General features: G+C 49.9%; 8 protein-coding genes across 32 annotated transcripts; 4 read left to right on the top strand and 4 right to left on the bottom strand.

The window, feature by feature from the left end:
• Positions 1-5,167: 5,167 nt before the first annotated feature.
• SLC5A6 (solute carrier family 5 member 6) lies at positions 5,168-17,466 on the bottom strand. 12 transcript variants are annotated; one of them, XM_053201096.1, is made up of 19 exons: positions 17,287-17,447; positions 16,176-16,242; positions 15,430-15,588; positions 13,793-13,877; positions 12,472-13,143; positions 12,055-12,120; positions 11,668-11,719; positions 11,224-11,291; positions 10,751-10,905; positions 10,189-10,329; positions 9,854-9,983; positions 9,200-9,288; positions 8,658-8,770; positions 8,245-8,312; positions 7,745-7,831; positions 7,416-7,597; positions 7,097-7,200; positions 6,732-6,847; positions 5,168-6,380 (listed from the first exon to the last, which is right to left on the bottom strand). In XM_053201096.1, exons 5-19 carry the CDS (start codon positions 12,862-12,864, stop codon positions 6,228-6,230), a joined length of 1,917 nt encoding a protein of 638 aa, XP_053057071.1. In that variant the 5' UTR covers positions 12,865-13,143; positions 13,793-13,877; positions 15,430-15,588; positions 16,176-16,242; positions 17,287-17,447; the 3' UTR covers positions 5,168-6,227. The 12 variants fall into 12 exon arrangements, with proteins under 12 accessions (XP_053057071.1, XP_053057070.1, XP_053057069.1 ...); XM_053201095.1 differs by lacking the exon at positions 17,287-17,447 and adding an exon at positions 16,427-16,607; XM_053201094.1 differs by lacking the exon at positions 15,430-15,588 and having other exon boundaries at positions 17,287-17,466.
• On the top strand, positions 16,795-21,654 carry ATRAID (all-trans retinoic acid induced differentiation factor). Its single transcript, XM_015064152.3, has 7 exons — positions 16,795-17,119; positions 17,811-17,932; positions 20,113-20,184; positions 20,396-20,467; positions 20,568-20,689; positions 20,990-21,087; positions 21,310-21,654. The coding sequence occupies exons 1-7, from the start codon at positions 17,021-17,023 to the stop codon at positions 21,412-21,414; spliced, it is 690 nt and encodes a 229-aa protein (XP_014919638.1). The 5' UTR covers positions 16,795-17,020; the 3' UTR covers positions 21,415-21,654.
• A 145-nt stretch (positions 21,655-21,799) lies between these two features.
• CAD (carbamoyl-phosphate synthetase 2, aspartate transcarbamylase, and dihydroorotase) lies at positions 21,800-44,835 on the top strand. Of its 2 annotated transcripts, XM_027033414.2 has the most exons (45): positions 21,800-22,164; positions 22,418-22,557; positions 24,392-24,521; positions 25,659-25,801; positions 25,973-26,114; positions 26,316-26,487; positions 26,691-26,876; positions 27,060-27,172; positions 27,509-27,654; positions 27,918-28,049; positions 28,189-28,422; positions 28,556-28,777; positions 28,982-29,170; positions 29,470-29,594; positions 29,769-29,899; positions 32,672-32,784; positions 33,474-33,718; positions 33,931-34,177; positions 34,539-34,637; positions 34,825-35,049; positions 35,130-35,312; positions 35,516-35,734; positions 36,049-36,216; positions 36,813-36,995; positions 37,124-37,228; positions 37,653-37,892; positions 38,123-38,204; positions 38,493-38,659; positions 38,826-38,990; positions 39,163-39,294; positions 39,505-39,706; positions 40,067-40,257; positions 40,359-40,499; positions 40,726-40,827; positions 41,277-41,373; positions 41,655-41,705; positions 41,994-42,038; positions 42,143-42,312; positions 42,423-42,497; positions 43,019-43,231; positions 43,408-43,533; positions 43,730-43,885; positions 43,973-44,074; positions 44,284-44,378; positions 44,476-44,835. In XM_027033414.2, exons 1-45 carry the CDS (start codon positions 22,083-22,085, stop codon positions 44,576-44,578), a joined length of 6,729 nt encoding a protein of 2,242 aa, XP_026889215.1. In that variant the 5' UTR covers positions 21,800-22,082; the 3' UTR covers positions 44,579-44,835. The 2 variants fall into 2 exon arrangements, with proteins under 2 accessions (XP_026889215.1, XP_026889216.1); XM_027033415.2 differs by lacking the exon at positions 41,655-41,705.
• An 8,421-nt stretch (positions 44,836-53,256) lies between these two features.
• On the bottom strand, positions 53,257-71,498 carry SLC30A3 (solute carrier family 30 member 3). Of its 4 annotated transcripts, XM_027033423.2 has the most exons (8): positions 61,737-62,084; positions 57,622-57,803; positions 57,001-57,147; positions 56,752-56,905; positions 55,958-56,156; positions 55,621-55,726; positions 55,229-55,363; positions 53,797-54,081 (listed from the first exon to the last, which is right to left on the bottom strand). In XM_027033423.2, exons 1-8 carry the CDS (start codon positions 61,829-61,831, stop codon positions 53,933-53,935), a joined length of 1,167 nt encoding a protein of 388 aa, XP_026889224.1. In that variant the 5' UTR covers positions 61,832-62,084; the 3' UTR covers positions 53,797-53,932. The 4 variants fall into 4 exon arrangements, with proteins under 4 accessions (XP_053057066.1, XP_053057067.1, XP_026889223.1 ...); XM_053201091.1 differs by lacking the exons at positions 56,752-56,905; positions 61,737-62,084 and adding an exon at positions 71,390-71,498 and having other exon boundaries at positions 53,257-54,081; XM_053201092.1 differs by lacking the exons at positions 56,752-56,905; positions 61,737-62,084 and adding an exon at positions 62,947-63,092 and having other exon boundaries at positions 53,257-54,081.
• A 116-nt stretch (positions 71,499-71,614) lies between these two features.
• Positions 71,615-75,510, top strand: DNAJC5G (DnaJ heat shock protein family (Hsp40) member C5 gamma). Of its 6 annotated transcripts, none has more exons than XM_053201089.1 (6): positions 71,629-71,742; positions 72,113-72,265; positions 72,542-72,657; positions 72,877-73,174; positions 73,597-73,733; positions 74,510-75,510. In XM_053201089.1, the coding sequence occupies exons 3-6, from the start codon at positions 72,545-72,547 to the stop codon at positions 74,514-74,516; spliced, it is 555 nt and encodes a 184-aa protein (XP_053057064.1). In that variant the 5' UTR covers positions 71,629-71,742; positions 72,113-72,265; positions 72,542-72,544; the 3' UTR covers positions 74,517-75,510. The 6 variants fall into 6 exon arrangements, with proteins under 6 accessions (XP_014919751.3, XP_026889226.2, XP_053057064.1 ...); XM_053201087.1 differs by having other exon boundaries at positions 73,597-73,738; positions 74,237-75,510; XM_015064265.3 differs by lacking the exon at positions 72,113-72,265 and having other exon boundaries at positions 71,615-71,742; positions 72,961-73,174; positions 73,597-73,738; positions 74,237-75,510.
• A 935-nt stretch (positions 75,511-76,445) lies between these two features.
• On the top strand, positions 76,446-98,735 carry TRIM54 (tripartite motif containing 54). The gene is made up of 9 exons (XM_027033424.2): positions 76,446-76,964; positions 93,035-93,207; positions 93,730-93,901; positions 96,778-96,873; positions 97,313-97,546; positions 97,806-97,828; positions 97,941-98,065; positions 98,195-98,287; positions 98,578-98,735. Exons 1-9 carry the CDS (start codon positions 76,797-76,799, stop codon positions 98,592-98,594), a joined length of 1,101 nt encoding a protein of 366 aa, XP_026889225.1. The 5' UTR covers positions 76,446-76,796; the 3' UTR covers positions 98,595-98,735.
• Positions 98,086-100,680, bottom strand: UCN (urocortin). Its single transcript, XM_027033430.2, has 2 exons — positions 99,895-100,680; positions 98,086-99,641 (listed from the first exon to the last, which is right to left on the bottom strand). Exon 2 carries the CDS (start codon positions 99,626-99,628, stop codon positions 99,248-99,250), a length of 381 nt encoding a protein of 126 aa, XP_026889231.1. The 5' UTR covers positions 99,629-99,641; positions 99,895-100,680; the 3' UTR covers positions 98,086-99,247.
• Positions 100,681-101,465: 785 nt separating this feature from the next.
• On the bottom strand, positions 101,466-111,061 carry MPV17 (mitochondrial inner membrane protein MPV17). Of its 5 annotated transcripts, none has more exons than XM_027033427.2 (8): positions 110,992-111,061; positions 110,418-110,492; positions 103,818-103,933; positions 103,505-103,597; positions 103,315-103,410; positions 103,025-103,057; positions 102,734-102,786; positions 101,466-101,741 (listed from the first exon to the last, which is right to left on the bottom strand). In XM_027033427.2, the coding sequence occupies exons 2-8, from the start codon at positions 110,485-110,487 to the stop codon at positions 101,672-101,674; spliced, it is 531 nt and encodes a 176-aa protein (XP_026889228.1). In that variant the 5' UTR covers positions 110,488-110,492; positions 110,992-111,061; the 3' UTR covers positions 101,466-101,671. The 5 variants fall into 5 exon arrangements, 3 of the variants coding, with proteins under 3 accessions (XP_026889228.1, XP_026889229.1, XP_026889230.1); XM_027033428.2 differs by lacking the exon at positions 110,992-111,061 and adding an exon at positions 110,783-110,985; XM_027033429.2 differs by lacking the exon at positions 110,992-111,061 and adding an exon at positions 110,818-110,985.
• Between the last annotated feature and the right edge of the window lie 2,479 nt (positions 111,062-113,540).

Here is a 113,540-nt window from a genome sequence, read left to right as displayed (position 1 = left end):
CATCTCCTGGTTTAGGGCAACAATTCCCAAAGTGTGGTCCATGAACCCCTAGGAGTGCTGGAATGTTATCAGGGAGTCATTAAAGTTAAAACTGTTTTCTTTTACGCTAACACTAAGATGCAATCTACTCTTTTCGCTCTGTGGACATTTGCACTGATGGTACAAAAACAATGATGGATAAAACTGTAGTCACTTAGCACAAAGCAAGTCGATAGCGCCAACCTATACCCGGAGTCATTTTTTGCCAGTTTGGTTAAGAACGTAACTGCATATTATTTGGGTTTTAATTGGAATATTCCTGGTTATGAATAATATTGAGTTCCTTTCCACATATCCTTGATTACTAAGAAGACTGAGTTCTTTTTCACATATTTGTAGACCATTTGGATTTCCTTATTTATAAACTGTCAATTCAAATCTTTTCCTCAGTTTTAATTATTTGTCCTTTTTACATTGACTCGTAGCTCTTTATGTCATATGTTCTTTAAGTCAGATATATTTGTTGCAAATAGATTTTCCCTACTTTTTGTATGCTTTTTGTTTGTTTCTTTATTTGTCATGTTAGCCAACATTCAGTGTAGTCTTGGCTTCAGGTGTAGATTCCTATGATTCATCACTTACATCCAACACCCAGTGCTCATCCTAACAAGTGCCCTCCTCAATATCCATCACCCATTTTCTCCACCTCCTCAACACCCCACCCCCATCAAACCTCAGTTTGTTCTCTGTATTTAGGAGTCTCTTATGGTTTGCCTCCCTCTCTGTTTGTATCTTATTTTTCCTTCCCTTCCCCTATGGTCTTCTGTTAAGTTTCTCAGATTCCACATATGAGTAAAATCATATGATATCTTTCCTTCTCTGACTGACTTATTTCACTTATACCCTCGAGTTCTATCCACCTTGTTGCAAATGGCAGGATTTCATTCTTTCTCATTGCCAAGCAGTGTTCCATTGTATATATAAACCACACCTTCTTTATCCATTCATCAGTTGATGGACATTTGGCCTCTTTCCATAATTTGGTTATTGTTGATAGCACTGCTATAAACATTGGAGTACATGTGCCCCTACAAATCAGCACTCCTCTATCCTTTGGATAAATTCCTAGCAGTGCTATTGTTGGGTCATAGGGTAATTCTATTTTTAATTTTTTAGGGAATCTCTACACTGTTTTCCAGAGTGGCTGCACCAGTTTGTATTCCCACCAACAGTGCAAGAGGATTCTCCTTTCTCCATATCCTCACCAACATCTGTTGTTTCCTGAGTTGTTAATTTTTAGCTTTGGATTCTGTGCCCCTCTTTCTCTCTGCCCCTCCCCCGTTTGCGCACACACACTCTCTAAAAAATAAACATTAAAATTTAAAATTTTAAAAACAAACAACTTTGATCATAGTTAAAGAAATTAAATTATTTTTCCTTTAATTTTGGTTATAGTTTTAAAAGCTTTGTTGTAGATTGTTTTCATAGATACACTTAATCAGGTTAGGGAAGTCCTTCTTAGTGCTAGCTTTTCTCCTAAATGAATGTTGAACTTCATGAAACCTGTTTCTGCATCTGTTGAGATGATAATGAGATTTTTACTTTCATCTGTTAACATGGAGGATCATATTATTTGAGTTTCTATTGTTAAAGCTACCTCCTATTTCTGAGATAAATGCAATGATGATGATATATTATCTTTTTTATATACATTGCTGAATTCAGTTCACTAATATTTCATGATTTTGCAGCTATGTTCATGATAATATTGACCTTTATACTTTTCCTTTCTGCTTATGCTGTCTCTGTCTGGTTTTGATATTGGATTGATGCCATGATAAAAGATACTTAAAATTTCATGCTTTAAATGTTTGTTGCTGCGTGTGCCTTGGTGGCACCAACTTGGTGCCTCGGTTAAGCATCCAACTCTTGATTTCGGCTCAGGTCATGATCTCACCATCAGCCCTGCTTATTGAGCCCTCCATGGGGGTCTGCACTGACAGTGGGGAGCCTTCTTGAGATTCTCTTCCTCTCTCTCTGTTCCTCCCCCACTTATGCTCTCCTCTCCCTCTCTCTCAAAATTAAATATTAAAATATTAAAAAACCTTTTTAAGAACTTTAAATGTTTATTGCTGGAAAAGAGAAAATGCATTCAGGAAAGTTCCCTCTTCATCTATACTCTGGAATCGTTTATGTAAATTTGGAATTAGTCATCCCTTGAAAGATTAGAACTCAGCAGTGGAGCCATGTGGGCCCGGGATTTTCCTCACGATTAGAGGTTTTATTTAATATTGTTTCTTTTTACTGGAAATAGGGCTATTCGCATATCCTATTGCTTCCTGAGTCCGTTTTAGTGATATTTTTCTAATAATTTGTCCATTTTCATCTAAAGTTTCATACTTGTTGGCCTAAAGATGTTCATAATCTGATTACCATGTTAATGTCTACAATATCTGTCATTATGTACCCTTTTTGTTTCTGGAATTATTTGTGTCTTCTCTTTTCTCTTGATAATTTTTGCCAATTGGTTTTATTATTCTTTACAAAGTCCCAAATTTTGCCTCGTTGAGCAATGTGAAATTGGACTGCAAATCTAACGAGAGCGGATACGAGATTTTCCAGAGATTTTTTTTCACTGCTTTGTTTGGGTCTAATCCAACTCTCCTTGCACTTGGCTGGCCCCTCTGTGGATGTCTTCATCACCCTGCTTAGGCTGACACCACGCCCCAGGCTACCTCACCCTTCTTGGGCTCCCATCTGACCACAGGTCTTCCTCCTACACAGATGTCCTCACTTCACTCGGGTTCTAACAGCTCAGGCTGGGCTGCTCACATAGGCAGATACCCTCTTCATTCTGTTTGAGTTCTGCTTCCCCATGCGGGACACATGCAGACACACGTACAGGCTGGCTCTGATAACCCACATCAAGCCACCCTCCTTGAGGATGCCCTCCTCATGCTGCTCAGACTGACGCCCCACCTCAAGCTGCCCCTATGCACAGACCCCCTCCTCCTGTTCCACTCCAGCAGACAGCTCACACCAAGTCTTCTTTTGTGGGGGTGTGTGGGGTATGTCTTTTTCATGCTCCAACCCCTCACCAGGCTACCAAACCACATGGACACTTTCCTCGTCCCAACTTGGGCTGTAACACCACACGGCAGACTGTGCCTCCATGTGGTTGCCCTCCTCATCCTGCTTAGACTATGATGTCTAAGCTGGGCTACTCCCATCCATGGTCTCCATTTCACTTGAGCTCTGACATGCACACCAGACATCCTCCAGCACCGATGCTACTTTGCACTGCTCCACCTAATGGCTTTAGGACTGAATTATGCAGGAAGAGAAGGGAAGAGGAAGAGCTCAGATAACTATACCCAGAGGTATTTTTTCATGAAAGGTCTTAGTAACATAATGCAATATGTGAGTGGACTGGATCATAACGTGAACATAGTCCTACTGTGGGTCTGTCAAAGGTTTGAAAGCCACTGACCTACAAAGGTTCTCGAATGATGGCATAGTAGCACCCCCCATTTAGTGTGTTAAAGTTGTCTGGACTATCTCAAGATTCCCTGTCACCTGCGGACACCCCATCCAAACTGACATTCTTCCATGGCAACAGAGATACAGCTTTGATTCTAGTCCTACAACCTGGGTTCTAGTTCTGCCCCTCAACCTCTCACTAGCCATGTTATGGTACCTTATATATTAAAAATGCAGATGTTACAAAATGCACTTCTCTCCCAAGGCATAATATGGGGTAGTACATGAAAAGTGCTTTGAAAACTACAATAAACACGATCACACTGACATCAAAGGAATGAATAAGTCCTTTACATGCAATGTAACTAAATATTTTTTTGTTTATTTAAGTAATCTACACCCAACGTGGGTCTCAAACCCACAGCCCCAAGATCAAGAACTGCACACTCCATCAACTGAGCCAGCCAGGCGCCCCTGTAACTAAATCGTTAAACAGCTCTGTGAAATTCACATTTAATAGATGAAAAAACCAAAGCTTAAGGAGGTTAAGTGGATGAACCAGCATTTGAACCTAGATCTGTATACTCGACTCCACCATCACCAGTGGTATTTTTAAAGATTCAATTTTTAAGTCATCTCTACTCTCAATGTAGGGGTAGAACTCACAACTCTAAGACCAAGAGTTGCGTGGTCTTCTGAGCCAGCTACACGCCCCCTAAGTGGTACTTTAAAAATGTGCAAATAAGTTTACTTTGTTAAAAGCAGAGCATCTTTGTTCTGTTACGGACTTTGAATTATTTCTACGGAGTACCAAATGTTTTTACCCTCTCCCCTTAAATGTCATAATCCTTGAAACCTTTGAATCCTGTGGTTTTTCCTCTTTTCTCTGCTAACATGCAAGGGTTTTGGACTGAGGCAACTTTGAAATAATGGTGGCACCTGGTGCAGGGTCCTGAGGTGGCATAGTCATTTTCTTGGATGCAAAATGGCGGTCAACTTTAACGCCCTTGCATGTAGGTGATGGATAAACATGTTGAAAATGAACAAAGCACAGCCTGGTTAGATCTAGAACTCTGATAGCTTGGTGCGTGGGGGTAGTCAGCCAGGAGCAGCACCCCCTTTGCCCCCAGGTAGAGGGGCTATCAAGAAGGCAGACCTCAGGGCAGTCAACTTGGCATTTCCTGAAACTGTCCACAGATCTGCCTGAGGGGCCTGGAGAGCTTATGCAGAGTTACTTCTGTGCAGTTGGACAAGGCCAGGCCAACCGAGGGCCTAGGGTACATGGGCTTGAGCTGTGCTCTTCACAAGAGTCCAGCTCCAATGTTCTATTTTTATTATTATTTTTTAAAGTTTATTTATTTTGAGAGAAAGAGCACAAGCAGGTGAGGGGCAGAGAGGAGAGACAACCTCAAGCAGGCTTAACACCACCCAGCAAGTAGCAGCATTCTCCCAACAGCCTCCAAAGTGAAAATTTGAGCAGCGGTGATTGTACCAGTCAAGGACAAGATGGGTGGAACAGGAGATGGACTGAGCTGCAGGGAACGAACAGCAGCGGAGGGAGTGTGCATCTTCCACCCAGATAAGCACAATGCTGCTCCCTGAAGACATGACAGCCAGTCTGTGCAGGGGTAGAAGGGGCTCTATCACTGCCATGGACGGGCCTGGGGTGAACCAGAGCAGCTGTGAACAAATAGTACAGGAACCCCGATTCTAGGCCCATTAAGCTTTTATTTCCTAGGAACAAAGATATGTGGGAAAGAAACTCCAAAAGGAAACGAGTACAAACAACAAAATGACACTAGGGTGGTGTGCCAGGTGGGTGGCACACTCCACAGTGGACCTGGTCATGCCCTGGTTTCTTGGATCTACATCTGTCCCGTCCCCAAGTGCCCATTACATAGGTGGAGGGTGCGGGCAGCAAGGTAGAAAGCTTCCCAACTTTATGCAAAGGAGATGAATGTACCGATCCTTTTTGGTTTTTTTTAATCTTTTTTTAAATGTTTTTTGTTTGTTTTTTTTGAGAGAGAAATTGAAAGCATGAGCAGGGGAGAGACAGAGGATCCAAAGCACAATCCACGTTGACAGCAGTGAGCCCATGTGGGGCTCAAACTCATGAACCGCGAGATCATGACCTGAGCCAAAGCCAAGACGCTCAACTGACTGAGCCACCGAGGCACCCCGTACCGGTCTGTTCTGAGAGGACTCTTGGGGACAACTAACCCTCTGCCTCAAGAATGGAGGTAGACAGGTAAGAATGAGAGGAGCCTCGGTGTCACGGACAACCTGAAACTAGTCACGGGCTCTCTGTGGCTGACAGAAACTATGCTCAAAATAGGACTGCAAGAGAAGTTGACAGCTGGCCAAGGCAGCTTTGTATTTAATGGTAAACATGGCCAACCTTGTCAAATCAGGCCCCAGAACAGTGATAACCAGCACTGCAGTTTCTATTCACTTCAAAGGATCCTGATGATGATTAATCAGAAGCCATTACCCACTCCCCAGAGGATTTGCTTCTATACCCTTTGCTAGCAAAATCCTGTCCACTGCAAGCCCGGTCTTCTAGAGAATAGACTGTCAAGGGACAAGTAAAAACCCTGTCCTGCCCTCACACTTCCCATGTTATGATGGCTTCTACTGCAGCCCAAACATCTAAGAACAAGGTCCTTTGGTGGGCTAGGTAATCTAGTCCTTGATTGTCTCTGCATTATGCATCACATAACTCATCACTTTACTACAGGCTGCCTCCGGGACTGGGACCCGAGCTCGGATCACAGTGAGGTCTCCTGCAGGATGAAGGTGGGGCTGCTCCCCTGGTGGGCTGAACCTTCCTCAGGCACGGCCATGGCCTCCTTGTCTCTGCTATTCTTCAACATCCCATTACTCATCTTTTCTGGAAACGCAGGGGTATCCACTGAGAGATCCTGGAGAACACACAGACCAAAGGGAATGAGACACTGCTTTGATCCTTGCCGGAAGGGAGATCAGCAAGGGGCAGCGGGAGAGAAAGGGAGAAGCAAAGCACACGGTGAGCAGGGAGGCAGGAGAAAGGAAAGGCCAGCATGTTGGGCACCTCTCCGGGCTGAGACCCTTCTGTCCACCAAGCCAGCACTCCCCCATGGGTAGAAGCCGGGGGGTTGCTGGGGGACGGTCCAGGTTCAGGCAAACAATCAGGTTTGCTGGGGAGAAAGGAAAGGGATGGAAGGAAACCTAGAAGGTCTGGTAATAATCTGGAGAGGTAAGGGAGGGTATAATCTGGGCAACATAACTGCTACCTGGCTGTAGCTTTTGCAGTGAAATCGCTTCTGACAAGACAGGGGCAGGAGATCAACAAGTCTTGAAAACACTGGGGAAATGGTCCGAGGGTTCAGGGTCCGGCCCCGCATTCCCCCTGAAGGCAAAGGCAAAGGCACTTCTGAGTCTCCTACTCAGTAACCAGTGCACACCCAACAAGCCATCTGTTCTTGGGGCTCTGAGTTCTCAGCCCCTGCCAACCTCCCAGAGCTCAGCCAAGAAGTCTGACTGTTAGACACCCAGGAGCCCAGAGGGCAGGGTCTGTTCTACCCCAGAGTCCAGATTCCCTGATTAGCCTCCCTCAGCCTGTCTTGCTTCTCTGTGCCCCCATCCCACATGCCCTCACCAGTGAGCCAACTGACAATCAGGCCCACCACAATGACTGTGGTGGAGTTGTGAGCGCTGTACCATAAATACGACAAGGAGTAGAACCGTTGCAGTCCTGTAGGCCTGGGGAGAACAGGAATAAGGACAGTTAGCAATTTACTGACAGGGCATTCCTCAGGGACCTGGTTCCACCCACCTACACTGTCCTAGGGTCTTGGGACCCAACTCTCAACATTGCCCTGAGGACTCTGGTGGTCCATCCCTTAGCAAGGCCCCTGGGAAACCCCTCAAAAATGAGCTATTCTCCCCAAGTAGAAAGTGAGTGAACCCCAACTCACCTGGAGTGAGTGGTTGAGGGCATCAGTGTGGTCATGGCAACGGTGGTCAGGTTACTAGGCAGGGAAAAGCTGGATATATTAGAGGGAGAAGGTGCCACGCCAAAGGCCATCTTGGTCACTATGCTCCCAATGCCAATCCAGAAGGCCATGACAAGTCCAGCCAATAGGCCCACAATGGCACCCTGCCCAGAGACACAGCACATTCTCCAGTTATGATGCCAGCCCTAATAAACCTTCACACCAGTTCCCAGAACTCACGGGGAGAGCCTTGCCAAGCCATTCCCCAGGCCCACCCCTGTAAACGACTGTGGAGCCAGATGGTCACTCACAGGAGGATTGGCACAAGGAAAGAACATCCCAAGACAGAAGAGTCCGAGCAGCGGCCCCCCAACCATGCCAAAGATGCTGAGTGCTGCCTGCGGAGGATAGGGTTGAAGAAAAAAATAACAGAGACTATTCAGGCTCAGAGACCCCCCAGCCTCACCAATGTAGAGTACAGCCACCCGCCAATGGCTCAGCGCCCCCCTTGTCAGATCTGTGTCTTCTACGTGAAAATGTTAGAATGCAGGATTCCAGAAGGCATATGGGTAAGGAAATGTGCTGTGGGTTCTCCTCTGAGGCTAAAATAATCCCCAGATGTCTGAGCCAATAAGGACCTGGGAATGACTCTGGAGAAGGCTACTCACAGCCAAAGGTGGTCCATCAAAGACGAATTTTTGACACCCATCCCTATACCATTCCCTTCACATCAGTGGTATTCCTCAACTTCCCATCTCAATCACCTCCTTATCTCCCTTAACAATTGCTTTATTTTCTGCATAGTCCTTACCTGCAGCACAGGTCCCATCTGAGAAGAAATATAGGCCATTCCCAGACAAAGTAGCCCATAGCCAAACGCTGGGGGAAAAAAAGGGAGAAAACACACAGAGGTAAGTAAATAGAACTAAAAGAAGAAAAAGCAGAGGAAAGCTCCTTCCCCAAACCGCTACCTCTGTGTCCCTGGAAACAGGGCATATTATCTCCTGCCCCAGCTCCAGGTCCCTCCCACCCGGTCCTCACGCTTATGGGACTCAGAGACCTTCCCAGGAAATGCCCTGAGATAATAAACAAGGTTGTGTGCTTCATGTGGCAAGCGCCAAGCCAAGGCTAAAGCCGGTGCCGTCAAGCAGACTGATTGATGACAGTGCTTCAGGTGTGTCTTAGAAAGAATACAACTGAAAAGATGAGGAAGCATAATCCCACCGAGGATTCTGGAAAGCATGATGGCCTGGACTTCAGAGAACTGAGGGAACCAGGGTCGGATCAGATCTTCCATCGTAACAGTTGCCAATGAATTAAAAGCAGAGGATATGGTGCTGAAAGAAGGAAGAAAAAGATGAGCTGTGCTGACTCTGGGAGCTGAGAGGCAAAACCACCAGGGGCCCTACTAAGGGAGTAGCACTCTAAAGGCAGGAGAAAACATATGCAGCCAGAAGCCATCCTCACAGTTGGCAGCCGAGGAAGAGGCCTGGAAGGCAAGGACACCTGTCCTTTTCTGACTGGGGTACAGGTTTTGATCAAGTAGAATCAATTCCTGGTGTCGTAAAAAGAAGAATCCTTCACCAAAAGGGGAGGCATCTCCTGGAAGATGATATGCTCTCTCCTACACAGATAAGCTGTCCCTCATCATCCACAGATAAAAGGGCACATTGAGAAACTCAGAGAGATCCCCTCCTCCACCTGTCACCTTGTGTCAAACAGGGATCAGCTACACCAAGCCTGAGGAAAATGGTCAAAGAAGGTACCTGAGGGAACCACTGAAGAGGCAGGCAACAAAGAGCCCAGGCAGGCCCGGCAGGCCTTTCAGGAGATCCATCACAAAATACAGGACGAACTGCAGGCAGAGCAGAAGTGCACAGCTCTCTTGAGAGAGGAGCCCTTCCCCAGGGCAAGACATGTGAGAAGCCCCCTACATGTGCCCCTGCCAGCCTACGGAAACCCGGTGATTAAGAAGGGCGCTAAGCACTGAAGGTGACCCACAGGAAGTAGAAAAAAACGGGCTCTGGAGACAGAACACAGTTCGCACCCCAGCCATGCCCAATTAGCAGTGTGACGAGCATGTGGGCCACCCTGATGACTTTTTTCCATTCTATAAAATGAGGCTGTTGTGGGGATTAGACGAGACCGGGTATGTGACAGCTCCTAGCAAAGCGCGTCACACGGTACATAGTGGTGAGCCAATAAAGGTAGGTCCCCACCCCAGCAGGGTGAGCACTGTGATTAGGTGATACTGGGAACTGGGACCCTCATGTGCCAGATTGTAGAATCCCACAGTGAAAAGCCACTTACATCCATTTCCTACCCAGGGTGGGAGTCCTTTCTGCAGCCAACCAGACACTTCTCATGGGGCCTAGGTTGGCCCTCATGGGCACAGAAGAGTGCCAGGGAGGCCTTCTCACCTGGTCAGGGGCTGCTTGAGCCTGCTGGGTGCTCATGGGATACTTCTGGTAATAGGCAAACATGACCAGGCCAATGAGACAGCTCATGCAGAGGACCACCTGCTGGCAAGGGAAGACTGCATAGCAGGAGCTGCAAGACACCAGTGCCAAGGAAACAGAGACTGTTAATAGACATCTTCAGGCATGTCCCCAAGTTCCAAAAGGCAAACCTGTATCCTGACCCCAATGGGTATGTTTGCACTCTGGCATCATGCCCCCACCCAACTGCCCCGTAGAACAGGGTCCCACCGTCTTCTCTAGCCCCTGCTCCCTGGTCTTCCTGTCCCTGCACTCACAGTATAGCAGCCTTCTCCGTGCGGGAACTGAGGTAGCGCTGCACCTGAGCCTGGTTCACCCCATACAAGGAGAGCATCATGAAGACACCCCCAAAAGCCAACGTCCAGAAAGTGTGCCGTACAAAAGGATCTGGATTCAGCCTGCAACAGATGCCAAATGGTCACTGTGGCATAGCCCCCAACAGTCTCAGCCTTCCTCGCACTCCTACAATGAGGGTCAGAGGAAAGCAGAGCACAGACGCTGCTGCAAGGGCCAAGGAGCTACCGAAGGCAAGAACTGGGTGGACACGAGAGACGGTGCAGCAAGATGGAGGAAGGGTTCTATCCCTCCAACCCACAGCCTCATTCCAAGTACCAAAAACATCCTGCCCCTCCTTACCCTCCAGCCAGATTCCTGTGATCACCCTCAATCTCTGCAGTGCCAGCTTCCCACCCATCTCAGTGATGCCACCTAAGGCTTACACAGCTTGTCCTCTGCTTACTGCAGCCCTGAGTTCAGGTTCTAGGATGGGCTCGGCTCAGAGGCACTACAGACCCCAGCCAGGGGAAGGGGTACACTTACTCAATCCCAGAGATGCGGCCATGCTGGGAAGCCACTTCCCACGCATTCCCCAAGCCGCCCACCCTGGTTGATCCCACAATGATAACCACCAGCTGCCCTAGGAACATGACCAGCGTCTGGAACACATCTGTCCAGATGACTGCCTTCAGACCACCCTGCAAGGAAAAGAAAGCATACCTGACACAGATGTCTTTAAAACCATCCACAAATTAAGACACCCGACCACCAGCAAGGGCACTATACCACCAGGGGCCTAATTCCCACCCCACCCCCTACCTTCAGTATGCCGTCCCCTCTCCTTCGTCCCACTTCCCACCAAAGCCCTATCGCATCTCCTACGTATTATTTCATCCCACTCTAAAACTCCATCCCATCTTCCCACCTACATTTTTACCTCATCCCTTCTTTTTCTTCCCATCTCCCCTCCTTACTTGACCTCTTCCCCTTTCTCTTTTAAGGTGAAAGAGACTCACCAAAGCAGTGTAGATAGTACAGACAATGCCTAGGGTCAGCACTGACAGCCACAGATCAAAGCCAGTCACTGCAAACAAGTAAAAACCACAATTCTGTCTCTAGAAGAGGGTTTCCCAGAGACTAGAAAAAAACCCAGTAAGACATGAAACGTGCAGTCATCAAGGATGTAATAAATCATTCACTATAATCGAAAAAAATGTTCGAACCCCACCAAAAGGTACTGATTAACCAATTCAGACGAGACATGGTAATGTCTGATTAGCTTTCAAGTGAGGCGAACCAAGGTGCTTCCACCTCCGGCAGAGACAAGCCAAGGGCCCATGCAGTGAAATAACTCCCCGGCCAAGGTCAGATTCTTTTCTGCACACTCTCCTCTACCTGCCCCTCCCAAAGGTGTTTTCCCAGCCTGCTGTGGCTGACAGCCAGGGGCTGTGACTCCTCACCTGCATTGAGGGCCAACGATGGTGCGTAGAGCACAACCCCCATGTAGATCACCTGTCAGGTATAGAAAAGAGAATGTGAGGGGGAGGGGAAATGAGGGTGGGTACGGAAAGGAGAAAAGATGGACCTCAGCTCCTAATGGCCTCCCTTCATCTAGGCTCACTTTCCTTTCCCTTCTTCCAAATTTTAGCTTGCTGCCACCATACTGACTGTGCTGGAACCAGAAGGAATAGGAAACAGGATGCCTCTGGTGGCTTCAGGGACACTGACACCTTGCAGGACCTTTAATCCTGCCTGAGAGCAGAGGAAGCTCAGCGTGCTTCAGAATGCCTGAGTTTGGGTCCCCCTACCATATCCCAGGCTCAAATTCTACCTTCATTTCTACTTACCATCTGAAAGATGAAGGTCACGGTCCCACAAATCCGCACAGCCTTATTGAAGCGGAGCTCCAGATACTAGATAGAAATATGCAGATATAGATATATAATCGTAGACATCTTTATATATTTAAATGCATTCCTCCCCACTCTACCCCCACAATTCACACACAGCATCTCTCAAGAAGTCCAGGAACATGAGGGAATATTCAACTCCTATCCACTCTGGGCCTCCATTCACAGTACCTTCCTTCTCTCCCCACTCCCACCTGACTTCACCCAGAAAGAACTTGGAAACACGTGATGTGTCCCATCGCTCTAATTAGGCAGAAAAGGTCCAGGGGCCCAGATCCCTTGTATGTGCCCTCTTCCTCCTTTCCACCTCTGACCCTGGTGGTCCTATGTGCTCCTCCCTTCCTCTCTGCTCACCTCATAGGCACTGGTGAGATGCAGGCGGTAGAAGACAGGGATGAAGACGTGTGCAGGGATCACCAGCCCCAGGAAATAGCAGCAGCCCAGGAACCAATACTGGGTCCCAAATCGGTAGATCTCGGACGGCACACCCAGAATGGCCACAGCTGACTGGAAGGTGGCCAGCAGCGACAGAGCCACAGGAAGACAGCCCATTTTGCGGTCTGCCATGAGCAGCTGGCCAACAGTATGCCGGCCCCAGCCACGAAAGGCATGGTAGAGCCCAATGGCAAGGGAAAGAACCAGCAGCAGGGCAAACACCACATAGTCCACAAGGGAGAAGGCAGATGTGACCACGTCTGTGTCTGAGGCTGGAAGCAGGGGAGTAGAGGTGCTAACCCCCACAGTCATCTTCACTGTGTCTGTGACCTACAGTCACTTGCTGCTCCTGGGCTCTGGGCTGCCACTCAGCTGGGCAACGGCAGGCAAGTGGCTACAACCTGGCTTCCGGCCACGATCTCACAGTCCTTCTCCTCCACCAAGTGACATTGTCCAAGGTGAGCTGCAAAGGAATCAGCTCCTAGTCAGGTCTATCTTGCCTTCATGCGCATCTGCCCTCAGGCCTGTGTATCCAACAACGATCAAACTTGGACCAGCCAGTTCTGTACAGCCCTTGGAGATCTGGAGGTCCTGGTATGGTTTTGGTAGGGGAGGAAAGAAGCAACAGAGTGAGACAGCCAGGAGACAACTATTTGGCTAAGACTGTTTTGGGCAGACACAGCTGAGAAATATAAAAACTTTCTTAGGTCTCCACCCCAGTAACAAAAGAAAAATCAACTCGAGCCCACATTTCTTCTCAAAAAATTTCCCTGCCCCCACCTGCAGGCACAGACCCAGTCACTACAATGTACTAAGCCAGCAGACCCCAACCTGGCGCCACAGCCCAGCAGGGAAGAAGAAATGGGAGACCAATAACAGCATGGCTTCCTCTATTTCCCCTAGCTTCAGCCCCCACCTCCCATATTCCTAGTGTCAGCTTCCTAACAGGAAGCCTTCTTAGCCCTGATCCCTAGTTAGATTACCTTCATGGAAGCCCAAACTCCATTCCAGGCATCCCCAGGCCAACCACTTTGCTCTCTCCTGCCACCCACCTCCCAGCTCCTCCCTGCAACACAACAGTCAATAGCAGATCTGGGAAGAGTGATAGAATTCAAAAGTGAGAGGGTAACATGCTGGAGCCAGGAGTTCAACTTATGATTATAGAAAAGCAGATCAGCCAGGGAGCTGGGGCAAGGGCAGCTGGGGAGAGTGCTCCTATCCTCCTGAGGTAGACACCTACCTAGAGAAGTAATCCCTGTTCAGAGGCAGCACTGCCTGGAGAAGCTGTGTGTGTCTAGAGCTGGGCAGAAGCTGAGAGTCTGGCTCTGTAAGTGGCGGAGGTGAAATCAGGAATTAGGGGTGAAGTGAAGTTCAGCAGTTATTTGTTCTGGCTGCTTTAAGGAACCAATGTGATCCAAATGGCCTTATCACCCTATGGCCCCCAAACTCTAGCTCAGTCCTAGAGATTCCAGAATGGGGAACAGGGAGCTCACATTCAACAGCATTCCTAGCTGGATTAGGCTTTCGCTGTAAGTCACACTTGGCACTGTGTGCTAAAGGGAATTACAAAGGAGGAGCTGAGAGAAATGGGAAAGTTGCTTTTCTGACTCCTGCACAAAAAATACTAATCCTCAAGAATATAGCATTATCCTCACAACAAGGACAAGATTATACACTTCAAAACTTCAAGGAATATTAAAAGATCACTATTACGACCCCTCGTTACCAACAAAGACACCGAGGCTCAGTGATTCAAGTGATCTTTCCAAAAACCACAGAGCTAATTATTGTCAGTCCAGATCAGAGCTCAAGTCTGGTGATTCCCATCCAGCCACTCTTCATTTATACCATAATGTCTTCAAAGAATATCTGTGAGATTCTCACTGATATGGAGAAAATACCACAGCATGTCAGATTTTTAGATAGCTTAAATGATGACAGGTAATGTTGTTTTCAGTATCTCTTTTTTACATTTTCTTAGTGAAGCATCTCACTTTTTGTAACCCAGCGGTATGCCGTGAACTTCAAAAACTCCAATAATGATAAATAAGGAAAAAGTAACCATTACTATCACTTTTAAAACACCATGCCTCAGTTTATGCACTTTACACAAACATTCTCTGATTCTCAAGGAAGCAGAGTTAGACAAGTTAAATAACTTGCCTAAGGTTACAGGGCACAATACAAAACAAAGGAGAACGAAAGAGCACTAATTGCAGGTATGACAGGTGATTCACCTGGGGGGAGGGGGACATCCTTACTATTCCTAGAACCAGGTTAGGAGCAGAACATTAATTGCAGTCAGTCATTCGCAGAACAAAGTTTAGATTTAAACTAGTCTAGACACACATTAATATAACCTATGTCTTCTGTGCTTGCCCACTAGGAGAAAGATCAGCCTGGCTGTCTTATGGTTCTCCCACACTGTGTTCTTGGGCAGATGTTGCCTAGCTGGCAAGATATGGCCTTACACAGACCAAACCTGAACTCTGAACCTCGTGGACCCAACAAAGATAGGAAATCAGAGCCGGCAACTCTTGGATCACATGTTCTACGAGTCTCAAATGTTAGTTCCCAAAAAAGCGTTCCCACCAGGTCCCTCTGGTTTAACCTAAAGATTCCCTGCGGCTCCTCTTTGGCAAATTTGACTATGACAGAGGTGATGAAAAATACTAGGAGTAAGAGAGGGTGTCTGCTGTATGCAAATAAGAATGTGCAGCCTCTGTCTCCCTCTCTCTCTGTCCTGCTTGCTTTCTTCTCTCTCTCTCAAATAAGTAAACATTAAAAAAAAAAAACAACCCACGTAGGGTTAGTGACAAAGATAGAGCGGTTACAGAAAGGAAAAAAGTCTCGGTATAGACTAGAACACAGACTTACAGAACTGGTGACCCTCTACTTCTGGGGTAAATTGGTGGAGCTTCTTGATAGAATTCTATTAGCACGAGGTGCAGAGAACCTTCCCAGAAGGCTGAAGAGAGGCAGGCAAGACAGGTAAAACCTGACCCAGTGAAGTGTTCCTTAGACAGGATTCTGATTCTAGGAACAGGAGAGTTAGTGGCTTTCCAAAAACTCTACACCATTGTAAAGCCCATGGACTCGCATCTGAGACAGTGGGAGCCAAAAGTAAGAGCTGAGTTGTGTCACTAAAACTGAAACACACAAGGCACAAATAGTGGACTGTGAGACCCCTTCTTAAAACTATAACACACACAGAAAGGGAAGAGAATCACTTACACCACCCTACCCCCCCAACCCCTGCCTGCGCTGAACTGCCTGGACTCCTACAAAAGGCAAATGGGGCCACCGCAGGACCCACTGCCTTAAAAAGATTCCTTCAAAATCTGTCCTTGTGCCTAGAATTCCTCAAGGTCTGAAAGGGTTTAGTACCCTCATTAAAATGCTAATAACTACCAAAGCCTTAGAGAACGTGCCGCCAGCTGAAAGTAAATCCTTTTAGGAGAGTCCACGTGCCCGTGGATAAGTGCAAGGGAAGCCCGGGGGGCCACTCTAGAGGAGTTAGCTTTGATGAGCTTTTGCCTGGCCCTCAGCAAAGGCACCACGCAGTCCCTTCGGGCGCGGGGCTCCCCAGGGCCACCCTCGGGGAGCGTTCGCCTTTCCCTTACCTCCGTGGCTCAGCCAGGGCTAAGAGAGTCCAGTCGTTTTTCTCGTGATCAGCATCAGCCCGTTTTTCTGGGAAGGGAAAGGAGATAAGAAGGCAGCGAAGCGCGTGTCCCGCCCCTCCCTCCTCACCAAGCTCCGACAGCCACGCGGTCTCCTGACTGAGGTGACGGGGCCAGGGTGCCCAGGGCGTCCCCAGGCTCATCTCCTCCCGCCGGGGTTTGCCCTTCACTCTTCGCTCCTCCATCACCCTTACCCTCTTTATTTGCTGGCTTCCCGCCTTCCCTCCACACGTGAGGTGGCTTAACCACTAGCACCACGAGGCTCGCAACTCAGATCTTCCCGCGCCTCCACGAGGGGGGCCGACTCGCCCCGCCCCTCCCTGCCTCGGCGCCACTCTCGGTAGCCTTTGGGCACTGGCCCCCTGGCGCCGGCCCGCCCCATTTGCCGGGTCTCCACGGTTGAGTGCGGCGGCGGTGGCAAAGCCTGGCCTGCCACCTGCCGGCTGAGTGACAGCGGGGCCCGCCCCCTGGCCGCCTCGTGTGGCGCCGCCATGTTTACTGAGGGCGGCGGGAGCTGCAAGTCGCTGCAGTGACGCGACCTCGGCATCCGGAAGCGAGGAACGCGGAGCTGAGAGAGCGGCGGCTGGGAGGCCTTTGCTAACGGGGGAAAGGAGAGGGGGTTGGCCAGTCCTCTCTAACGGGGACTGGGACGCACTGAAAAGAGCTCTGACCTCCTCAACCCGCAGCAATCCCCCAGCCCGCTTCGGGCCGACTGGGCCACACCCGCGGAGGGCGGAGCCACACGCGCAAATCTCGCGAGGCGCTGAGAAGGACAAAGGGAGCGAAAAATGGCTCCTCGCGGGCCGGGTAGTCCTTCGAACCTGGTGCCTTGGGCAGCTGCCGTGCTCCTTGTTGTGGGCGCGAAAAGGGCCCTGGCGCTACCCGAGGTACAGAAACAAGTTAGAGGTCGGACTGCAGCATAGTTCCTGGGCAGCCTTGTTTCGCGCTCGCCCGCCCTGATCTCTCGGCTCTCCCCAGCCCGCCGGTGGCGAAGATTTCGTCCCTGAGGCTTCCCTCGCTGTAGCCCCGCCGGCTCCCGCTCCCGTGTACTCACGCTGCGTAGGGCCCCCAGTGACCTCGCCTTGCTGACGTGGACCTTTAAAATATGATCTCCTTGCTCTTTTGAATAATTGTAAATTGTTCTTCTACCGACGAGTCCTCTGACTGTACTTCACGCTCGTCACGCGCGAATGCCGTATATCGTGCCCTGGCAGGACTGTACTTTCTGTAATGCTTGATGACTTCTTTGTATACCTGCAGTGCTTTTATACCTGGCCAAACCGGGTCTGTCAGATTGAGAAGTCACTGGATAGGGCATAATAAATATTGTCGAATGGTGATCCTCGAAGACGAGGGCCTGTCCTGGGTGAGCTCTGGTACAGAAAGTCTCAAGTGTGCTGATTTGGCTCCTGGCTCTAGGCGAAGAAATGCATCTCCTAGTCAAACTTGACATAAAGATAGGACACCTACCTGCCCATTGTTAAAGGAATTTTGAAGAGTGTACGGTAGTTAACTTTTGACCCCTGCTTGTTCTTGGTTTTTCTTTCTGGAATCCTAATCGTTTTCTCTCCTCTGCAGATATGCATCCAGTGTCCAGGGAGTGTGCGAAATTTGTCAGAAGTGGCGCTTTATTGTAAGCAGACACCGGAGCTAATGCTGCAGGCCCGCTGCTGCCTGAATCAGAACGGCACCATCCTGGGGTGAGAGAGAGAAGACAACCCTGGATACTGGAAGAGTTCTGGAACTGGATTCTTAAAGGCTTACCTGATTGGCTATTGGGATAAATATTGGTGCCTATTTTGGAGTCATCCAAGCCATGATTCTCACACTTTAAAAAAAATTTTTTTTAAGTTTGTTTATTTTGAGAGAGAGACAGAGAGTGAGCCAGGGAGGGGCAGAGAGAAGAGAGAATACCAAGCAGGCTCCACAGTGTATGGGGCTCGAACTCATGAACCGTGTGATTCTCATGCTTTTAAATGTGTTAGTAGCATTTTTAGCTAAACAACCCTGTTATTCTTCTATGCAGTTGAAACTGCATAGAAGTCATAATTTTTACCCACTTAAAAAAAAAGGCTTTTATGGCTTTCTTTTAAAAGAAGCTTTGTTCTCTTGTTTGTTTTCAACTCTGGATTATTCACTGTGTGTCTCCATGAAATGACTCCCTTAGCCTCCAAGGCATGATGCTAACAGAATTTTCTTCCCTTCCAATTAATTCAAGTTTGTCTTTGAGGCAAATTCCTCTTTCATCCCTTATGAACATTAGTCTCTGTGTTTACTCCCTTTACGCTTTTGAGGCTCCACCTATTCTCATGACTTCAGCTGTAACCACCACGCAGGTGTCTCCCAAAACTAGATCTCTTTTAGTATCCTTGGCCTTCTCTCCAAGCTGTACACATGGGCACCTCTAGCTTTCTATTAAGCATTTCCTTTTGAGAGCACCCTCACTTCAAAATCACAAATGTCATCTGTCTTCCATTCTCTTCCTCCTCTAATTACCTAAATACTTCCTTATAGGAAACTATCTGAAAACCATTTTTTCCCCATTATCCCTCCATTTTTAAAATTTAATTGTCTGTTGCCCTCAGGATAAAGTTCAAACCATAAACCACCACAGATTGGTTTCAATCCACCTTCCCAACATTTTTTCCCAATTATTTGTCCACTAAAGTCCTTCACAAGGGTCTGGCTTCAGCCAGACTTGCCTACTTACAAAAGCATTCCACTTTTGTTTTCTTTGTTCAGGCCTCTCTCCTTACCTGAAATGTCCTTCCTCCACCAAATTAAAACATATTCATCCTTTAATTCCAGCATCTTCTGTGAATGCTCTCTACTACCAAATACCAGGGTGATATCTCATTTTTTTACTTCCTCTAATCCTTAGTGTTTGTACCACTTAAAATTATTTTCCTGTGATTTCTTTCATATCGTAATTTAATGTTTATATTGCTTTTAAATTTTTGGTTATGGTCTTCCTCTGCTACGTTGTAAGCCACTTGAAAGCTAAGATACTGAGGGTTTTCTTTTATTCTCCCAAGTTTTGCAGTTAGTAGGTACTCAGTAAATATTTGAAAAATAAAGGAACTAGCAATAGATAGTGAAGAAAAAAATAATGTGACATGGTCCTTAACATCCAGTAATTTATCTCCAATCTATGGTAGAAATGCATTTGGAGGGGCACTTGGGTGCTCAGTAAGTTAAGCATCTGACTTCAGCTCAGGTCATGATCTCACTGTTAGTGGGTTCAAGCCCTGCATTGGGCTCTGTGCTAACAGCTCGGAGCCTGGAGTCTGCTCCAGTTTCTGTGTCTCCTGCTCTCTCTGCCCCTACCCTACTTGCACTCTCTCTCTCTCTCTCTCAAAAATAAACACTTAAAATTAAAGAAAAGAAAATGCACTTGGAAAAGACTTTCATTTATGTGACTTGCATTTTTTTTCCCATTTGAAGGCCCTTTGTGAATCTGAGAATCATAATACAATGTGAGATTCACTAACCTAGACAAGAAACAAATTTCTTCCAATACATGCACAGATGCATAGGTATACTGATGAGAACAGCACCGTCCAATAAAACTTTCTGCTATGATGGAACTGGTCCATATCTGTACTTTCCAGTACAGTAGTCACTGATCACAAGGGGAGTGGTTACTGAATACTTGAAATGTGGCTAGTGCAAATGAGAAACTGAATTTTTTTCACTTAACTTAAATAGCTACATGTAACTAATGGTGACAATGGGACAGTGCAGATTAAAACATATACCACAGCATCTAGTGTGTGGTCCTGAACACAGCTGTGTTCATTTAATATTAGCTGTAAAAAGGGTTGTATTAGTTTACCATGAATGAAGAAGAGAGACATAATTGTACTGATTATTTCCTCAGGCTGGATCTCCAGAACTGTTCTCTGAAGGACCCTGGTCCAAACTTTCCTCAGGCACATACTGCTGTCATCATGTAAGTGGTTGGTTATCCTCCCTCCAAAGGGCCAGTATGGTGAAAGGGTGATGGGAAAAGTCTTTAAGGATGAACTTCTAAAAAGATGTTTGAATATTAATGTCGAACGTGGGCAACTCAGAATAAGAACTGGATTGCCAGTCCAGGAAGATGTGTAAATGGAAGTAGAGTGTTTTCCTAGAGCACAGTGCTAACAACGTATGCTTTGCAGAGACCTGCAAGCAAACCCCCTCAAGGATGACTTGGCCAACATTTTCCGTGGCTTTACCCAGCTCCAGACTCTGTGAGTAAGGGTACAGGGTGTGGGAGAGAACCAAAAAGGGACAGTGCTGTGAGCGCAGCAATTTGGGGCTATGTGTTATGACTGTCTGTGTTGTGTTCAGGATACTGCCACAAGATGTCAGCTGTCCTGGAGGTATTAATGCCTGGAATACTGTCACCTTTTATATGAACAACCAAACCTGTCAAGGACAAAGGAACCTTTGCAACAGCACAGGGGACCAAGGTATGTTGTCTCACTTCCATCCTTCTAGGAACTGCCTTTCTTCACGTCTACTCCCCATTTTAGGTCCAACAGTAAAGTTGTGTACGTGCCTCTTGTTCAAGTTTCTGAAGCTCTAACACCTTGAAAGGAAAGGTCATAAGATGCATTTTATTATTGTTGTTGTGTTCTGTTTATCTGAAATCTTCTTTCTTCTACTTTGACCTAGAAATAATGGAGAGAATGAATCTAAGTTGAAGCAGATATTCGAGAAATCTACATGATGAGATCCAGTGATTTTCTCTGTTTCTCTCTGGCTCCCAGAAATGTGTCCTGAGAATGGATCCTGTGTACCTGATGGTCCAGGTCTCTTGCAATGTGTCTGTGCTGACGGCTTCCATGGCTACAAGTGTATGCGCCAGGTGAGGAATTAGGCCTTCTTATTAGGAATAGGAGAAATGCATAAGGAAGAACCTCTTTGAAAGAAGAGCCATAAGACCAGAACTGATGCAAATCGTCTAGAGAAGGAAACTATAAGAGAATTGCACTGGGTAAGGGGATTGGTATACTAGGAAAGAAATAGCTGTTAGGATGTAGTCCTTGATGAAACGCTGTATGAAGTTTTTTTGGTCTGTCATTCACAGGGCTCCTTCTCACTGCTTATGTTCTTCGGTATTCTGGGATCCACCACATTATCCGTCTCCGTTCTGCTTTGGGGGACCCAACGCCGAAAAGCCAAGGCTTCATGAACTGCATAGGTCTTCCTACTGACTTAAAGATTATCTTGATCTGCCTTAGCCCAGCCAGGGAGATTTTCTACCTAGACAGGCATGGTGGCCAGCAGATCCTCCTCAAGGATGAAGCCGCCATTTGGCAGGAAGATGGGAAGTTGCATAGCTTTGGGGTGTTGTGGACACTGCAGTCCAGGAGTGGACAAGGACCGGTGCCCCATTTGTGCTTGACTATAATAAACATCTTTACTTGTCGTTCTTTTTTTGTTTTTTTAAATTTTCTTATTTTTTAGGGAAAGACGTCGTGGATTTGTGTGTTTCTTGGAGTGGGAGAGAGTGCTTTGGACTAGTCGGTTGTTTTTCAGGTTTCCCGGGTCTTTGCGGTGCGGCGGTGTTGGGGAGGGCGGGGAGAGGAGACGCCCACCACGCCGAAGTTAACTTGGCCCCGCCTTCTTACGTGCTCGGCCCCGCCCTTCACGCTGCCGGCAGCTCGCGCCGCCGCAGTCTGCGGCTGCCCAGCGCGCCGGGAGCTCCTGCGCCTTCCGCGGCCCGCGCTCCAGCCACCAGCGCGGTTAGCCACGTGGACCGACTCCTGGCGCGCCGACCTCACGTGGTTCTAGCATCGGCTGGGGCTTGCTGCGTTTCCCGCTTCTCTGTGCTCGCCCCCGCCTCTGAGCTCCGTTCCCATGGCGGCCCTGATGTTGGAGGATGGGTCGGTCCTGCGGGGCCAGCCCTTTGGGGCCGCTGTGTCGACTGCCGGTGAAGTGGGTAAGCAAGCTCGGGCCGGCTGCCGACCTCATCCCACTCTCTGCTGCCCCTCTCTGCCCAACCTGCCCTGCCCAAACCCGCCATTTTCCCGCCTGCACACCCAGCCTCCCACCCCCATTTGGTGCCCGTGTCCCCACCCTAGCCCCTTTTATCCCCCAAGGTCAAGGCAGCCTCTGCTGGGGCATTGTCATCGCTCAGGGCAGTGGTGGGAAGGGTGTCCTGCCCAAGCCCCAGCCCTGCCTCTTTCTTGCAGTGTTTCAAACCGGCATGGTCGGCTACCCCGAGGCCCTTACTGACCCTTCCTACAAAGCACAAATCTTAGTGCTGACATATCCTCTGATCGGCAACTATGGCATCCCTGCAGATGAAATGGATGAGTTCGGTCTCAGTAAGGTAGCCACACCCAATGCTTTCTGTACTTTATCTTTTCAAATCAGTGGTTATTAACTGTTAGTCAAGTGAAGACATTGACATTAAGTTAGGCATCCTGGAGAGAACAAAGATACACACTGAAGTGATAATACAAGTACTACCCACAGCTTAAGTACCTGGAGGCCAGCCAAAGAGTCTGGATTTTGGTAAGGAACCAGTGAAGATTTCTTAACAGTGGTGTGATGGGAGGAATGCTTTAAAATACATAGTAGGAAAGAGACTGGAAATTAGGGCCACACCCTTCTCAGTGGCTGTGGGTCCCAGTTCACCTACCAAACCAAGTTGGTAATCGTCTTGTAAACCTACTTTCCTTGCCTTGACTCATTTTTTTTTGCCACTTTTCAGTGGAGTTCTTATCTCTAGATAAGAAAACTCAGTCTCCTCCCACAGTGAGGTTCCACCTATTCCTCCTCCTCTGGAATTTGGAAACTAAGTTGCGCTGTGAAAATTAAAGTAATGAAAAAAGTCCACAGAGATTAATAGTGGAAATCACCGCAGCCTAGATACAGTATTCCTCAAAACTCATTTTGTCCTGGTATTCCACGCTTAGTGGGCATTTAATTCCTTAATTCACCCTGACATTTAGGAGAGGGAACTCGAGATAAGGAGTAAAAGGACCATTCCTTATCACAGATCTGTAAATACACTGCATTCTAGTTTATAATGCAGTATGTTGGTTAACATATGGCAGTTTTTAGCTTTGTTAGCTGTAGACACACTGACAAAATGAGAGTTTATGAACCTGCAGAACTGAGGCCCATGACAGAACCAGGGTGAGTAAGGCCTCCTAGAGCCTCTAGCCCACCATGGATACTTTTGTGGCACGTGTGCTGTGAATGCACCTGTCCACATGCAGACTTGTCTTCCTGGCCATGGAGGGTTCTGCCAAACTCTCCTTCAGATCCATAAAGAACAGTCTCAACATCCATCTTTTAAACCTCTACCACTAAGCAGATGTGATTTAAATATACCATTCCCTCCCATGTAAATGACCCATTTTTCTCTTTAATTATTAAATGTTTATCTACTGGGTAGCAAATTTATATTAACTTTATTATTATTATTATCCCTTACATGGAGGGGGGTAGAATCATGCCTAGCGTTGTACCCTGAACCTTTATTTTTATTTGATGAGGTATTGTGCACCTGTCTTATTTTCTGTTTTTACCACATTCTGTAATTGTGATCTTGTTTATTTGCATGTTACTTTATTAATTTTCAGGCTCCCTAAGTAGTAAATTCATATGGTAAGGACAGGGATCTTGTCTTTTTGCATACTCACTGCTCCTCCCCCAACATCTGTTACAATGCCTGGCACTGAGTGGGCACTCTGTAAATGTTTGTTGACTGCTGCTGTGTGTCAGCCACCTTGTTCTTGCTGAGTTCACAGTTTGGTGAGGAAGACAACACAAACACATATACGATACAATGTAAGTAGCAAGAACAATAGAAACAGTGAGTTTAGGTGAGCCCCTAAGGAGGAGGCACAAACTACAGTGAGTGAGGGGGTGGTATCTTCACAGAAGTAAGATTTGTAATCTCAGTTTTGGACTAAAGAAAAGGAAGGGAAGGAAAATATTTTCAGTTATTAATCAGGGCCCAGCTTTTGGTGTTTCATAGGAGGAACAACATTGTTGGGAAAGGACAAAAGCAGGAGATGCTTGCTGTGTTAAAGGAATGACTGGGTCATTTATTCAGTGTGGGTGAAGTGTAGGGTCTCAGCCGTACGTTGGGAAAAGAAGATAGGAAGATGTGTGGCCCTCGGCCCCTCATGCTCTCTTCGTTCCGTCGACAGTGGTTTGAATCCTCAGGGATCCATGTGGCAGGACTGGTGGTGGGAGAGTGCTGCCCCACACCCAGCCACTGGAGCGCCACCCACACCCTGCATCAGTGGCTGGAACAGCATGGCATACCTGGCCTGCAAGGTACGGTGCTAGCACAGTTGTGTCTGGGCAGAACACAGGTGCCTGGATGGAAAGAATCGAGATCTCTTTTGCACTACTGGGACTCTGAGGAGTCTGGGACTCTGAGGACTACTGGAGTCTGAGGTTGTGATAGAATGTATCAGATTTGGAAGGTTAGAGTAGGGTCTGGGAATTGGAGAAAGAACTGAGTTCTCACTCAAATGGAAAATTTTGTACATATAAAAGGAAAGAAGAATGTAATGAACCCCCCAGCTTCTGTAACCATTAACTGAGGACTAAACTTAACTGCACCACCATGACTAGAACCCCCCTAATTATTTTGACGCAGGTCTCCATCGTTGTATCATTTCAGCCACAAATAGTTCACTAATCTATGAAAAAGGAGTCCTTTTTAAAAGAGCCACAGGGGCGCCTGGGTGGCTCAGTCAGTTGAGCGACTGACTTTGGCTCAGGTCATGATCTCACGGTTCGTGAGTTCGAGCCCCGCGTTGGGCTCTGTGCTGACGGCTCAGAGCCTGGAGCCTGCTTCAGATTCTGTGTCTCCCTCTCTCTCTGACCCTCCCCCACTCATGCTCTGTCTGTCTCTGTCTCAGAAATAAATAAACGTTAAAAAATTAAAAAAAATAAAAGAGCCACAATAACGTTATGGTATCTTTAAATAAGTAACAATAATTCCTAAATATTCAGGCGATATTTATAGATTTCTCTATTATCTAAATGTTTTTTATTGCTTATTTGAATTTGGATCTAAATAAGATTCATATATTGCATTTGGTTGGTATGTCTAATTTATGGGCATTGTAACCCACTTGACAAAAACAAGTCGGTTTTCCTTTAGAGTATCCCACAAGCTGCATTTTGTCAATTACGTTCCTGTAGTGTTGTTTAGTATGTTCTTTTGTCTCCTGATATTATTTTCTGTAAACAAATCTAGAAGTCATGGTTCAATTCAGATGTGATATTTTTAGCAAGAATACTTCATGGTAGTGTACTTCCATCAGGATGGCCCAGGATTTTGATGCCCATAGAACAGCTGTGTGTGACTCAGGGCTCTGGAATGCAGTGCTCCTGAAAGTCTAACCTCATGCATGACTGAGTTGGGGGAGTGTGATCTCTGAGAGTGTGCTATTTTGACAGGAGTGGATACTCGGGAGCTGACTAAGAAGTTGAGAGAGCAAGGGTCTCTGCTGGGAAAGCTGGTCCAAGATGGAACAGAGCCTTCAGCCCTGCCATTCTTGGACCCCAATGCCCGCCCCCTGGTGCCAGAGGTCTCGATTAAGGTACAGAGGTAGAGTGGGAAAATGTTGCAAGCTATAGCACATCAGTTTTATTCTGTTCCTAACGGGTGAACACTTGAGGGCAAATCAGAAGAGGCCTCAAAGGCAGGGGTTGGTGTGTGTATATCTATACTCATTGATTACAACTGCCCGCTCTTGCCCTTTATTCTTCAGGCTCCACGGGTCTTCAATGCAGGGGGCACCCCTCGGATCCTTGCTTTGGATTGTGGTCTCAAGTACAATCAGATCCGATGTCTGTGCCAGCGTGGAGCTGAGGTCACTGTGGTACCGTGGGACCATGCATTAGACAGCCAGGGTGAGTAGCTGGGGCGTGTATAGGGCTACAGACAGGTAGCTTGGGCGGAAGATCTGTCCCTTGGTCCAGTCGCTGTAAGTCAACATGAGTTGCAGGGAAGGAGACAGAGATCAGGGCTTTTGCTCTGATGGTAAGGAAAGGCTGCAAGTTTGTCTCTGGTTAAACTACTGGTTTTGACATCATCTTTTCTGCCCACTCCAGAGTATGAGGGTGTCTTCCTGAGTAATGGCCCTGGTGACCCCGCCTCCTATCCCAGTGTGGTATCCACACTGAGCCGTGTCTTATCTGAGCCTGATCCCCGACCTGTCTTCGGGATCTGTCTGGGACACCAGCTGTTGGCCTTAGCCATTGGGGCCAAGACATACAAGATGAGGTGGGACTTGTGGGGAGAGGAAGGGCCTGAACTACTGACATGAGCGGTGGGGAGTCTTGGGGATGGGAATAGAGTTGGTGTTCGTTAGTGTTGAAACAGGAGCAGGGGCTGGTGAGGGTCCTAAGCTCAACAAAAGCTGGGTTTGGTACAATGGTGAAGGGAGGGTGAAGAGGGCCTGTGACTCAGTGTGCTTCCATCTCCAGATACGGGAACCGAGGCCATAATCAGCCATGCTTGCTAGTGGGCTCTGGGCGCTGCTTTCTGACATCCCAGAACCATGGGTTTGCTGTGGAAACAGACTCACTGCCAGCCGGCTGGCTTCCTCTCTTTACCAACGCCAATGATCGTTCCAACGAAGGCATTGTACATGACAGCCTGCCCTTCTTCAGGTGAGCTAGAGTGATTCCGGCAGGGTGACTGGATCTGTACAGCTTGCAAGCCCCGGGGTCTTGAAGATCAAAAAAGAAAGCGCAACAGTGGGCCCCAATCATCTATCCTGATGCCCGCTTCCAAGACTACCAGTTCCCAAGTCAGGGATAATGGCAGATTTCGTGATCCCATCTTTTCAACAGTGTCCAGTTTCACCCAGAGCACCAAGCTGGTCCTTCAGATATGGAGCTGCTTTTTGATATCTTTCTGGAAACTGTGAAAGAAGCCACAGCTGGGAACCCCGGGGGCCAGACAGGTAAGCCCCTGAATAGAACTGGGTTTTGTAGAACTAAGTAGAAGTAAGAACAGGGTTGGCTCCAGGATGGGCATAAAATGGGCATGCCCTAGGAAACTGAGATCTGTTTGGGAGGTTAAGGGGATGAGTTGGGAAAGCAACCAAGCCAAGATGATTCATTTACTTCTTCTACTGAAAGGAGCTCCAGAGTCAAGAGTCCTGGGTCGTTGTTCCATGTCTGCCACTCATTAGAGGCATGACCTGTTTTGAATTCTTCTGTAAAGTGTGGGAGTTAATACAGGTGATCTCTCAGGTCTCGTTCAGCTCTAACATTTCTGACTTTCTTTGCCTCCACAGTTCGAGAGCGGCTGGTTGAGCGCCTCTGTCCCCCAGGGATTCCCACCCCAGGCTCTGGGCTTCCACCACCACGAAAGGTTCTGATCCTGGGCTCTGGGGGCCTCTCCATTGGCCAAGCTGGAGAGTTTGACTACTCAGGCTCTCAGGTAAAGCATGTCCATCCCTGCCCCTCTGGGTGTGTGACCCTCAGGAACGGATGGTCTTGAGGAGAGGGCTGAGGCATAAACATTGGTTGTAGGGAGAGAATGAATCAGGAGATCTGGGGAATGTTCAGAAAGGTGAGGTGCTAAGGAAAAGGAGTTGGTTATGAGAGACTGGGAGTACAGGAAGGGAGAGACACGTTGGTGGTTTCAGACTTGGTAGTCTTGCTTCTGTAGGCGAGGCTGGTATGCCATTTTTGTCTCCCTAGGCGATTAAGGCCCTGAAGGAGGAAAACATCCAGACGTTGTTGATAAACCCCAACATTGCCACAGTGCAGACTTCCCAGGGGCTGGCTGACAAAGTCTATTTCCTTCCCATAACGCCTCACTATGTAACCCAGGTATGACTGGCATAAGGCTGGACTGAGGAAGGGACCCACATGGGCAGGGGTATTCTGTGGTCACTCTGGGTTTCTAAACTTCTTTGATCCACTCTATACCCCCAAAGTCCTAATGTTTGTTATTCCTCTTCTCCCTCAGGTGATCCGTAATGAGCGCCCAGATGGCATCTTACTGACTTTTGGGGGCCAGACAGCTCTGAATTGTGGTGTGGAGCTAACCAAGGCTGGAGTGTTAGCTCGGTATGGGGTCCGGGTCCTGGGCACACCTGTGGAAACCATTGAACTGACTGAAGATCGGCGGGCATTTGCCTCCAGGATGGCAGAGATTGGAGAGCATGTGGCCCCCAGTGAGGCAGCAAATTCTCTTGAACAGGTTCGAGGGGCGGTTGGGGGTAGGTGGAATGATGTCATTTTCTTTGTGTCTTATTTTCTCTGGGGCCAGGAACCCTCTATGCAGCAAGCAGTCGAGACCTGATCACTGTGTTCATCTCTTCTGCTCGTTACAGGCCCAGGCAGCTGCTGAGCGGCTGGGATATCCTGTGCTGGTTCGTGCGGCCTTTGCTCTGGGTGGCCTGGGCTCTGGCTTTGCCTCCAACAGGGAGGAGCTCTCTGCTCTTGTGGCCCCAGCTTTTGCCCATACTAGCCAAGTGCTGGTAGATAAGTCCCTGAAGGGATGGAAGGAGATTGAGTACGAAGTGGTGAGAGATGCCTATGGCAATTGTGTCACGGTGAGTGATGGAGGTGGGCTGGGAGTAATGTCAGGCAGTATGAGCTCCAGTAAGAGCAGAGGTCATAGCTGAGATCTTTGAGGGTTCGATGTCCCTCAGACCCAGAATGGGTACTGTCCCAAAAGCAACAGGACCCTGGGATGCAGCCTCTTGCCTCTCTTGACTTCCTTTGGCAGTGACCTCCACGGGATCCTTCTTTCACAGGTGTGTAACATGGAGAATTTGGACCCATTGGGCATCCACACTGGAGAATCCATAGTCGTGGCTCCAAGCCAGACACTGAATGACAGGGAATACCAGCTACTGCGGCAGACAGCCATCAAGGTGACCCAGCACCTTGGAATCGTCGGGGAATGCAATGTGCAGTACGCCTTGAACCCCGAGTCTGAGCAGGTGAGACCCTAGGCCCTGGAGCTGATATTCTAGCTGTTGGATCTCCATCCATAATTTTGGGTCTCTGAGGCCAGGGGACTCTTTGGCCCTACAGACCTTGAAGTAGAAGTCAGGATTGTCTGTGGTAAGGTTGGACTGGGATGGGGGTGGTGCTTTTGTTATCTGTGCCTTTGGAGAGGGCTTAGTTTTCTGGCCCTTCTAATACCTCTCCTAGGTGGGCCTTCTGCGCCAGTTATCTGATGTCTTTCTCTCTCTCTCTCTCTCTCTCTCTCTCTCTCTCTCTCTCTCTCTCTCTGCAGTATTACATCATTGAAGTGAATGCCAGGCTCTCTCGAAGCTCTGCCCTGGCCAGTAAGGCCACAGGTTATCCACTGGCCTATGTGGCAGCGAAGCTAGCATTGGGCATCCCTCTACCTGAGCTCAGGTACAAGGGTGGGGAAAAGATCACAGAGATGGGGAGGGGAGCTGAAGAAAACATTCATGGGACAAGGAATTTAAAAAAGATATTGGCCTGGATGTGTGGGGTCAGAGGAAGCTATCTGGAAGCTCACTCTGCGTCTCCCACTCTGTCCTGACACCTCCACGTGACGGCTCCCAGGAACTCAGTGACAGGGGGAACAGCGGCTTTTGAACCTAGCCTGGATTATTGTGTGGTAAAGATCCCTCGCTGGGACCTCAGCAAGTTCCTCCGTGTCAGCACAAAGATCGGGAGCTGCATGAAGAGCGTCGGTGAGTGAGACGTGCCCCAAGAAACCCTTCCCCAGGTCACTCTATGGGGTCCCAGCAGTCCTAAGAATCTAGAATATCATAAAGTTAGTTCCCTGGCATAGGCTTTCAGATCCTATATTAGCGGCAGCTTGGGAACATGGTTTCTCAGAACTCGGACATTTCAAACTCCGTGGTCCTCATCAAGAGCGGGAATCAAAGGCATCTGGAAATCTGTGCCAGAATACACATGCCACCTCCACTCCCCCGCCGTCTGTCAGAATCTCTGTGATGGGGTGATGGCCATCAAACTATCTCCTCTCTCTTGGTTTACAAATAAGTAAACTGAGGTGCCCGCAGAAGGAAGGTGACATGGCTGAGTAGAGGGTAGAGCCAAGAACTGAAAACTAGATCCGGTTGCTAGTTATGTGCACCTCTGTCCTACTATGTTGCCTGTCATCGGCAAGACCAGTTTCATGAAATTCTACCCACAGCCTTGCATTGCATTTTGCCCACGGCCTCATCACTAGGTTGTTAATGCCAGTGACAGTTTGTTCTCCATGTGACTTTAAATACTGATGCTTCGGGGAAATGATGCCTGTTGTTTTGTGAACCCTTGTATATCCAAGTTAGCACAGTGACAGTCGTCGTTAACGCCTATCAGCTTCTCTGGGTACTTTCTGCCATGATCACCCCCCAAATTTTTTTAACATGTTTAAGATCAGAGCAGAACATCAGAGCCCTTTTTCATAAAAACAAGGAAATTTAGTAGCGAACAGCATGCAAGCAGTGGTAGAGTATGCTGGAATTGAGTTAATACGCTTCCCTGTAACGTCCCTTTAAGTCACGTTAGACTGTTCTGAAACGTTTCAACCAAAGCAAGCATTTCACATACCACAGTGCCACCAGCCAAGGATAAGAGCATTTCATTGTGTTGCAAATATCCATTTACAGCAATGGTAGCCTTTATTTATTTTTTTATATATATTTTTTAACGTTTATTTATTTTTGAGATAATGCAAGAGACAGAGTGCAAGCAGCCAAGGGGCAGACAGAGGGAGACACAGAATCTGAAGCGGGCTCCAGGCTCTGAGCTGTCAGCCCAGAGCCTGACTCCGGGCTCGAACTCATGAACCGTGAGATCATGACCTGAGCTGGAGTCGGAGGCTTAACCAACTGAGCCACTCAGGCACCCCATCAATAGTAGCAAGTCTAAGTAAGCTCAGTAACAAGCAAGTCTAAGTAAGCTCAGATATTATTTTGGAATTTTTAGAAATCTTACAAGACTGCCAACTTGTTCCTTCTGGAGATGAATTCCTGTTGTGTGAAAATTACGATAAACGTGGGAATAAAGCCATAATTAAATTGTTGGTAAAAGAAGTGGACTGAAATAGGATAAAGATTAATCCCAGATGAGATGTTTAATGTTTTATATCTATTCAGGTGTTCTTAGAACATGATCTTCTTTGATAACTTTTTGTGACTTTTATCGTGCAAGTAAGATACATGAACCATTGAGAAATTAGTAAAGTAGTTAAACCAAAAAAGAGTAATCCTCTATAGTCTTGTTACACAAGGATTATTTGGGTATATATATGATTCCAGAATCTTCCTAGGCATGTACATGTGAATATGTTGGGTATCTCTCTTACTCAAAATAAGCATTTACAATAAAACCATACTACAAAGGAATTGAACAAAATCATTTATCATTCTCTTCCTTAACACTGCTATTAGCATTTTAGTGTTTTAAAGTTCTTTTGAAGAAACAATTAGGATTGTAAATAGAAAAATACAGTTAGTAAAAAAAAGAAAGAAAGAAAACACAATTGGTAAGATGATCCTAGGGTAAATTGTCAGAGGACATTATAAAACTTTGTGGACGAGGAAATCAATAAGCAAATCTGGGGAGTTGTAGGGAGAGGGGAGTTCCCTTTTATTAATAAATAGAAATCTAGCTAAAATGAGCAAATTTAAGAGAAAAATTGTTTAAAACAATTATATGTACTTCTTAGAAGATGGTGAAACTTATACTTGTAAGCATAAACTTCTGTGAAGCAAGTAATACTTATTAAGACCCAGAAAATTCTTACCTATTTCTCCTGTACTTCTGCAAGTTTATCCTAAGGAGATAACCCAAAGCACTGAAGAACTCACAGCCTCACTTAGAAGGATGAACACTTCAAAGCTAGGTGTCCTTCTGTAAGTGAGTAGTTAAGTTATGGTAAATCATACAAGGAATTAAACTGCCGGTAATAAGGTCACAAAGCAGTGTGGGAACATGGTTATGATAAAAGAAAAAGCATGATAGAAATTGTATGTGTACTATAGTCCTATATAAAACATATATTTGAAAGAAGTCCAGGAAGGAATACTCTAAAATGAGAGTTGTGAATGTGATTATTTCTGGATGGGTTCAAAGAGCAGTGGGATCATCTTCCTATTATTCAGACTGTTGAAAAGTTTTAAAGGATGAGACTGATCCCAGATGGTGTCATCATAATAGGAATAAAGCACATAACTGGATAGCTGTCAGTGGTTGGGCCATTGTGATCAGCTGCACTATTTCTAATATCCACATGTCCATTTTAGGCATCTTAATTTCATAGTCCGTAATAAACACAAAACAGAAAATGGTAAGGAGAGAAGTTCCAGTTTAAGATTGCTCAATAACAAAACATGATACATACCACTGCTTTCGTTCTTGTCCTGAGAATCTTCCAGAATCTTGACTAAATCATAGACATAGGAACCTCCTACCTCCAGGGCCTCAGTCTTCACATCCTGTTCCTCCAGGTGAAGTCATGGGCATTGGGCGTTCTTTTGAGGAAGCCTTCCAGAAGGCTCTTCGCATGGTAGATGAGAACTGTGTGGGCTTTGATCACACAGTAAAGCCTGTCAGTGACATGGTAAGTGGCTCTCTTCCCCTGGCAACACCCCTGAAATGGACCCTCCTCTGTCCCCAGTCTGTGGACATGTTACCATTAATAGCAGCAGTCATTACTAGACATTTGCATTTTTCACTTGGCTCAGAATTTTGTGGTTCCTCTCATCTATTCTATAAGGATGTATTCTTTTTTTTTTTTTTTTTTTTAGTAATGTTTATTTTTGAGAGAGACAGACAGACTGTGAGCAAGGGACGGGCAGAGAGAGGGAGACAGAATCTGGAGCAGGCTCCAGGCCTCGAGCTGTCAGCACAGGGCCTGATATGGGGCTTGAACTCACAAACCATGAGATCATGACCTGAGCCAAAGTTGGACGCTTAGCTGACTGAGCCACCCAGGCCCCCCTCATAAGGATGTATTCTTAAACTTGTTTCTGTGGACATTGAAACAAGCCTAGAGAGCTTGTGGAACTTGCTAATACATTAGCTGCACAGCCAGAAAGTGGCAGAGGTAGGATTTATATACAGGTTTTTGCAATCACAGAGTTGCTGCTTTGGCTCCTTTTTTGCAGTGTCTTTTCCTAAAACAGTGTCACTCATGCTCTCAGGCTTTATGAGGTGCTAAAAATAGATTGGGAATGTTTTGCTTAACAATCGTACGTCTCCTCCCTCTGCGCAGTCCTTCCATATCCATCTGTCTGCCCTCCCTGTTAGGAGTTGGAGACGCCAACTGATAAGCGGATCTTTGTGGTAGCAGCTGCTCTGTGGGCTGGCTATTCTGTGGAGCGGCTGTATGAACTCACACGCATCGACCGCTGGTTCCTGCACCGGATGAAGCGGATTATAGCACACGCCCAGCTGCTGGAACAGCACCGTGGACAGCCTTTGCCCCCAGACCTGCTACACCAGGCCAAGCGCCTTGGCTTCTCAGACAAGCAGATCGCCCTTGCGGTTCTGAGGTCAGAGGTGGTGGTGAGGGCCTTGGGCTGAGGATGTGGGGCAGAGAATCTTGGTACCAGTGAGGGGCCCTCGGAGAGATTGGGGTGTTTTGGAGGCTTCTGACCTTCATCCCTGGGTTGTTTTCCTCTTAAATTCCTGCCCTGGGATCTCACCCCTTTACTAAGTCTGAACCCCACCAGGGCTATATTTTTTGACCCTTCTTCTCCTTTAGCACAGAGCTGGCGGTTCGCAAACTGCGTCAGGAGTTGGGAATCTGCCCAGCAGTGAAACAGATTGACACAGTTGCAGCTGAGTGGCCAGCCCAGACAAATTATTTGTACCTGACATACTGGGGCACCACCCATGATCTCACCTTTCGAACGCCTCACGTCCTGGTCCTTGGCTCTGGCGTCTACCGTATAGGCTCCAGCGTTGAGTTTGACTGGTGTGCTGTGGGCTGCATCCGGCAGCTCCGAAAGGTCCAAGAGCTAGTCTTTCCTACCGTCTTATCTGCTGTTCTATTCTCTTTCAGTTCCAGCAGTTGCCTTACGCCCACATTTAATCCTGGCACTTTCTGTTAATTGCTACGCTTAGAGCTTTGGGAAGAGTGTGGGGGTGGTAGGGGCGGGGGACTCCCCTTAGGCCATCTTGTGCCCCACACAGGGTATGTGTCTTTTCTCCCAATACTTTGTACCTGTCTCTCTAGTGCTTGGCCCCACTTCCCTCCCAAGGCAGGTGTCCCATATAGCTATTTCAGAGAAAGCTTTTTGGCTTTGCCTTAGTTTCTCCATGTTTTTCCTCCGATCTTATAGTTCAATCTCATCTCCCTCCCTCTCGCAGATGGGATATAAGACCATCATGGTGAACTACAACCCAGAGACAGTCAGCACTGACTATGACATGTGTGACCGACTCTACTTTGATGAGATCTCTTTTGAGGTGAGAGAGTTGAAGGCTGCTCGTTAGCCTGGGTGGCCAGGGTCAAGTGGGAATGGCTGGCTGACTTAAGATTCTTTGGGCTCTGTGGGGTTTGAGGGGACGTGAGTAGAGGGTGAGAAGCAGTGAGCAGGAAGGCTCAGATCCCTGACTACCTGCTACCTCCACTTGATTCTCCTGTTGCACTAAGGTGGTGATGGACATCTATGAGCTAGAGAACCCTGAAGGTGTGATCCTATCTATGGGTGGACAGCTGCCCAACAACATGGCCATGGCTCTGCATCGGCAGCAGTGCCGGGTGCTGGGTACTTCCCCTGAAGCCATCGACTCGGCTGAGAACCGTTTCAAGTTCTCCCGGCTCCTCGACACCATTGGTATCAGCCAACCTCAGTGGAGGGAACTCAGTGACCTAGAGGTGGGCTGGGGCTTGGTTGGGGGCTGGAGGCTAGATGCGGTCAGGGGTGAGTGTGACCAACCCAGCTGCACCCTTCTTAGTCTGCTCGCCAGTTCTGCCAGACAGTGGGGTACCCCTGCGTGGTGCGCCCCTCCTACGTGCTGAGTGGCGCTGCTATGAATGTGGCCTACACTGACGGGGACCTGGAGCGCTTCCTGAGCAGTGCAGCAGCCGTCTCCAAGGAGCACCCTGTGGTCATCTCCAAGTTCATCCAGGAGGCTAAGGTAGGGCCTCAAACAAGTCTCTGAGGGCAGCCTCCCCAGCCTCAGAGGAGACTCCTCTCTCTGGTCCTACAACAATTTCTAGGCACAGAAGGCTGGGAAGGATGGGTTGTATCAAGGCTCTTCAAGGAAGGGAGCCTCCTGGGGCAAGTGGGAGAAGAAAATGGTCCCTGCCCTACATCACATTGCCTTCACGTCCCCACTAGGAGATTGATGTGGATGCTGTGGCCCGTGATGGTGTAGTGGCAGCCATTGCCATCTCTGAGCATGTGGAGAATGCAGGCGTGCATTCAGGCGATGCCACACTGGTGACCCCACCGCAGGACATCACTGCCAAAACCCTGGAGCGGATTAAAGCCATTGTGCACGCTGTGGGTCAGGAGCTGCAGGTCACAGGACCCTTCAATCTGCAGCTCATTGCCAAGGTAGTAAGAGGGGGCTAAAGGAAGAGACTAACGGGCATTAGTACCTTCTTGCTCTGTGCTGGCCACAGTGCCAGTGAGCACTCACTGTCTCCTGCCCTCATCAGAGTAGGCCCAAAAGCTGGAGGGAAGGGGCTCCTAGCTAGAGCCCACAGTGTTGTAATGGTTTGTGACAGTCTGTTCACAACCTGATCCCTGTTCCCCTGTTCAAGGTTGATTACCCACAGAATGGTAAGTGAGGGAAAGAGTCCAGGTCAGTGGAATAGTGTCAGCAAGCCCAGCCTACAGAAGGTCTGACCAATCCCTGTCTGCTCTAGGATGACCAGCTGAAAGTTATCGAATGCAACGTGCGTGTCTCTCGCTCCTTCCCTTTCGTCTCGAAGACACTAGGTGTGGACCTAGTAGCCTTGGCCACGCGCGTCATCATGGGGGAAGAAGTGGAACCTGTGGGGCTCATGACTGGCTCCGGAGTCGTGGGGGTAAAGGTACGGAGGATTGAAACCTTGAGGTTAGCAGTCAGAAGCAGGGAGACATAGTGGGAGAAAGTTCACTTACCACACATGTGAGTCCGCATGTAAACTGAGCACCTATCATGGGCCACAAGGGTGATAAGGGTCTTTGTCCTTTAAGAGCTCACACTAGTAATGGAGACAAGGGAAGTTGGGTTAAAAAATAGCTTGTTTCTAGAACAGTCTATGGTAAACCTGCGTAGTAAAGATAAGACTAAAATGCTATAGGAGTTTACAGACAAGAGATGGCACTTCCAAAAGGAGTAACTTGGGAAGGGCTGGGAGAGGTGGTATTTAAATGGAGTCCTGAAGGGTGGTCAGGATGTTTGATTGGCAGAGCTTGTTGAGGAAGTGTTCCAAGGCCAAGGAATTAGCTTAGTGGAAACTGCCGGAAGACCCGAACTATATTTGAGAAGCAGCTCACCTACTGGTGTAGAGCATAGGCAGAGCAGCAGCAGGCAAGGCTAACCCTGCCGTCTGGCTGAGACCACAGGAAAGGAACTGTGGCTGCTTCTTCTGATGAGGGGAAGTGGGCCCTCCTTGCCTTGGTGTCTCATATCCTGCTCCCACAGGTGCCTCAGTTCTCGTTCTCACGCTTGGCGGGTGCTGATGTGGTGTTGGGTGTGGAGATGACCAGTACCGGGGAGGTGGCTGGCTTTGGGGAGAGCCGTTGCGAGGCCTACCTCAAGGCCATGCTAAGCACTGGCTTTAAGATCCCCAAGAAGAACATCTTGCTGACCATTGGCAGCTATAAGGTACAGAATCCAGAGGCAGGGGCTGCCCAGAGAGGTGGGGGCAGATAGCCTTGGTTCTCTGGGCCTGGGCTGACCTTGAAGTGGAAGACAGAAGAGATACAACCGCATCCTCCTTCTGCTTGGTTCAGAACAAAAGTGAGCTGCTCCCAACTGTGCGGCTGCTGGAGAGCCTGGGCTACAGCCTCTACGCCAGCCTGGGCACTGCTGACTTCTACACTGAGCATGGCGTCAAGGTACCGGGGCTCCTGCAACCTACCCCTGCTTTGTACCAGAGAATTCTGTGTTCCCTTGCTTTTTCTGTCATTGCATAAATTCTCTATATTTCGCATAGAGCAAATAGAGTATACAGAAAAGCAAAGAAAAATTTTCCTTACGCTCTCTCTACCACTTTTAACATTCTGGTGTATTTCTTTCCAGAATATTATTTCTATATGTACATGTATGGGTTCATATTACACAGTCCTTGATAACCATAGAGTAGATGTTTTTCCTATCAAGAATGTACTCTGCCAATAATAAATAGAGGCAGCCCTGGTCCCCACCCTGTAGGTCCTCAGTCTCTTCCTCATGGGTTCCTGGGCTACCTCTCCTCTTTTTGCTGTCCTTCGTGACTCCTGCCAGGTTCAGGTTGGCCCTGACCTTATCTCTGGGCCACAGGTAACAGCTGTGGACTGGCACTTTGAGGAGGCAGTGGATGGTGAGTGCCCACCGCAGCGAAGCATCTTGGAGCAGCTGGCTGAGAATCACTTTGAGCTAGTGATTAACCTGTCAATGCGTGGGGCTGGGGGCCGGCGTCTCTCTTCCTTTGTCACCAAGGGCTACCGTACCCGGCGCCTGGCCGCTGACTTCTCTGTGCCCCTCATCATCGATATCAAGTGCACCAAACTGTTTGTAGAGGTACCTGGGACCTGGGTGCTAGGAGAGCAACAGCCAGTGTTAATGGGACAAGAGGGAGAAGTGAGTGTGCCATGGGGTTGGGAAATCTCAGTATGAAGCAGTTACGGTAATAACCGGGCTTTGGGGCTACAGAGAGAAGTTGGGTATTGGGAGGTAGAGCCTGGTTTATGCAAAACCTACAATTCCTGGGTTGCCCTTAAATCAGAGCTGACTGTGGTTTTCACCTGCAGGCCCTAGGCCAGATTGGGCCAGCCCCTCCTTTGAAGGTGCACGTTGACTGTATGACTTCCCAAAAGCTTGTGCGGCTACCTGGTAAGTGCATCTTCTGGGAGAACCCAGCTTCTGCACACTGTTAGCATCTGGCTCAGAGATCTGGGCTGTGGGACCCACACCCTGCCTGGACTGCATAGAGTGTGGGGGCCAGAATCTTTCTCACTGAGCTCTTTCCTCCCACGATCCTCTGTGCCCTTGACTAAGGAACCTTGCCGCCTCTCACCCGTATCAGTGGCTGCTCATTTTCCTACCACCCCAGTTCACATCTTTGATGTCCTTTGTGTCTCTGAACCTTCCTCTAATCTTGCCACATCCATGTTCTCCCAGGACTGATTGACATCCATGTGCACCTGCGGGAACCAGGGGGGACACACAAGGAGGACTTTGCCTCAGGCACAGCTGCTGCCTTGGCTGGGGGCGTGACCATGGTGTGTGCCATGCCTAATACCCGGCCCCCTATCATTGATGCCCCTGCCCTGGCCCTGGCCCAGAAGGTGAGCCCTTGTACTCCTGCTTCACGGTGATCCAGACGTCTCTGCCTGTCTCCCAGACCCATCCTCCTTGTGCCCTCCCGAAGCCTAGGGGCCTAGGCCACTGGTTCCCAGGCTGGCATGGATGCCAGGGGGTCTTATCTCATTATCTCATATGTATCTTCCCCAGCTGGCAGAGGCTGGCGCACGCTGTGACTTTGCCTTATTTCTTGGGGCCTCGTCAGAAAATGCAGGGACCCTGGGTGCTGTGGCTGGGTCTGCTGCTGGGCTAAAGCTCTACCTCAACGAAACCTTCTCTGAGCTTCGACTGGACAACGTGGCCCAGTGGATGGAGGTAGGGAGTGGGCACGTGGGAGGAGGCAGCCAGTGTCCTGGCTTGAGGACCACACAGAGTGGGCTAACCAACAACAGTGAGGTGTCAGGAGCTCTGTGAGGGCTCTGGGCTCTGATGAGCTCAGAGAATTAAGGGCTCTGCACGCTCCCCGATAAATTCTTTCTGTCCCCAGCACTTTGAGACATGGCCATCCCACCTCCCCATTGTCGCCCATGCGGAACGACAGAGTGTCGCCGCCATCCTCATGGTGGCCCAGCTGACCCAGCGCTCAGTGCACATATGTCATGTGGCACGGAAGGAGGAGGTGAGAGTACACCCGGGATCCCAGTGCCCCTTCTGTTTTCTCAGTGACACCCAGAGGTCAGGGTCTCCTTGGGGGCCGGAGGGGGTGGGGAGCAGGGAGCCAGTACCCTCAGCATGTCTGCCTCGTAACTTTCCTAGAGGGGGTGTTGGCTGCGGAGACTTGGAGGGCAGGGCACGAGGGAGGCCCCTTCTAGATCTCCTGTCCCCCCAGATCCTGCTGATTAAAGCCGCAAAGGCCCGAGGGCTGCCAGTGACCTGTGAGGTGGCGCCCCACCATCTGTTTCTAAGCCGCGATGACCTGGAACGCCTGGGGCCCGGGAAGGGCGAGGTCCGGCCTGAGCTTGGCTCCCGCCAGGATGTGGAGGCCCTGTGGGAGAACATGGCTGTCATCGACTGCTTCGCCTCAGATCATGGTGAGAGGGCCCACAGTGTACCTTTCTGCCCAGCAGGGCTCGTGCCCCAGCTCAGGGCCCCTGGGCTCTGTGAGGATACAAAGGACTTGACCTTTGTAGCACAGTGCCTGGGCTGTGATGGGTGCTTGATAAATGCTCCCTGAAGGAACTAATGAGCAAATGATAAAAATTATAAATGAGAGAACATGGGTAAAAGGTGTAGTCCCCGGAAGGTGGCAGCTGTCATGGTTTATCTGTTTTCCAAATAACCAGAGGAGAGGAGCATTGAGATGTGTAGTGAGGCAGTGCAATCCTGGTGGCCTGTGTGACTCCCCAGATGTGGAGGCGATGGGGCCTGAGGGTGCTGCTCTCTTCCTTCAGCCCCCCACACCTTGGAGGAGAAGTGTGGGCCCAGGCCTCCACCAGGCTTCCCGGGGCTGGAGACCATGCTGCCGCTGCTGCTCACGGCTGTCAGCGAGGGCCGGCTCACTCTGGATGACCTACTGCAGCGGCTCCACCACGGTCCTCGGCGGATCTTCCACCTGCCCCCACAGGAGGACACCTATGTGGAGGTGTGGGCGTGTGGGCGGCTGCGGAGGGTGGGCAGCTCTGTATCCCCCGCAGCTGTCCCAAGGTGTGGCCCTACCCTAGCATCACCCGTGACTCTGGGCAGGTGGATCTGGAGCATGAATGGACCATCCCCAGCCACATGCCCTTCTCCAAGGCCCACTGGACACCCTTCGAAGGGCAGAAGGTCAAGGGCACCGTCCGCCGTGTGGTCCTACGAGGCGAGGTGGCCTATATTGACGGGCAGGTATGTGTGTGGCCTGAACCCCATCCCAGTAGTGACTTCCTTGGTGCCATTGTCAACTTGCTCTTGCACATCTCTGTGGTTCCAGCACCTCCTCCAGCTGCCCTGGACATGGGTGGGCACAGGTCCCCTGAGGCGTGTTTCCTTTTTGCTGGCTTCCGTTGCTTTAGGGTCTCAGTCCAGCTCTTTGCCCCCTGCTCACTCGCCTGCTCCTGCTTTCTGTCTGCAGGTCCTGGTGCCCCCGGGCTACGGACAGGATGTACGCAAGTGGCCTCAGGGGGTTGTTCCCCAGCTCGCACCTCCAGCCCCTGCCACCAGTGAGATAACCACGGTATCCACAGTGCTTTGGGACTAGAGGGGGGTGCTGGGGGATGTGGCCAGGAACAGCCAGCAGCACAGATGTTACAATTAGTGGTTTAGGGGTGGAAGGCTCTGTAGTTGACACTAAAAGTCCCCCACCTATCTCTTTGTCTACCACAAAACATAGACTTAACTCTCAGTTTAGGAGATTACCTACCTAGGGGAAACACAAGCCCCTTATTAACCCAACCAGAGGTTTATCTGAGAGCCTGTCATGGGGCTAGCACACACCTCTAGGAGGCTAGTTGGTCTTCCTGTGCCACAGCAGCATAGCAGAGGGATGAACCTGAGGGGAGATGATGGAGAACGGGGTCCATTCCATTCTCGCTACGGACAGTGAGCAATTTGGCTTTTCTCGAGGAATTAAATTTGAGGAGTTGGGTCAGTACTTTTTAAAATGTGAGGCCTATATCTCTCCAGACACCCGAAAGGCCTCGCCGGGCTATCCCAGGGCTTCCCGATGGCCGCTTCCACCTGCCTCCCCGAATCCACCGAGCCTCTGACCCAGGTCTGCCAGGTAAGAGGAGGGTCCTGTGACACGGAGGATGGGGCCATCTGGACTCAGAGATGTGTAGGGACAGGCTTCTTTTCCCCCAATGTCCCCCTGATGGACTGGGGTCGGGCTCACAGCCCCCCCCCCACCCCCCAGCACCTCACTTTGGTCCACTTACCCTGTTCTTCCTGCCTTTCCTTCATACTACTAGTCTGACCCGCTGTACCTTCCTTTGCCTAAATCAGTCTGCCCTCTGTGAGGTAGGTACCCGACAGCTTCTCACAGCCCTTTCTTGTTGTGGGCAGCTGTGTTCCTCCGCCCAGGAGCTGGGATCCCACGGGGCAGCAGAACGTGGGGTAAATCCAGGTTACTGGTTGGTGTGAGCCTGGCCGTTCCCCTTGCCTAGGATCCCTTTGCCACTTGGGCGGGCCCTGGGAGGGCACCACTGCTCTCACACAGCAGCCCCCGTGGGAAATCACTGGTGTGTCCCCAGGGCTACTGATCCTTGTTGTCCCCTAACCTGCTATAGCTACTGTTGTGTGAGTTGGTTTAACACAGACGCTATGATCCAGAGTGTGGGGAAATGGGGGTTCTTCACAGACCTTAGTTGCAGGCTTATATCTGTCCTGTTGCCCTATTTGTAGCTGAAGAGCCAAAGGAAAAGTCCTCTCGGAAGGCAGCTGAACCAGGTGAGACTTCCCCAGAGCCCACGCTCACTTCGGGGACCTATCTGACCTGACCTCTGTAGGAGGAGCCCTCTGACCCACCTCTTCTGCCCCGTCCCTCACTGCAGAGCTCATGGGAACCCTTGATGGCACCTGCTACCCTCCACCACCAGTACCTAGACAGGCGTCACCCCAGAACCTGGGGACCCCTGGCCTGCTGCACCCCCAGACCTCACCCCTGCTGCACTCATTAGTGGGTCAACATATCCTGTCTGTCCAGCAGTTCACCAAGGATCAGGTGCCTGGGGGAGGGAGGATGGGGATACCCAGAGCTTTGAGAATCTGAAAAGTTGGGGCTAGGACCTCTGGGGTCCACTGCCTTTCCAGCTGACTTGGGGTCTTTTTTAGATGTCTCACCTGTTCAATGTGGCGCACACACTGCGTATGATGGTACAGAAGGAGCGGAGCCTCGACATCCTCAAGGTCAGGGTCAGGGCTGTGGGCTACAGATCCAGGACCCTGTCAGAGGGATCTCCCTCTCCTGCCATAGGTCACCTTGTGTGAGTCCAGATCCTCCACTATAAGTTGCTCTGCCTTCTTTATTCTGGAAGGTCCTGCTGACCTAGACCCCTGACCCCCACATGTTTGCTCCCCTCTGACCAGTATTTAGCTGATTTGTGAGGCCCTGAGTGCTGGTGCATCAGCCTGCTAATCTGGTCACTTGCTCTGTGCAGATGTATTCAGTGGGATAGATCTGGGGTGTTCCTGTTTCTCCCAGAGAATGAATATTTCATTCAGATATTTACCAGCGGTGTTTCAGAGGCAGAGCCTTTAGCTCAGAGCAATGCTAATAGAAATGTCAAGGTTAGGACAGGTCACAAGGAGGTTTGCAGGGAGTTCTCTCAGTGTCCCTCCTGTGTAAGTGGGCGAAGCAAGCAGCAGCCTATACTTTCCCCAAGATGAACACACACTTTCACACTGAATCTTGGCCCTCCCCCCCACAGGGGAAGGTGATGGCCTCCATGTTCTACGAGGTGAGCACGCGGACCAGCAGCTCCTTTGCGGCAGCCATGGCCCGGCTGGGGGGCGCTGTGCTCAGCTTCTCAGAAGCCACGTCTTCAGTCCAAAAGGGTGAATCCCTGGCTGACTCTGTGCAGACCATGAGCTGCTATGCCGACGTCGTTGTGCTTCGGCATCCCCAGCCTGGAGCTGTGGAGGTGAGGCCAGCTGTCCACTGGACAGAGTTGATTGGGATGGATCCAGGGACATGACTGCAAGTCTCTGGTTGGGCCACATGGGTGAGGGGACCCAAGAAGAGTGGGACTCAGGCAGGGAGTGGGGGCCACTGAGATGCAGAAGACAGGGCTCTCCTTTCTTATTCCCATTTTCACAGCTGGCAGCCAAGCACTGTCGAAGGCCAGTGATCAATGCTGGGGATGGGGTTGGAGAGCATCCCACGCAAGCCCTGCTGGACATCTTCACCATCCGGGAGGAGCTTGGGACTGTCAATGGCATGACGGTGAGCGCAGTGGCAGGGGTTGGGAGCCTGCCCGGGCAAGGTCTGAAGAGGGGGGGCAGTTGGGCAGTACCTTCTCTGTTCCGAGGCATGCTGCATCAGGGAGGCCTGTGTCCTGATCCTGAGACCGAAAGCTTTGAAGTGGGGGGACAAGGTGCTTGATCTGGGGGCCCTCTTGGTGATCGGGTTCCTCCCCTAGATCACAATGGTGGGGGACCTGAAGCATGGACGCACGGTGCATTCCCTGGCCTGCCTGCTCACCCAGTACCGTGTCAGCCTGCGCTACGTGGCACCTCCCAGCCTGCGCATGCCACCCAATGTGCGGGCCTTTGTGGCAGCCCGCGGCACCAAGCAGGTGAGGCCCTGGGAGGCCATGGGGAGCTGCGGGTTGGGCAGTGAGAGCCTGGCACTGCATTCACTCTGACTCTGCCTCCCCCTCCAGGAGGAATTTGAGAGCATTGAGGAAGCGCTGCCCGACACTGATGTGCTCTACATGACTCGAATCCAGAAGGAACGCTTTGACTCTAGTCAGGAGTATGAAGCTGTGAGTACCAGGGCTGAGGCGAGGCCAGGGCTGGAGCCGCGGGGCATCCAGGCTAGTGGCCAAGAAGGCTGGGCCCCAGGAGCTTGATTGGGCCTCTCGGTTGTGATAACTGCATGTGGGTGTGGAAGGAACCCTGGAGGAACCCAGGCTTGTGGCCCTACGGCCACCCTGGCCCTGAGGTGCTGACAGGGCCCCCGTCTGCCTCGCAGTGCTTTGGCCAGTTCATTCTCACTCCCCACATTATGACGCGGGCCAAGAAGAAGATGGTGGTGATGCACCCGATGCCTCGAGTCAATGAGATAAGGTGACACGGCTTCAAAATTGAGGATACACCGGGGGCTGGCTGTGGGAGGACACTTAGTCTTGGACAGGCTGGGGTAACTGTTTTCCTTCTCTTGTAGCGTGGAGGTGGACTCGGACCCCCGAGCAGCCTACTTCCGCCAGGCCGAGAACGGCATGTACATACGCATGGCTCTGTTAGCCACTGTGCTGGGCCGCTTCTAGGGCCCAGCTCCTCAGACTCTTCTCGTCAGGCCCAGCTGCTGGGCACAGATTCTGGTGCCCCCCACGGGGGCAGCACACTTAGGAGATGCTCTGGGGCGTCCAGGCAGCTCACGTGCTCACACATACACATGCAGGCCACACTTGGGCACTGGACTGGACTGGAGCGCTCTAGCATGGGGGTAGGTCCCCATCTCCTTTATTGCACCGCAAACCTGTAAAGTCATTTTTTTACTGACTTAATAAATAGCTAAGCTGCTTGTAAGTGCCTGTTTCTTTGCATGTATCCTGGCTTCAGCATAGAACACGAAGTGTAGTGGGCAGGACTTCTGGAAATTTTGAACAGCTGCCCAAATCCAAGAGCAGCCTTGCTGGGCAGACTCTTGCTCTGGCCAGGGCTGAGCAGCAGGGCTCAGCATTTTCAGAGTCGTGGCTCTTTGGGGTTCTGGGCAGGGGTGTGCTGTTCTGTTGGTGTTGAGTCCTGTGCTACACTGACAGGTGTCCAGTGTCCTTCCTCAATTAAGTTGCACTCAGAGTTCTGAGTTATGGGAAAAGGAATGCCAAACAGCTGGGTACTCTGGTGAGGCCTTCACTCTTGTCTCTTCTGTCTGGTTAGTTCTCTCCTTCAGAGGCTGAGGTGGCCATTGCGTCCTCAAAACCTGGCCTTGGAGTTCAGCTACCATCACTGTTAGGAGCCCCTCCCACCTACTATCCCTGGGAGCCTCTGGCTGACGCTGGATGTTCCAGACTGGACACGGACAGACGCTATGGAGGCTGAAGAGCACTTGGCTTAGAGACCGTGGGATTGGGGACTGAGGTGGAGTAGCTCCTGTGTCTTTTCGGTTCAGGGCTTCTATGGATCATACAAAGTACGTGAGCTATTCCATTCCGTTCCATTCCATTCCATGCACGTTAGCAGCATTCAAGAAATTTCTTGATCCAGGAGACTCCACCACCCAGGTACAAAGTACCATGTGCAGTGAGAGTGCAAGAACAAACAAGAGAATTCTCACCCTCAGTTTTGAGGCCTCTTAGCCAGTAAGGCATCCAATGACTACCACAGGTCGGACTGCCGCATGCTGGCACATGATGGTCTAAACTGCATTCGCATCATTCAAGAGGAACCTACTTCACACACAGAGCTATTAGCACGTCACAGAGATGGGAAAGTGAGAAAGGCACTCATTTTCTGAAAACTGTGAGCACAGAATTTCACATATTCTCATGTAATCTTACACCAACTTTCTAACTATTTTACAGATGTAGGAACTCTGAAAGGTCCCTGGGTGGCTTACTCAAAGTCACGTAGCTAAGATTCATATATAGGACCACTTAACTCCAAACCCATTTCTCCTCTAGTAAGAAGGAAAAAGGAATTTCACGCGTTAAGGGCATCCAAAACCAGTGTGAGAGACAAGCCACTCAAATCTAAACAAGGAAAGAAGTCTAAGATGGGAGCCAGTTTTCAGAAGAAAGATCAGCACAAACCTGGACCTCTGTCCATGGAGTGGGGTTTGGGGCTGTTGCCCAAGGAAAGGGCAGGTTGGGTGGGAAGAGAATCCTACTGCCAGCACCACTTGAACGTAGGAGTGGCAATTCTGTGTCTGCGGCACAGTGAAGGGCTACACCCGGACCCCACAGGGAGCACCTGCTTCATACTGTTAGGGATGAGGGTGACAGACCAGACCGAGAGGTCTGGGTGTGCTTTCCAACAGAAACAGGAATTCGTAACCACAGGCGCTGTTGGAGGGTGGAACTGGGTATGACTCTATCAGCTCCTGGAGAGCTGAGACCTCTCGCCCTGCTAATGTTAATCCTTCCAGGCTTCCCAGACCCTGACCCTGACCAGTTCTCCCTCTGGTACCTAGAGGACTTTGTTGGTTGGAAAAGAATATCATTTGGAGAACGCTTCTCCTTCCTAGAGCTCCGGTTACCCTTCTTAGGCTATTGAGACACATCAAGAGATTATTTTCCCAAGTACCTGGGAATCTGCCACACACAGATTCCCATAGAACTCCGTCTCGGAGCCTCGTCCTCAAGGAGAAGCAGGGTTTGCTGCCAAGCGGCATACACGTTCTACTCAGTTGCTAAGTGGTGGGAGGTGTTCCTGCTCTGTTCCTTTCCTTGACTCCTGATCATAAAACGGCTCCAAGTTGAATAAACCTCTTTTCCCTACAACCAGAAAGATCTTGGTACATTGGGCAATAAATGAAGCTATCAGCAAAGAATAAAAACAGTCCTTTAGACAAAATATATCTAAGGCTATTCCACATCCACTGAGAAATTTCGTATGTCCCATGTGGTTATCATTAACTATAAAAAGTTAAAAGTTTTCCGGGCTCCTGAGATACTTAAGCAATTTGATCTTTTTTTTTTTTTTTTTTTTTTTTAAGTTAACATAGCTCTAATTATGTGCCAAGCACTGTTCCAGCACTTTACAAATATTAACATTTTTTTTCACTTTTACTTTTGGATGAACCCTTTAAATATACCGCTCTGTGAAAAAAAGGTCTGACCTAATGTGTTCACTCATTATCGTTGCAAAGTCACTTTCCCCAACTCTTCACTGTCTACCCTAGTGAAGAAGAAAATCTCAAAATAGGTCTTCTTGGAGCTTTGCCACTTTCATCCTATTCCTACCTGTTAGGATTAATGAGCTACAACCATGGCAAGTCGGTGCAGCTTTGGGCTTCAGTAGAAAGCCTGGAGTTGGGAATTCCCAGGGTAACATTGTAGGTGTCTGTAATTGTGTAACGATATCCCATAGACAGTGTGGGGGGGGGGGGGACACTGGCTGGAGGAGATGTGGTGCAATGACTACTAGGATAAGGGAGCGCACAGGAAGACTAACCTGGCAACAGCATCGGGAAGAGTCCACCGTCGGGGAAGCCAATTAGAAGGCTATTGCACTAAAAGCAAATGACGGGTGAAAGGGGTCTGAGTGTTAGAAAATACGAAAATACTAAGGATAGGAAAGACTAGAAAATGACTCCATGGCATGGGACCTCGAGACTGGGAGAATGAGGGCTGATGTAGATCAGAGAGCCAATGTGGGGTAGGGAAGGATGAATCCTGTTTGGGCATGATACTTTTTAGCTGCTGTGGGACATATATGGAGATGTATAGATACTGAAGCTGGGAAGTTGGGGCAACGTGCAAGTTGGGATAAATATGTGTTTACGTAACGGCCTTGCTCATTAATATATCCCAAGCACCAATAAAAGTATTAAGTCCATAACAGGGGCTCAATAAATATTTGTTGACTGAATCATTAACAGAAAGGTAATCGAAGCTCTTCAAATTATGTATCTCTGTATTAGTTCACCAAGAGAATGAGAGCAAGGAGAAATGAGCAGAATCTTAGAAAGTGTGGAGAAGAACTCTGAAGAAAGCCCTCAGAGTCCCAGGGTTGCAGGTGTGTGAGGTGTGGGGCGAGATGTCAGCGGATCAGATCCTGCAGTAGGTCAATGAGGCAGGGACTTGGTCACAGTAGTTACTCTGATGCTTTGTGGCTGTAAGGTGGACACCACATGTCATGGGCTTAATGAGGGACTAGTCTGGAAGCTGAGGTCATTTGCCAAGAAGTAAGGAAAGATGGGTGTGGCATTAGGACCTGAAAGGTCCAGAAAAAGCTGGGAAAGCTGTGATGAATCCTCAGGAGGGTAATAAAAGGGTCACCGAGTGGGGCTCAATGGAAAGATAGACATCATGAGCTTGTAGTAGGGTTGGGGAAGCAATGTGCAGGGCAGGACCAGAGACAGGCATGTCACCCACCATGGAGGACTCTGGAAATATCAATTACTTCCTCTTTGGGAGGCATCTGATTAGTTACCACCAAATGCTGGTGCAGATTTACCCTGGAGAGTCCGCTTGTAAGGCTCATTGGCTCGTGGGCAGGAGCCTAGGGAATTAAGATGGCAGTTTATAGGCTTTGTGTGACCCCGTGTCCATTTGTTTACCATCTTTTCATCCATTCACTCCACCAACACCTGTTGCTGAGTATCTACTAAGTGCCAGGCAAAGGTAAGGAAAGCCAGTGCCTTCTTCCCTCCGGGGGGTGTGCGATTTACCAAGCAATCTCACCCCATCACTGTGCTTCCCAGAAGTTCCATGTGACCGAGTCCTGATCTGAACCCTGCTCTGGTGCAGCAGGTGGGCAGGATGGAGGAGAACAGGGAGGCAATCTCCGGGCCAGGGAAAGCAAGTTTGCTATTGTAGGGCCCGAAACCTGCTTATTTTGGTAAGCTTTAGCTGTCTTTTAGTTCCCGGGTTTGGTTCCATTGGTTTCTCCTTAGGCTTCTGGCTCCAGTCCTTTTAAAATTTATAGCGTGTCTTAGTTGAGCCAAAGAGAACAAGAGACTGGAATTGAATGTTCAGACTGTTTGGGTCAGAGAAGATGTCAGGCAGTAAGCCCTGGGAACCAGGTGCCATGGGCATAGCACCAGATTGGAGAGAAAAACTCAGAAGGGATTCACCTGGAGACCCCCATGCAGGGCTCTTCTGTTCTATTCTGGGAAGCTTGTATGTTTCCTTTTAAGAATGGAAAAGGAACCTACATAGAGTGCTAAACTAAGGTGAGAGAGGACATTGCTGGCTGCACTTTCCTTCTCTCCCTCCTGAGGCACCCACTTAGGAATTGACCAGAGAGTCTTCCCCAGGGAGTGGAAGATCTGGTGCAGGAGGGGAGGAGGGGAATAGCCCATGAGCGGCCATGGGATGTGCCCTTCCCAGGGTGGCCACCAGGGCCTCTATACTGGTGACTAGTGCAGAGGGTCAGCTCTGACACAAGGGGACCTGTTCTATGAGTGAGCTTCTCCAGGCCCAGTGGGAGCTGCTTCCTGGGGCTTCAGGATGCTGTAGCCAGAGAGCAGGTGAGGGAGGCTGGAGCAGAGAGAGGGCAGGGAGTGGGGACTGAAGGAGAGAGGCACAGGTCTGGCCACCCTGGGCCTATTCTTCCTGGGCATTCTCCCCGCCCACTTTCTCTCACTAGACGTAGCAACAGGGCCCACTTCGTAGGACCATTCGTGATCACCTCAGACTCTGCCCCACTGCCCAGCACCCCTTGTAAGGTATTGATCTAGTGGTGATGGGATGGCTCTGGTGCTCAGATCAGGGACTGAGAGGTCCTGGGCACTCCCAGAGTTGGGGATAAAGAGTCCTTCAAGTACAAAGGAAACTTCCTACATGCAGTTCTCCACAGGGGTGGGGGAATTTGCCCTGAAGAGGGTGAGGGCTCTTCCCATCTAGCCTTGATTCTGAGATTCCCTCCAGAGCCTTCTGGTCTGGTCGCCTCTGCTGCTTATCATAGCGTGGGCCGCAGGGGGGCGCTGCTCTCCCTCTGATGGTCTGGCTAAAGGCGGCCGGGATGGGCTCCCAGCTCACTGAAGTTCCTGAAAAGACGGCAGGGTCACCAGAGGGAGGAAGATACCAATTTATCACCCAGTGCTTCCTCCCGGCCCGAGACAAGCAGTTCCCCCGGTCCGCTGGGTCGTCAGGCCTTCCCCTTGGACAGAGAGGTGCAGCCCCACCCCGCCCTGAGGGCCCCACTGTGAGCCCCACAGTGAGGGGGCGGGGCCTGCCCATGTGCCCGGATGTTCCCACGCCCCCTCCCCACATCCACACACCCCCATTCTGGCTTCTCCTTCTGACTGCTGGGTCTCCTATCTCTCTCGAACGCTCTGACAATGGCACTTCCAGCATCCCGGCCTGTCCCTCTCTCCCCCCTGTCCACCCCATGTTTTTCTGGTCCCTGTCTGCCTCACAGGCGGCCGTCTCCCCCTCCCATCCCCTGGTTAACCAGCTGTGTAAAGTGCTGCCAGGGCTGGACTGACGGATGGGCCCTTCCCCAGCCCTGCTCTTGCTCGTGCCTCCCCGGCAAGCCCTTTCTCCTCACCTCTCCCTCCACCACATATTTTATCATCAGGGAAGGACACCAAGAGGAAAGGACGTTCTGGATAAGCAAGTGGAGGTGTGTTGGGCAGATAATGGGGGGATGCGGGCAGCTCTTGCAGATAAGGGTTTCCAAGACTCCCTGGAGAGTGCTGTATGAATGAGGGAGAATGCCCCTGATCCTTCTGTCCTTCCATGACCCTGACTGAGCAAAGCCTGAAGCTGGGAAATGGATGGAAAGGGAGGGTGGTGCGTAAAAGGGCTGGGGATTTAGAGCAGCCAGAACGGAATTTGCATCTCAACCCCGACAGTTATTAGCTTCAGGACCCCGGGCAGGTACACCTCAGTTTCTCCATCGGTAAAGTGGAGGTAAAGCGGTCTATGGTGCCTTGCACCAGTGTAAGCTCAGTAAATGGTGCTATTAGGGTGCTGGGCCACCCTGTTCCCCTGAAATCTCTCTCACCCCTGCATCCTGGATTCCATCCAAGAACACCTATTCCTACATGCCCTTTATATACCGGGAACCTTCACATCCACACTACCATGTAATTCCTCTTTTTATAATTACAAAAGCAGGAACACAGAGAGGTTAGCTGGACCAGTGTATTAATAGAAGCTGAGGCAGAACCAAGAAGCCTGAGTCCAGAGCCCCAGGATCTGCCATGCTGGTGGCAGCAGGTTGCTGAAAAAGAAACTGAGCAAAGGTTTGCTGAGAAACTCCACTGGGCAAGAGCTTCAAAGAGGCCTGAGTGGGAGTGAGAACCCTGGTTCTGCTCCTGCCCCTGTCACTTGCTGGGTGACCTTGAGGAAGTTCTTTTCCCTCTCCAAGCCTCAGCTTCCACTTCCTCATCTCGCCAGGGTGTGGGGCAGAGGTGGGCCACATCCTTTGTGAAATCTCATTCCACCCTGAACACTGTGTTCCCTCCCCTACAAAGGAACCCAGCATTGTGATATATAGTGGGGCTGAGCTCAAGGCTGGTCACAGGGTGAAAATCTAGTCCTCATTTTCCCCACCCTTCATTTCCTCACTCTTCCCCACCCCCATCATGTAGCTTGGGGCCTGTAACCAATGAGACGTAAAATGAGAAAGTATCAGGAACTAGCAAAGCATGGAGAGCAGCTGGGGCATCCTCGAGTGTGATGGACTGCCAGCCCTTCACCTCAGCCCAGCCTCCCGTGCCTGACTGACGCAGGCCAGCAGGCCAGCCGATACTCACCCAGCCTGGGCTGGGGGTGGGGGGGGCGGGGAGGGAAGGTGGAGATCAGAGTGGGGAGGCCTATTTTCAATGAGTCCAAAAGCCTCACCTTAAAAAAAAGCAATGAAATGTGTATGTATTGCCATGGAGAGATACATCCAGCACGTATGTTTGAGTCATAAAAGCAGGTTATGTGATCTCACCCATAAAGTGATCCCATCTATGTTATTACATAGAACTGTTGGTTCATACATAAAAATATGGGCAGAGAGACTCCAAACTGAATAGCAGTTACCTCTGGGAGTAATATAATAGGGGAAACATTCACTTTCTACTTTATACACTTTTCCTTTGTTGGACTCTTAAAGCAATCATATATTGCTCTTATAATAAAAGAAAGATCGTTTTATAATAAAGATATTTCCATTACGCAGAGGAAAGCCTTGAAGAAATATGCACGGGCTAATGAAAATGCTGTTTCTTTGCTTCAGGCTGGAATTGTATTAACCTAGGGTCGCAAGGTGTGAACTGCTGACCCAATGCACTAGATCTAAAATCGAAGCACAAAGAGTTTGATTTTTAAAAGAGAAAATCCACAATCCCTTAAGTTTAAGGGAGGCCTTAATAGTAATAATAATCCTTTAAGTTTGGTTTCTAAGACTAAATCTGTCCAAATATATGATACTTAGGGGCGCCCGTGTGGCTTGGTTGGTTATCTGACATTTGGTTTTGGCTCAAGTCATGACCTCACGGTTCTGGGATCGAGCCCCACGACAGACCAGACTCCATGCTGTAGAGCCTGCTTGGAATTCTCCATCTCTCTCTCTCTCCCTCTGCCCCTCTCCCCCACCCATGCTCTCTCTCTAAAATAAAACAACAACAACAATAATAATATGTATGTGATTCTTAAAGGCAAAGGGAGGATAATTGTAAAAGAGGTGCTTGGTGGGGCACCTGGGTGGCTCCGTCGGTTGAGCGTCTGACTTCAGCTCAGGTTATGATCTTGCAGTTCCTCAGTTCGAGCCCTGGATTGGGCTCTCTGCTGTCAGCCTGTCAGCGCATAGCCCGCTTCCGATCCTCTGCCCCCCTCTTTCTGCCCCCCCCACTTGTGCTCTCCCCAAAATAAATTTTTTTTTTTTTAAGAGGTGCTTGGTGTCCACAGCCCAAAACTGGTCTCAGGATGAGGGCCTCTCCCCCTGACACCTTATACAGCTCAGGAACTAGGCCCACAGCAGCATGTGGTCCAACCACTCTCCCAGGAAGGGACAAAGCTTCTCTATGACCAGCCTGAGGCCATGGTGCCTGCGGGAGTCTTTAGGAACGAGTCTCCAAGATCCCTTGGCTCCCTGCCTCCCAACTTTCTCCTGCAACCAAGCCCATGGTGTGTGGGGCCTCTCCCTGAGCCAGCGACCCAGGCTGTGAAGTCAGGGAAGGTAATAAAAGGACTGGAGGGTTTTAGCCTACATGGGAATGGATATTGGAGGGTAGAGAGGGTGGAGGGGCTGGGTAGGAGGTGGGAGGGCTGTGGAAGGAAGGTCACTGTGGCTTCATGATTCCTTTAACCCCTCCTGAGGAGTCAGTACAAGGGCTGAGAGATGCAGTTAGACACAAGTTTATTGGTGGAGCTGCAGCGGAGTCCTCCCTCTCTCTGGGATAGCCGAGGGCACAGCACCAACAGAGGGATGGACAGACAGACCCCCAAAAGGACACATGGATGGTGCAGACTCAGAGAGACTATAGCACAGCCACATAGGCACAGAGACACACAGGCCACAGCACCAAGAAACACACACACACGGAGACAAAACCACAGGGCTAGAACACACGGACAAAGTGCGGGGTTTGGGGCTCCTGCATAGACAGAGCGAGGGCCACGTGGGGAGGGGGCCCCTGCTGACCTCCCCCAGGCATAGGCACACCAACAGCACACAGACAGGCAGATGCCCCCAGCCAGCCAGCCAGCCAGCCTGCCACACAGACAAATGAACTGCATGGAGAGGACGCTTGTGCTCCCCAGACCATAGAGTGGGGACTGAGGGCCTTCTACACACCCCCACCAGTTGATTCCCATTCAGCCTGACTCCTGCCTGCCCCCCACACCCACTTTGGTCTTGCCCACTGGGGCTGGGGGCTGGGGCGCCGGCAGGTGGAAGGAGGGAGAGAGGAAGGGGTATGGGCCCAGTTCTGTCCCTTTTCGGAGAGCGGGGAGGCAGGTACTGAGAGTCCAGGGCTGAGCCAGGGCCTGGCAGTGGGGTGAGGGCAGGGCCTCGGCTCAGGCCTGGGGGGGCTCCCGGCAGCGCAGGCACTGGGCCATCTCGGGCTGGTACTGCTCAACCTGCAGGGTACAGCTGGAGAATCCAAACCGGGAGTGGAGCTGGGATGTGGCTTCAGCCAGGACAGCTTCAGGGTCGGCCGTGGAGTCTGTGGGAGAGTGATAAGAGGCAGCAGGTTCCCAGGGGAGTCGGGAATCAGGCAGGGGCCAAGATAAGGCCGGGTGAAGGGGGACCCAATGGCTTGCACAGCATTAAAGCCAGGTTTGAATGAGAAGCTTTATTTTCTTTCTGTATTGTATGAACAGCATAAAAATGCCAAAGAAAAGGTTGGGGAGACTCACCCCCTAATCAACCATGCTACCAGGCTAAAACACCAAACCATTCTTATTTTTCTATTCTCTTCTGCTCTTTGACTATTAACACGCAGCTGTATGTTTCAGCAGCCATAGTACCCGACTTTCCAAGACAATCCAGATGTTAAATATTTTCTCCCATTGTCCCTCTAGAGTTACCATCAACTATCCTACAAAGTATAATATTTTTGGCATCCAAATTGCATGTCTCTGATTGCTTCTTGCATCTGGAAGAAACTCAAAAATCCTTTGTCAGCTTGTGAGTCACCATATATATTTTTAATAGTTGAATCATAATGTAGATATAATTTTACATTCAGCTTTTTTCTCTTAGCTTTATACCATAAACATTTCTCCTAGTTGCCATACAGTGTTCATAATCATCATTTTGAATAGTTCCATGTTACCCCGTTGTCATAACTTACCTAACTGTGCCCCGTCACTAGACCTATTGGTACTAGTAATCTGTTTTTTTTTTAAGTTTATGTATTTGTTTTGAAAGAGAGAGAGAGAGAGAGAGAGAGAGAAAATGTGTGTGTGTGTGCATGAGCAGGGAGAGGGGTAGAGAGAAAGGGAGAGAGAATCCCAAGCAGGCTCCGTGTTCTCATTGTGGAGCCCCACACAGGGCTCAATCTCAAGAACTGTTAGATCATGACCTGAGCCGAAATCAAGAGTCGGACGCAGAGCCACCCAGGTACTAGTGATCTTTTAAAGGGTTGCTGATTCTCTGCACTACCTCAGAGAGGGGGAAACCTCCCCTCCAGAACAGCCTGTCCAGGGTTCCTTGTCTCCAACATGCATGTGTGTGAGAGAGATCAAGAAAGAGACAGAAACAGCAATTCAGGCTACCTCCCTAGGTTTGGAAGGGGAGTGTGGGGGGTGGGGTTGGGAGATGGGGGACTGTTTCTAGGAGGTAACTGGCTAGGGCCAGTGAGGACTCACCGATAGCCAGGTGTGCGGAGGCAACATGGTAAGTGAGTGTAAGGGACCACAGGTGCAGCTCATGAGTTGCCCGGACTCCTGGCACCGACAACAGTGTGTCCCGCACGGGCTCAAACCCCACACTTCGGGGGGAACCTGCAAACAGCACCCGCCATGCTTACTGCCAGGGCCACTCCTGCCCAAAGGCAGCCCCCCCACCAGACTCTACCTCTCCTACCCTGTACCTGCTTACCATTAACCCCCACAATTCCCCCTGTGCCTGAATCCTCCTTCTAGCAATAGGCCCCAGGACCCAGACCTTCTCCCAACATTCTCTTCAGGGAAGAGAGGTGGCTCAGAGCTGGAGGGAGATCAGAGAGGGCCCTGGGCAGGGAGAGTGGCATCTGATTTACCTTCCATAAGGACACGAAGAACATCTCGGAGGGTGGGAGCTGTGGATCCAAGGGCACAGATGGAGAAGAGGAAGGTGCTGATGGGGTCAGCTGCCTTGTACTGAGGCTATAGAGAAAGAGATCTCTAAGCCCAGGAAGCAGGAATATTCCAGTGGAAGATCTAGGGGTGTCTTGGAAAGACAGGACCCGAGAGGCCCCTGAGAGCCCTGCTAAAGGGGAATGGACCGTGACCTGGGGAGCTGGGAGTCGGTGGGGAGGGAGGCCAAGGGTCCTGGGAAGGAGGGGCCGGATGTGGAGCTGGGGAAGGAAGGCTGGGGCAGGCTTGCGTGCACAGTACCTTGAAGTAGATGAGGACAGAGGCGGCCAGTACCCCAAGGCTCTGCAGGAGGTCCCCCAGCACATGCACAAAGGCTGCCCGGACGCTGGTGTTCCCCAGGGGCAGGGGTTCCCCCGGCCCCTCCTCCAGCGGTGCATACTCCGCCCCCCTAGACCCGTGGCTGTGGGGGGGCCCGGCCTGGTGCAGCACAAAGGCCATTCTGAGGGGGAAGCAGAGCAGCTCAGCCCAGGTGGCCTGTTTCTGGCCTTCTCTGCCCTATTTCCATGGCTCTCCAACTCACCTCCCCAGGAGCCCTTTCTCCACCTATTGTCTCCCTGTTTTCCCAACCCGGGGAAAAAGACAGCATTGGATAAGAGAGACAAATCGTGCAGCCTGGGGGGAAAAATACCGTACATGGTGCAGGAGACAGGGATTCAGATCCTGACCCTGCTACTTGAACAGCTGTGTGGCCTGGGCAAGTCACCCGACCACTTCTTGGGACCTATTTCATTAACTGTACGCTAAGGGCGACACAGTCTACCTCATAGGGTGGTTGTGGGCCTTAAATGAGACAGTACTGGATGAAACCACCCCACAGAGCAGCTGGCACACAGTAGGCCCTTCATAAATGTCCGCTGACTCTGACGTCTAGGTCTCTCTCCTGTCTGTTCTCAGGCAGCCCTGGAGCAGACAGTTGAGAACCGTGTGTGCGTGTTGCATGCCTGTTGGGGAGGGGAGAGAGCCAGCTCTCCCACCCTGGAGGAGGACCCCTTGCCCTGAACCCCGCATGGTGCCTGCTCCATGCTGGAACGTACAGCAGATTGGCACAGACTGCGATGCTGGCGGTCAGCAGCATTGCACCCCCCTCGATGTGGTAGTCGCTGTGCAGCAGGCGGATGAAGGCCAGGTACAGGAGGATGCCAGTGACCATCCAGAGGGAGACCACGGAGGCCAAAGCCCCCAGAGTCTCTGCAGGGGGAGACAAGCTATCAGAGACCCGCCCGGGACCCTAGGAGGTACCTTCTGGTAAGATCAGAGGCTCACTGGGCCACGCAGGGCCTTACCTGAGCGGTGCCAGCCAAAGGTCATGGTGCGGGTGGCTGGACGGGTTGAGAGCCAAAGGGAGAAGAGGCTGCCCATCATGCTGCCCACATCCGCCAGGAGGTGGGCTGCATCCGTCATGATGGCCAGGCTGTGCGCCAAATACCCACCTGCAAGGGCAAAGCAATGGACGGTCTGGGTCCAGTTGGAAGATATCATGCTCCGTGGTAGTGTGTGTACAAGCACGGAAAGATACTGCGGGGACGTGCACCAAAATGTGAACCGTGTTTTTCCCTGGGGATGAGATTACAGGGAGTTTTTATTTCCTTCTTTTCACTCACCCACGTTTTCTAGTTTTCCTATAATGACACATTTTGATATCAAGAAAATAGGACTTTAAAAAGACTAGCTAATGCCGAGAGGCCAGCCCTGGCCCTCTGCCCCCAGACCTCGCCCTAAATACCCCTCGGTGCTATCCCTCACCCTCTCCCACTTCCTGAGCCCCGGGCACCCAACTCCCCACCCCAGCCATCCCTTCCTCTGCTTGTCTACCCAGGAATATTGTTGGGATGCTCTCTCTGGGTGGAGAGCGGCCGAGGCAGGTGTCGAGAGGATGGGGTCGGAGGAGAGGCTCTCCAACTTACCGACCACCTCCCCGGCCATGAAGACGCAGCACACAGCACAGGCCGCACACAGCTGCCTCTGCGCCTGCAGCCTCTCGGGGGTGAGGCCCGGCGGGGGCAGGGGGTCCCTGTGGCAATGGTGGAAGGGCATCTCCTCAGGTTTAGGTTCCTCAGGGAGGGGCTCCGAGGGCTCTGTGAAGAGACTGAGGCAGGCAGCACAATTCAACCTGGGGCTTGGCTACAGTTGAATCTGTTCCTCACTCCCAGGCCCTCGGTCCCCCAGACAGCCTTCATCAGCTATGGCCCCGCACTCCCTCTGTCTGTCCCCAGGCTTGCTCAAACCCGGGAGCCTTGGGGACAGAGGGCCACATGAGAGATGGGGGCTAAGCAAACAGCTCGGATCCCAGCTGCCCTTTTCCTTTCATACGCAGAGCCACAGAATCTCACAGCTGCAAAGCACCACAGAGGTAGTCTAGTCTAACATTTTATTACAGAAATTACAAGTCTGAGGCTCAGAGAGGGAGAGGACACATGGAGGCCACACAGCTAGTTCATGGTAGAGAGCCGACTCCACCATAACCAATTGATAGGCACCACAAGGCACACAAAGTCAGCAGGATCATGCTGATCTCTGGGAGCTTTTGGTGAACAAATGTGTACCTAAGTACTATGATATGTAGCAGAAGGTAGCTATCGCCATCAGAGCAGTTAAAACAAAGTGCTATTAGCGCTCAGAGGATAGAGGGGTAGGAGTCCAAGAGAAACCAGGGAAACAACTGAAGGAGGCACCAAGAGAAGGGCCTTGAAGGATGGGGAAGGTGTTGATAGAGACAGGGTGAACATGCCAAGCAGAGGCAATATGACCAGGTGGTGTCAAAGTGTGAGGCCAGACGAAGCACGTGATCCTGGTCTGAGTGCCTCTCTCCCAGACCCATCTCCTCGTGCCTCCACTCCAGATCCTTCACCGTCTCTATCTAGACATGCAGCTGAAATGTGGCCATTTAAGAGAGGAGTGGAGGGCCGCCTGGGTGGCTCAGGCGGTTGAGTGTCTGACTTCAGCTCAGGTCATGATCTCACAGTTTGTGAGTTCGAGGCTGTCAGTGTGGAGCCCGCTTTGGATCCCCTCTCCCCCTTTCTCTGCCCCTCCCCTACTCACACTCTCTTTCTCAAAAATAAACAAACATAGAAAGAAAGAAAGAAAGAAAGAAAGAAAGAAAGAAAGAAAGAAAGAAAGAAAGAAAGAGAGAGAGGAGGTGGAATGTTGGGACCCAAAAAGTCTGAGGATCCAGGCACAGAGAACTAGTGGCCGGATTCCACACTGAGGTTGTCATGGGGAGGACGAAGGACAGACTGCTGTGGATGGGGAGGCAGTGGTAGGAGGGGTGGATCTGGAGTCTGCTACATGTTAGCTGGACCTCAGTCTGACCATAAATGCCCAGTGGAGGCCGCCTTAACTGTACTGTGCCATAAGCCTCCCTTGATAAGTGAATGGGGCTGGGTCCTCACCTGGGATGCCAGAGCTTGAGCTCAGGCTGAGTTTTAGGCTCATTCTGGCCCAATTCTCAACCCTAGTACTACCCAACCTGGACCCCAACAAGGCCAGAACCTTCCACAGAACAAAGAACCTAACTGGAAAACACAGTCCTAGAAATACTCATGGAGGTGTGACAAAAATACCCATGAGTGAAAATGAAGGCTCCAGATAGAAATGTGATCACAGCAGTAAAGTGAGGAGGGATGCCTGGGGCCTTCTGGCTAGGGAGAGCTCTGCCAAGTGGGTGAACTGAGGTGTGAGGGAGGTGGGGGGGACATTTGGTGCTTGTAGGGAAAACTCAAGTGCTGGCAGGTAGATTCGTTTCTCGGAATTTTCTTCCAAGACTTAGAATCTTGGTGTGTATGATTCTGGGTGTGTTTCCAGAGGAGACAAGGAGGTGAGGGTGGCTTTGAAATCCATCCTCATTCTTCAATGAGGTAGACACATAGTTGGGTGCCCAGGACTCAGGTGGCCAGGCAGTGCACACATAGCGAAGCCCAGTCTAGTGGGGGAGATAGATGTGTCACAAATGACTTACTAGGCAAGGAGGGGTTTGGGCCAGGGGGATTTATGAACAAAGGACTTCGGAGCACCAGGCAGGGAATGATGGACTGTAATGGGGGTGAGGAGAACGTCACAGAGGGAGAGATGTCTAACACGAGACCTAGGTGAAGAAGGGGCTCCGGACACATGGAATCCCAATGACAAGATAAGTGGCTGGGAGTTTTAAGCGTCAGGAGCCAGGGCAAGGGCTGAGGAGGAAAGTGAGGGCTCAAAGGAACATCAAGGGAGATATACTGATTGATTTCATATATCCTTCCCTAGCCCTGAGATGACCTTGCTGGTGTATATTAGCCTGGGAGGGAGAGAGGAGAGGAGATGGAAGGATCCAGAATAGATCAAGCCACAGAGCCCCTCCAGAGAACTTTAGGGGAGGGGCAGGTAGGTAGGGAAGAGCCTCTTTCAGAAAATACTGCAGGATTTGGTGACTAATGGTCATATGAGAATGAAAATGAGCTGGGAGTCCAAGATGCGGGTCTGGATAGCAAGCAGAGGCTGCGTGGCTTTGGGGCAGTGGGCAAGATGCCTTTTTTGTAAGGCACAGAGTAGCTAGTCATCAAGGTAGCCACCCATCAACAGGCTGCTCCCTTTTGTTATGCATGAATTGGGGACTAAAGAAGCCTCATTGTTGGGGTGCCTGGCTGGCTCTCTCGTTAGAGCATGCGACTCTTAATCTCAGGGTCATGAGTTCAAGCCCCACATTAGGCGTGGAGCCTACTTAAAAAAAAATACATTAAAAAAAAAAAGAAGCTTCATTGTTGGTGTGGGTGTTGCGGGGGGGGTTGTCTACATGCTGTTTAGAGAGTAGGAAAGGCAAGGCAGTTTTCTCTTGCTGGCCCTCTGAAACCCCCAACAAACAACAAATAATAATGGGGTAGAGGGGAGGGTCAGAGGGGGCGGGTGTGGGCAGGGGACAAAGGCCTGAAGCAGAATCAGAAGGACAGGTGAAGAGACACCAGTGCCTGGGCTGGAGCCCCCACAGCTGCCCACGTCTGCAGGCCCCTGCAGGAAGGAGTCAGACGGGAAGTCTGTCCTCCCTTCTGTTCATCCACTCCCCCACCCACTCAGGTTTATGGCCCCCACCCAGGGAAAGAGCGAGAAACACACAGAGGCATCACATCAGAGACAAAGGGAAAGGTGCTCGGAGGGAAACAGAACGATTATGAGAAATGAAGAAAGAGGAAAAGCCGGAGAGCCTGTCAAATTTCCGAGACAAACGGACGGTCAGCCAACAGACAAAATGGCCAGTGGAGGTGGCCAGGATGGGCCTGGCGCGGCCGCTCTGAGGGACAAGGCGGACAGAGCCGGCGGGCGCCCGGCGCGGGAGGCCGGCGGGACGCGGAGGAGGTTCTCCGGCCGCCCCCGGCCCGCTGTCCCGGCCGCTCCGCGCGCCTCATTTCACACCTCGCCGCCCCCGGCCCCGTCTGTGCGGAGCCGGGAATACCCCCTGCCGCCCAGACCGCACCTGCTCCTTCCCTGCCACCCCCTCGCTTCCCGGCGGCCGCCGCCCCCCAGGGGCCGGGAAGAACCGCCGTGGAGCCCGGGCCCATGGCCCGGGTGCGCACAGCTGGCCATGGCTGGAGGGGGCGCCCCGAGGCGCACGGAGGGAAGGGACAGGGGCCTGCAGCGGGGGCTCCGAAGCCTGGGAGGCGAGGTGCTCCCACTGCCAGGGCCCTGGAGCAATGCAGACATCGGGGCACCTGGCGCGGATTCCAGCCCGACGGAGGAGCAGTTACTCGCGGAGAAGTCAGATGCGGCGAGGGCGGCAGAGAGGTCCGGAGGCTTAGGGGACCGGCCGGGGAGCCGTTTTGCGGGACCGAGAAAAAGAAGGTGGCCGGGAGGAGGCAAAGCAGGCTGCTGGGAGGGTCGGGGGGTGCTGGCTAGGTAGCCGGAGAGGACAGAGCCGGGCGCCGAGAAGCTGAGGGAGTTGCGGTGCGCCCGGGCGGCCAGCCGGGGCCGCGCCGAGAAAGAGACAAACGAAATGGACGGATGGCATGAGGGTGGCGCCCCCGGGCCGAGGGCCGGCCCAGGTCTGTCCTACCTCTTCAAGCGCAGGCCGCCACCGGCGCCGCCGCGGTCCCGGGGGCTCACCAGGCGAGTGGTCTCCGAGCCCCCTGTGGCAGGAGAGGGCTCCATGTCACCGCGGCCCCGACCGTCTAGGCCCCACTGAAGAAGCGAGAGGCGGGGCCGGCTCTGCACCAAGTCCGAGCGTCCAGCCGACCCCCGGACTCCCCGCAGGGCCGCGGGGCCACCACAGTGGAGGGAACTGCAGCGGCTGTGGCGCTGGGAGTCCGAACTGCAGATCCCGCGGCCTTTGGAGCCCCGCCCCGCGTGGGGCGAGCTCCCCAAGCCCCGCCTCCAGGCTCCCGGGCCTCTCCCCCAAGCCTAAGCCTCACCCCCCGGAGCCCCGCCCCATTGCCAAGGCCCCATTTCCCGGCGCCAGAGCCAGGTGGGGGCGACGCGAGCCCTCTGCGCCCCCGCAGGGTTCTAGAGAACGCCTTATCTCTATAGCCCCACCCCCTGGGTAAACTAGCCCCGCCCCCACCCAAGCTCCGCCTGCCGGCTCCGAGCGGTGTTCCACAAGCCTAGGCACCTCCAGAACAACCGTCTTCTAAGGAACATCCCCCCTTGCAAGCCTGCACGCGGTCGTCGCTCAGCCCCCCACACGGAGGTAGAAACAGGTGTGGGTCCATTATTACCCAGCTCGAGAGAACCAGAAAGTGTGGGGTGAGCAGTGACACATCCGGGAGAACTCCAGGGACTGCGGCCAGAAACCCCTCTGTGGAGGATGTGGGGTCGGAATTTGTAAGCAAAATCTGCTGCCAAGCACTGTACCGCTCATTATCATTTATTTTTATAGAGACATTGGGTGACAAGCTTCCTGCTCTCCTCCAATCCATTACTATCCCTATTTTTCGGATGAGTAAACTGAGTTGCCGAGGAAGAAGCATCTAAGGTCATGCAGCTGGTGAATAAAAGGCTGGGACTGGAGCCCCCTCCTCTTTCCCTCTCCAGTTCTGGGCGCTGCGCTGGCGACTGAAGAGAGCGCGCGTCGCAGTCTTGTCACTCAGGCTGGGGCAACCGGAGGAGGAAGGAGCCATGCCACCTCTCTGGTCACAAGCCACTGTTCTTGGAGGGAAGCTGCAGCTTGTCAGCAGGTGATTCTTTACCTCTGAATCCCTAGCACCTGGCTGGGCATTACCTCATTTTGCCTCATTTTAACGGAAGCCCCAGGGGAAGGAGTGACTTACAGCAAAGTGGGTGGCCAAGCCTGGAGTCAAACCTTCAAACGTTCAGTGCTCTCTGCCCCTCACACCTGCGGCCACTGTAGGATGAAATGGGGGTGGGGATTGCAGTGTGCCCTCCAAGCTGTGACACTCTGTGAAGAGTCTGGAGGAGGAGGGAGAAAAGTGAGCTTGGAAGGGGAAGCGTGGAGGGTGGGAGTGGTTGGTGAGTCCGGCAGAGAAACCCATTAATCAATGGGCACCCTTCATGAAGAACACACTGGGGGGGTCCGTCATGTAGGGTTCTGGGAATAGACACCTAGCCCCGTTATTATCCCAAACATTGCGACCGCGTGTACACCCCCAAATAAACCATCAAACAAACATCAGGAGCACGTGCCAAGATAGAGTGGTTGGAAGAGATGGGGTTAACCCGGGAGAGCTTCGCGGAGGAGGTGAGGCTTGAACGGATTAGGCAAGCTGGGCGGCGGGCTGGCTGTTCGGGCGGGGGAGAGTGAGGCCCTTGCCAAGGTTTGCGGGCGGCGTGCGCTAAGGGAGCGTAGTGCTCCGGGGAACGGTGCGGAACGTTAGAATCAAAGGGTCTGCACTAGCCCTCAGCGCCGCGTCTCCACCCACGCCGCGCCGAGGGCCAGAGCATCCTCCCCCAGACTCCCCACGGAAGGCCCAGGCCAAAGCCCACGAGTGAGGGTGGGGGTCCTTTCTCCCTCCAACCTCCCCTAGAGGAGTGGGGCCTCAGCTCTTTCCTAAGGTCGTGGGGGTGCAAACTGAGATAGCAAGAGGGGAAGCCACCAGCCAAGGTCATCTTGTAGGTCCTTGTTAGAGCGGGGTGGAACTCAAGCCCAGCCCGCCTGGGTCAGGGCTCTGGCACGTCCCTCTTGGCGCCGTCGGTTTTCAAAACTCTGAATCGGGCCTGGGGCTTCCCCATTTCTGAGACCCTCCCCCCCCCCCCCCCCCGGAAGTAGGATGCGGAGAGGCCACCGCGCACTCCAGGGCTGGGATGCTGTAGTCTCACCCGAAGCAGCCGGGGCAGGCAAGCTCGAGAATGGGGAGAAACAGCGGACCCCTGGGCGGGGAAGGGGCTTCTTCTAGCCGCGCCTCAGCAGATGACGACAACAGGGGACCTAACAACAATGGCTTCCTCTGGGGGATTTCCCTTCCTGGGCAGCCCACAGTGCGCAGACAGCAGTCCCGGGTTCCCGAGAGGGGGCGCAGACGCCGGCACACGCCCGCCCCGCCACGGGGCAGGGAGCGAGCAGGAAGCGGGGAAAGAAGCGTGGGAGCAGGTGGATTACAGGGCTGCCCTCTGCCGCGCGGCTCCCTAGGTGTTGGGCCTTGGAACGTGCCGCCTCCAGAAACCGAGGGCACCAGCGGGGAGAATACCAACAGTTGCCTGTGCTTGGAAATTTATGCAAGAAAAGCCTGGCAGCGAAAGAGACTGCTTGCACCTGTTTCTCAAAGAGCCACCAAGTGGCCCTATGAAAATCTTTGCAAAGGGTCCTCTTGAATGCCAGGTCTGAGAAAGGCATTCTACACCTGGTTAGGAGCTACGAAAATTATGCAGGAGTTAGAAGGGCAGCTTAGGGCTGGCCGTAAGGAACTGAAATCTTGTAAGAACTATTCATTCAACATTTACTGAACACTTATTTCTTGCCATGTACTTTGTTAGGATAACTGAGGAGTCCTGGTGAACAAGATAGGTGCATTTCCTCCCCCTCCTGGCTTTAACGTGATTGCAAGAGATTTCTATTCTGCAGTCTTTGGTTACTGATTTACCCACATGTTCTTAATGTCTGTCCTGTCCTGCCTCAGGTATCAATTTTCTCTAAGGAGATTCCTTAGGCCACTTTGAGTCCCAAAGGGCTGAAGGAGACAGGAACCCCTGGAACTTCCCAGGAGGATAGGTCAGTGGTAGAGCAGAGGGTGGGAGAACGGGTCAGAAGGTGGCTTCAGGGAACCCAGCCTGGACCAGTTCATACTGAGAGAGAAAGAGAGCAAAGTCCAGCCCTGAAGCCAGGATTTAGGCTGGGCTTGAGATCTCAGACGAGATTTGGAATCCAAGAACGCAGGCAAGGGGTTAATTAACACTTGAAAGGTCCAAGCCAGGCTGAAAGGTATGGGCAGAGGTAAAGAGGGCATCCAAATTCTGCTCAAGTGTTACCTCCAGGAAGCCTTTCGGGCTTCCCCACCAGGCTGAGTTATGTGCTGTTTTCTGGTGCTCTCAAGGGCTGCCGTGCTTCTGTGCTGGCAGCACTCAGCACATTGAAACAAAATGATTTGCTCCTCCGTCTCCTCACTAGAATACAAGCTCCCTAAAGGCAGGAATTATCTTTCTCATCACGGTGTCCCAAGCGCCCCCTAGTGGCTGACACACAGTCCTTGATAAAGCCATCCCAGGAAAAAGGAGCTGGTTGTTGGGAGTGGAAGAAAGCTGGAGAAAGCAGGATTTTAGTTGAAAACAGGATGAACGAGGGCTGCAGCTTAAATGTCACCTCCTCCGGGGGGACTTTCCTGACCCCCAGCCTAGGTTAGTTCTCATGTTACACATTCTCACTGCACACTTCGTTTTCTTCCTCAGCATTTATCAGACTGTAATTACATCTTTATTTGGGAATTGTTTCTTCACTTGGCTTCCAGCATACCCTAATCTGGTTTTTCTCCTATGTCACTGGCTGTTTATTTTCAGTCTCCTTTGCTTGTTCCTCATCTTCTCAACCCTTTAATGCTGGAGTGGTCCAGGACTTGGTCACCCTCTTCTCTTTCTACACTCCCATAGAGATATCTAGTCTCAAGCCTTAAAAATACTATCTAGAAACCACAGAAAGCAATGGTTGTTGAAGCTCAATGGTAGGTAGATGGGGGATCACTGTGCCATTCTTTTTTTTTTTTTTTTTTGAAATTTTCTATTTCAAAGAACTTAAAAAGGGGGCACCTGGGTGTCTCAGTTGGTTGAGCGTCAGACTTCAGCTCAGGTCATGATCTCGCCATTCCCGGGTTCAAGCCCCATGTCTGGCTCTGTGCTGACAGCTCAGGGCCTGGAGCCTGTTTTGGATTCTGTATCTCCCTCTCTGTCTCTGCCCCTCCCCTACTCGTGCTCTGTCTCTGTCTCTCTCTGTCTCTCAAAAATAAGTAAACATTAAAAAGTTTTTTAATTAAAAGACCTTAAAAAAATAAAATGGCATCTATACGATGATCCCCAGATCTCTCATTGAACTTCAAACTCAAATACCCAAATGTCAACTTGACCTTACCTCCTTAACATCTAATAGGCATCTCCAGTTTCATTGGTCTAAAACCAAATTCCTGATTGTCACCCCATCCCAAATCTTTTCTTTCAGCTGTCCTCCCATGTCTGAACATGGTGGCTCTGTCCTTTCATTTGCTTAGGCCAGAAACCTTAGAATCACCGTTGATGCCTCTATTTTCACCCCACATCCAATCTTCAGCAAATCCTGCACCCACCCTGGTCCAAACCACCATCATCTATCTTCTTGATTATTGCAGTAGCCTCTTTGGTTGTCTTCCTTTTTCCACCTTTATTGCCCTACAATCTAGTCTCAATCCAGTGACTAGGCACCTAGGCCAGATCCATCACCTCCTCACGTCACTCAGTACCAGCCAAAGGTTTTCCAATTGCCTACAAAGCCCTATAGGCCCCTTGTCTCATTTCATATTACTCCCACCTCCCTCCCCAGCCACTGTGGCGTTCACGCAGGTCCTACAATATACCAGGCATTCTTCCACCTCAGGACCTTTGCATTTCCTCATCTATATGTAATGCAATCTGTCAGATGTCTTTATGACCCACCTGAGGACCTGCTTTAGGTCTTGATTCAAATATCACCTTTACCACCTCTCTCTGCTTATCCATTTAAAAACTGCAATCTTGGGGTGCCTGAGTGGCTCAGTCGGTTAAGTGCCTGACTTCGGCTCAGGTCATGATCTCACAGTTCATAAGTTCAAGCCCCACATCAGCTCTCTGCTGTCAGTGTAAAGCCTGCTTCAGATCCTCTGCCCCCTTTCCCTTCCCCTACCTATGCTCTCTCTCTCTCAAAAATAAAATAAACATTAAAAAAAAAGATTTTATTTTTAAGTAATCTCTACACCCAACATGAGGCTCGAACCTACAACCCCAAGATCAAGAGTTGCCTGCTCCACCGACTGAGCCAGGCAGGCACCGCTGAATTATAGTATTTTAATCAGACTGCTTTCCACCTAGCCCTTAGGGATGAGCTCATTTTATGGAGGTAATAGTTTTTATTATAAATACTGAAGGAGAAGAAGTGAGACAGATAATTTCAGAGTTCTGACTGTTTAGGGAGCCCTGGCAGGGATATTTTGGATAGTGAGAGGGCATCATGAGGGTACTGCATAGGGAAACAAGGAAATGGGGTTCTAAGAGGCTGAGAAAAGGATATAGAAAGGGGATAGAATGACAATTTGCAAATCTTCCTAGAGGAAGGATCTTGAGTTTTCCCTTCTTCCCAGAAACAAAATGAAAACCAGCTTCTCTCTTTACAAAATTGGGAGGTGATCAGATGGAAAGGATGATGATGATGGTGGTGACAATGACAATGACAACACAGCACTTACCATGTGCCAAGCACTGTTCAAATTAAATATTTAGTCCTCCTAACAACCCTAAGAGGTACACACTACTATCAAAGTTGTAGAGGTGAGGTGGCTGTGCTCTGTCAGTCTGCCCTTAGGTCTGCAGTCTGGGCACAGAGGACAGGGGTATGCAGCAGCCTCTCTGGCTGGAAGCCCTCCACCTCCCACCCCGGGCTGTCTGCCCCAGGGACGACAGGAAAACAAACTGGGCCAATGATGTTTCTGGGCACTTGAAGTGAGCAAGCCTCCAACTGGAGGGAGGTAAAGAAGGACATTACCTGACATCATGAAAGGAGGTGAATGTCAACTACAACTTTGATCTCTCTCTAGACCTCAGTTTTAAAGTGAGAAGGGAGCTGGTGTGTATAAGGAGCAGTCACAGCACAGACACTTAACTTAGAAGACTTAGGTTAGGTCTGGACCTTACTGGTTGACTCTGAGCAAGTCAATCCTTCTCTCTGGGCCACACTTCCCTCAATTACAAAATGAAGGCATTAGATGGGAGTTAAGACTCGAGGTCTTTTCCAGCTCAAAAACTATACAATTCTAGAACCTAGTGGCTGGGTATGACAAATGATGATCTCTCTCTCCCACTGCATATGCTCAAGAGCATGATATTTTGGGTATAAATATGCCAATGTCTGCTGTCTGTCTGTATATGGGTATTCCAGCTATATGACTAAAACTTTAGCTGTTTGTGGGTAAATAAGGGATGGTTCTTGGTTTTCTCCAGGAGAGACCAAATGGCTGGCTCTGTGAGATAGTAAACTATAAGATCAGTGACTTAAGGGCAAATGATTCTAGAAAAGGTTTTAGTTTGAAATCATTCTTTAGCATAGTTATTTTTTGTTTTTGTTTTTTCTGTTCTTTTTACAGCAAGTCTAATTTGGTTTTGACATCAATCCTGTGGAGGCACAGGTTTTAACAGAAGAGGGAAAAGAATCTCAGAGATTAAGTGACTTGTTCAAGATCACACGGCTCACTGGAGCCAGAGCCAAAAGGTCTAAGGCTTCTGATTCTGGGATTGTGTGTTCTTCCTGGTACTGTGCTGGGTGTTAGAAGAGACCATGTGCAGAGAAAAAGAGCCACAAGGGGTCTGTTTCTAGGTGAAGGGAAAGTAAAGAGGCGAAGGATGCCAGGCTGACTTACCTGCTTTATTCCCATTTCTGCAGCCTGCTGGCTGCAGTGTCTTTTCATTCAGAGGAGAGGCTCAGAAGACTTAAAGATAATGGCTATTTCAAGAGCCAGCAAACTATGATTAGAATTAATTAGAATGTCAGAGGGCAATGATAAGAAGTAATAACATTCTGGAGCCTCTGGCAAGATCTGGAGGATATTTACTAACTCTTCTCAGAACCTAATTTGCCCTCTTTCTCCGGGCTCACTTCTACTGTGGAGCAGGGATGTGATCACAGCACCTCTCATGGTTGCTGTGAGAATCAAAAGATATTATTAGGTTAAAGTACCTCTGAAAAGACACACAACATTTGCTTATTCATTCAACCTACCGACATTCATTGAGCACCTACAATATCCCAGGAACTGTGTTAGAAACTGGAGGAAGACTAAGACAAACAAGGAGCTCAGAATCACCAATACTATCTCCCCTGCTGCCTTATTTTTCTTAACTCCTTAAGTCTCTTCTTGTCCAGGATCATATGAGGAAAAGAGGCACTGAGTCTTCCAATTCCCCAGCTAAGTGCTTCTGCCCTAGGGAATTCTTGCTATGGCTCAACCTCTAGGCCGACATTGCACCAGCAGAGGGCTCCCCCTACTGTAGCTCATCCAACAAATCATTAACTCACTTGCTGTGAACCAGGCATGGCTCTAGGTGCTGGGGAGACAACGGTGAACAAACATAAGGTCCCTGCCTTCATAGAGTTGTATTTGTTGTATTTTGTACTAGGGAAGGCAGACCTTAAACACATGAACACACAAATAAACATACATTCACAAATCATGGTGAAGGTATTATGAGGTAGGGAGAGAGAAGTGGAACTCAATTTAGAAGGCCTGAGGATGGCATGCCTGGGTGGCTCAGTCAGTTAAATGTCCGACTATTGATCTCAGCTCAGGTCTTGATCTCAAGAGTTGTGAGTTTAGGCCCAACCAGTTCTGCAATAGGCATGAAGCCTACTTTAAAAAAAAAAGGGGGGGGGGTGTCAGGGTGGCTCAGTCGGTTAAGTGTCCGACTTCAGCTCAGGTCATGATCTCACAGTCTGTGAGTTCGAGCCCCACGTCGGGCTCTGTGCTGACAGCTCGGAGCCTGGAGCCTGCTTCAGATTCTGTGTCTCCCTCTCTCTCTGCCCCTCCCCTGCTCATGCTCTGTCTCTCTCCGTCTCAAAAATAAATAAAAATATTAAAAAAAAAAAAAAAAGCCTATCTGAGGTTACATGAAGCTGAGATCCTAGAAGGATAAGAATTCAGCTAGCAAATAGCCGGAGGAGGAATCCTCCAGGCAGACTTAGGCCCTTGATGTGGGAAGGAACATGGTATCTTCAAAGAAATGACAGAAAAGCAGTGCAGCAGAGACCAGAGCAAGCACAACAGTGATGCTGAACAGTGCTTAACAGAGCTAGAGTAAGAGGTGGGGGCCAGACCACACAGGGCCTGGAAAGTAAGTGCTCTGCACTTCTGGTGCCTTCTCCTGTCTCCCCAGTGTAAAGAAACAGCCTGGGTTGGTCTGCTAGTCCTGACAACCATGATGGTGATGAAAGGCTGGAAGTTAGCTAGGGAAATGTATCATAGTACGAACCACAAAAAAAAAAAAAAAAAAAAATGTCAGCTTCAGTTCCTTTGCTTTAGGTGATTAACCTATAAACTCCTCTTACCCAGAATCTATCAACCGGGTAACTGGGTGGTTGATGCCAAAGATTTTCATCCCCACCCCATACGCTGATCACAGATCCACAGAAATAAATTTGTTAATTCACTGGTCATTGTGCCTATAGCATATGGACTCCTTAGTTGACTCGGATGGCTCACATCTCTTGGGATGGATACTGATTTACCACTTAAAACCTAGAAGAGGATGTAAATGTGCACAGAAGACCATATAAAGGGAAGAGAGTGATAAAAGACACATGAGGTATAACAGAGAAATATTATTGAAATAACAAAGCTCTTTCAATCACATGTAATGGAAGCCATTGAGTGCTCCTCTGTAAAGAACACCAAAATTAAGAAGTCGTAAATTATAAGTGGTGGAAAGACTGCCTCCTATAGGAGATCACAGGAAGTGAAGTCAGGTGGAGATTGGTGCTCTCAAGCCCTGCCTGTGGGGATGTAAATTGGTACCTGTGGTACCTTTCTGGGAAGAAAGTTGGCAACAAGGACTAAGAGTCTCAAAAAATTTTGCTTTGACCTATTAATTTCCCTTCCAGGAATCCACCTCAAAGGAGCAGGGAAGAGATTTATTTGAAGATTTATAGATAAGAATTTTAATTATAAGGTTTTTACACTAGCAAATGGCTAGGAACAACTTAAGTATCCAAGCTGGATTATATAAATACATTATGGCACATCCTCATGATATAATAGTATTTATAAATGAAGTTTTTGAAGAACAGTAGTGACTTTTGGAAATGTTCAAGCTATCGTTTTAAGGGAACGTGCAAATTAGTAATTACAATATAGTAATTGCTTTGACAGAGCAAGGTGGAAACAACTGGGGGAATGAAGGAAGGATTCCCAGGAATACCGACCTTCAAGTGGGTCTTAAAGGATGTGTAGGAGTTTCCACGTAGAAGGGAAAGAAAGGACGAAGTGGAGGCCCCTAAATTCTGCCAAAAAAGACTGGGAAGTGAATACACCTCTTGAGAAAGGATTGCAGGAGCCATGCCTCTCACACAGCCACAGCGAGCAAGCCCATCATCTTAACCGAGTCGTTAAGCTGATCAGGACTGGTGATCCCCTCCCACGGGAGAAGGGATGGCCCTGGAGGCCACGCCCACCGGAAGAACTGGGGGGTCGCGGCCCGCGGGGCTGATCCCTACGCCCAGGCTTCCTTGTGAGTGAAATAAGTCCCAGCCTCCACGCAGCCTCACCTTCCAGATTTTCCGGCGGAGCCAAAAAGCGACCCGGAAGGTTGGCGCGGCGCACAAGTGCGGTTGTCCACTGGATTCGGCGGTGTGAAGTTTCACACCCGGATGGAGGTTGTGCGAGGCCTCCCCAGCCCAGGAGGGCGACTCTGAGGTAGAAGTAGAGCGCCAGGCCGGGTGCGGAGTCCACACAGAGCCAGAGGGCTCTGGGAACCAGAGCATTACCTTCCGAGCCTGTGGCCTTGGCTGCCTCCCACCCTCTGGGGCCCTGCTCCCTGGTCCCTGTCTGGTCGGCCCCCGCAGCTACTCCTTTCGCTTGGGTCTTCATCCCTGGAGTCACCCCTGTGTTCTCCCCGCTGCTCGTGCTCCGAGGTTTGAGAGGGGAGGCTAGGGAGAAGAAGGCCTCTGGCCTAGCTGCAGCAGCATCCTCCGGCCTGGCTTTTGGGACACCTGACTTCTCAGGTGGCTCAGGCTTTGGTCTGAATTGTTTCTCTCTTGGGAATTGTGCATCTCCCCGATTCCAGACCCAGCCTGCACAACGACTGGGCTGCCGTGGTCTTTCCAACGCCGCAGTGAGCTTGGATAGGGCGTCTCTTCCGGGACTAGTCGTTCTGGACAAAATCCGCTTCTTCCCGTGGTTTGGGCCTTCCCTTGCTTACACCTCTCCACGACGCGGGGTGTGTCTGGAGGGCTGTGTCGCTGAAGGGAAAGGGCTGTGGCTGGGAAATGTGAGGAGCCGTTTCCTCTTTAAAACTTGAATTTGGATGTCCTTTCTGGTCACCTGCACTCTCCTGCTAGTCACAGAGCCCGCTCACTGTGGTCTTGCGCTTGTCCCTTTGTAGTCATTTTACTTGACTGGCCAATGAAGGCATTGGGTTTCCTGTCACTAGGAGTCTCACTTCTCCGTGGCCTCCCCTGTGGAAGTTCTCACAAATGCATCTCCTCTGACCCAGATCATGGCTCATTTGGATGAAGCGGCCCACCGGCTGTCCAAAAGTGGCACAACCCTCTATGCGGTGCTGGAGCTTAAGAAGGGCGCCTCACCCGAAGACATCAAAAAGGCCTACAGGTTTAGACTTCAGCCTCTTTCTAAGCCCTCGGATTTCCCCCCCTTAAACCCTTCTCTTTCTACCTTGCTTTCTGACCCATTTTTAAACCCTCGAGCCCTCACTTTGGGTCAGACAGGGCCATCATCCATTTCATTGTGGCGTGGGACAGAATTTAGACCTAGGTTGCCTGCCTCCATCCTTGGCACCACATCTCATGCATTCTTTCTTCATATCCAAAGGCCTGTCCCTGTCGTTCATCCTGCCCTCCCTCCCCAGCCATTCCCTAGCCATCCTCTCCCTCCTTTTGCATATTGCCTGGGTAGGAACCTGGCCTTGAAGTATCATCCAGACAAGAATCCAGGGGACGCTCAAGCAACAGAAATATTCAAAGAGATCAACACAGCCCACTCCATACTGAGTGACCCCAAGAAGCGGAAAATCTTCGACCGGCATGGCTCGTTGGGAATATATATATATGATCACTTTGGCGAAGAAGGCGTCACTTACTATTTTACACTGAATAGTTGTTGGTTCAAGGTATACAATTCTTCTAGTCCTTTAAGAATAAGGAAGGGGGCGCCTGGGTGGCTCAGTTGGTTAAGCGTCCGACTTCAGCTCAGGTCACGATCTTACAGTCTGAGTTCGAGCCCCGTGTCGGGCTCTGTGCTGACAGCTCAGAGCCTGGAGCCTGCTTCAGATTCTGTGTCTCCCTCTCTCTCTGCCCCTTCCCCACTCATGCTCTGTCTCTCTCTGTCTCAAAAATAAATAAAAACATTAAAAAAAAAAAGAATAAGGAAGGAGGGGTGACCCTCCTCTTCTTGGAGAGCTAAGCCTCCTCTCCTAGGACAAATGCTTCTGCTCTCTCTTATTTTCTGGGTGCTGGGGGGATTCAGGGAGGGGAACTGGAATGGAAATCTAGAAGAACTGCTGGGTCAAGGCCATTCTTTCCCACCTTTCAGACACTTGTCCTCCTGTATGCTCTGCTCACCTGCTGCTGTTGCTGCTGCTGTTGCTGCTTTTGCTGTGGAACACTTAAGCCACCATCTGAGGACGTTGCTAGAAGATATCAGCAGAATGTCCAGAATCAGCCTCCCAGGTCAGGTGAGGACCATAGACAGGGCCTGAGGTAAGAACTGGATTAGGAATGAAAGAATAGTTGGGAGTGAAACCGTGAACCCCTAATATGGGAGACTCAGGTCAGTATTGAGGCAAAGTGAAGAAAGAGAAGGGGATACACCCGGTTTCTGAGGGGCTTTTGCCACCGACTGACAATTTGAATGTAATATCGGCCTCTCATGACTGTTAGGCTAAGGAACTGGGAGTCGGGGGGAGTTAAGGTAAGGAATGGGTGGGAGAGTGCCTAGAAAAGGCAATAGTTGGAGACAAGCTAGAGGATGAAGTTGACTGCTTTACTCTAAAGGAAGATGACGTGCCAGATTATCCCCGCCCCAAGCAGTTAACTTTGTGTGGCTTGACTGAAGTTTACTGTAGTGCCACCTAGTGATGCTGATGAGTAACTGCAAAGTGATGCTTTTCTCACCCTGGGACTAAAAATTGTTATTAATTGTTGATATATGTGTTTTTCAAATTCCACCATAGGAAACAAAAGAAATTTTAGAAGAGAGGACAGTGATAATGAATTTCATGGCTAAAAGATTAAGAGGAATGAGGTACCTATGAAAACTGAAATGCAGCCAGAATCAAGGGATAAGAAAAGAAACATAGCCTAACTTCTGATGAGTCATTAGTAGAAAGTTTATATTTTATACTGTGGATTTCATGTGTTTATATCCTTACCCACAGAGGGCTTGCTTTAAATTCTGGATCATCATTCCTTCCTGTTAGTAAGATGCCAACTTCTTTTGCCCCCAGGTGCTGACCCAGTGAGGGTGCCTTCTGCCACCCAATCCACTGGACACACCGAAGAGAGGAGCAAGTAGCCCTGTCCTGACATTGACCCTGATTTGCCCCTCTTCTTATAAGAATCCAAACTTCAGAAGCATTGATGGCATCTATCCTAGTGACGATGCCACCTCTGTCCTTGATGGTATCACTGACCCTGGCAATACAGGGTCACCCAGCCACTCTTCTTTTTAGCTCCAGTCCCAATTTTAATCTGTTTAGAGAGCAGCCTTCCCGTCCCTACCCTTATGAGGTCTCAGGCAGTGGTGACAGACTTTTCCCCAGCATTCTTTTTCCTGTGCCTTCCTTGGGATTTGAGCCAATTTCAGCCGGTAGGGTCCCTTAGCTGCTTGCAATATCTCCACCAAGATCCTGATAACTGAGCAGGGTGGATCCTTTCCCAGAGCTACTATAGCAGCTAACCTCCTTTGTTGCACCTCTGCACCAAGAACTCTAACCATCAGCCTCATTCCTATGCCAGCACACCTTTCTGGGGCTGGTCTCACGTTCTTCTGGTACCCATGCACTTGTCGTTGTCAGCCTTATTCCATGCCACCATGACTCAACCCGGGCAAAGTATGAATGCATTTGAGATGTAGGGGTAGCTCTCCCACCTTTGGATTCTCCCTGGACTGCACCACAGCACAGCATGCCTTAGCATGGGTCCTATGAGTTAGCTGAAGCTCACATATCAGTGCCTGCTTGCCTTCATTCTTTTTACCATGTCTTGTGCAGGCTGATCCTCATATATTTTGTTCTTAAAACAAGGGCGTGAAACATGTGATAGGGAGAAGATTATACCTTTCCAGACCCTTTTACCACTCATGCCTCTTCACACTGCCTGTTTGGTATACTCTCCACACCATTTATTTTCCTGTCCACCCAAGGTCAAAGCTAGTAACTCCTCAAACCTCTCTCCTGACTGGGAGAAGGGGTAAAGAATGTCAATAAATAAAAGAGCTTTTGTCCAATCCCAGTGCATCTGTTGGGCCTAAGAAAGACTAATTGTGCCTGGGATCGAGCAAAAGGCCCGGGGAGAAAAAGACAGAGGGCCAGTGCTCGCATCTGAGACCAGCCTGCCTTGGAGAGGAGGAGGCCAGGACAACTGTAGAGTTGGGGCAGAGACTTCCCGGAGCCTTGTGATTATGATTTTGTCAGTGCTCTAAAATTTCCCTAGAGACCAATTCCCCTGGTACCCAAAATAGGTTCCTGGCACTCAGGTCCCTTCTGCTCAGCTCAGCTTCTCTCGATTTCCTAACAAATTTAAAGTCCTTGGAGTGGCTCCAGTGATGTGTTCATGGACCAAATTCCCACACTTTTTCAGAGGCACGCTCATGAGGTCGTTCCAGGCCCTGGTGCGACTGCCAGCTCTAGCCTCCTTAGCTTTTTTTTTCCTAGGGTGGTATAAGAAGGTTCTGGGCAAGAACAACAATGGACCAGAAGTGTTGGACCAGAGCCTTTCTCTCTAGTCGCCAATGCCCCTGTTCTGATTTATAGGGATCAGCAGAAGAAGGTAAAGGTCACTGGCTATGCCTTGGAGGCAGAAACTTTCACTGACTGTAGGTCTGGTGAGATCTTTCCTGCCACCCTGAGTCATGTATGGCTCCTCTCATCCAGGCCAGTTTAGATTGTGTATCACTGCCATGGAAGAAGAGCCCAAGGCAGAGCATGGGGGTCAGGGGCTCATAGGAGCCTTCTGAGTGTGAGCGCCTGGCACCTTTGCAGACCCACCTTTCACCATAAACAGTGAAGCTCACCCCTGCTCTTGCTTAAGGGAGTCACCCATTCCCGAGTGAGTCAGGGTCACTCACTTGGTGACAGCTGTGGCTCGCCTTACATGAGCTAAATTGGGAGTTGGAATGTCATGCAGATGCCCCTTGTTCCCTACCCCCATGTTAAAATTAATCTCCTCTCTGGGAAGTAAGGGACAAACAGTGCTGCCCATAGAGGGAACAAGAGTCATTTGGGGAACAAAAGAAATTTCCAGGGACAGAGTCATTCAGGGAGGGAGGGATAGATAAAGCTACATGTGTCTGGCTGGGTTACAGAGCAAAGAATAGAGAAGTGTCTGAAAACAGCTATCTGAGGACGAGGTGAATTGTTGGAGGAGGGGACAGGAGAGATAGCAGAGCTATTTCAAGAGTGAGCAGTAGAAGGGAACAAGAATCCACGGACGGTCTAAGCGAGGAAGGGTCCAGAGGCAGTGAGGGAAGGCCAGGACCAGGCCGAGGCCAGGGCAGGCACGATCGCTGAGGGGATGAACTTCACAGTGGGTTTCAAGCCGCTGCTAGGGGATGCACACAGCATGGACAACCTGGAGAAGCAGCTCATCTGCCCCATCTGCCTGGAGATGTTCTCCAAACCAGTGGTGATCCTGCCCTGCCAGCACAACCTGTGCCGCAAGTGTGCCAACGACGTCTTCCAGGTGGGCCAGGGATGGGGAGGGGGGAGGGCAGGGCCAGGTGACGCAGTGCGGATTTGCGGGAGACTTGTCATCAGGTCAGAGCTGAGACCCCAGAAGGGGATGGGCAGAGTGCTCCGTGAGGTGGGTGCTGGCTGTCCTGGTAGAAGAGCAGAAGATTCGGGGTCCTAGTAGATCACAATGTAAGCATGAGTCAGCAGTGGCTCTGCAGGCTGGCTGACAGCCTGTGTGCACAGACCGCGGCTGGAATGCCGGCATCTGCAGAGGAGAGAAGACCCCCATAGAAACTACAAACTGGGAGGGAGGTGATCCTACACCAGGCTGTGTAATAGTCTGTGCTAGACTCTGCACTCCAGTTTGGAGTTTCAGATTTTGAGAATGGTAGGGAAGATTTGGAGAAAATATCACTGAGATAATGAAACATTAAAAAATAAGCCCTGTGAGAAAAGCTCAGGTTGAAACTATTTGTATTTGAGGCAAAGCTCAGCACATCCTCTTTTGGGGCAGAGTTAGTGGGCAGGAGATTGGGAATTCTCCCCAACTAAAAGTTCACACCAGTGCCCCACTCCAGATTGGTTAATAAAAGGGCCTGCTGGTTAGAAAGGATTGTGGTCACTTAAGCAGAAAGAATGCAGAGAAATGCAACCACCTTTGGTTTATGTGAGGTCATGGGGCAAAGCATACGTAGCTAACCGAATTCACAAATGTCATTTTAGCTACTGGTTTCAAAAGGAAAAGCAGCATTTATCAAAATCATTTATAAACGGGTTTTCTTTCTTGCCTTGTGCCACTGAAACAAGGATCACAGATCGTAAAGAGATCATAAAGGGGAAAGTTGTGTGCTCTTCCTCGCACGTGCGCGTGCACATGCGCACACACACCTTGCAAGTGAAATAAAATCTCTGAATAGACCAGAGCTGGCTAGCTTAGTAGGCATGGCAGTGAGAAGGAACATTTGAACACATATCCTTCAACCATATCAGAATTCAGAAGGAAATAATGTTGAACACAAATGCTTTTTAACCTAATCAAGACTTTTTTGGTTCTTTCAGGGTAGTGTGTTTGGGAAAAACCAATGGGCTAAGTCAGCCATTCCACAGCTATGCTCTGTGACCCACCCTTTGCTGTATGCCATCTTCCCATTGAGGCCCATTCTCATCTCCTAATCTGTGTGTCTAAACCTGCCATTACATTATTTGGCCCCAGAGTATCTCAAAGCCAGTGATTGTCTGTCTCTGGGAAAGGCTGACTGCTCTCTGTCTGCTCATCTTGGACATCAAGTCATGTACTAGAGGCTTCGCCTTGCCCACCATCTTAGTTTTCCCCTTGGTCTGAGTACCTTTCCTCCAGGCTGAGATGCCTAGGAGGGAATGGCAACAAGATTTTGCCATCCCTTCTCATTAATTTGTAGTGAAACATCCTGCCATTAAATCTTGAGATACATGAAAGCAAAGAGGAATTTCGAAAGTGAAGGTAATCTGTCCTATGAAAAAAAGTGGTCAGAATATTAAAGTAGGAGGCATATAGTATCAGGCAGAGGGACCCAGAGACAAGTTCCCTATCTATAGGGAGGCTAGATGATGTTTAAGTGACCTCTCTTGTTCAAGTCAGTGCTCTGTACTCAGGCACACTGTTTTGGTTCCTTGAAGCTCTGGAATACCGGGACGCCTGGGTGGCTCAGTCGGTTGAGCGACCGACTTCAGCTCAGGTCATGATCTCATGGTTTGTGAGTTCGAGCCCCATGTTGGGCCCTGTGCTGACAGCTCAGAGCCTGCAGCCTGCTTCTGATTCTGTGTCTCCCTCTCTCTCTGCCCCTCCCCCCACTCATGCTCTGTCTCTCAGAAATAAATAAACATTAAAAAAATTAAAAAAAAAAAAAAAAAGGAGAAGCTCTGGAATACTGATTGGGCCCAGAGAGAAAGGGACTGAGTCAAATCCGATGCAGAATATTTAGGAAACAATAGGATTCCCAGAGGTTTGGGATGGTTCTGTGGATCTGGACTGATGTGTCTCTTTTTAAAGTGCAGAGCACCCCTGGGCACCCCCCCGCCACCACCACCAAGGAGAAGAGTGAACAGCTCATTTCCTTGCTCTGCTTTATTTGGGGCAGCCTGGTGGGAGGCTGACCCAGTTCTTTGGCTGCACTTCTGTATATACATCTTAGTAGATCTCCCTCTGAAAGATGAGCATATTTAGTTTTTTCTCACATTGCCTCCACATTTTGACAACTGTAGGCATAATCAGATTGTCTGTTTTCTAAATATGGGAACAAGCTTAGGACTTTTGGTAATTCTGTCTTAAAACCACTTAAGAAGAATACCCTGAGAACATTGCCTAGAAAGTTAATAGAACTTATAAAAGTTATACCGGTATCTCTCTCTCTCTCTCGCTCTCTCTCCCTCTCTCTCTCTCTCTCCCTCTCTCTCACACACACACACACTTTTCTTTCAAATAGGAGTTTGTATCATGAAAAGTGACAACCCCAGGCCCTCAGTTCCCTTCTCCAAATGGAGGTAGCCATTTCCAACTTTCTTGGGTATCCTTCCAGAAATTTTCCATGGATAGCTGCATCCGAGTGTGGGGTGTGTGTGTGTTTAGACTCACTGTCCTACATCTGCCTTTGTTTGCTTTCTCTTGGTGGTTGTTCCATCTCTACACATTCAGATACACGTTTTCATTTTTAAATTGCTGAATAGTGCTCTGCTCCATTGTTCTGACTGGACCACAGTCTGTTTCATTGGTCCTCTAAAACATTTAGATGGTGTCCAGTGTTTTGCTGTCTTAACAACTGCTGTGATGAACAACAAACAAGAATTTCAGGGAACTGTGGCGCACCTGGCTGGCTCAGTCTGTGGAGCAGGCGATTCCCGATCCCGGGGTCATAAATTTGAGCAGCATTTTGGGCATAGAGATTACTTAAAAATGTTAAAAAAAAAAAAAGAACTTAGGGAATTGTGACTTTATAACATCAGGTTAACTAGAGAGTCAGGAAGCAAATTTGAATAACTAAAACATGTCATTGAAAATGTTGAATAGTATGAAAGGTTTGGGAGAAAGTCTTCCATTATCGTACTTTCCCAGCACAGTTACTTTCTCCTTTGCATATTACTTTCAAGCCCCTGTTGACATACGTATCTTTACATAGTTGCCATCACAATTTAACTAGTTTCCTTTAGAGCTGTAATACATCTCCTTCACCCTGACTTTAAAGAGAAAAGACACCAAAATACCACATTAACCCCCTCTAATTTCTCCCTCCCTCTTTCTCCACACTTGCACCCACTCAACTACCAAGCACTTTGACTAGAGGAAAGCTGTTGGTGTGGGAATTTGACACAAACATCTTCCCATGCGTTTCTGTATTTGTAAACTCTAGTCACTTCTAAACTCCTTTAAGCAGGCCTTCAGTTTATTTTTGTACCTGCCCCCACTTCACTGTGGGTACTCGTTTATGAGCTGCAACCTGTTGTAATTTAACAGACAACCAGAAGGTTGTTGAGGAACAGAGTTTCTGGAGGGTGTCCATTTAGGGAGAGATTTGCAGATACGGGAATATGAAGAAAGGGGCCGCCGCCGCCTTCTGTAATAAAGGGCAGTCCAGGAAAGACATGCCCTCTGGTTCACTCCACCTTGAAAGCCAGTTCGTTACCAGTTCGTTGTGAGGACCCGCTGTCAGGCCTGCCTCCTCCACCACTTCCCCTGCTCCCAAGGGACCTCCCCAGCCCAACCATGGGTGGGTCTCCTTTGTGAGAAATTGGTTCACTGCAAGTTTGTGAACGGCATTTACCTTATGGCAGTGTTAGGGGTCTTGCTTACTTGACGGGAGAAACTGGGTTAGTGGAGAGCAAAAACCTAGACTCAGCTCCCGAGTTCTAGTCCCACCAGCCTCTTCCTTGATTTGCCGTGTGGTGTCAATCAGGCTATTTTACCTCTTCAAGCCTGTTTACGCATACATGGGTTAATAGGATGCTTTAAACTGATCTTTTTTTTTTTAATTTTTATTTTATTATAGAGAGAGAAGCGGGGTGGGGGGGACACAGAGGATCTGAGGCGGGCTCTGCGCTGACAGCAGAGAGCCTGACGTGGGGCTTGAACTCACAAACCATGAGATCGTGACCTTAGCTGAAGTCAGATGCTTAACTGACTGAGCCACCCAGGTACCCCTAAACTGACCTTCAATATCCTTATAATTCCAACAATCTGATTTCACAAATTCAGGAAATTTTACTATGGATTTCCATTTTTTAAGTGTTTTCTATTCTGTTACCAGTGTCCTGACTTGTCTCACTCTTCTGATTTTTGATCTTCCTTCCAGCCAGTCTCCTGCCACAGACCCCTTGTGCCAGGCTCTTTGCTAAGTTCTGTCAGGCAAAGCTAACCCTCCACTCAGAATCCCTCTCCCACCCACTGGTGGCCAATATCTGGATTCTTCTAAGGCTCTTCAACATTTCTCCAAATGTCTGATCTTCTGTCTACCGTTTTGCCATGGTTTCTCCAGTATATTGTGAAGGTGTGGCTCAAGGGACGTGCATGGTCCGCTATTCCTCATTGACGAGGTCACCATTTTGGGGGAAATAGCCTCCAGCAACCCTCTTGAACTCACAGAGCATCTTTCTAGACAGAACATTTCTATTAGATGCTATGGAATATTACAAAGAAAGGAAGCACCATACAGCCTAAAAGAGATAGCTCATGGAATGTATGCCATACAAAAGCCTGGAACATAGCCTAGAATTAAATTCCATTTATTTATTGCATTCCATTGTATCCTCCACAGTGAAGAAGGAACAGTTGTTTCATGACCTGTGGTTCTATGTGGTCATATACTTTTAGGATTGTTAACCACTCTTTGTGAAACGCTCTATAATTTATAAAGTACCTTCATATTCATGATTCCATTTGAGTTAGATAGAATGGATGTTACTTCCATTTTACAGGGACAACCCAGGAAACAGGTTATAGTCTTACAAAGGGACAGAGTAGGGACATAAATGTAGGTCTTCTGTTTCCTAGAGTGATGGAATTTTCTCTACACATCACCTCATTGGCACATGAAATTTTGCTTTATGGGGCTGGCTTTCTTGTGTAAAGGTAAGATTTAAGGAAAGAACAAAATTTAAGTGTGTAATAAAGCCTGTCAGTTATTTTCAGTTATATTTTTAGTCTTTTTAAAGTACAGGTCTATTGCCATATGCTTCTACACAATTGTTTACAAAAGCTTGTATCTTAAGATATTAATTCAAAGATGCATTATATACAGTGTAGTTTCATTGAGTTAAGAACAGGCCTATTCCCATATGCTTCTACAACAATTGTCTACAAAAACTTGCATCTTTTTTTAGTGTTTTTTTTTTAAATTCCACTTAGTTAACATACAGTGTTATTTCTTAGTCTTGAAATACAAAGATAAACAGAAGCAGAATATAGGATTTTGCTATCTGGATATTAGTCAGCTGAGAAATCTTTAGTCCAATGTAGAGACTGTCAGCTATGGAAATGTATTAAGAAAGTTGCCATCTACACCTTAGTGTATAAAATTCCTGTCTGTCATGAGACCATGTAGGACTCACAATCAGGGCAGGAAGTAATCTCTTTTTGGACCATGGACCCCTTTGTCAGTTTGTGAAGCCTGTGGACTCTAAGGGCAATGTGTGTGGTTTATGTGAGAAAAATGCTTTTATTTATTTATATTTTTAATGTTTATTTGTTTCTCTTGCAAGAGCATGAGAGCAGGGAAGGAGCAGAGAGAGAGGGAAAGAGAGAATCTAAAGGAGGCTCCATCTCACGAACAGAACTGTGAGATCATGACCTGAGCCGAAATCAAGAGTCAGACGCTTAACCAACTGAGCCACCCGGGTGCCCCCCCAAAATGTTTTTAAATGCATATGTACTACAAAAAAATTATATGTACTATATATGATTATAAAGAAAATGGATTTCATTAGAACACAGCATGCATTCTCATACATTCTCAACGGGGGTGATATTGCCCCAAGAATATCCATGGTATTAAAAATTTTTATTGTGATTGTATTTTAAAATTTTTATTTAGTTTTTGCTTTCACGTAAAACTTTTTCCCCCAGCTTCACTGAGATATAATTGACAAAAATTAGACATATTTAAGGTGTGCAACATGATGATTTGATACTGTGAAATGATTACTTATTAACACATCCATCACTTCACGATTACCATTGTGTGCTACTCTCTTAGCAATTGCCAAGTATGAAATATATAACTAACTATTAACTATAGTCACCATACTGGACATCAGCTCCCCAGAATGAACTCATCTTAGAATTGAAAGTTTGTGCCCTTGACCAGCATCTCCTCATTTCCCACATCCCCCACCCCTGGCAACCACCTTTCTACTTTCTGCTTCTATGAGTTTCACTTTTGTCGATTTTGGGTACTTAAATTTAATGGGGAAGGGATGGCTATTAGGGGCAAACATGTCTTAAAAGCTTTCTGGAAGGAGCAGTCATGAAAAAAGCCTGAGAAACACTGGAATATAATTACCAAAGTAATTAGAACATGTCTGACAGATCTCTATCTCTCTCAAATCAATCAATCAGTCAATAATAAAGAACACATTGGATAGAGTAATGTATGTGCTCCTTGATTAACACATTAAATAATGAGATCAAGCAGTGGGCCTAGTAACTACTATAGTTTAGAAGTAGTGATAAGCATAAATTATTTTTGGATATTCGATCAACAACAATACTGTGATGTGAAAATACCTGTGATTTCTGTAGGTGGCAAAGTGCTCTAAAATTGTGGTTTGTTGCCTACATGTGTAATTGAGGGAAATGTCCAATTTATGCTATTTAATGAAAATAAAAATATGATTTTTTTTCTCATCTGAGTTCACAGAATTCTGGTCATGGATCTTTTGGGGCTACGGTCCCCAGATTAAATACTTCTGCATTACAGGCACCAGCATCTTCCCAAGGCACCAGCATCTTCCCAAGCATCCAGGCTTGAAATGCTAGAATAGTCTTTGACTTTCTCCTCTCCCCACAGCCCACCCACATTTAAGTGATTGGCCAGTCCTACTGATTCCACCTCCGGCATCCCCAGTCTTCCCAAGATTTCTGCCACCACCTGAGGGCAGGCAGGTGACTTGCACTGACTACTGCACTTGCTTCCCAGTTGATCTGTGCCTTTAACCTCTCTCTCCCCTCCCATCTATCCAAATTACCTGTGAGATTAATATTCACTCTTTTTTTTTTTTCATGTTTATTTTTGAGAGAGAGAGAGCAGGGGAGGGGCAGAGAGGGAGAGGGAGACACAGAACTTGAAGAGGGCTTCAGGCTCGGAGCTGTGAGCACAGAGCCTGATGCAGGGCTCGAACTCACAAACTGCGAAAGCATGACCTGAGTGAGCCAAAGTTGGACGCTTAACCAGACTGAGCCACCCAAGCGCCCCGAGATTAATATTTACTCTTATTTTCTCTCCTAGTTCACAAACCTTGGCTACAAAATTAAGTTCAGATCCTTACCCTTAAATTCAAAGCCCTCTGTGATTTTACCACAATTAAAAAAAAAAAATTTTAAAGTCCTTCATGGTAAAACCCACCTTTCTAGCCGCCCCCCCCCCCCACCATGACTCCCCTATTTATAACCTAAAATCCTATAGTCTCTCTGGTCTCCTGAAACTCTTTCCTACCTAACCGCCTGCTACCTGTCTACCCTGTCTTCAAATGGTATCTTCTTGGGAGCACCCGAGTGGCTCGGTCGGTTAAACATCCAACTTCAGGTCATGATCTCCCAGTCCGTGCGTTCGAGTCCCACATCAGGCTCTGTGCTGATAGCTCAGAGCCTGGACCCTGCTCAGGATTCTGTGTGTCCCTCCTTCTCTGCCATTTTTTAAAAATGGTATCTTCTTAAACATCCCCTCCTCTGAACTAACAAAGTTTTTTACCGTTCTCCTGCTGGTTTATCTTCCTGGCGTTTATGGCACTCCAGCGCCCCCTCTCCATTTATGTCAGTACTGAGCATTGCAATTTTAAAAGGTAAAGTTTTTTTCCAAACCCCAAAATCTTTGTACAAAATTTGGAATTTATTAAAAAAAGAAAAGAAGAACCGAATAATCCACAATTCTATCAGTCAATGAGAGTTACTGCAAAAATATTTAACTTTTATATTTATGCATTTTAAAGGTAATTCAGAGTCCATAGAAATTTGGGAAATGTAAATGACTACAAAGAAAAATTTTAAATTACCTGTGAATCCCATCACCCATTCCTAAATTAGGATCCTACTGTCTATATTGATTTATGTCTTGCTTTTTTTCATCTAAAGTCATAACATGAGGGGTCCCTTGGTGGCTCAATTGGTTAAGCTTCCAACTCTTGGTTTCTGCTCAGGTCATGATCTCACAGTTTGTGGGTTCAAGCCCCACATCGGGCTCTCTGCTGTCAGCACGGAGCCCGCTTCAGATCCTCTGTCTCCCGGTCTCTCTGCCCCTACCCTGCTCACACTCTCTTTTTCTCTTTCAAAAATAAACAAACATTAAAAATAATAATGAAATTGTAACATGAGTATCTCTCCATGTTACAAAGAACTCTAAGATAATTACATAATGATTCCATTATAACTCATTTAATTGCTCCTCTGCTGTCAAGCAACCAGAATGTTTCCTATACGAAAAAGAAATTTTATTGTTTATTATGATTACAAAAACAATACAGGTACATTATATAAAATTCAAACCTCATAGATAATGCAAATGATAGAACGTGTAAATCCATCTAAACACCCTAGAACTAGGGGCTCCTAGCAGCTCATTCGATAGTGTGGCTTTTTTTTTTTTTTTTTTTTTAGGTAAGTTCCACCCCAAATGTGGGGCTTGAACTCACAGAGCACTTGACTCTTGATCTCAAGGTTGTGAGTTTGAGCCTCATGTGGAATGTGGAGATTACTTAAAAATAAAATCTTTTTAGGGGCATCTGGGTGGCTCAGTTAAGCACCTGGCTCTTGACCGGTTCAGTTCACGATCTCACGGTTCCTGGGTTCGAGCCCCACGTTGGGCTCTGTGTTGGCAGTGCAGAGACTCCTTGGGATTCTCTCTCTCTGCCCCTTCCCCACTTGTGTGCTCTGTCTCTCTCGAAGTAAATAAATAAACTTAAAAAAATAAACTCTTTTTTAAAATGTAAAAACAAACAAACACACTAGGACTATTTCAGAGATGGGATTTCAGGAACTGTTTATATCAGGCAGGAAGAGGGCGCTCCAGGGCCAGCTGGGGGAGGCACAAACAAGTGAGATACTGAATCACAGGAGTCAAAGTTAAAGAGGGGGATGGTAGCCTACATGGTGTGAGAGGGGAAGGTTGTTATAAAAACCACCAGCTCCCTTCCTCGTCCGATTAGGGTGTCTGAAACTCTTACCATATTATATCAGTCAATGCCCATTGCTCACAGAACATCAGCCCTTGAAGGGAGCAAGTGCTAAGTACAGAGCCCTCTTTTTAGATCTGAGGAAATTGAGGCCCTGAGAGAAATTATTTTCCTAAGGTCATAAATGGCAAATCCCAAACCAGATCTTCAGATCATTGCTACTTTCCCTATATAGTGCTGCATTAAATGCCTTCTGTTAAAATGCAGAGATGTTACCAAGAAGGGGTAACCTTTTTTTAAAATGTTTATTTGTTTGTTTTGAGAGAGAACATGAACAGGGGAAGGGCAGAGAGAGAGGGAGAGAGAATCCCAAGCAGGCCCCACATTCAGCACGAAGCCCATGTGAGGCTTGATCTCATGACCATGAGATCGTGACCTGAGCTGAAATCAGAGTCAGACGTTTAACCGACTGAGCCAGCCAGGTGCCCCAAGGGGTAACCATTTTATCCACATATCCAGTACAGGTGATTTTCTCAAAGTAGCCACCCAACATTTGCAAAAGGTTTGGGACACAAGACAAATAAGTTTCAATTGAGGAGGGCGTCAGGAAAAGAGAGTGACTCCTCAGACTTCCTCTCATTTAGCCTTCCTGATTTTTGCCATAGCTGGGTACCACCTGTGCAATGGTTGATTATTTCCTTTAAAGGGGCTCACTTTTAAAGCTTAAATATTTACTTTATCTTCATTCTAAATGACATAATCCTTGAAAAATCCCTAGTTATATAGGCTGGTTATTTTTTCTAATACGCATTAAAATCAACACACAAAAATTGAGAAAAAAATTTTTAATGTTTATTTTTCAGAGAGAGAGAGAGAGAGAGACAGAGTGTGAGCAGGCGAGGGGTAGAGAGAGAGGGAGACACAGAATCCAAAGCAGGCTCCAGGCTCCAAGCTTTCAGCACAGAGCCCGACGCAGGGCTCGAACCTACAAATCACAAGATCATGATCTGAGCCAAAGTCGGATGCTTAACCGACTGAGCCACCCAGGTGCCCCAACGCACAAAAATTTTAAATGTCCATCCTCATACCACCTGAAATCATCATGCCTTCATCAGTATGTATACCGTATTTAGGGAAACACTGAGTTAGCTCATGAGGAACACAGAGAGGGCCTCTAAGCAGCATGAGTGCGCCATGAGTTAAAGAGCCTGGGAAATCCAAAAGAAACTTAACTATTTCATTACTAGAAATTTAGCCCTAGTACCAAAGGGCACCTTTGATACATATACCACAGACTGACTAGCAAAGGATATGGGGTGTGGAGTTGGAGGCGGGGGCATGGCTGAAGCAGTCACAGAAAAGAGGGGATGCCCTGGAGGTTAAGAGGAAAGCCAGCCAGCCAGAGGTAGGATGTGGCAGAAGGAACTGAGCTTTGGGAGAGGGAGGAGACCATGGGACCAGTAGACGACTGGGAAATCTGCTGTCAGCTGCGGTACCTGCATCAGCACCAGCCCTTAGCCAAACTGCAAAGAAGGCAGACGTGCAACCCTTCCCTCCCACCTGCCTGCTGGTGTCCTCTCCCCAGAAAGGTGCTCTTCAGACAAAGGATTTAGGGGAGACTGCCTGATACTGCTTGCCTCTCAGACCCCTGGGGCCCAGGAGAATGGCAGTGATTAGCCAATGGGATGAGCTGCTAAAATGTCTTTACCTGGTGAGGAAGTGGTGAAGAGGTAGTGGGCTTCCCGGTCCACCCAAATCTGCTTCCTTGGCCCAGATGTCCCAAGTCATGATTGCTTTTTTTTTTTTTAACTTTTTATATTGTGGTAAAATGCACATAATATAAATTTGTCATCTTAACCATTCTTTTTTTTTTTTAAGTTTATTTATTTTGAGACAGCACGAGTTGGGGAGGGGCAGAGAGAGAGGGAGAGAGAATCTCAAGTAGGGTCTGTGCTGCCAGTGCAGAGCCCGACATGGTGCTTGAACTCAAGAAATCACAATACCATGACCTGAGCCAAAACCAAGTCCGATGCTTAACCGATTGAACCACCCAGGCACCCCAATTATCTTAACCATTCTTATGTGTGCAGTTCAGTGTCATTAAGTATATTCACATTGTTGTGTATCCAGAACTTTTCATCATTCCAAATGGAAATTCTGTACCCATTAAATAATAACCTTCCGCTTCCCTGCCCCTCAGCCCCTGGTAACCACCATTCTACTTTTTATCTCTATGAATTTGACTATTTCAGGTACTTCATATAGAGGGATCATACAGTATTTGTACTTTCACAGCAGGCTAATTTCAGCTAGCACAAAGTCCTCAAGGTTGATCCACGTTGTAGCACGTAGTCCTGATTGCTTTTACCCTGTTATTTTCCACTATGATCTACGTGACTTCCACCAGTGTCTCCATTCTACTTCCTGCTGTAGTGTCATGAGTGAATTTCGCTTCTATGTTCGTAACATATTTTACTTGATTTCTTAATTCTGCCATTTCCCTTCACTTCTCCCAGCTTTGATCACTTATATCTCTTCTTTAATCAAAGAGACTATGTTTTCTTTCTTTAAAAAAAAATTTTTTTAATGTTATTTATTTTTGAGAGAGACAGAGACAGGATGTGAGTGGGTTAGGGGCAGAGAGAGAGGGAGACATAGAATCCGAAGCAGGCTCCGGGCTCTGAGCTGTCAGCACAGAGCCCGACGCGGGGCTCGAACCCATGAGCTGTAGATCATGACCCGAGCTGAAGTCGGACGCTCAACCGACTGAACCACCCAGGTGCCCCTGTTTTCTTTAAAAGTGTTAGATTGAAATACTGTGTCTAGAAGCAGTTCTTCTCACAAAGCATATTCTTCGTCTATCCATTGCTTGTCATGCCTTCTTTTTCCTTTTTTATTATGTCCGTTTACATCTCCCTTTGGATCCCTTCTGCTTACCATTCCTCTTTGAATCAGGGCAGTTTTATCTGAGGCTGAGGATGAATTCGTTAGTCAACCCCCCGTCTACCTTGGCTTTCTTCCACGGTCCACTTAACTGTAAACTGGCTAGCTGGATGTTCCCATCGGTTTGCATCTCTGTTGCAAGCCCAGTCCTTTGGCTTCTGTGGTGAATTAGAGGGGTATGACCCGGATTAGCAGGCAGCTGAGTGGCTCAATTTGGTTATATCGCCTCAGTATGTTTTTCACACAGAATCTGGTGAACTAGCTAGTCTGAGGGCATGTGGAGATCCATGGGCGCAGGTCTCCCTGAGATTTGAGCGATTTCCTTTCCTTTTCACAGAGACACAGGTTATTCTGGTTGCAAGCCGGACCCTTGTATTGCTTCATGGCACAAGGGGTTTTGGGTTGATGGGTCATGTTTTGTTTACCTCAGCTCAAATAACATCAATCCACAGTTGCACAGCTCACTTTTAGGTTGTTGTTTCCTTTGTGAAGGGTTGATGTGTGGCCTTTTACGACTCTAACTAAAATCTGTTTTACCTGCGATTCAGAGGGGCGAATGTTAGCTCTGGGCATCATCCTTCAGGTGGCCTAAATTCTACTCCATCTGACAATGTACTATATTGATTTTTTTTTTAATGTTTATTCAATTTTGGGAGACAGAGAGAGACAGAGCACGAGCAGGGGAAGGGCAGAGGAGACACAGAATCCTAAGCAGGCTCCAGGCTCCGAGCTGTCAGCACACAGCCCGACACGGGGCTCAAACTCACGAACTGTGAGATCATGACCTGAGCTGGTTGGATGCTTAACTGACCAAGCCACCCAGGCACTTCTAGCATATTGATATTTAGAATGGACCCTGGGGTTAGAGTGCCTGAGTTCAAATATTGGTTCTGCCATCTATTATCTGATGACCCCGTACAATTTATTTAACACCTTTGGGCTGCAATTTCGTATCTTTGAAATGGGGCTAATAGTAGTACCTATTTCAAGGGTCGATAAGAGGTTTAAATGAGTTAATACAGATAAAAGAGCTTAGAGAAGAACCTGGCATGAAGTATGTGTCCGGTTAGCCATTGTCACTATACTTCCTGTAGTCTTAGTTAGGGGGTTAATGTTCATGTCCTCCACCATATTTACAAGAAGTCCTTGAGGGTTAAATTCAATAATGTCTGGGAAGCCCATATAGCATGGTGCTTGACACATAATTGGCCCTCAAAACATGAGCTGAATGTTAAATAATGAGTATAGAGGAAGGGGGTGCTGTGAGGGAGGAAGGTGGAGGAGAGAGGCTAACGCAGAAGTTTGTGCTCTGGGCTAAGACTTTAGCCCATTCAAACATTCAAACCCATTTCCACCCATTCAACCATTTCCTGAGCACTTTTATATGCTAGCCACTAGCGAATCAAAGAGAAGTAAGATCCCTCCAGGAGTTTGCAGGCTTGGAGTTCTCCCAACACCTCCTTGCTCACTTGGATTCTAAGTAATGAAAGGTCATTGTATTAAGTAAGCAAAAGCCCAGGGGTCTTACACTTTAACCCACACCCTAAACTCAGCAGGATTTATATACAATTGCAGCTACTGAGAAAGACAAAGGCACAAACGCAGCCTTGGACAATCTCAAAGTAATCGGTTCTGGCCTAATGTGTTAACTTCTTAGGATTCACAAGAAATTCCCCCCAAATGTGAGATTTGTGACATGCCAGTCACTCTCCCCAGTACAGGCTTGCCCACTTCCCAGAGGCCACATTTCCTGCCTTGCCTACATCTGTTGCTTCTAAAGGTTCAAAGAAGACTGCGGACTTGGATGCCCCTCTGTGTATCCTGGGTGCTGTTGCACACATAAGGGTCCCTCTGGCTGATGTCCAGCGTGAGGATTTGGAGAATTTCATCAAACTCACCTTCAGGAAATACATCTAAGTTTTCAAAGTCACAGGTGACTATTCTCTTCATTAGTCTCTAGGAGTCCATGGCCTTCCAGCCAGCTAGGACTAAGTTGTGCTTAAATGACAGAAAACCCAAAATAGTAATGGCTTAAAGAAGGTAAAAAATGTGTTCTTTCTCTCAAGCCAAAGTATAGGTAGGCAGTCCAGAGACTCCCTCCTTTTATCTTGTTGCCATTCTCATCCTGTGACTACCTCATGGAGCCACATGGCTGCTTCAGCTGGAGCTACTCCATCTTCATTGTAGCCAACAGGAAGGAGAAAAGAGTAGGGCATATGCCCCTTCCATTAAAGATACTTCCTAGAAGTTGCATAAAACATTTCTGTCTACATCCTGTTGGCCAGAATGTAGCCACCTGGTCATACTCAGTCGGAAGGGAGACTTGACACAGAGTCTTGTTTTATTTATTTATTTATTTTATTTGAGAGTGAGAGTGAGCGAGTGAGAGAGAGCACAAGCAGGGGAGGAACAGGTTGAGAGAAGGACAGAGGATCCAAAGTGGGCTCTATGCTGACCGCAGTGAGCCCCGTGCAGGGCTTGAACTCAGGAACCGTGAGATCGTGACCTGAGCCGAAGTCGGAAGCTTAACCAGCTGAGCTACTCAGGCGCCCCGGACACACAGTCTTTATTCCATATGTCTTGCTAAAAACTCAGAGGCTCTGTTACTGAAGAAGAGAAGGTGAATACTGAGGAACAACAAACAGTCTCTACCAGTTTTTTCTCTCTGCTGCTGTCCACAAGTTGACTTTGTGGTCTTCTCCGAAGACAAGCCTTCCTGTTCATACTTTCTGACCCCTTGGGCTTTCCACTTCCACTTGCACAAGACTGTGTCTTTGCAGTGTCTCCACAATGTCAGCTCTCTGCCCAACTCCACAGGTCTTTTCAGTTTCGGAGCCGCAGGTGGTCTAGCCACCCCCACCTCTGTGTCTCAGTTCTAAATTCCTGGAGAGAAAATGTGATTGGTTCTGCTTGGGTCAGGTGATCACCTCCTCAACTCTGAGCCAGTCATCTGTGGCCTGGGCCATAGTGGGGTTCTCCCTTTTAGGATGGGAAGGAGCAAGTTCTCTAAGAGGTATAAGTGATGAACATCTCTCATACGTCTGCCTTCCAAGCTTGACTCTTGTCATAACCCTGCCTGCCAGATGTAGTTGTCAGTTTGCTTGTCCTTAGGGCAGGGTGGCTTTTGTTCATCTTATCCCCAGAGCCTTGAAATTACCTGGCACCCTCAATATTTGTTGTAGAATGAATAATCCAGTGTAGTCCTTAGTTTTCCAGACATCGAATGCTTGCTCGAATTTACATGGTAGAACAGTATGAAGGGCAGCACAAGAACACAGGACTTCTGGCTCCCAGTCTCTAGAATGGTTTCCGAGGAATTGCCCGGCACGATGTGGCCTGTGTGCCCCATTATTCAGCACTTGTCTGGGCTTCCCTGCTGAGGGTTACAGAGAATCTCCCCTAGCTGTGGTCCGTGAAAGCCCCAGGAGGACATTGGCTGCACCACACAGAGTCCATTTCCAACCTTAACCTTCCTGCCAATGCCAATGTCTCCCCACACCTGCAAGTTGGGCCCCATTAGGGAGACCATCCTGACTGGGCCTTGACCAAAGTTGGGCTCTGGATGCAGGGACACTTAAGGAGTAATGAGTCAAAAGTGGGAAAGAAGATCTCCATGGCCACCCACCGTTTTCAGAGGAGGAGGACCTCCCCAAGGAACGGAGCTGATGCCTCCCCTTCCACCATTCTCCTACATTTTATTTCAGCCTCCACAACCTTTCCCCCTGCCTCCTCCCCGTTCCTCCATGCCTCACCGTGCGTGTTCTCTCATGCTACTTGTCCCTACAGGCCTCGAACCCTCTGTGGCAATCCCGGGGCTCCACCACTGTGTCTTCCGGAGGCCGTTTCCGTTGCCCATCTTGCAGGCATGAGGTTGTCCTGGACAGACATGGCGTCTATGGCCTGCAGCGAAACCTACTAGTGGAGAACATTATCGACATTTACAAACAAGAGTCTTCCCGGTGAGCTGTCGAGACCTCTTGTCTCTCAAAGGGGCAGGGCCTGGGACACAGAACAGAGAGGGGAACCAATCAGCCAGAAGGGAAGGGCTGAAAGGATCAGCCTCTTTAGTGATTAGAGGACTGGACCCTGGGAGGGGGAGGAATTTGCCCCAGGTCACCCAGCTGAGGCATCTCAGATCCTGGGCAGGGCTTCACCTGCACCCTCTCCACCTGGGGGAGGGGCTGGCAGTCCACCAGCAAGGCCCTTGACAACCTTCTATGGCTTCCTGCCCTGTGGGACTTCCCTGGCCCCCTGGAACAGATGCTGTTCTTGGATCTAGGCCTCCTCTACCCCTTAGCTCTCTGTATTCCTTGAATGAAGGGCACTGTGGAAGTCGCTCACCTGCCCAGCTCCAGCTCCAACTGTGATTGGTGGTTGGTGAGGGCTGAAGAGAAGGTGTTCATGGGGACCTGCACTTGTGGGGCCCACCTCCCCCCAGCCTGGCCCCTGACCCTTCCGCCACCCTGCCCGCTCCCCTCCAGACCACTGCACTCCAAGGCTGAGCAGCACCTTATGTGCGAGGAGCATGAAGAGGAGAAGATCAATATCTACTGCCTGAGCTGTGAAGTGCCCACCTGCTCTCTCTGTAAGGTCTTCGGTGCCCACAAGGACTGTGAGGTGGCCCCCCTGCCCACCATTTACAAACGCCAGAAGGTATCAAGCAGCAGAGGGAGCAGGCATGTGGGACCAGAGACAGGACAGCCTCTCAGACTTCCATCCTGTCACTCCACTTGGGTTCAAAAGTCACTGCACTTGGTTTTAAAGGCAGGCAGATCAGGGGGCGCCTGGGTGGCTCAGTTGGGCAACTGACTCTTGATTTTGGCTTAGGTCATGGTCGCAGGGTCATGGGATGGAGTCCTCCCTCATGCAGCCTGCTTGGGATTCTCTCTCTCTCTCTCTCTCTCTCTCTCTCTCTCTCTTTCTTTCTCCCTCTCTCTCCCTCTCCCTTTCTCCACCCCCTGCTTCTCCCCTATTTGCTCACATGGCACTCAAGCCGTCTCCTCTCTCTCTCAAGAAAAAAAAATTATACACACACACACACACACACACACACACACACACGTAAAGGCAGGCAGATCAGGGCTACAGTCCCAGCTCTATGCATGACTCAGTGTGACCTTAGGTAAGTCACTTGACCTCTCTGGCCCTGACTTTCCTTGCTTGTAAAATGGGGATGAAAATGCCTGCTTCTGAGAGTCACTGTAAGGACACAATTAGATCATGGAAGATGTGAGCAACTTCAGTTTGGTGGCCTAGATGCTCTCCGGGCCCTCTCACTGACACACAGCTAGATTCGACATAAAACATAATTTAAAAATTATATCAGTGGGCACATAGAAAGTAAAGGAAATCTCCAAGTGGGGGTGGAGTGGGGTGAGGAAGGGGCAGTAAGCTGACCACAGAACCCGGGGTGGTAAGCACAGAAAAGGCCAGACTTCCCACGGGGTAAATGCTGGCAGTATTACTGAGCCAGAGGGATGAGACTACGTTGGGATAAGACTGTGTCTCCAGACCTCTGTAAGGTGGACACCTGAACTGAAGAAACCCAGGTTAAACTGGAATCCCAGGAACTAAGGTAGTCGGTCATGCCACCTGACTTTTGACAAAAGCGAATGCAGATTCTGCCTGGAGGAGAACACCCTCAATTTAGGTATTTGGGTTTTTTTCCTTAGATTAAGAACAACAAAATATCAATTCAAAAGTGAAGATACAGAAATAAATGTACCGCATGAGTGCAGGCGGTAGAAACAAAGTACAGATCAGACCCCTGAGGAATTCAGATATTGGAATTATTGTTTTTAATTTTTAAAAATTTTTATTTAAGGGCGCCTGGGTGGCTCAGGGGGCACCTGGGTGTCTCAGTCGGTTAAGCGTCTGACTTCGGCTCAGGTCGTGATCTCCCGGTTGACAAGTTTGAGCCCTGCATCAGGCTCTGTGCTGACAGCTCGGAGCCTGGAGCCTGCTTCGGATTCTGTGTCTCCCTCTCTTTCTGCCCCTCCCCTGCTCAAGCTCTGTCTCTCTGTGTCTCAAAAATAAACATTAAAAAAAATGGAAAAAAATAGTTAAAAAAATTTTTTTTAATTTATTTTGAGAAAGAGAGAGTGGGGAGGGGCAGAGAGAGAGGAAGAGAGAGAGAATTCCAAGCAAGCTTCACACTGTCAGCTCAGAGCCCAATGCGGGGCTCAAACCCATGAACTGTGAGATTATGCCCTGAGCCGAAATCAAGAGTCAGACGCTTAACTGACTGAGCCACCCAGGCACCCCTCAGATATTGGAATTATTAAAGAATAGAGTATCACTGTGTATAAAATGCTTTTTTAAAAACATGGAATAAAAAGGATGCCTGGGGTGGCTCAATCGTTTGAGCATCCAACTTTGCCTCGGGTCATGATCTCCCAGTTTGTGGGTTTGAGCCCTGCGTCCGACTCTGTGCTGACAGATCCGAGCCTGGAGCCTCCTTTGGATTCTGTGTCTCCCTCTCTCTCAGTTCCTCCCCTACTCTCTCTCTCTCAAAAATAAACATTTAAAAAATGGAATGAATAGAACAGGCAATAATAGATTATCAAAAATGCTGATTTAACAAAGAACCAAATAGAGATTTTAAAAATGAAACTCTAGGGGCACATGGGTGGTTCAGTTGTTAAGTGTCCAACTCTTGGTTTCAGCTCAGGTCATGATCTCCTGGTTCGTGGGTTTGAGCCCCATGATGAGCTCCAAGCTAACAGCACAGAGCCTGCTTGGGATTCTCTCTCTCCTTCTCTCGCTCTGCCCCTTTCCTGTTCGCTCTCTCTGTCTCTCAAAATAAATAAAAATATTTTTTTAAAAAGGAAATTGCTTTAAGAAATGAAAATATAGGGGTTCCTGGGTGGCTCAGTCAGTTAAATGTCCAATTCTTGATTTCATCTCAGGTCTTGATCTCACTGTGCATGGGATGGAGTCCCACATCAGGCTCTGTGCTAACAGCATGGAGCTTGCTTGGGATTCTCTCTCTCTCTCTCTCTCTCTCTCTCTCTCTCTTTCAAAATAAATAAATAAACTTAAAAAAATGAAAATATAATTGTTGAAATTTCACTGAAGAGAGAATTAGCAAACAGGAAGAGAGGCCTAAAAAAATAGCCCAGGATGCAGCACCGGGAGATGAGGATGAGAAGCTCTGACACATGCCTCCTCAGAGTCACAGAAGGAGAAAATAAAAAGAATGGAGAAGAGGCAATAGTATCCTAACAGATCATTACAAAGAATATTTCCAAATTGATGGAAGACACGAATCTACAGATAAAGCACTTAGCCCGAGGCCTGGATGTTTGGCAAATGTCTGCTCCTTTCTCATTTGGTGGTGGAGGGGCTCCTCTCTCCGCCTCCTTCCAGAACCCATGAATGTGCTTCCACACTTCTTAGATGGTTCCAAGCCATCTAGATCTCTGGAATAGCCCTGATGGTGGGGTGGAGGGGGTGCCCTGCCCGGATGGGAGGGGTACGGCTCTAGGCAGGGCCCCCCAGTTCTAAGTGCTGGCCTGTGTGTGTGGCAGAGTGAGCTCAGCGATGGAATCGCAATGCTGGTGGCCGGCAACGACCGCGTGCAGGCAGTGATCACACAGATGGAGGAGGTGTGCCAGACCATAGAGGTGAGCCTGGGATGGGAGGGAGGGGAGATTTCTGGGTTCCTGGAGGGTGAATCACAAGTGGTGGGATATGCTTAGCCAAGCTGCTAGGTTTGAGTCCCAGCTGTGCCCCTTGCTAGCTCTGTGACTTTGGCCCAGTCACTTCACTTCTCTGTGCTTTGTAACTATAGTGACGGATGGTAACTAGACTTGTGATCCCTTCACAATATATACAGATGCCGAATCACTACATTGTACACCCGAAACTAATGTAATGTTAAAAGTCAATTATATCTCAATTTTTAAAAATCTTGTAACGGTTATTACTGAGAAGACCCTGCCCTTGACTGCACCTGTAGGTCTGCCGCTATGTGGGGTACTTTCTTGGCCCCGGTGGCTTCCCTTTGGCGGGGAGTGCTCTCCCGACCAAGAAGGAGGTCTCACCCTTGCTCCCCTCTTTCAGGACAACAGCCGGCGGCAGAAGCAGTTACTAACCCAGAGGTTCGAGGCCCTGTGCGCGGTGCTGGAAGAGCGCAAGGCTGAGTTGCTGCAGGCGCTGGCCCGCGAGCAGGAGCAGAAGCTGCAGCGCGTGCGGGGCCTCATCCGCCAGTACGGAGACCACCTGGAGGCTTCCTCTAAGCTCGTGGAGTCGGCCATCCAGTCCATGGAGGAGCCACAGATGGCGCTCTACCTCCAGGTGGGCCCTGGGGGAGGGAGGCAGGCCGCAGAGTGGCTGCCGTGGGGGCCCGGGCACCTGGAGGGCGGGACTCCCGTCTTACCTCCAGCACCCGTCTGCCCCACTTTGCCTCGGGCGAGTCACCCCCGTCTGAGTCCACCTGCTCCTCAACGAATTGGGATACGCATCCCGGCCCACCCCGCGGGACTGTGGGCACCAGAAACGGGACTTTGCCAGCGCTTGGCACGGTGCTTACGCTCCCCCTCCTTTCTTCCTGCAGCAGGCCAAGGAGCTGATCAATAAGTGAGTAGGCCGAGCGGGAAGGGCAAGGAAGGGGCTGCCGGGGCTCCGCCGCCGCGCGGAGGGGGTTGCGGGTGCGGGGGGCGTTTCCAGCTGAGCGGCTGCCGCGCCGCAGGGTCGGGACAATGTCGAAAGTGGAGCTGGCAGGACGGCCAGAGCCGGGCTATGAAAGCATGGATCAGTTCACCGTGAGCGTGGAGCACGTGGCCGAAATGCTGAGGACCATCGACTTCCAGGCGGGTGAGGGACGCAGGATGGGAGGGGGCGGCAGGCCGCGGGGACCGGGTGTCCAGAGGGGCGCGGTGGGGGGGGGGGGGTCACGACCAGAGAAGCGGGACTCCCACCTCACCGCGCTTTCCTTGGGGCCAGGCGCTTCCGGGGAGGAAGAGGATGAGGAGGTGGCGTTGGAGGGAGACGAGGGCAGCGCGGGGCCAGAGGAAGAGCGGCCGGATGGGCCGGAAGGTGAGTGTGGCCTGAAGGGCCTGGCGGGGCTGGCCCTACGCTCCGGTCCCCTCTTCGATGATGGCACGGGGCACGGGGATCGCTGGGAGCCTCCCAACCCCCGGCAGGAGGGGCGCGCCCCCTAGCGCGCGTGCAGAAGTACACTTTCCCACCAGCCTTTACTCTGGGGCTTGGGAAGACCGAGTTGGGTCGGGAGGTAGAGGAGAAACCCACTGGGGAAAGTGGGTGAGCTGGGGTCCGGAGCCGCCAAGTACCTTCGGAGCGCCTGCCCACCGAGCTTTCTTTCCCAGGCACCGGCGGGCACTGACCCGCCCCCGCTTTGGGGAGCCCGCGCACCTGGGGCCTGGCGCTCGGGTCGCGGAGGACCTGCGCAGAGACCACCGCGCCACACAGCTCGGCGCCCCGCCACGGGGGAGGGACTCAATAAAGGGCTAACGAGTCCAAACCCGCAGCTCCTTTCACTGCTCACTCTCAGCCTCGGCTTCGGAGGCGACCCCACCATCATCCCGCCCTTCTCCCGATCTGGGATCATTTGGGGGGGCGGAAGTGGAATGACCCCTGTAGGGCACGGGTTCGCTAGCCCAGTGCCAGGGGAGGAGTGTCGGGGTGGTGCGACGGCACCAGGACTTGAGTTCCTGGGGGCGATGGGGACATGGGTCCCTGGCTGAAAGCCGTTCTGCGGGAGCCCTCATGCAGCATCTGGTTCCCTCCCGCCGGCATAGGAGGCCGCACTTTCCCCCGGGCTCCCATCCTGCCGTGGCTCCCTGCGCCCCACAACCGAGGCCAAAGGCTCTATAGCACTTTTATTAAAAACTGGTGACGCACAGAGTGCTCAGGGCATCCCTGGGCCGCTATAGCCCGGCGGGACTGGGTCAGTTCCAGTCGCGCACGTCCCGGCCCAGGGGGTGGAGGACGGGGGTCGAGGTTCTCGTGGCCGCAGACCCCCCCCCCCCCCGAAGATCACTTGCCCACGGACTCGAATATAATGCGGTTCTGCTCGGCGCGCTCCCGCTGACTCTGCGTCCGCGCCAGCTCCAGCAGGGTCCGCAGCAGGTGGAAGGTGAGGTCAATGGATAGCGGAGGGTCGTCCCGTCTTGGCCGCTCTCCCGCAGTCCGGGGTCCCCATCCTCCCGGCCCCGCGCGGCGCGGGAAGCGCTCGGCCAGCAGCAAGAGTAGCGCGCGGGCCCCGCCGTCCTGGTTCCGCGCCCCAGGGCTCCAGCGCAGACTCGGGTCCCGGACCCCCGCGACCGCCGCCTCCGGGCTCCACTGGCTGCTCCCCGGGCGCAGCGCCGCCAGGAGCAGCAGCGCCGCCAGCAGCGCCGCGCGTCCCACCTGCCTCATGGTGCCGCCGGCCCTGGACACACAGGCGTAGCGCAGGGTGAGGTGCGCCCGGGGCAGGTGGCGCCACTCCCCTTCCCGCGCTCATCCAGCTCCCCCGCCGGGCCCCTGCGGCTGCCGCCCGTGCCCACAGCCTTCCCTCCAGCCGCAGCCCAGCCCAGCGCCACCCTGTCCTCCCTCCGTCCCTCTGAGCGAGTCGCGATGGTTGAGCTATGCGACGAGTCCGGGTGCTGAGGGAGTCAGGGCGGATGCTCCTCCGAGCCACTCACAGGTTGCCGGAGAGCGTCTGCACGTTGCAGGACGGCGCTCCAGTCTCTGTCCCCCGGGCGGGCTGAGGGCGCCTTGGGGAACACGGGGTCTGTCCCGGGACCGCCGCCAGCCTTATATAGCTCCCGGACAGCTCCTACTGACGTCAGCGAGGAACATGCACTGATTGTAGAAGCAATGACGGCCGCAGCCTCGAGTCCGGCCACTTGCGAGACCCGGAGGGGCGCATCTCAGAACCAGAGACTCTGCGTTCTGGCGCCAGGGCTGGAAGCGGCCCCAGATTTAGGAGAGCGAGAAGCCGGCGGGGCCATGAGAGAGACTGTGCTGGGAGCCATGAGAGAGAGAGAGAGAGAGAGAGAGAGAGAGAGTCTTCTACCTGCCGGCAGGGACTAGGGCGATCCCCAGATCAGACCAGTCAGGTAGCCAGTCTCCCGTGGCACACAAAAGAGAGGCTGGACCGCTGGGCTGTCAGTGGCGCCCACCCTGCTGTTTGCCTCTAGAAGGGGCCAGAGGCACTGAGAGGTTGTGCTGCTCAGACCTAGCCCCTAGCCTGGCTAGCAGTTCCGCAACCTAAGGCGATCAGGAGCACAGCTGGCTCCCAGCTAGGACTCTGGTTACCACCCCAGAGGCAGCAAGGCAGGCGGGATTCTTGATCTTATTCCAGCCCCGTGGTCTAAATTCTAGGGCAGTCTAGGTGAGGCACCATTAAAAGGAGGGTCTCTGGCCTCTGGGTGCTTTCAGACCACAAAGGTGGGTCCATCTACTGAGTTTGCCCCAAAGTGGTATTTTAGCCAGGTGAGTTTTTCTTCTGGGAATCACAGCCACAGTATTACTATACCTTTGACCTCCAGTTAAGATCACTTAGGAAGTCGGGGAACCTGTCTCAGTCTCTTCACATTGCTACAACAAAAGTATCAACTCGGCGTCTTATAAACAAACATTTATTTGTCACAGTTCTAGAAGCTGGGAGGTCCAAGCTGATGGCGCTGGTTCTCTAGTGAGAACCCACTTGCTGACCTGCAGAAAAAGTACCTTCTCACTGTGTCCTCACATGGTGGAAGGGGTGAGGGATCTCTCTGGGGCTGCTTTAGAAGGACATTAATCCCTCATGACCTAATCACCTCCCAAAGGCCCTACCACCTAATGCCATCACTTTGGGCATTAGGTCTTTAACATGAATTTTGGAGGGGATACAAACATTCACCTATAGCATGTGGGTTCAAGTTTCCACTCTGCCACTGGTTGGTGGTACGGACAGGTCACCTCACTTATATGGACCTGGGTGTGCTCATCTGTAAAAGAAGATCAGGGTTGGTGTCTCTAGACTTCTTTCCAGCTCTAGAAATTCTTACTGCCCCATAGGTTTCTGCTGCGTCCTACTCACCGCTTTTGCAGGTTTCAGACTACATATTTAATAGCATACTTCTGGAGGCACCACATAAAGGGTCTGTGGCCCCCAAAGAGCTGGAGTTACTGTAGGGCTGGGAAGGTTAGAGAACAGACGTGTCTCTGAAGAGTGGGGGGTGAGTGGCCCTGCTGGGATATGAGTATAAACGAAGGTTGACAAGACCACACAGTACAACGAACGTTTATGGTGGTGGTTGTACAAAACCATTAGAAGGGTTTTAATGGTTTCAAGAGGAGACAGGTGCAAAGCCCATTAAGTTCTGAGTGGCACGGAACCCCAGGAAAGCTGATGTGCCCACTCTGAGGAGGCTGTCTGGTGGCTCCAGGGTCAAGTGGCATCCCCACAAGTGCAGGCAATGGAGTGAGGCGGGCCTAGAGCCGGTGAGCCTTCCAGGACAGGTAGGAATTCCAGAGAACAGCCACACACTGGACAACGGCCAGTCTACGGGACAGGAGGGGCGGCGTGAGGATGGTGAAGAATGGGGAGCAAGGAAGGGGGTGGGGAGAGCTAGGAAAGTGCAACAGAAACGGAGGGCTTGTCTCTGAGAACGTCCACATTCAGGTCTCCTTCCTTCAGCCCTGGAGGGACGTGTGGCTCAGACCGGAGGACAAGCAGGTTGGGGTCTGGCACTGCCCCAGAGCTCTGTCTGCTGGACAAGAGCCTCAAAGTTGAACACCCTCATCTTGCCAAGTGTGGCTCTGATTCACTCCTGTCCAGGCTCCTTCTGACTACACGTGTCTGTCTGTCTTATACCAGCTGGGATTTTATCTTCCAAAACTGTGCTGCCTGCCATGTAAAGTGGCACCTCCTTCTCCTTATTGTAAATTTACCTTTCTCTGGTTTCAAAGAGTGTTGCAAAGACTCTAATGTTGAGAATCTGCTCCCCAATTCTTCCTTTAAGCTGTGCTATTCATGTCAATGTCGACTCTGTCCCCTCTGAAGAGTTCATATTTTTCCCTGTTCCCCAAATCCCTTCATCCCCAATAGTTTCAACTACTCACCTTGAGTTCCACTATATTTTTACTGTGGTTTCAGCAACTACCTTTATTACTAGGGTAAAGTAATACTCTGCAGTGGACTAACCTGGCCAGGTTCCCACTTGGCTCTTCCGTCTACCCTTCTGTCTAACCTAGGCTGTTGCCTCCCACCCCCACCCCAGGCACTGTCCCTGCAGATATGCCATCAACGGTGGGAGCTCAGGTGGGATGGAGACAGGGCTGTGGAGCAAGAGCCTCTCCAGGAAGATGAAAGAAGGTCAGTGGGCAGGTGCTGGGACAGGCTCCATAATGGATAAGAGGTTCTGAATAAAATGCTTGAGAGTGTGAGGCGCTGCGGCTGGGGCAGTGTTCCGGGAGGCTCTAACGTGATTCGAGGTTGAAAGGAGAATCGCCTTATGCATCTTCTTTGATGGGTGGGGGCAGAACCTGTCTTACCTGTAATGAAGGGGGACCAGGTAGAAGTTGGCTAACTGCACAGCAGGCCAGAGCTAGAAGAGAATGAAGGTAAAGGTTGGGGGGTTGCCTCCATCACCCGACCCCCGGACTCACTGCCTGGTCTCACTCCGACTTCTGCAGACAAGAACAAGGTGAGCAGCTGAGTGAGTGCTTCCCTGAGTGTGGTGCCCACTCATCCCAACGGAGGGGCTTCTATGTCAGGAGGACCCCCATCCCGGGCACGTCTGGACTCAAGAAAGCAGGACGGGCAGGGGCGGTGTCATCGCTTACATAGTAGTTGGTGATGAGGGCATCAGGATAGTCCTGAGGAGACAAAGAAGGAACAAACTGACCCTCGCACTTACTTCCAAGCCGCCCCCGCCTCCTGGTCTGTGTGTCACACCCCACACTGACTTCTGTTCAAGGAAGTCTGTGCCACACCCCTCAGCTCCTCTTCTCCAGAGCCTGGGACTCGGCCCGGACTCGCACCTGGCTCGTCCCCATGAAACCTGCCTCGTTCCCCTGGGACTGGCGGGCTGCCAGCCAGAGACCAGAGGCCGCCCCACACCTGCCCAGCTCACCCGCCGTAGCTTGGCCCAGTTGTCCTGGGCTGACAGTCCGTTGAGTGCTCCTACCAGTGGGAGGAAACAGCCTAGAAAACAAGGGGCAAAGCCCCCCTAGGGGAAAAGAATTAAAGGTCTGTGAGCACCTCAACCCCCGCCCTCCCCCAGCACCGCTCACCCCTCCTGAGCCCCTTCTCCTTCGGCTCACCTGATCCAACAGCATCTTCTTCAGCGCATCTACCTTGGTGGTGCCAGGGACGAGCCGGTCCAAAACCCTGTACCAGCCTCCCACTACGGGGCCCTGAAAGTGAACCCCGGGGAGAAGAGAGGGTGTGCAGTGAGGGAAGCACTTGGCTTTTGCATCACAAAGCTCCTCTCTTCAAGGATTAGAAACCAAATCCCAGTGGAAGCACACACTCAAGGTTGGCTTAGATGGACAGAGGCCAAGGGAAACTAAAGAATGACATGGAACTAAGGCCACCGTCCGATCCTCCAGCAGCCCGGCTGTGGGCAGAACTTACCACAAAGCCACAGCCCACAGAGACCATGGTCAGGGTCCGGCCAGTCTGGTGTTCCCGCAGACCTCGCCTCTCCACCAGCTGCTGTGAGATAATGTCACCCAGGCCCATCAGGGACCCTGTGCAGGGTACACGGGTATTGTCAGGACACTCCTGGACATGGGCTGCCATTCCAGGTAGGGAAGTGAGTCCCTGAATGAGGCTCTGACACTCTGAGCCCAAGAGACTAATTCTGGGGCAAAGAGCCAGTCCTTCACTGCTGCTTCGAAACTCTCCTCTCCCAAAGATGGTGACATCTCCCCTGTGTCCTGTTAGAAACTGGGACGAGCAGCCTTGATCAGGCCAGGGCCCATGGACTCTGCACAGAGTAATAAAGGGAAGTCCCAGTCAGAGACTGCAGCTAGAGGAAGGAGAATTTAAGGTGCTTGGGGCTGAGAACCAAGGACGATCAGAATTGGAAAGGCCTTCCAGATAATCCCATCCAAACTCCTGCTTTACAAGGTATGGAAATGAAGGCCTGGGACCTCCTATAACCAGGAAGGGGCAGAACCAAGGCAAGAACCAGGTGGCCTGATTCCCTAGACAGTGATTTTTCCAGGACGCCACAATACGAAGAGATCATGTGTAGAATGGTAAGGAACCCTGGTTTCTTCCCCCCAGTCCAAGGCAAGACCCTGGACAATGTCCGTCCCCTGGGTCTTGAGGTCTCTACTTATGGATAACAGCAAAAATAATTCTTTTTCTAAAACATGAGTGTTTAAATGGTCCCATGCGGGAAGATGAGTGGCTGAGCTGGTAAGAGTCCCCACAAGGAGGAGTCCTGGCTACCTCCTAGCACAATCAGGTAAACCCAGGCACCCGCATTCACAACCTCAGGCTGAGCTGACAATAGATATTATAGCCATTTCTCTCCCAGGCCTTTGTACCTGCTTCCCCTTCCGGCACTCACACAGACACCCCGCTCCAAGCAGCCTTAGTCAGACACCCACACCCAGAAACTGAGACAGAAATCATCACTGTTTACAGAGCCCCCGTCAGTTATGGTGGCGTGATGGTTCCTAGCGAACACACACACATAGGGTCACTCGGGAGTGACCGTATGACCTCCAGCTTGCCCGTCCATCTCACTGAGTAATGAGGGCCCCCCCTCCAGTCCCATAGCTACCACTGTCCCTGTGCCCTCAATCAGCACTGGGCAAACACATCCTTTAACCCTATTCCTTGGTCCAGAGCTGGCTCTGACGTCCACACCGGCTGCACCCTCACTACTCTTCCTCTGCACCCTCTGCAAAGCCCTGCCCCTGAGCAGTCTCGTCAGAGGCAGCTGAAGAAGGCAGAGGGCCGGGGCTGTGATCTGCCCCCCCCCCCCATCCCACGGGTGACGGCACTCCCAGGCCCGTGGAGCAGCTCTGGGACCCCCGACAAAACCATCAAGGCAACCTCTCCCAGAAACTCTCAAAGTGGTGGAGGCTCTTCCCAGAACATGGCTAGCCACAACCTCCCAGAGGCCAAGGACAGAATCCTAGACATCTCTGTTCTCTTATCCCCTGCCACACCTAACCAACAGGTCCACTCTGGGAAAGGCATGAAGAACTCCAAGTGTGAGTGCTCCCCAGAGTAGCCCAGCCCGCAGGACCACGTGTCAGGCTCAAGGTGTGAGGACAGGTGGAACTGAAGGCTTGCTCCCCCCTCCCTGCTCCTCGCAGTTAGCACTTATCTCCCTACGCCCTCGCTCACACCCCCCCAGGGAGGGGTTGCTGCTGTGGCCATGCAGAAAGGGAAGGGGACCCTGAGAAGCCCCGGAGAGGGTGGAACAGAAGGCAGTCACTTCTTAAATGAAGAGAGTAACAGTCTGACCTTCTACTTGGGCAAGCTGTTTAACTTACAAACGGCTCTCGCATATTCGATCCTCACGAAAGGTCTGGGATGTAGACTCACACCTCCATTTACCATCTTTGAGAGCTGAGGTGATTTGGTAAGGAGCGGAGTTGGGCTGAACCCAGGCCTTCTCTCAAGAAGGAGCAGGAAGCCAGGGAATCACGGCAGGGGCTGAGACTTGGGCTCAGGGGTCAGCGGGTGCCAAGAGGCCCCTTCGGCTGCTCTGCTACTCGCAGGGGGTTCCTGCCCAAACAAGGCCCCAAAGGCTGCACATCAAAGAGACTTCCTAGACTAATGCACTTCCTTTCTGTCTTCTACTCCCCAGGAGCTGACCCTCTCTGTTCCTTGTCCCCTTGTGGGGAGGGCAAGCAGCAATCTTCCTGGGTCACAAGAGCCACAAAGAGATGAAGGTGTGTGTTTCACTCTTCGTGGCTTGCCAACAGTCACCCAACAAGCTAACGGCAGAGCAGGAATGAAAACCACAGTCCTGGGAGCCAGCAGGACTTTGAGAAAGATGGCTTCCAGGCCCCCAGATCACGCTCATGGAACCCGAGGGACTCCTGAGCAAAGGGCAGCGGCGAGAGGCAGTGGGCACGTAGCTTTGTAGCCCCTGCCAGCTTTGTCCATTTCAGACAAAAAACCGTGCCCAGCAGTTCCTCCTCTGCCCACACATCAGAAGGACTCTGGGCCTGCAGCAACTCCAGGGAGGTGCAAGGCTTTGGTCTGAGCACAGAACAAGGCCTGGTCTCTGGGCCGAGGGAATTTGAGCAAGAAGAGCTGACATTCAGGTTCCTCATTCCACCTTCCCCAGTGCAGAGCCCAAGCAGGCCCCCACCAGGTTCTGGGAGGCCTCCTGGACATACTTGGTTGATCTAGATCTTTCCGTGCTCTGGCTCCCCTTTCCTTGGATTTGTTTCCAGAGGGTCAGGGCAGAGATGTGAAGCCCGAGCCCTGATGGGGCAGGGTGAGGGGCTGCTGGGCAGTGATGCCCCAATGCCAGGCTGGGCGTGGAGCCCAGCAGGCAGACGCTGGCGCAGGTGTGACATCATGCCCCTGGGTAGGTGCCAGTTCTCTTGCCGTCACTCACCACCGGATTCAGCGGACTGAGGGGGTTGGGGAGAGGCTGCCTCTGAGCAGAGATCTGTTTGGGCCCACCCCCTGCCCACTAGTGGAAAAGCCCCAACTTCTACACCCTCGTCTTAATTCCCCACTTGCCCCACTTTGTACCCCTCCTGACTTTGTGTATGGGGTCTTAGAGGCAAGAAAATAAAGCACTAATGGAAGATGAGAAGGCTAAGTGAGGGGCAGGAAGCTGGAGTGAGGAGCAGGAAACATGTCCTTGAGCGCAGAAGGCCTGGGGCAGCAGGTAGGGCTCCGGGCATGGGGCCCGAGGTGCTGTAGATTCACTCCTCCCCAGAAGTCTTCCACAATTAAATAGCTGCCTGGGCCAGGGGCTTGGTCTGATAGAGCCCAGAGGCAACTGAAGCTGGGCAGAGAGAGGGGAGAGTGTGTCCTCTGGGACTGGGCTGAATGCTCTCCCCACGCCTGGCCCGAAGCCATCCTACTGCTAGAAAACGAGACAAAATGGAGGGTTCTGCAGCTTTGTCAGGTATGGAAGCCCAGACCAGCTGGGGCTACGCTCCGCAGTCTAAGGCCCCAGCGGTCTTGAGTGCAGAGCACTGCATTGGGAAGCACCTTACGTTCCAATGCCAGCTCTACCACCGGCCATGGGGACCTCGGTGCACATCACTCCTGCCCCCTGCCTGCTCTGTGGTATCAGGGGCTGGACTGGATGCTCCAATGCCTTTTGAGCCCTCACATCCTGGTGGAATTCAGATTCTAGGGAAACCAGGGTCTGTAGAAGCTTGGCTGTCTCCATAGCAGGACTAGAGTGGCCGGAGATGGATGGAGCTGGGCCCCGGGCCCACTGGAGACTGGAAGGGCCCTCCAGAAAGGACGGGAAAAGGCTGACTCAGACTCTGCACAACATGCTTCCCAGGCTGCTCTGTTCGTGACTCTGGCTTGGCCAACGCTGGGGGGTATCAGACACTTCTTTTGAACCATTTCAGATCTTGATTCACTTATCCCTTACTCCCGCCACTACTGCGGCTCAACCTGATCGATCCTGCCTCAGGCCTAAGTCATATCTGGGGCTGTGCTGTTGATGCTTTACCTGGGACCACGCACATGTGATCCAGGGGCACACAGGCGTTGACATCCCGTGTGGCAAACATTTGACCAATGTGGGGTGAGAGCTGGTGGGTAAAGGATTCTTCTTGTCTCCAGAAAAGACTATTCTCCCATATAGTTCTAAGAGGCATTTCAAAGAGCTTCTCGGTCCGTTTTAAGGGATGAGGAGACACACGTCCTAAGCAGTATGCAATATGATCTTTGTACTGGCTCTCCCTCTTCCCCTGCAGGATTAATTGCTACTCCCTTACAAAGTACCTGCATCAAAACCCCAGGCTCTGCTATTTGGAGAGCCAAGGGTAAGATAGTCACCCATGATCAAATTTAAGGCAAATGGAACAAACTCAGCTGAAAAACCACTCTAAAAAGAATAGCTTGTCATTTAGGGTTAACAACACTCATGGAAAGGGCCAAGTCCAGGAGGCTTTATGTCTATTGAACTTTTTTTTTTTTCTTCAAATTTCTAAAGCCTTTTCACAGAGATAACTCCTACACTGACTCTGTGAGGTCATATAACTAAACTCAATTCCTAAATAAGGAAACCGAGGCTCCAAGAGATTTACTGATTTACTTGCCTGGTTCACGCAGCTACTGAGTGCTATGGCTGAGATTCAAAACCTGGTTTTGGGGCGCCTGGGTGGCTCAGTCGGTTAAGCATCTGGCTTTGGCTCAGGTCATGATCTCACAGTTTGTGGGTTCTAGCCCCACATAGGGCTCTGTGCTGACAGCTCAGAGCCTGGAGCCTGCTTCCGACTCTGTGTCTCTCTCTCTCTGCCCCTCCCTTGCTCACGCTTTCTTTCTCAAAAATAAACATTACCAAAAAAAAAATTTTTTTTTAAACAAAAACAAAACCTGGTCTTCTAAGTCCAAGTCTGAAATCTCTCTTCTGTCTTCCAGTGTGATGAGCTACCCCATGGGACCTTAGGAAGCACTGTGCAAGGATCTAAAAACAGCTCGATGAGCTAAACCCACCTCTTCCCTTCATTTGTAGTTTGATCCAAACACATTAGCAGCAGGGAAGGAGATGTCTGAGAAAAGTGCTACCTACAAGGTGCTTCAGGGCTGTGCGGAGACGATGCAGGTATAGAGCCACACACCCAGACGGAGATACAGGGCTCCAGCACGCCAGTCCAGTCACACATATGCACTTGGGCCCCTCTGAACTCTAGCTCCTCCCCTTGTCAATTGCACATCCCTTGGGACGGGAAACACAGGGACTATCCCTCCCTCTCTATTCTTGATGGCCAGGAGGGGGAACCTTCCTTCCGGCCGTTAAGGGCCCTGAGGGAGTCTGAGGCTGGCAAAGGGCCCAGCATGTCAGTCCCCATCACAGCCACACAGTCCAGCATGAGTCACCATGCGCGCAACCAGGTGAGTCATGCAGGCTGACGGACGCTCTGAGGACAGGACATGGGGTGGTTGGGCACAGAGTTTGGAGAAGGGCCCGGGGAGGGGCAAAAGCGTCCAACCCTTGGCCAGTCACCCGGTGAACTTTCCAGTGCTGATGTGGGGCTATTCCAGTAACAAGACTGCTGTTCCTCCCTGGCTTTCATAGCTTGCCACTCCTCCTGACAGTCTTCGTTCCAGAAGCCCATGGTCCTCACTAGAATCCTGTTCCCTTCCTCTAAACATAGGCAAGACCCCATCTTAACCTGCTCACTCTTGCACTGCTCCAAGAGTCATAGACCTTCTAGTCCCCCCCCCCCCCACTATAAAACTCACTTATCTCTGTGCCATCTCTGGATTTCTTAGCTAATGTGCAAAATAAAGATGGTAACAAATGCAGGTTAAGTCACTGGGTTGCCTTTGTGAGGTTGTTATCCAGTCACTGGATTTGGAGTAAACATAAATCCTTGATTAGTATATGGTTTGGGGATATATAAATAGGTAGTAAAACTATAAGAAAAGCAAAAGAGTTGTATAAACAAAACTCATGAAAATGGTCCTCTCGGCTATACAAGTCAAGTTAGGGATAGGTGCTCAAGGGATCTCGAGCTGGGTACTGATACAAAAGTAATCAATTTTAATACTATTTAAACTGTACACACGTCTTAACTATTCTTTTGTATGCTAAGATACATTTTACCAAAAAAAAAAAAAAAACCCACAAAGAAAATAAACTGGGGTAAAAGTCCTGATCCCAGCACTTATTAGGTGATTTAATGCAGACTCTCAGATCTTTGTGACGACCCTATGAGATAAATGTGTCTTGAAAGTGTTTTGCACACTGTAAGATGTTAGAGGAGCGTTTGCTATTGTTTTCTAAGTTAAGGCCTCCTGGAGCAATGCCTTTATCCCAAAGGGATGACTCCTCAGCTTTCTGAGGACTTTCAGATCCTACTTTACAACTAGGCATACCCTTTCCTTAAGAACAGCCTTGGGGACCCACCTTCCCAAAGACTGGGGACAACTTGGGATGACAGACAGCTAACCCTTCAAGGGGGCTGAATAGAAGCAACTGAGGGAGGTGTGGTGGGGCGAGCTTTTGCCTCCCAAATCAGCCTGCTCTGGCTCCACTCAGGTCTATTCACTCACCAGCTGTCAGGACCTGTACTTTCCACGGGTGAACAGTCAGGGCTCGCTGGTATGCCCGCCAGAGTGCCATGATTCCTGTCAAGCCAAGAGGAGAGGGGGGTTACCCTCATGGCCTCTCCCCACAATTAAAGAGACGCTTGACTTTCCGTTGTGCCCACTCCCTCTCCCCCTCCCGCTTCCAATATGTCCTAGAGGGGCAGAGGCCTCAGGAGAGATGCTTCCTGGACAACTTCCTGTTATAGGGATCGTCTTAGGCAATCAGGTAATAGAGGAGGGCTGTAAGCGGCTACTGAATGTCAGTGGCAGCTACCAGCCACCCCATCCCCCGCCCTGAAGCAAGGCCACCTGGGGACCTCCTTCCGTACCGAGACACGTAAGGACAGTTTGCTCAGGCTTTTACCCAGAGCTTGGTTGGTCCCCTGAGTCACTCTCGGTTGGAACCAGCCCGCATCCTTCCTGAGTCCAACCGGAAATAGGGCCTATCATTCCCTGGCCTGGAAGAGGTCACAGGCGCTTTAGGCGCTCTCAGCACGCGATGCTTTGAGCCCGGGACGGAGGATCACCAGCCACTCACCTGCTCTCGCGTCCAGCCCCTCACGTGACCCGACAGGAGGCGGGACTTCCGCCGCAAGCCACGCCCTTCCGCCCGGCTGGCCTCCAAGCTTAACCCGGCTCCCGGGGCTGGAGTGGGAGTGGACTGAGCCACAAATACCCGTGGAGAACGGCTCAGCTCTCAGTCTGTGAGCAAACCCTTTTCCAAGTGTGCGCCCGGTCTCGGTGAGGGCCCCTCCTGCCATGCTTCCCACCTGACCTCTGCCTCCTCCTGACCCCTCTCCCCGTGGCCCGGGCTTCTCAACCTGGGTAGACCCTCACTGCTCCCGCGCCCCGGAACTGGCCAAGGTGCTGACGCCTTGCTCAATCTCGGGCATCAGTTTGGAAACATAGTTAAGTGCGTGTGTTATTTTTTCAGTGTCCTTGGGTTCTTCACTAGCCTTGATTGTGAGCTCCTGAATAGGTGAAACTGCGTCGTTTGTATTTGCCATCCTCTTAGCACCTAGTTCAGTCTTTGTCCACGACGGGCCTTTAGAAATGCTGCGCAGGGGCACCTGGGTGGCTCAGTCATTCTGGTCAGGTTGTGATCTCACGGTTGGTGAGTGGTTGGTGACTACCAGCCCTGCATGGGGATCTCTGCTGTCAGCGCGAAGCTCTCTGCGGATCATCTGTCCCCTTTCTCTCTGCCCCTCCCCCACCTACACTCTCTCTCAAAAATAAAAAAATAAACATTAAAAAAAAAAAAAAGAAAAAGAAAAGCTGCGCAAAGAGGACTCCTTCCTGGAAAGCACAGGATTCCAGAACCTCAGAAGGTCCTTACTGGTTCCATAACTAGTGGTCTCTGCAGCCTTGGTCAGTACTAGAATTTAAGATTCCTCATCTGTTTAACTGTTTTTCAAACCCCTCAGTTTTAGGGGTTTATAAGGAGACGTTTTGGGGGATATCACCACAGGTTCTTCTTTACCTCAGCTTTTAAAATGTATTTCTAGGAAAAGCCATTTTTAAACAAAGGGGCCCACAACTAAAAGTGTTTGGATATCAATAGATTCGGTGATTTCTTAATCCCTTTCCAGCTCTAACATTCTAAAATTTTGTGAATGTAGTGAAACATCCTTTCTAGGGTGGTGGAAACTATGACCAGGTCCCTGGCAGTACATTTGTCAGGCTGGCAGCCTTTAACTATATCCAGGGAGCCCACACTTCAGGGAGCAGCCATATGGGACTCTTTCAGGCTATCTGGCTAGCTCTAGCCCCAGTTTACTCAATTCCTATATGATTAAGGCAGGGAGAATCCTGTCACAGCTACTGGAGAAACACAATGAGGAAGCAAGATAATTGGGTGTCACAAATATTTAACTAAAGGCTCCTATATACAAAACACTGTGCTAGAGTGAATTTACACTGGTAACTATAATAGACCAAATGAGGTTAGGTTGGAAACAATACTCTGAAGTCAGGCTGTCTACATTCAAATCCCAGCATCACTACTTAGTAAACTGACCTTATTCAGACTGCTTAAACTCTCAATAATAGCAAGTAAAATGGGGCAGTACCTACCTCATATGATTAGGTAACATGCAAAATACCTGAAATAGACCAAGTGCTTAATAAACACTTGTTTATCCTTTTTTCTTCCTTTCCTCTTGAGAACACATGGGAGGGAGAATATTTACTAGAGAAATCTATGAAACTCCTTGATGAAAGGTGAGATTTGCATTGGGACCTTGAAGGATGAATAGGGTTTTTGTGGAGATGATGAAAAAGGATGCTCCTGGAGCAGGGAAGTGTGAGCAAACGCACAAAGAAAGAAAAGCACAGGCATCCATGGATAGTATAAAGTGTACACATTGGGAGGGAAGGTTGAAGTGGAACAGCCTGGGGAGAAGAGGGTTTATGGTGAAGAAAGACAGCAAGGGCTGAAAGCAACCTTCTGATTTTCTTTTGGAGGTGGAGACCAAGGCTAGAGTCCACAGGAGGAGCAAGGCTGCCAGCACCGACCTCTAGCCTCAACAGCAAGGGGCCCCAGGTCCCATCTTTTCTGCCACTGAAAGTGGAATCCCATGAGGCAGTGTTAAGGGGCTGCTGTGTAGAATGAACAAAGCTTCTCTGCAATGGAAGGCATTTCCCTGTCAGCTCAAAAACAAAAGTGGCACAACCAGAGCCCGATCACAATGGGACGGTAGAAGACTGGACTCCTTTGCACCGACATGGGTTGTGGTCCCTCTGCTGCTAATAGTCTGGTTGCCTCCAGCTTGTTTCCTCTTCTGTACAGGAAGGAAATTGGAACTGCCTGATTCCTTTCTTCTTCTTGACATACAATAAATTCCCAAATCCAAGAGGCAGAAAGCTATTCACAGATATTTGGCCAACCAGTCTACAGTGCCAGAGGGTTTTGTTCCAGGTAGGTGGTAAACTAATCTCCACTCCCTTCAGTTGGAGCTGGCTGTGTACTTCTTTCTGTCTTCCTAGGTCATCTGACTCCTCCCTCCCCTCCACCCCAAACTTGATTGTACTCCTATACATTCCAAGACTGTGGTTTGCCTATTTCTCATTGCTGGGGTCTGTCTCTGC

This window comes from Acinonyx jubatus, chromosome A3, assembly GCF_027475565.1.
Source record: "Acinonyx jubatus isolate Ajub_Pintada_27869175 chromosome A3, VMU_Ajub_asm_v1.0, whole genome shotgun sequence".
In the NCBI taxonomy this organism is placed as follows: domain Eukaryota; kingdom Metazoa; phylum Chordata; class Mammalia; order Carnivora; family Felidae; genus Acinonyx; species Acinonyx jubatus.
This window is presented reverse-complemented; position numbering and strand designations above follow the sequence as displayed.

Bases quoted from the DNA above. Each gene is read 5' to 3' on its own strand.
- CAD (XM_027033414.2), top strand. From the start codon at position 22,083: ATGGCGGCCCTGATGTTGGAGGATGGGTCGGTCCTGCGGGGCCAGCCC. The intron at 34,178-34,538 runs GTCCAAGAGCTA...TCCCTCTCGCAG, and splicing joins GCATCCGGCAGCTCCGAAAG to ATGGGATATAAGACCATCAT. The intron at 41,706-41,993 runs GTAAATCCAGGT...CCCTATTTGTAG, and splicing joins ACGGGGCAGCAGAACGTGGG to CTGAAGAGCCAAAGGAAAAG.
- MPV17 (XM_027033427.2), bottom strand. From the start codon at position 110,487: ATGGCACTCTGGCGGGCATACCAGCGAGCCCTGACTGTTCACCCGTGG. The intron at 103,934-110,417 runs GTGAGTGAATAG...TACCCTGCACAG, and splicing joins AGTACAGGTCCTGACAGCTG to GGTCCCTGATGGGCCTGGGT. The intron at 103,598-103,817 runs GTAAGTTCTGCC...GTTCACTTTCAG, and splicing joins CTGTGGGCTGTGGCTTTGTG to GGCCCCGTAGTGGGAGGCTG.
- UCN (XM_027033430.2), bottom strand. From the start codon at position 99,628: ATGAGGCAGGTGGGACGCGCGGCGCTGCTGGCGGCGCTGCTGCTCCTG.
- TRIM54 (XM_027033424.2), top strand. From the start codon at position 76,797: ATGAACTTCACAGTGGGTTTCAAGCCGCTGCTAGGGGATGCACACAGC. The intron at 76,965-93,034 runs GTGGGCCAGGGA...TTGTCCCTACAG, and splicing joins GTGCCAACGACGTCTTCCAG to GCCTCGAACCCTCTGTGGCA. The intron at 98,066-98,194 runs GTGAGGGACGCA...CCTTGGGGCCAG, and splicing joins GACCATCGACTTCCAGGCGG to GCGCTTCCGGGGAGGAAGAG.
- SLC30A3 (XM_027033422.2), bottom strand. From the start codon at position 61,831: ATGGAGCCCTCTCCTGCCACAGGGGGCTCGGAGACCACTCGCCTGGTG. The intron at 57,804-61,736 runs GTAGGACAGACC...TGCCTGCCTCAG, and splicing joins GGCGGCCTGCGCTTGAAGAG to TCTCTTCACAGAGCCCTCGG. The intron at 55,727-55,957 runs GTACTGTGCACG...CTTTCTCTATAG, and splicing joins CTGTCCTCATCTACTTCAAG to CCTCAGTACAAGGCAGCTGA.
- SLC5A6 (XM_053201094.1), bottom strand. From the start codon at position 12,864: ATGACTGTGGGGGTTAGCACCTCTACTCCCCTGCTTCCAGCCTCAGAC. The intron at 10,330-10,750 runs GTAAGTGTACCC...CATCTGTTGCAG, and splicing joins GGCCGCATCTCTGGGATTGA to GCTGAATCCAGATCCTTTTG. The intron at 8,313-8,657 runs GTGGGATTATGC...TTTTTCCCCCAG, and splicing joins CATGCTTTCCAGAATCCTCG to CGTTTGGCTATGGGCTACTT.
- DNAJC5G (XM_027033425.2), top strand. From the start codon at position 72,545: ATGGCTCATTTGGATGAAGCGGCCCACCGGCTGTCCAAAAGTGGCACA. The intron at 72,658-72,876 runs GTTTAGACTTCA...TCATATCCAAAG, and splicing joins GACATCAAAAAGGCCTACAG to GCCTGTCCCTGTCGTTCATC. The intron at 73,739-74,236 runs GTGAGGACCATA...ATTCCACCATAG, and splicing joins GAATCAGCCTCCCAGGTCAG to GAAACAAAAGAAATTTTAGA.
- ATRAID (XM_015064152.3), top strand. From the start codon at position 17,021: ATGGCTCCTCGCGGGCCGGGTAGTCCTTCGAACCTGGTGCCTTGGGCA. The intron at 20,185-20,395 runs GTAAGTGGTTGG...TATGCTTTGCAG, and splicing joins GCACATACTGCTGTCATCAT to AGACCTGCAAGCAAACCCCC. The intron at 21,088-21,309 runs GTGAGGAATTAG...TGTCATTCACAG, and splicing joins GCTACAAGTGTATGCGCCAG to GGCTCCTTCTCACTGCTTAT.